Genomic DNA, 134,232 nt, shown 5'->3' with positions numbered 1-134,232 from the left:
ACGTGGAATGCGCGGGCTTTCTCCCGGACGCTCCAGTTTCCTCCCACAGTCCCGGGCAGGTGGATTGGTTGGTGTAAATTGTCCCCTGATTAGGTTGGGATTAAATCGGGGCTTTCAGGGGGTGCTGGGGTGGTGCGGCTCAAAGGGCCAGGAGGGCCCTCTCTTCACTAGATAAATTATTAGTCTTGTGAGAGAAATCGATGAAGTATCTGTTCAGAGTCTCTTTTCCAGGTGGAAATGTCAAGCACTGAAGTTGAGAGGGTGGAAGGTCGAGAGGCGGGTGGTACTGGAGCTGGGCACTGTAAGAGTCATTTGGACAAGTGCAGGAAATGGGTTTTGCCCATCACCCAGGACGTGCCCTCTTCAAGACGTGCCCTCTTCTCAGTGCTACCATCATGGCGGAGCTACAGGAGCCTGGAGACGCGACACAATGACTCAGGAACAGCTTCTTCCCTGCTGCCATCAGATCTCCGAATGGACATTGAACCCATGTCCACCAAGAGGGCCACAACCCTGTCGTTGGGTTTGGAGGCCGGCGTGCCCAAATGACCCGGAGACCTACGTTGGCCGGAGTCAGGGCTTTACGCTTTGACTCTTGGGAGAGTCACCCATGCCCAACAGGTCAAAGGGTAGACACTGGACTCAGAGTGGTCCACCAGTCCTCCAGGTTTGGGGGTTCAGCTCAGGGCTAATAACCCTGACTGGTCAAGCAGAATTATTGTGGAAACAGCAATGGAGAATTCTACGACTGAGTGTGACGGTATTCCTGAGTCTCCACCCGGGACTTGCCTGGCTGACAGCAGTGAAAACCCAGAGGAAGCTACTGACAAGATGGAGGAGGCCCTGAACACTGCTGGAGATGGAGGACCTTCGCTGCCCTAAACACCAGCAGTAGAACAGGCAGCGAGTAATGCATAAGTAATGAGCCCATCAACACCACCCCCGTATTTTTCACTCTCTTTTCGCACTAATTTTATTTAATTTTCTTTTTATATACTTATTGTAATTTATTGTTTTGACTGCAATGTATTGCTGCCGAAAACAACAAATTTCATGACAAACGTTAACGGCGACTCCTTGCATCTTCAGAAGCATCTCTGCTTCCATCTTTAATATCTCTATTTTTCCCTTTCAGGGTTCTTTTGCAGACCCTGACCTGGAGTTACACGCTGAGTTCGGTTCTCTGCGGGAATGGGACCCGCTCTCGGGGTCCCATAACTAGACGTTGTTCGGCACGCCAAGGGCTTGGCCAAAGAGTCCAGCTTGGATTTGGAAGCCTAGGATCTTGGGGCTCTGGAGGCAGGCGGATCAAGGGTTGGTGTCACGACAGGAGACCCGTGTGTCATCGGGAGAGTCGGAATATCTGCTGTGGGCCTGGAGACCCGGGATCTTTGCCACCTTCAGGCACAGAGCTCGAAAAAAAACCTGGCATAACAGACTTCTAACATGGTAAACCTGCGAGTTGTTTGTTATGTCTCCCGGCTCGCTGGGAAAATGGAGACACCTTTTTCTCCCTTATTAGTGAGAGTGGGAGTGTGAGAGAGAGAGAAGATCTGTGGTATGTCGAGGCCGGGTCTTTGGGGTAACTGCAAGTCTGTGTATTTGCTGTTACTGTTGAGTGCTGGCTGATGGTGCGGATGCTTTTCTTTGCCAGTGGGGGGAGGGGGGATTGTTGCTTGCCGCCACTTACGCACCAGAGAGAGGGGAAGTGGGGGGGGGGAACACTTTGAAGTTCTAACATTTATCTGTCATTCACTCTTTGGGGCACTCCTCTGTTTTTATGGATGGTTATGAAGTAAAAGCATTCAGGATGTAGATTGTATACATTTCTCTGACATTAAATGCAACCTTTGAAATGCCAGTGATATTAAACCTGATTCTGATTCTGATTCCAATATGGGATCAGTGTAACTTGCCCTTGTGGTTGGCACCCGTCACTGGGAGCTGAAGGGCCTACTCCCGTGCAGTGATCTCGTCCGAGATTCCCCGGAGGCTGGGAGTGAAGGGAGATGGATCTTGTACGGTACATGCAGCTGAGCAGAGTGGAAGTTGGCATCGTGGTCAGTGGGCCGTACGACCTGTTCCGAGACCCGACCATCTAACTTGTGCACAGCCCACATGACCTCCTCTACCCCTCAGCCTTTGACTCCTCAGGATCGGAGGTCCGTGTGGAAAGGAGAGATGAGGGCCGGCGACTCCCCTAGTGAGCCTGGAGTTCGAGGCCTTCCATTTCATTGAGTCTGGGGTCGATGCCAAGGGTCAATGGGAAGTGGGGAAGTTGGGGGCTGATGGCCTAGGCCGTGGGCCTGCGAGTTCACTGGAGGCCGTGGGCCTGCGAGTTCACTGGAGGCCGATCCTGAGGTTGGAGGCCTGTGTGTGTGTGTGTGTGTGTGTGTGTGTGTGTGTGTGTGTGTGTGAGGGAGAGAGGGATGGGGGGGGGAAGGCGGTTGTTTTAATGTTATTTTGTTGTTGTGGCTTCTATCGTTCTGCTGAATATTGTTGGCCTGTTAATATTGGCACCAGAATGTGTGGCCACACTTGTGGGCTGTCTTGGGTTGTGTTCAAAGTTCAAAGTAAGTTAATAATCCAAGTACATAAACTGCAGGTCACCATACACACCCCGCGATTCATTTTCTTGTGGGCATTCACAGAAACTATAAAGAAACACAATGGAACCAATGTAAAACCACAGAGATCGAAGACCGACAAACAACCAAATGTCTAAACGACAATAAACTGCAAATACAGAAAGAGAAAAAGACAAAATAACAATAATAAATAAGCAATAAATATTGAGAACATGAATTGAATAGTCCTTGAATGTGGGTTATGGAATCAGTTCAGAGTTGAGGTGAGTGAAGTTATCCACTCTGGTTCAGGAGTCTGACGGTTGTAGGGTAATAACCGCTCCTGAACCTGGTGGTGTGGGACCGAAGGACGGTAATAAAATGAAAGACCGCATCCAACAGGACCTAACAAGCAGTCTGCAATAGACAGCAAACTGTGCAACTACAAAGGAAAAAATACACAACAATAAATAAACAAACAACCAATGAACATCGAGAACGTGAGTTGACGGTTCCTTGGAAGAGAGTCTGTAGGTTGTGGAATCAATTCAGTGATGGGGTGAGTGAAGTTAACCTCATGTTTGAAAGAAGAAGTGAAGGAGGTGGTTCTGTGAACTGTCTGGAGGACATCACCACTGGTGTCGACTCGAAGCTCTTGCCCCATTCAACCTCTCCCTGTAACTCAAGTCCCGGCAACATCCTTGTAAATTTCCTCCGAACAATTTCAATCTTATTCATATCTTTCCCATAGGTTGGTGACCAGAACTACACGATACCCCACATTAGGCCTCACTAAATCTTATATAATATCAACATAACACCCTAAGTCCTGTACTCAATACTCTGATTTACAATTTACTTGTAAACGTACGTCTCTCTGTTCTACAACACCTACCAGCCGATCAAGACTTGGACAGACTTCAGCACTGCGTACCACGCCACCCGTTGTGGAGTCTCTCACAAACTTACCAGCCCCGTACGCTCTCATCCAGATCGGAATCACAGGGTGTTAAAAAGCTGCAGAAAGTGGCCAACTCAGCCTCAAGGACGTCTTCAAAAGGTGATGCCTCGAAAAGGCAGCGTCCGTCATTAACGACCCCCAGCACCCAGGACGTGGACCCCTTGTCATTGTGACCATCAAGGAGGAGGTACAGGAGCCTGAAGACACACACTCAACAACTAAGAGCACCTTCCTCCCCTGCGCCATCAGATTTCCGAATGGACAATGAACCCATGTACACCACCTCACTATTTTCTCCCATTTTTATACTTATTTAATTATATATATTTCTTATTGTATAGTTTAAAATATTATCATGCATTGCAGTGTGTTGGTTGTCCGCCGGTTTCGACGATGACGGTAAAGTTTTGAGTAGGAATGAGATGCGCAGTAGAACCCGTGTGGGGAAACTTTTAAAGTGCAAAGGCCGTGACCCTGGGGCGGATCCACTCTCTCGACCTCAGGAGCCCTATTCCAGTGGTACGAGAGATCGCCACTGCTAGAGACCTCCTCGTTTGCACTGGACGGCCGTGATGTCTTCAGTGCCTCGCCACGCTCTTCGCTCTTCCCGAAGCATTGAAGAACCGCCCTCTCACTGTCGGTCTCGTCTGCCCAGAGCACCGGAGCTGACTTTACACGCCGGGAAAGGCAAGCCCCTATCTCACCAGGGTGTGAGCTACCCTCACCCGCTCTGGCCCGCCTGTCGAAGCAGTGTGACCGCTGTCGCACGCGGGCAGCTACCTGGAGCCACAGGTGAGGGCTGAGAGTCCGGCGAGGACTGGAGGTCGATGAGCTATCCCCAGGGGGACACGACAAACCCTTTCACCCAGAAGTGTTACCCCTTCCCGGATACCCCATACACCCCAAAGTACCACTGCTGCAAAACAACAAACGCGACAGCATATGCCAGTGATATTAAACCTGATTCTGATTCCTAATGAAGATGGCATTAGTGGACCCAGCACTGATCCCCGCTGGATATCACTGGTCATAGGCCTCCAGCCTGAGAAACACATCTATCCTATCCACTCTCCGACTCCTGCCAACATAGAGTATCATATTGTGCTGTCTTTTTAACCTACTGAAAGATCAATCCAACCCTTCCCTGCCAAAGTTGTCGAGCATCCTTCAGTGATTCAGGTTTAGTCTGTGCTGTGTCTTTTTGTATTTCGCAAGAAAATGAATCTCAGACACGAGGAAATTTGCAAATGCTGGAATTTCAAGCAACACACATAAAAATTGCGGGAGAGGACCTCAGAGTTTGGGACTTTGTCTCTCCAGGTGATGCCGAGGATACGGCGAAGGCTGTGCAGGTGAAAACTATTGAGTTTCCTCTCCTGCTTGGAGTAGATGGTCCAAGTCTCGTTACCATACAGGGGGGTGCTGATAACGCAGGCATTGTACACGACAGTCTTGGTCTTTGTAGCGAGTTTCCGATCCTCCCAGACCCGCGAGGAGAGTCGAGCAAGGAATGATGTTGCTTTGCCGATCGTCGTCGTGGTGGCTATCCCTCGAGGTCGAGGATGATGGTCTTCGTTCTGAAGAAGTGGCCCACAGAGTGAAGACGCCTGTGCGTGTATTTGTTTAACGTGTACTTGATGTTGCACTCCAAGAGGCACGCGATACTTCACAGATCAACCAACTGATTCCAGTGACATGGAAACCACGACAACTGGAGCTGATGGATTTGTTGTAGTCTTCATTCGCCTTCACAGCCGTTGAGTTCGAAGTAACTTCATCCACCTGTTCCACCATTGAGGTCTTGGTTGGATTGTTCTTTGTTGGGGACCTCACCCTCGACCTTACCGCCATGGGTGACCCTACCAGGAGCATAGCTCCAGACAGCATCGCTCTCGGGATCACAGGACCACACAAGCTTCTCCACCACGACAAGGTGACAATCCACGGAAACACGAGGAATTCTGCAGATGCTGGAAGTTCAAGCAACACACATCAAAGTTGCTGGTGAACGCAGCAGGCCAGGCAGCATCTGTAGGAAGAGGTGCAGTCGACGTTTCAGGCCGAGACCCTTCGTCAGGACTAACTGAAAGAAGAGATAGTAAGAGATTTGAAAGTGGGAGTGGGAGGGGGAGATCTGAAATGATAGGAGAAGACAGGAGGGGGAGGGATGGAGCCAAGAGCTGGACAAGTGATATGGGGAGGGGGGAAGCCCAGAGGATGGGCAAGGGGTATAGTGAGGACAGAGGGAGAAAAAGGAGAGTGAGAGAAAGAATGTGTGTATATAAATAAATAACAGATGGGGTACGAGGGGGAGGTGGGGCATTAGCGGAAGTTAGAGAAGTTGATGTTCATGCCATCCGATTGGAGGCTACCCAGACGGAATATAAGGTGTTGTTCCTCCAACCTGAGTGTGGCTTCATCATTACAGTAGAGGAGGCCGTGGATAGACATGTCAGAATGGGAATGGGACGTGGAATTAAAATGTGTGGCCACTGGGAGATCCTGCTTTCTCTGGCGGACAGAGCGTAGATGTTCAGCAAAGCGGTCTCCCAGTCTGCGTCGGGTCTCGCCAATCCACGGAGAAGCTTTGCTGATGCTAATGCTGAAATCAGGGTAGTACATGGGGGCATATATGACGGTAGATGTATTTTGAACTTTAGACGCCGGCGGAGAGCTGCAGTGCCGCCAGTGACCGCCAGGCGGCAGCAGACACCACAAACCAAAGGGGCCGAACGGTGAAGTCATTTCACTGGGAGGCGTCGCTTTCGGCTCTCACTCTCCCCGAAAACGCCCCGTTGCTGACCAAGGGCCGCTCCCTCCAGCAGAGTGCGGGCTGAGGATGAGCACCCCCCACCCCAACACACACACTCTGCTGCTTTATCCAGCAGCAGATGAGTGAAACGCGCTTCTTGTACAGTAGATCATTCCAGGATCCGGGCGTCGCCAGCATTGTGTTGCCCGTTCATCATTGTCTTCCTGCTGGACACGGAGTACTGTTCTGTAGCTGGAATTGCACCCAGTCCGGGGACAAGGAGTAATGTAGCTGGAAATGCACCCAGTCCGGGGACAAGGAGTAATGTAGCTGGAATTGCACCCAGTCCGGGGACAAGGAGTAATGTAGCTGGAATTGCACCCAGTCCGGGGACAAGGAGTAATGTAGCTGGAATTGCACCCAGTCCCGGGACAGGCTGCGATCATATTTCCACATTCGCAATGGGAGCGACTGGAGGCGGCGGGGTAATGTCCCATTTCCCCTTGTCCTTCCTGCCCATCCTGAACACTCGCTATTCCTCCGCGGCAGTTTATTTTTCGAGTTTATGCTATTTTTAAAAATGATTTGCACTGCACCGCTGCCGCAAAACAATACATTTCACGACATTTGTCAGTGATAATCTACAAGAGTCGCGGCCACAAGAAGGTAGCGTCCAGTCCTGCCAACCGTGACCGTGCTCTCTTCTCGCTGCTGCCATCAGGAAGGGGGTACAGGAACCTTAGGACCCACACCACCTGGCCCAGGAACAGTTATCACCCCTCAACTATCAGGCTCTTCAACTAAGGGGGAAAACTTCGCTCAACTTCGCTTGCCCACCACTGAACTGTTCCCACAACCTGTGGACTCACTTTTAAGGACTCTTCATCCCATGTCCTTGATATATGTATAGTTACTTAGTGGTTATCACAAAGTTTTACGGTACAGGCGAACTGGGTTCGATTTCCGCTGAGGAGTTTGTGCATTCCCACCATGACCGCGTGGGTTTCCTCCGAGTGTTTCAGTCTCCTCCCACAGGCCAAAGACGTACCGGTTGTTAGGCTAACTGGTCATTGTAAATTGTCCTGTGATCAGGCTGGGGTTAGATCGGTGGGGGGGGGGGGGGGGGGGGGTTGGCTAGGCAGCGCAGGTCGAAGGATCACCCTGTATCTCAATAGATAAATAAAGTGTGTTCTTTTTTTTGTATTTGCACAGTTTTGTCTTCTTTGGCACCTTGGTTATTTGTCAGTCTTTGTGAGAAGTTTATCTATTGTATGTCTCTGCTCTCTGTGAATGCCTGCAAGAAAATGAATCTCACGGTTGCATATGGTGACACACAGGTATTTTGAAAATTAATCTCAGGGTTGTAAATAATGACAGACACATATTTTGATAATAAATTTACTTTGAACTTGGACCCTGAAATGCTCGTGACAGTTTACGTTGGAGAATTGAGGTGGACACACTCCAGGGAGATGCCTGTTGGCCAGATATTACAACTGGGTGTGACTGTTTACATAGGAAAAATAGTGGAAGGAATTGTCCAGTACAGGAACAGGCCATTTGGCCCACTATGTTTGTCCTGATCCGGAAGTCAATCCAGACTAACCCTATCATCCTGCACATGTTCTCTATCCCTCTGTTTCCTGTATGCTGGTGTATCTTTCTAAATCCCTCTTAAATATCGACACTGGATCTGCCCCCACCTTTCCAGGAAGCGTGTTCAAGGCACCCATCACTCTCCGAGAAACAACTTGCCTTACTTAAGCTTTGCTCTTCTCACTGTAAAGCTGAGCCCTCCAGTATCTGACATTTCTACCCCAGAAAAAACACTCTAACCATCCACTCTATCTCCATACAGAATCAAAATCAGAATCATGCGTCATGAGATTTGTTTTGTGACAGCTGTACAATGTGGTACACAATACTAAAAACCCAGACATTACATAGGTGTTTAAGATGATGAGAGGCATTGATCGTGTGGATAGTCAGAGGCTTTTCCCCAGGGCTGAAATGACTAGCATGAGAGGGCATAGTTTTAAGGTGCTTGGAAGTAGGTACAGAGGGGATGTCAGGGGTAAGTTTTTTACGCAGAGAGTGGTGAGTTTGTAGAATGGGCTGCCGGCGACGGTGGTGAAGGCGGAAATGATAGGGTCTTCTAAGAGACTCCTAGATAGGTACATGGAGCTTAGAAAAATAGAGGGCTGTGGGTAATAGCCCTCTGTTTATAGGGCTAAATAGAGGGCCTAGGTAGTTCTAAGGTAAGGACATGTCCAGCACAGCTTTGTGGGCCGAAGGGCCTGTATTGTGCTGTAGGTTTTCTATGTATGTTTCTATTACAATTATACATATTGTTAGGGCATATTCTGGAGTTCGGGTATATAACAAATATTAAATTCAATAGCAGCCGTTCTTTAGACATGGACATAGATTGTAGATTAAATTTAAAATGCAGCGCTGGACAATAGTTTTCCTGGAGCTGTGGACACTGGTTAATTGAAAAGCAGACAATGCTGATTAATATTTATTTTGGGTGTCTGGAGTGTGGGTGCGGAGAAGGAGGTGAGTGAAAACTATATGTAATTGAGAGGAAGCATTGCAGATACATTGTAACTATAGAATTGTCCTGCTGTTATCTTTCAGCTTTAGCACATAAAAATGTCACGTAATATCGGGTCAAGAGGCCTCTCCCTCCAAGAGTCTCGTTTTGTTGAATAAAACACTTCTGTATCCACTATCTGGCGACCTTGTTCATGTTACATATATATATATATATATATATATATATGTGTGTGTGTGTACAGGGTCTCTTTTTTCAAATTTAAATTTAAAATGGCTTCTTTGTTATGTTAAATGCTGAGAGAGTCTCTAGCCAGACAGTTGCTTGGGTTAATACAGACAGCAGGGTGCTATTAGCCAATGGGTGTTCATGTATCATTTTGTTTTCGGGTGATAATGCTGTATCATATGACTGGGGACGGGATTTTGGCGGGGAGTCGGGGGAGAGACGGGGAGTCGGAGGAGAGACGGGGAGTCGGAGGAGAGACGGGGAGGACGGCGGACGGTGTTTTTGATGGGGAGGACGGAGGAGAGACGGGGAGTTGGTGGAGAGACGGGGAGTCGGAGGAGAGACGGGGAGTCGGAGGAGGGACGGGGAGTCGGAGGAGAGACGGGGAGGACGGCAGACGGTGTTTTTGATGGGGAGGACGGAGGAGAGACGGGGAGTCGGAGGAGAGACGGGGAGGATGGTGGAGAGATGGGGAGTCGGAAGAAAGATGGGGAGGACGGAGGAGAGACGGGGAGTCGGAGGAGAGACGGGAAGTTGGAGGAGAGACGGGGAGGATGGTGGAGAGATGGGGAGTCGGAAGAAAGGTGGGGAGGACGGAGGAGAGACGGGGAGTCAGGGCAGAGACGGGGAGTCGGAGGAGAGACGGGGGGTCGGAGGAGAGACGGGGAGTCGGAGGAGAGACAGGGGGTCGGAGGAGAGACGGGGAGGACGGTGGAAAGACGGGAAGTCGGAGGAGAGACAGGGAGTCGGAGGAGGGACGGGGAGTCGGGGGAGAGACGGGGGGTCGGAGGAGAGACGGGGAGTCGGGGGAGAGACGGGGAGGATGGTGGAGAGATGGGGAGTCGGAAGAAAGATGGGGAGGACGGAGGAGAGACGGGGAGTCAGGGCAGAGACGGGGAGTCGGAGGAGAGACGGGGGGGTCGGAGGAGAGACGGGGAGTCGGAGGAGAGACAGGGGGTCGGAGGAGAGACGGGGAGGACGGTGGAAAGACGGGAAGTCGGAGGAGAGACAGGGAGTCGGAGGAGGGACGGGGAGTCGGGGGAGAGACGGGGGGTCGGAGGAGAGACGGGGAGTCGGGGGAGAGACGGGGAGGATGGTGGAGAGATGGGGAGTCGGAAGAAAGGTGGGGAGGACGGAGGAGAGACGGGGAGTCAGGGCAGAGACGGGGAGTCGGAGGAGAGACGGGGGGGTCGGAGGAGAGACGGGGAGTCGGAGGAGAGACAGGGGGTCGGAGGAGAGACGGGGAGGACGGTGGAAAGACGGGAAGTCGGAGGAGAGACAGGGAGTCGGAGGAGGGACGGGGAGTCGGGGGAGAGACGGGGGGTCGGAGGAGAGACGGGGAGTCGGGGGAGAGACGGGGAGGACGGAGGAGAGATGGGGAGTTAGAGGAGAGACGGGGAGTCGGAGGAGAGACAGGGGGTCGGAGGAGAGACGGGGAGGACGGAGGAGAGATGGGGAGTTAGAGGAGAGACGGGGAGTCGGAGGAGAGACAGGGGGTCGGAGGAGAGACGGGGAGTCGGAGGAGAGACAGGGGGTCGGAGGAGAGACGGGGAGGACGGTGGAAAGACGGGAAGTCGGAGGAGAGACAGGGAGTCGGAGGAGGGACGGGGAGTCGGGGGAGAGACGGGGGGTCGGAGGAGAGACGGGGAGTCGGGGGAGAGACGGGGAGTCGGGGGAGAGACGGGGAGGACGGAGGAGAGATGGGGAGTTAGAGGAGAGATGGGGAGTTGGAGGAGAGATGGGGAGGATGGCGGACGTGCGGAGAGGTTCCGGTCGATCTCTCCGGGTGGTCCTGAGCCGGGAGTCGACAGGATTCGTGTGGTCGTCAGGAATCGATTGAGCTCCAACAGTTGCGTGTGAAGAACTTGGACTTTGATAAGTCTTGGCGCCTTTTTTTTCATTACTTCCTTTTCTGTATCGAATTTATATTAATGTCATAGAATTAGTAATATCTGTAAAGTGTACTTGGTGAGACGTACTGGGTGTGCCGGCTGATGATTGATGTTTGGGATTGATTCGGGCGGCAACCGACCCAGCGGGAAGCGTTGAGGCAGGCGCTGGGTGGGATTTCCCCTAGACATATACGAGCCAATAGAACTGAGCATTACATATATATCAAAAATTAAGCAAAAAAAAAAGAGAAAGGAAGTGAGCGGGTGTAAATGGGTTGATTGTCCATTCAGATATCTAATGGTGAATGGCTGTTCCTGAGACATTGAGTGTGTGTCTTCAGGCTCCTGTACCTCCCCCCTGATGGTAGCAATGAGAAGAGGGCATGACCTTCCATAACCTTTTAAACTTCTATCAGGTCTCCGCTCAGCTTCTGGCACTCCAGGGAAAACAAACCGATATTTGTCCAACCTCCCTTTAGACAAAGTTCATTCAACATCCTGGTGAACCTCTTCTGCATCCTCTCCAAAGCCTCCAGCTCCTTCCTAATAATGGGGTGGCCAGAACCTCTCTAAGAGTGGCCCCAGTGAAAGGTTTATACGACTGCCACGTGGCTTATAAACCCATAAGACATTATTTAGCTTCTTAGTGGAATGGGCCCTTCGGGGCCTTTGAGCCATGCTGCCCAGCAACCCCACAACCCCGATTCACCCTGACCTAATCACGGGACAGTCTACAATGACCGATTAGCCTACCCGCACGTCTTTGCACTTCAGGAGGAAACCAAAGCACCCAGGGAAATCTCACACAGTCTTTGGGGAGGACGGATAGGGACTCCTTACAGAGGTCGCTGGAATTGAACTCTGAACTCTGGAATGATCCGAGCTGAAATAGTGCTGCACTAACCGCTATGTTACCATGGCAACCATAGGAGCAGAATGAGGCCGTTTGGCCCATCGAGTCTGCTCCGCCATTAATGTTCCTTCTCGACCCCATTCTCCTGCCTCCTCCCAGTAGCCCGACTAATCAACAACCCATCAACCTCCACCTTAAATACACCCAATAACTTGGCCTCCACAAGTGGCGATGAACTTCAGACATTCACCACCCTCTGGCTAAAGAAATTCCTCCTCATCACTGTTGTTCATACCCTCCATATGTGTAGCTCTCTACCCCAGGCAGCGTCCTGGTGAAACTCTTCTGCACCCTCTCCGAACCCTACAATGGGGCACTGGGTGCTCTGTGTGCGACCCAATACAGCAGCAACATTGAGTGCCCTTTACACTCCACATACATGCCTCGGCCTCTGCCCACTGGAGCTCCCCCTTTCGGGACGCTGTGGACTTGTACCCGGCAGATCCTTTTATACATCAATTTTCACCTTCAACCTCTGCACTCTCCCCTCATGCTTGACCTCCCAAAGTGTGCAGCACCTCACACTTGTCCAGATCAAACTCCATCTGCCCAGGTTTGCAACTAATCTGCACCCTGCAACACACATACGCAGAGCACTGGAGGAACTCGGCAGATCAGGCAGCATCGATGGAAGTGAATAAACAGTCGACGTTTCGGGCCGAGACCCTTCATCAGGGCTGGAGGGAAAGTTGGGGGGGGGGGAATATCAGCTGGAAGGTGGGAGGGTGGGGCAGGGAGGATGAAAGAAGGAACTGCGAGGTGGTTGATGGAAGAGCTAAAGGACGGAATCAGAATCGGGTTAATATCACCGGCATACGTCATGAAATGTGGTAACTTTGTGGCAGCAGGGACAATGTGATACATGATAAATAAATACAGGAAAAAGCAGAGTTACTTTAAGTATATATAAGTACGTTTGTAAGAAGTGGAAAAACAAATTAAAAAGTAATGAGTTGGTGTTTATGGATTCATTGTCCATTCAAGAATCTGACGGCAGAGGGGAAGAAGCTGTTCCTGAATCACTGAGTGTGTGTCTTCGGGCTCCTGTATCTCCTTCCTGGTGGTAACAGTGAGAAAAGGGCATGTCCCGGGTAGTGGGGATCCTGAATGATGGATGTCGCCTTGCTGAGGCACTGCTCTTGGATACTGCGGAGAAGGAGGAGAAGGAATCTGATAGGAGAGGAGAGTGGACCATGGGAGACAGGGAAGGAGGAAGGTGGTGGGCAGAGAAGAGAAGGGGTAAGAGTGGAGCCAGAGTGGGGAACGAGAAAAAAAGAGAAGAGGGAGGGTAAGAGATTCCAGGAAATTGGCCGTCAGGTTGGAGGCTACACTGACGGAAAATGTGATGTTGTTTCTCCAGCCTGAGTGTGGCCTCATCACGACAGTAGAGGGGGACGTGGACCGACATGCAGGAACGGGAATCGGAAGTCAAACTGAAATGGTTGGCCACCAGGAGGTCTTGCACTTTGCGGTAGACAGAGTGGGGGTGCTTGACGAAGCGCCCCCTCCCCCTACACTGATGTAGAGGAGGCTGCAGTGGGAGCACCAGATAAAGCTGAGGGCCTGATAGATCACAGGTGAAGTGTCGTCTCACCTGAATCTTTGAACTTCACCAACATTTCATCCACCCCAAGTGGGGCACTGTGGTCAGACTGAGGACCAGTAATCCCCAGACCAGAGTTTCAATTCCACCGTGAAACGTAATTCCAGTCAATGACCTGGAATTTCCAGACAGCAGTTATCAATTAGTGATGGTGAGTACAGAAAGTTCGCTCCTTAACCATTAACTTGTAATAAAAATGTAAACGTGGGAGGGAAGCAGGTTCTTGATTGGGTAGACACCCTTCCTCAGGACTGCGGGACAGAGGAGAGGGGAGGGGTTGGACTGCGAAAGGCGGAGCTGGAGGGGTGGTGGCGGGAATGGTTAGATCTCCCTCCCTCCTTCCGTCACCTCTCCTCGTCCTACCCATTCCACTCCCCTACCCGCCAAGCTGTATCCCTCGTATCCCCAGGTCCTCCAGCCCCTGTTCTCTCCCATCTCTACCCTAACTCCTCTCTTCTACCCTCTAGCCCACACCACTCCTCCTCCCTTCCCCTCCCATCCCTCCATCTTCCTCTCCCTCCATCCCTCCCCTCCCTGTCTCACCTCTCCTCCCTATCCTTTCCTTCTCCTCCCCTCCCACTTCCATTCCCCTGTTCCTTCCCCCCTCAGCTCCATTCCTGCCCTCCACCCCTCCTTATTCCACTACTCGCTCCCTCTCCATTCCCCCCTCCTCTTCCTCACTCCATCTGCTCGCTTCCCTCCTCCTCTCTACCTCCCTCCCTCCCTCACTCACTCACTCCTCCTTCCTATCCTCTCTCTCTCCTCCCTCCCTCACTCCTCTTTCCTATCCTCTCCCCCCCCCCTATCTCCTCCCTCCCTCCCTCCCAGAGACAGAGTCGGAGGCAGACACTGGGCTCTCCGCGGCCTCGCCCCGTCCGTCCGGCTCCCGGTACGAGCCGACGGAGACGGGAGACGGGAGCCAGGAGACGAGCGGCGGGCGGATCATGGAGGAGGCGGCGATCGGAGATGCGGCATGTAAGTCGTCATCACCGGGGTGCGAGTGCCGGTGGAGAGGGTGTTGGCAGGCGCGATAGGAGCCGAAGGTTAATCCTATTTTACTCAACGCGTCTGGCCTGAATCTGCGGGAGGAAATTACTGTCTCAGCCTGACTCCAAATAGGCAAAGGATAAATATTTGTACAGGGAGCGTCGCTCTGGGTCTGACCCTGGGAGCGTGTGCTGGGATGATGATGAGGTGGTTTCACTCTGTATCTGACCCTGGGGATCTGTGACGGGACGGTGTAGAGGGGGACTCACTCTGTGTTTGAGCCTGGGACAGTGTAGAGGGAATTTCACTCCATGCCTGACCCTGGGATGGTGTGGAGGGAGTTTCACTCTATCTGGGTTGGTGTGGAGGGAGTTTCACTGTGTGTGACCCTGGGACGGTGTGGAGGGGGTTTCACTCTATCTGGGTTGGTGTGGAGGGAGTTTCACTGTGTGTGACCCTGGGACAGTGTGGAGGGAGTTTCACTCTATCTGGGATGGTGTGGAGGGGGTTTCACTCTATCTGGGATGGTGTGGAGGGAGTTTCACTGTGTGTGACCCTGGGACGGTGTGGAGGGGGTTTCACTCCATCTGGGACGGTGTGGAGGAAGTTTCACTGTGTATCTGTATCTGGGACGGTGTGGAGGAAGTTTCACTCTATCTGGGACGGTGTGGAGGGGGTTTTACTGTGTCTGACTCTGGGATGGTGTGGAGGGGTTTCACTGTGTCTGACCCTGAGACGGTGTGGAGGAAGTTTCACTCTATCTGGGACAGTGTGGAGGGGTTTCACCATGTCTAACTCTGAGACAGTGTGGAGGGAGTATCACTCTGTATCTGTATCTGGGACGGTGTGGAGGGTTTCACTGTGTCTGACCCTGAGACGGTGTGGAGGAAGTTTCGCTCTCTCTGGGATGGTGTGGAGGGGTTTTCATGGTGTCTGACTCTGGGATGGTGTGGAGGGGGTTTCACTGTGTCTGACCCTGGAACGGTGTGGAGGGGGTTTCACTGTGTCTGACCCTGGGACGGTGTGGAGGGGGTTTCACTCTGTATCTGTATACAGGACAGTGTGAAGGGGTTTTCACTGTGTCTGACCCTGGAACGGTGTGGAGGGGGTTTCACTGTGTCTGACCCTGGGACAGTGTGGAGGGGGTTTCACTGTGTCTGACCCTGGGACAGTGTGGAGGGGGTTTCACTCTGTATCTGGGACGGTGTGGAGAGGTTTTCACTGTGTCTGACCTGGAATGGGAGGGAGTGCTGTGCTGTACTGATGGGGTGATCTCTCTCCAAACGCAGTGTTCCACTCCGAGCAGAGGCTGCAGCAGGCTGCCAGGGTCAATGACACGGCGACGATCAGGGAGCTGATTTGGGGCAAGGTGAACATCAATGCCAGGAACTCGGTGAGTGAATGGTCACTGTTGCACATGCCTGGGTCGGACCCTGGTCTCCGGAGCCACGAGGCAGCATCTCTCCCCTCTGTGGAATGGTGGTGGCTTTGAGGAGGGAGATGAGGGGAGGGAGGGTGTTGGGAGAGTGAGGATTTGGCGAGGTGGATTACAGGGAGACTGTGAGCAGAAGGCCCAAGGCCCAGTCGGTTTGCATACCTGGAGTTCGAGGTCTCGTCATTGATCAGTCTCCTCCGAAAGGACCACCACCTTGTCGTAGGATTTGGAGGCTTGCTTGCCTGAATGACCTGGAGAGCTGTGCTGGATAAAGTCAGGGCTTTGTGCTTTGGCTGTTGGGAGGGTCACCCATGCCCAACAGGTCAAAGGGTAGAGGCTAGACTAAGAGTGGTCTACCGGTTCTCCAGCTTTGGGGGTTCAACTCAGGGATAACAACCCTGACTGGCTAAACAAAACTGTTCTGTGTGTGACAGTATTGCTGAGACTGCACCTGGGACTGGCGGGTACAACAGAGAAGATGGCCAAGGACAGGCAGAATGGAGGACTTTCACTGCATCCCTAAGGAAAGAGGCTTCTGTTACTGTTGTGCTCTGTGGACCATGGTGGGCACCGGAATGTGTGGCAACCCTTGTGGGCTGCCCCCACGCACCCTTGGGTTGTGCTGCTTGTTAACGCAAACAAGACATTTCACTGTATGTGTCGATGTAGAGGGACATCTCCTTAGAGCAGAGATGGGGAGGAATTTCTTTAGCCAGAGGGTGGTGAATCTGTGGAATTCGTTACCACGGACGGCTGTGGAGGCCAAGTCATTGAGTATATTTAAAGTGGAGGTTGATGCGTTGTTGATTATTCAGGGTGTTCAAAGGTTATGGGAAGAAGACAGGAGTTGAGAGAGATAATAAATCAGCCTTGATGGAATGGTGGAGCAGATTCGATGGAACAAGTGGCCTAATTCTACTCCTATGCCTTAAAAGTCTGTCACGAGCCTTGTGGCTCATTAGGCCAGTGCTTATGCTGGTTTCCGTGGTGTGAAGCGACTGAGAGTAGGAGACTCTCCCCCGGATAGGACGCCAGTCTATCGCGAGGTTAACCCCCAGCATTTTTGCCAGTACCCATTCTCAGCTGGGTAGACTGGAGCATTGTGTGGTTAGGTGCCTTGCTCAAGGGTACACACGCTGCCTCGGCCGAGGCTCGAACCCATGACCTACTGATCGCTAGTCCAACGCCCTAACCAGTTGGCCACGGGCCACACTCCTATGAGGGGCACAAGACGGGGTGAGTACACACAGGCTTTATCCGAGGGTTGTGAAATCAAGAATTAGAGGTTGTAAGATTAAAGTGAGAGAGGAGAGATTTAATAGTGACCTGAGTGACAGACATGTTCAAACAAAGTGTGATTCATGTATGGGATGAGGTGGCAGAGGAAGTAACTGAGGTAGCTTCAGCAAGGCCCGTGACTGGAAAAGCTTAGAAGTGATAGATCAAATAAAGGTAAACGGGACCAGCATCGATGGGGGTCTTAGACAACATGGACCACAGAGTCATTCACCACTAACCACAGAAGCAGCCCCATCGGCCCGTCGAGTCCATGCTGACCTGTTCCTGTCTCCCCGCACCCAGACCATAGCCCTCCATACCTCTCCAAACGTCTCTTAAATGTTACAACCACCCTCTCCGTTCACCCTCTGTGAAGAAGATTCCCCTCAGGTTTCCCTTAAATATTTCACCTTATGACCTCCAGTTCTAGTCTCACCCAAGCTGAGGAGATAACCTTGCATACCTTCACTGTAACTAAATCCCTCATAATTTTGTACACCTCTGTAAAATCTCCTCTCATTCCCCTGTGCTCCAGGGAATAAAACCTTTATCCATAACTCAGATCCTCAAGTCCCGGCGACGTCCTTGTAAATTTTCTCTGTACTCTTTCAGTCTTATTTACATCTCTCCTGTACGTAGGCGACCAAAACTGCACACAATACTCCAGACGAAGGGTCTCGGCCTGAAACGTCGACTGTACCTCTTCCCAGAGATGCTGCCTGGCCTGCTGCGTTCACCAGCAACTTTGATGTGTGTTGTTTGAATTTCCAGCATCTGCAGAATTCCTGTTGTTTACACAATGCTCCAAATTAGGCCTCACCAACAGAGGATCAACACATCATCCCCACTGCTGTACTCAGTATTTTGATTAATAAAGGCCAACGTGCCATAAGCTTTCTTTATGACCCTATCTACCTGTGATGCCGCTTTTAAGGAATTATGGACCTGTATTCCCAGATCCCTCTGTTCCACCACACTCCTCAGTGCCCTCCCGCTCACTGTGTGAGATCTACCCTGGTCAGTCCTCCCAAAGTGCACTGAAATCCCATCCTCCGTTTTCCAGCTGGTCCGGGTGACTTTGCAAGCTTTGATACAACTCCTCGCTGTCCACTGCACCCCCACTCTAGACGGGTTGAAGGGCCTTTTTTCAGTGCCCCATGCCTCCAGTGAGATGGGCTGCCCTCTGATACTTGTGTACAGGGTGTGTGAAGGGAGTAGCTTGGTGGGAATGTAGGCAGGGGTAAGACGGTGGGAGTTACGGAGGTGGGGGTGGGTACAGAGGCATCGTGTTTGGATATTCCGGGGATGGCTGGCACAACCTATCGTAGTGAGGTTTCTGTTCCTGCCCCTTCTCACCCCCCCCCACAGATGAACCGGACAGCCTTGCACTGGGCGGCTATGGCCGGACACGAAAGGGCAGCCAGTCTCCTCCTAGACCACCACGCGTTGGTAGACGCCGAAGACAAGGTAAGCAGAGACCCCAGCGTGACTTGAGGAAGGGTCCCAGAGCGCGGAGCGCCCCCGCATACACTTCGCACCCCCCCCCTCACACGGATCTCCGCTTCCTCCTGCAGTTTGGAATGACGCCGGTACTTCTAGCTGCTAGCCACGGCAACCTGAGCACCCTGCAGACCCTGGCGAAGGCCGGAGCGACGCTGACAGCCAGGAACAGGGTCAGTGTCTCCTCAGAGAGGTCAACGCGGCGTGTCGGGGACCGGCGTCAGTGGGGACAGTCAGGGACACAACGCTGGGGGACGGGTCACCGAGGGACGGCGTGGGGGAGCTGGATGAAAGTCAGTGGGGACAGTCAGGGACAGGGCGCTGGGGGAGTGGGTCACTGAGGGACGGTGTGAGGGAGCTGGATTAATGTCAGTGCGGACAGTCAGTGACAGAGAGCTGGAGACGAGGAATCACTGGGGGACGGCATGGGGTAGCCGGATTAACACCTGTGGGGTTACAGACAGTGACAGGGTCCTGGGGGAGAGGGGTCACCGAGGGATGGTGTGGGGGAGTCGGATGAACATCAGTGTGGACAGTCAGTGACAGAGAGCTGCAGACAAGGAATCACCGGGGGGACGGAATGGGGGAGCCGGATTAACACCTCTGGGGTTACGGACAGTGATAGGGTCCTGGGGGAGAAGGGTCACCGAGGGACTGTGTGGGGGAGCTGGATTAACGTCAGTGCAAATAAAGTCAGTAACAGAGGCCGCTGGGGGAGGAGGTTAGCGAGGGGACTGGATTAACGTCTCAGTTAAACCCATTGAATCTTGAAAGACCTATACATAGTGGGACATTAAGACGATGTTTCCAATAATGGGGGAGTCTTGGACCAGAAAGGAAGGACATCCCTTTCGAATAGAGATGAGGAGGAATTTCTTTAGCCAGAGGGCAGTGAATCTGTGGAATCCATTGCCACAGGCAGCTGTGGAGGCCAAGTTACTGTATACAGTATAGTTAAAGTGAGCAGACAGGAAAGTGAGATGGAGAGAGGTAATAAATCAGCCACCATGGAATTACAGGGCAGACTCGATGGGCTGAGTGGCCTGATTCTGCCCCCTCTGTCTTTTGGTCATGGCACTGGGGGAGAGGGTTCAGCGAGGGAACTGGGTTAGCGTCAGTGCTGTGCTCCAGAGCAGGGGAGTGTTGGTCTGACGGGATCTTGCTCTGTATCTCTGCAGCTAGGACAGACTCTGCTGCACTGTGCAGCCGTGCAAGGCCACCCCAGCGTCATCCGGTACGTGGTTGAGGACCTCGAGGGGATCCCTGTAGATGATCCGGACCAGGTCAGTCTCCCACACAACCCCTGGCCCTCGTCTGTACCATATCCAGACCCCCCACCCTCCCCCTTTCCCTCCCCATACTCAGGATGCTCCCTTTAACTCCACGTTCTCACCCCTCGATCTGTCCCTCCATCCTATGCACTTTGACCTCCCTCTAACCCCGCTCTGTAGTGTGTGGGCAGCTCCCTCTTATACCCAGTGGGAGCCCTCGATCCTGTCATTCCCCAAACTCATCCCTCACTCATGTATATGGGTCCTCCCCCCATACCTCTCTCCTCTGCAAGAGGAGCTCCCCCTAATCTCTCCCTACCCCCACCCTTCCAGGGCAGCTCCCTCTAACCACACTCCACTCCCTCACAGACCTGGGGAGCTCCCTCACAGACTCGGGGAGATCCTTCTAACCACACTCTCTCCTCCCTCACAGTCCTGGGGAGCTCCCTCTACCACACTCTCCACTCCCTCACAGACCTGGGGAGATCCCTCTAACCACACTCTCTCCTCCCTCACAGTCCTGGGGAGCTCCCTCTACCACACTCTCCACTCCCTCACAGACTTGGGGAGATCCCTCGAACCACACTCTCTCTTCCCTCACAGTCCTGAGGAGCTCCCTCGAACCACTCTCTCCCCCCGCCCTCACAGACCTGAGACATTCTCTCGAACCCATCCTGTACTGAATGAGATCCCTAGTCTAACCCTCTCCTTCCCCAGCTAGGAAGCTCCCTCATCCCTCCCACCCAAACCTGGGAAGCTCCCTCATCCCTCCCACAGGAATCTGAGAGTTCCCTTGTCCCTCCCACAGGAATCTGTGAGTTCCCTTGTCCCTCCCACAGGAATCTGTGAATTCCCTCGTCCCTCCCACAGGAATGTGTGAGTTCCCTCGACCCTTTCTCTCAAACCCCTTCCATGGCCGGTGCCCACGCCTCCTCACGGGATCTTGCTTTGTAGAATGGGAAGACGCCCCTGCTGCTGGCAGCCGAGAGTGGCCACTCAGATGTGCTGAGCCTCCTGTGTGAACTGGGCTGCGATCTTCAGGCTGTCGACAAGGTACGTGGAACGTGTGGGGCCGGGGCGTGGCGTGGCTGTCCGCACAGCCACAACGGGCGTGGGCCGGCGTTGTTGGCGCAGCTGCAACGCGGGAAGTCTGTTCACCGCCCCCCTGCTCTTTCTCGCCCCAGGAGTCCAACAGCGCCCTGCACCTGGCGACGAGACGGGGCCACGCAGAGCTGCTGTCCTTCCTGACGTCGGCCATCTGCTCCGATGCACAGAATCAGGTCAGTCCGTGCTGCCTCGGTCCGCCGCTTGTGCCTGGAATCCACACGATCCCTCCACATCCACCGTGCAATGTCTGAGACCATCAGACCATAAGAGATGTCTTACACGCTGGTTCTCTTCGGAAAACACATCGAATCCCCTTAGCTTGTGGTGTCCGGATCACTCTCTCCCCCAGTGAGCGTACATCTCCCTTCAATAAGGATTGTGAGAGATTTTGAGGGGATTGGAGGGTCCGGTTTTATCACACAGAGCGTGTGGTGGGTATGTGGAGGGAGCTCAGGATGAGGTTTAGTATGGCTAACACACAGTAGGTATTTTATAACAGCAGTCCGGTGCGAGGACGTAAAACTTAGAAAAACTTACAAATAAGTGAATTGTGCAATTGAGGAACGGTTCGGGAACCTGATGATGCAGGGGAAGAAACTGTTCCTAGAACGCTGGGTGTGTTCAGGCTCCCGTACCTCCTCCTTGCATGGTGGTAACGAGAAGAGGGTGAACGCCCTCACTGACAGATGTCACCTACTTGGGGCATCGCCTTTTGGAGAGGATAGTCAAGGACACGACCCACCCAGCCAACACACTTTTCGTCCCTCTTCCCTCCGGGAGAAGGCTCAGGAGCCTGAAGACTCGTACGGCCAGATTTGGGAACAACTTCTTTCCAACTGTGATAGACTGCTGAACGGATCCTGACCCGGATCTGGGCCGTACCCTCCAAATATCCGGACCTGCCTCTCGGTTTTTTTGCACTACCTTACTTTCCATTTTTATATTTTCTATTTATGATTTATAATTTAAAATTTTAATATTTACTATCGATTTGTAATCCAGGGAGCGGGAGGCGCAGAATCAAATATTGCTGTGATGATTGTACGTTCTAGTATCAATTGTTTGGCGACAATAAAGTACAAAGTATGTCCTCGTTGGTGGGGAGGCTCGTGCAGCTGGCTAGGTCTGGAAACTTCTGGAACCTCCTGGAACCTCTTGCAAACCTGTGCCTTGGCGCCTCTGTACCAGACAATGCAACGAGTCAGAATGCTCTCCACTCTACCTCTGTAAGAGTTCTTGGTGATATAGCAAATCTCCTCAAACTCCTTATGAAATATACCCATTGTTCTGACTTTTTTGTGATTGCATCAATACGTTGGGCCCGGGATAGATGTTGGCACCCAGGAGCTTGAAGTCGCTCATCCTTTCCATCGCTGACACCTCAGTGAGGAGTGGTGTGCATTCCCTCGAACTCCCCTTCTTGAAGTTGCTCACCCTTTCCAGAAAATACTGAGGAGGCGTTTATGGGTTCATTGTCTCCAGAAATCTGATGGCGGAGGGGAAGAAGCTGCTCCTGAATCGCTGAGTGTGTGCCTTCTGTGTTCGTCCATCGTTGACATCGATGAGGACCTGGACACCATTATGATGGTGTCGAGACTAGCGCGTGATTTGGATTTAAGTGAGGGAGAGTTGTGCAGCGTCAGCCTCACTCCCTCTTCCCAATTCCCATCTGGATCCAGTGGCAAGACAGAGTCGAGACGGCTGGAGATGGGACGAGGCGCAGTGGATGACCAGGACGTCTTCTGTGTCTTGTCCTGCTCTACACGTTCAACAACGCTCTCAGAGACCGCCGCCTTGACCGTTGGACCTTCCATTGGTCTCGTCCGCTCAATCCGCCGGAGTCTGTCTTCACATGCTGGGATAGACAACTCCCTATCTCACCGAGGGTCTGAGACCCGTCGGCTACCCTCACCTGGTTTAGCCGGCTTGTCGAAGCCGTTGCCCGGGGTGTGGCCGCTGTCGCATGCAAACAGCTACAGGGAGCCACAGGTGAGAGCTGAGTGCCAGGTGGGGACCAAAGGTGGACAAACTGCCCTGAAAAGGACGTGACATGTTCCCCCACCAGAGGTGCTACCCCCCCCCAACACCCCATACACCCCAGAGGTGCCTTTTGTACCTCCTTCTTGATGGTAGCCATGAGAAGAGGGCATGTCCTGGGTGGCGAGGGTCCTTAATGATGGATGTCATTTTTTTGAGACGTTGCCCGTTGAGCATGATCTTGGTGGGGGGAGGGTTGAGTGGTAGAGGTGGGTACAGTAGCAATGTTTAAAAGATATTAGATCGATGTGTGGATTGGAAAGCTTTGGAAGGATGTGGACCAAGTGCAGGCAAATGGGGCTAGTCCCAGTAAGGATGCATTGGGCCGAATGGCCTGCTGTGGTGACTGTATTACTCTATTATGACTGTACACACTGTCATATTGTGAGATGCTCACTGAAGTGGAAATAACGGTGGATGTTGGAAAATCTGAAGTAAAAACAGGAAAGACTGGAAAGGCTCAGTGGGTTGGGCAGTATCTGCGGAGGGAGAAACAGATTAACATCTGAGCCTGCGACCCGTGAACTTTCCTCTCAGCTCAGCAAGGGAGGGAAGAAGCCAGCTTTAGGTTGCCTAGAAACTGGGGGAGGATGGGTCGGGCAAAGGGAATCTCTCCGATAGGCACTCAGTCAGGAAGGCTGCGGGGTTTCCGAGCAGAATGTAGGCTACGGTTCCTCAGGCTTGTGTGGGGCCTCAGGTCAAGGCCGGTGGGTCAGAGTGGGAGCAGGATAATGTCCTTCACCCACCCCGCTGCACCTCATAATTAATTAGATCTTATCTCCTTCTTTGTCCCTGACCCAAATTGTTAAATTGTTAATGGGCTCTCTCTGTCTCTCTCTCTCAATCCCTACTCCCTCTCTCTCTGTCTATCTCTCTATCCTCTCCCCTCTCCCACTCTCTCTCAGTCTTATCACTTCTATCTCTTTCTCCCCTACTCACAGTCATTCTCCCTGCCTCCCCCTCTCCCTATCCCTGTCTCTCCCTCTCTATAACCCTCTGTCTCTCCCCCCTCTCCATCCCTCTGTCTCTCCCCCTCCCCAGAAGCTGCCTGAATGCTTGTATCTCTGTCCCTCAGCTGGGATTGTGTGGAGGAAGGGGATGGGACAGGGATTTTGGGAATGGCGGTGTTGGTGGGGCAGAGTGGTGTTACTGAATATGACTGTGGGCCAGTGGGTGGGCGGTGAGAGAAGGTGGGAGGGGTGGGAATGGTGTTGGATGGAGGGTGGGGAGGTGGGGTTGGGAGATGGTGAAGATCGTTGGGGAGGTGGGAGGAATGATGTTTGGTGTGGGTGTGGCGGACAACGGGGTGGTGGGGGACTGTGGGGAGAGGAGATGTGGATTGTTGGAGACAGTGGGAGAGACTGTGAGGGTTGGGGGACGGTGGGCGTGAGTGTGGTGGAGTGGACGGGGGGGTCAGTGGGGTGGTGTGGGTGGGTGTCAGTGTGGTGGTGGGGACGTGTGAGGGGTGGGGGGAGTGTTGGGTGGGGGTCAGTGTGGGGGTGGGGACGTGTGAGGGGTGGGGGGAGTGTTGGATGGGGGTCAGTGTGGTGGTGGGGATGTGTGAGGGGTGGGGGAGTGTTGGATGGGGTCAGTGTGGGGGTGGGGATGTGTGAGGGGTGGGGGACTGTTGGATGGGGTCAGTGTGGGGGTGGGGATGTGTGAGGGGTGGTGGGAGTGTTGGATGGGGGTCAGTGTGGGGGTGGGGACGTGTGAGGGGTGGGGGGAGTGTTGGGTGGTGGTCAGTGTGGGGGTGGGGACGTGTGAGGGGTGGGGGGTGTGTTGGGTGGGGGTCAGTGTGGGGATGGGGACGTGTGAGGGGTGGGGGGAGTGTTGGGTGGGGGTCAGTGTGGGGGTGGGTGGAGTGTTGGGTGGGGGTCAGTGTGGGGGTCGGGATGTGTGAGGGGTGGGGGGAGTGTTGGATGGGGGTCAGTGTGGGGGTGGGGACGTGTGAGGGGTGGGGGGAGTGTTGGATGGGGGTCAGTGTGGGGGTGGGGATGTGTGAGGGGTGGGGCGAGTGTTGGATGGGGGTTAGTGTGGGGTTGGGGTCGTGTGAGGGGTGGGGGGAGTGTTGGGTGGGGGTCAGTGTGGGTGGGGGTCAGTGGGGTGGTGTGCGTGGGGGTCAGTGTGGGGATGGGGACGTGTGAGGGGTGAGAGGAGTGTTGAATGGGGGTCAGTGTGGGGGTGGGGACGTGTGAGGGGTGGGGGGAGTGTTGGGTGGGGGTCAGTGTGGGGGTGGGGATGTGTGAGGGTGGGAGGAGTGTTGGATAGGGGTCAGTGTGGGGGTGGGGACGTGTGAGGGGTGGGGGGAGTGTTGGCTGGGGGTCAGTGTGGGGGTGGGGATGTGTGAGGGGTGGGGGGAGTGTTGGGTGGGGGTCAGTGTGGGGGTGGGGACGAGTGAGGGGTGGGGGGAGTGTTGGGTGGTGGTCAGTGTGGGGGTGGGGACGTGTGAGGGGTGGGGGGTGTGTTGGGAGGGGTCAGTGTGGGGATGGGGACATGTGAGGGGTGGGGGGAGTGTTGGGTGGGGGTCAGTGTGGGGGTGGGGATGTGTGAGGGGTGGGGCGAGTGTTGGATGGGGGTTAGTGTGGGGTTGGGGTCGTGTGAGGGGTGGGGGGAGTGTTGGGTGGGGGTCAGTGGGGTGGTGTGGGTGGGGGTCAGTGTGGGGGTGGGTACGTGTGAGGGGTGAGAGGAGTGTTGGATGGGGGTCAGTGTGGGGGTGGGGACGTGTGAGGGGTGGGGGTAAGTGTGGGGGTGCGGATGTGTGAGGGGTGTGAGGAGTGTTGGATAGGGGTCAGTGTGGGGGTGGGGACGTGTGAGGGGTGGGGGGAGTGTTGGGTGGGGGTCAGTGTGGGGGTGGGGACGTGTGAGGGGTGGGGGGAGTGTTGGCTGGGGGTCAGTGTGGGGGTCGGGATGTGTGAGGGGTGGGGGGAGTGTTGGCTGGGGGTCAGTGTGGGGGTGGGGACGTGTGAGGGGTGGGGGGAGTGTTGGATGGGGGTCAGTGTGGGGGTAGGGACGTGTGAGGGGTGGGGGGAGTGTTGGATGGGGGTCAGTGTGGGGGTAGGGACGTGTGAGGGGTGGGGGGAGTGTTGGGTGAGGAAGCAGTTCAGTTGGGGGACGTTCTGACCTGTACTGGGGTCTTTCCCGAGCTCTGACACAGGACGGACTGGCACCACTGCACCTGGCTTCTCAGGCCGGACACCTCAGCTGCGTCCGGACGCTGCTGGACAGCCAGTGTCAGATCAACGCCCTCAGCTCCGTGAGTACGCACGGGGAGGGCGGGCGAGTGGCGTCGGGGGGGTGTGGGGGCACACATGCAAGGCTCAGGGCTGGGTGTGCAACAGTCTGGGTGCAAGTGTGCAAACGTGCAAGGCTGGCGAGACATGGGCAGGTTTCAGTGCACGTGTATGTGTGGAGGTGCAAGTGAGCGGTAGTCCGGGAGGGAATGCAAGTCTGTGAGGCGGGAGGGTCTGTGCATTGGTGGTTGTGGGTGTGTGCGTGCTTTTGCACATTGATGGCAGTGTGTGTGTGTGTGTCAGGAGCAAGTGTGAAACAAAGGCATGGCCTTAAACTTGTGGAACAGGAAATGCCCTTAACTGGATCCCGGGGATGGGTTCCCTCCTGTCGATTAAACACTCCCCCTCTCTGGTGGGACTCTGACTGGCTGTTGGACTGTGTGCGGGGGTGCAGGGCTGGCCGGGTGGGGGCAGAGCCCAGGCCGCGGCTTCCCGACCAGCCCCTGACCTCCGCTCCCTCTCGCACAGCAACACCTCACCGCCCTGCACTACGCCATCAGCCACGGGCACCTGGAGGTGTGCCAGCTTCTCATGCAAGAGGGAATCGACGTCAACGCCAGGGGAAACAAGGTGAGGCCGGAGCTCTGACTGGCGTCCCTGCACTCACCCCATCCACCCACACACGCGGTAAAGACAACCCGGGGTCACCTACACCCCAGGGGTCGTCCAGACGCTTTTACTTTGGAAAATACAGGACCCCCGACTTTGTTGACGTACAGAGAGACGTTTGGGGTCCCAGAAAGTGGCCACAGGCCGTAAACAAGACTTGCCTTTATCGGTCAGGGCACTGAGTGCAAGAGATGGGAGATCACCTCTCCTGTTTCAGCCACACTTGGAAAATGGTGCGATTCTGGTCGTCCCTCTGTGGAGGCTTTGGAAAAGGTGCAGAAGGGGTTCACAGGATGCTGCCTGAATTATATAGGGAATGATCTATCACGAGAGGTTGAACAAACTTGGGCAGTTTTCTTTCGAGCAGCAGAAGCTGAGGGGGAGGCTGGATAGAAATGTAAAAGGTCATCAGGGGTAGGCAGTCAGAGTGTTTTCCCCGGGGATGAAAAGTCAAATACTGGGTTTAAGGTGAGAGGGGGACGTTGTGTGGAGCACGTGTTCTACCTCGAGTAGTGGGTGACTAGAACTTTGCTCAGGCCGCACTTTGGAGTACTGTGTGTAGTCCTGGTCTTCCCCATCACTGGAAGGGTGTGGAGGCTTTGGAGAGGGTGCAGAAGAGATTCACCAGGATACCAGCTGGATGAGAGGCTACGAGCTGTCAGGAGAGGGTGGGCAAATTCTGGGTTTTTTTTTGCTGACAGAAGTTTATAAAATGTTGAGGGGCATAGATAAAGTCGGAATCCTTCATCCCAGGGTAAAAATGTCAAGTACTAGAGGGTATGCATTTAAGGCAAGGGGGAGAAAGTTTACAGATGTGTGGGGCCATTTTTTTTTACACAGAGTGGGGGGTGGCGGGGGAGGCAGAAATAACGGTGTCTGTTTGCCAGACGCACGGGCGCTGCGGGGAGTGGAGGGAATGTGAATCATGTGCACGCGAGGGCATTTAATTTGGTTTTGTGTTTTTTTGTACGGTTCTATGGTCTATGTATGAGAGGGTAACCCCGTTATCAGAGGTCCTCGCGTACAAACGCTCCCACCAATCGGACCCTCGAACTGGAATCCTGAGCCGTCAGTCTGTGCCCCCCAACCTTACACAGTGGAGGGCGGTGTCTACCCCATTACCCACCCGATGTCCCCCCACCCCCTCACCTAACAGCACAAGCAGTAAGTGTTGGGCTTTGGAAGTCCTGGGTCCAAACCCCACAGCAGGATAACAGGGAGGCTGCTAAGTTGAATCAAATCCTGGAACTAAGAAGCTAATTGGAAGGTTGAATTTGAAGGCAGACCACAGGGTTAATGGCAGGACTGTTATCAGTGTGGTGGAACACAGGGATCTTCAGGTCCACGTCCACTGATTCCTCAAAGTTGCCATGTAGTTTGACAGGGTGGATAACAAGGCCTGTGTGTGTTGGTCTTTGTTAGTCAGGGGATTGAGCTCCAGAGCCGTGAGGTAACATTGCAGCTCTATAAAACCCTGGTTAGGCCCCACTTGGAGTATCGTGTTCAGTTCTGGTCACCTCACTATAGGAAGGATGTGGAAGCTTTGGAGAGCGTGCAGAGGAAAGTTACCAAGGTGCTGCCTGCAGTGGAGAACATACTTTATGAGGATAGATTGAGCGAGTCAGGACTTTGCTCTTTGCAGCGAAGGAGGATGAGAGGTGACTTGACAGAGGTACAGGATGATCGGAGGTATAGATCGACTGGATAGCCAGAGACTTTTTTTAAACCAGGAAATGGTTAACATGAGGGGGCAGTACTGTAAGGTGATTGGAGGGGGAAGTTTTTACACAGGGAGTGGTGGGTGTGTGGAACGCACTGCCAGGGGTGGTGGCAGGGGCAGATACATTTAAGAGCACAGGGATGACGGAAAAATGCAGGGCTATGTAGGAGGGAAGGGTTAGATTGATCTCACAGTAGGTTAAAAGGTCAGCACAGCATTGTGGGCCGAAGGGCCTGTACTGTGCTGTTCTCTGTTCTGTGTTAATTGGCAGTGAGTGGTTTAGAACGAGGGGTGGGTTGGTGGGATGAGGTGAAGGTTATCCAGACGGGGTAATGATTTCACTCCCCAAGCAGCAGGATCTGGGAATGGCCTCTCGGTCGGCTCGAGGGAAGTTAACTGTGCAGTCTTTCTCCACAGGATCCCTGCCTCCATCTTGCTGTGAAGCATAACATCCCCGAGCTCGTCCAGCGCCTGCTCGCGGCCGGCTGCGACGTCAACATCTGCGATTCTGTAGGTTTTCCATGGGTTGTCTGCGCACAGTCGTGGTCTCTGCAAGGGCTGGAGGGATGGGGTCCACTGGGTTCGTGCTCACAGGGGCGGAGGGGGATGTGGGTTGTGGGTGGTGCAGTGGGTAGAGACACTACCCCTCAGGCCCCGAGAACCTGGTTCGATGCCAACCTTTGGTACCGCCTCTCTGTCCACGCCCAGGGTCAGTGGGCAAAATCACTGCATGGGTGGATGGGTGATACCAGAATCGGACTGGGATGAGATCGATTAGTTACTCTGTGTGCGGGCGTGTGTGTGTGTGTGTGTGTGTGTGTGTGTTTTCCCTGTCACTGCATGAATATCCCCTGGGGTGCTCCCATTCCTTCCCACACCTCAATGACACACAGTGCCCGGGGGTCAATTGGCCACTGTAAATTGCACACCCCTCCCCGCCGACGGTGTATGAAGTCCAAGGGCGGTTGATGAGACAGTGGTGCAGTGGGGCAACGGGACAAGTTGGTGTAGTGGGGGGAGGGGATGAGTTCGGTGAAGTGGGGGATGGGGACAAGGGGGTAGAGTGGGGGATGGGACGAGGGGGTAGAGCGGGGGATGGGATGAGGGGGTAGAGCAGAGTGGGGGATGGGACAAGGGGGTACAATGGGGGATGGGACGAGGTGGGGTAGAGTGGGGGATGGGATGAAGGGGTGGAGTGGGGGATGGGACAAGGTGGGGTAGAGTGGGGGATGGGACGAGATGGGGTAGAGTGGGGATGGGACGAGGCAGGTAGAGTGGGGGATGGGACGAGGGAGGTAGAGTGGGGGATGGGACGGGGGTAGAGTGGGGGATGGGACGGGGGTAGAGTGGGGGATGGGACGGGGGGGTAGAGTGGGGGATGGGACAAGGGGGAGAACCAGGGCACAAGGGGCTGTAGGTGATGGAATGCGGGATAGGGAACGATCTGCTGGAGGAATTCTGTGAGCTGGGCAGCGTCTGGGGAGTGAATAGGAATGGCTGACGTTTTGGGATCAGGGCAAAGAAGGCAGGTGGCTAGTGTTGAGAGGGGAGGGTGCCAGTCGTTAGTGCCTGACCTGCTGAGCTCCTCCAGCATGCTGTGTGTGTGTATTGCCTCTGCAGAGTGTCTCATGCTTGGGGCGGTAGATTGCTGGTCAGAGGAGGGGTGAGGAATAACAGGCCAAAGGTTACCAAGGAGACGGATGTGAAGGAGGGCGTCTTGGAGGCGGAGGTTGGGGGTAGAAGGTGAGGACGTGGGCACGCCATCTCCATTCTGTTGTAAGGAAGCCGGGGTGAGAGCAACAGCCAAGGTTGAGTGTATCGTCAGGCACCCAAGTGTGTGTGCATAGGAGCTATGGAAAACTTACTTGTAACAGCATCTCAGACACAGAGCTTCAGATTCACAAGAAAAACATAGACTATATACAACAAAGAACACAATTAGACCTGATAGAAGCAAAGTCCATTGTGGTGCAGGGTGGTCACAGTGTTGGTAAATGGTAGTGATTTGAGTTGAGCTCTGCCGGTTGGTTCAAGAACACCATGATCAATGGGACGTCACTGCTCCTGAACCTGGTGGGGTGGGATTTCAGGCTTCTGGACCTCCTGCCCGATGGGAGCTATGAGAAGATCGCCTGGCCTGGGTGGTGGGGATCTTTGACGATGGATGTTGCTTTCTTGATGTGGCACCTCCTGCAGACACGACCGACGGTGGGGAGGAAGGGATGTGCCCGTGATGTATTGGGCTGAGTCCATGACTCTCTGCAGCTTCCTACTTCCCTTTCTCCCACGGTCCATTCCCCTCTCCTATCAGATTCCCTTTCCTCCAGCCCTTTACCTTTTCCAGCTATCCCCTCCCAGCTTCTCACTTCATTCATCCTTCACTTGGCATCACCTCTCACCTGCCAGCTTGCCCTCCTATCTGTCCCCTTCCTTTCCGTTCCCGATAAGGGTCTTGGCCCGCGGTGTCGACTGTTTATCCGTTTCACAGATGCTGCCTGGCCTGCTGAGTTCCTCCAGCGTTTTGTGTGTGTTGCTCTGGATTCCCAGCGTCTGCAGAATCTCTTGTGTTGATGTTTGTAAATCATGGTTACCCTGTAATTTCAACTCCAAATTCCCACCGACCCCCAGCAAGCATTCACCCCTTCTCAAGAAAATGAATCTGAAATCTGTATATGGTTCTGCCGGCTTCTGTAATAAATTTACTTTGACCTTCTGTTAACCAGAATATGACAAACTCTTTCTCCTCTGCTCTTTGGTAGGGAGTTCCCTCTAACAGAAACCTTCACCTGCTCTCTGCCTTAAATGGGAGACTCCTTATATCTTATATTTTATACTTTACTAAACTGTGACACTTGCTTGTAGATTCTGTCACACCCACCCCTCTGGATATTTATATGTTTGCCTCTTGTTCCTCATCCAATTCGAGTCTCAGACTGTGCAACTCCCCTCCTCCTGGCATAGCAACTTGTCAATTTATTAGGTTTAAAAATTAGTTTCAGTCCCGAGGGCCTAATTTGCGGGAGAGGACAGGTTAGGCAGGACAGGGAAATGAGCTGCCAATGAAGCCCTCTCGCACAGCTACGTTAGAGCCTCACACAAAGGAGCTTTCAACTGCTGCCAACCAGATTGACGATGGGCCGCGGGAGTGGCTGCTGGCGGGACACCGTGCAGAAGTCCTCCGCAAGAGGGGGAGTGGAGGGTGTGGGGCGGAGGATGGGGGAAGGGGGTCGATGTGAGGAGGAAGGTCTAAGGTCGCCCCCTGGTCTCAGAGGACAAAGGGGCTGTGGCTGGGCCGAAGCCAGCAGAGGTTACAGGTCAGTGAAGCTGGTGTGGTTGTGGCAGGGACTGCGTGCTGTAGACAGGCTGTGGGATAAGTGGTTTACACGGCCCCTGCTCACTGATAATATGTTCCAAATCACCCACAGCATATCTGCCTGGAATACAGGTGCCCACAGTGTAAGAGTCACACAAAATTATCAGGGGTATTAATAGGGTAAACGCAAACAGGCTGGGTTAGAACATGAGGTCGTAGGTCAGGGGTGGAGTGTGAAATGTTGAGGGGGAAATTGTTCACAGGGTGGGGAGAGTGTAGAATGAACTGCCAGCAGTCTTTGTGGGTGTGGTTTCCATTTCAACATTTAGGAGAAGTTTGGAACGAGCTTCCAGCAGAAGTGGTTGAGGCAGGTTCGATGTTGTTATTTAAAGTTAAATTGGATAGGTATATGGACAGGAGAGGAATGGAGGGTTATGGGCTGAGTGCAGGTCGGTGGGACTAGGTGAGAGTAAGAGTTCAGCACGGACTAGAAGGGCCGAGATGGCCTGTTTCCGTGCTGTAATTGTTATATGGTTATATGTGGAGGGCGGGCCGATCTCACCAGGCAGCATAATAGTTTGCATTGGGGTGGATTGGCTGAAGGACCTGTTTCGGGGCTACAACTGTACCACATGCATGCCTGTAATGCACAAGCATGTGATGTGTGTCCCTGGAACGCGTGTGCGTAACGTGTGCCTACAAATGACGTTCCCGAAGACTGGAGGGCGGCTAATACTGTTCCATTGTTTCAGAAGGGTAGCAAGGACAGGCGGTCAGTCTGACGCCAATAGTGGGGAAGTTACTGAAGGGGACTCTGATGGACAGGATTTTCCAGCATTTGGTTAAACAGAGTCTCATTAGGAGGAACACACATCAAAGTTGCTGGTGGATGCAGCAGGCCAGGCAGCATCTCTAGGAAGAGGTGCAGTCGACGTTTCAGGCCGAGACCCTAAGGGTCTAACCCTAAGACCCTAACGGCCTGAAAGGTCGACTGCACCTCTTCCTAGAGATGCTGCCTGGCCTGCTGCGTCCACCAGCAACTTTTATGTGTGTTGCTTGAATTTCCAGCATCTGCAGAATTCCTGTTGTTCTCATTAGGAGGAGTCAGTCAGTGTGGCCTTGTGCGTGAGAAGTTCTGCAAAATGAACCCCCAAAAAAAGTTTTTGGAAGAGGGAACGAAAGGTATAGAAAAGGATAAACATGAAATTCTGCAGGTGCTGGAAATCCAGAGAACTCAGCAGGTCAGGCAGCATCTATGGAGGGGAATAAAGAGTCGATGTTTCGGGCCGAGACCCTTCCTCAGGTCTGGAGAGGAAAGGGGGGCAGGAGCCAGGGTAAGAAGGTGGGCGGAGGGAAGGAGTACAAGCTGGCAGCTGATAGGTGAGGAGGAAGGTGGATGGGTGGGGGCGGGTTGATGAAATAGGAAGCTGGGAGGTGATAGGTGGAAGGGGTAAAAGGCTGAAGAAGAAGGAATCTGATTGGAGAGGACAGTGGACCATGGGAGAAAGGGAAGGAGGTGGAACCATGGATCTCTCTATGTTAATGTCAACCTTTTATCTTCCTCCGTAGATGCTGCCTGACCCACTGAGTATAGCAACTGGACATTGTGTTGTTGTGCTTGCGATGCTTGTAGCTTCAGTACACATCCCTGAACTATGCAACCAAAAGCTGCACAGAGGGGGCCCTCGTCAAGTCAAGGGCTTTGCAGGAGAGAGAGAGAGAGAGAGAGACTGGGAATGTTGCAGCTTGGTGGCCTCTTAAAACCTGGGAAATTTGGAAAGGAAAGGGCGGAGAGAAGGACAAGAATGTTCGCGACAGGACAGAGAGGTAGTGGCCCTTGGAGAGAGACAGAGAGAGTGGGTGGGTTGCAGGAGAGGCTTGTTAATGGCAGATCCATTGAAAGCGTAAGTGGGGTTGAATGAAAGGGGAGAGAGGGAGCAAAATGTTGGGGCTGTGAGTAAAGAGAATGACCAGCCGTACGGGCAGCATCCGTGGGGAGGCAGAGTGGTGTAACGGATAGAGCGGCTGTCTCCTAGTACCAGAGACCTGGGTTCAATCCCGGCCCCTCTGACACTGTGTGTGTGTGTGTGGTTCTCCCATTTCCTCCCAACATCCCAAAGGCCACTGTAAATTGTTTACAGAATCTGTGTTGGGGAGGTGGGATGTTGATGGGAATGTGGGGAGGCTTATTATACCTGTTACCCTGCTGTATGAGTCCATAAGTTCAGAAGGTTAACGGTATTTAGGTTGGTGATACCTCACTGTGGCTGGCCAGTTCTTTCACAAACTGTAAAGGCAGGTTATCTGAATATTGGGAGCTTTGTAAATTGCCTGCCTGAAACACACACATGTGAGACACGTGTTCCCATGATGCAGTGGTTGCAAAGAGAATTGATCCTCCTTCCCACCCGCTAACCAACTCTCCCTATCCCACCTCACCTCCTCAGAACTGTCCCCACCAACCCCCCCGGTCACATAGAGTACGCTGAGGCCTCTTCCTTCTGATTGGTCTGCAGAGGCGGCAAAGTGCGTTGCACGTGGCGGTGGAGAGGCGCCAGCCACCTATTGTGGAGCTGCTGCTGAGGGCGAACATCAACCTTCACCTCCAGGACCAGGTCAGGCACTATCCCGCTCCTCCTGCTCCCGCCCGCGGGTCCTGGTGCTCGCCAGGTGCTGCAGTCTCCCTCCCCACAACCCACCTGCGCCCCTCCCGAACTCCTGCTGCCAAGCGGGGCTCTGCTCATTGAGGCTGCTGTTGTCTCCTGGACATGGCTGGACCTGGATGGGTGCAGGGGGACGTGCCCAGATTTGTGACTCTCAGCAAAATATTCTGGCTGTTTCTTTCCAGCTTGTTGGGCCAAGGTGCTGTAGTCTCCTTGCACCACCCACCACCCTCCCCCTCTCGCCCCCAGCCCCGACCCCACCGCCGGATACAGGGGCGGCTCTCTGCCGCTGGGCTCGGGGAGGTCAGGAAGTGGCAGCTCAGATCCTGGGAATGGATTCCGTTCAGGGACTGGGGATCAGGGATCGGGGGCAGGCTTAGGCTGCATGTGTGCAAGGATGTGTGTGTGCATAACGCATACATTCACAATCTCACACAGACACACCCGTCTTTCACACTCCTTCACCGTCTCTCTCTGGTGCTCTCCTCTTTCCCTCCCCCCCCCCCCACCTCTCTCACAAACACACACACTGCTGGGCACACTTTCTTGCAAAGACAGACACATACACACACACGTACACACACACACACAGTCACAGACACAGAAACACACACACACACACACACACACACAGTTACAGACACAGAAACACACACAGACAGACACACACACGTACACACACACACACACACAGTCACAGAAACACACACACACACACACACAGTTACAGACACAGAAACACACACACACACACACACACACACAGTTACAGACACAGAAACACACACAGACAGACACACACACACACACACACAGTTACAGACACAGAAACACACACACACACACACACACACAGTTACAGACACAGAAACACACAGACAGACACACACACACAGTCACACACAGAAACACACACACACACAGACACAGACACAGAAACACACACAGATACACACACACACACACTCACACACACAGTTACAGACACAGAAACACACACAGACAGACACACACACACACACACACAGTCACACACAGAAACACACACACACACACACACAGTCACAGACACAGAAACACACACACACACACACACACACACACACACACAGACACAGAAACACACACACACACACAGTCACAGACACAGAAACACACACACACAGAAACACACACAGATACACACACACACACACACACACTCATTCTCTCACACACACAATGTCACTGTCCCACTCCCGCTTCCTGACCTGTCTCCAGTTGCCCTGCTGGGGTGGGAGATGGAAAGCAGTGAGACCCATCACTGTTCACCCGGTAAGGGTGTCCGACACTGGACTGAAGTGGGAGGGGTTGGGGGAGACACTTCCACTGTCTGTGCCCAGTGACCGTGTGTGTGTGTGTCGGCCAGCAGCAGGGGCACACAGCGCTCGACCGGGCTGTCCGCAGTCAGCACGCGGCACTGGCTGACATGATCATCAAGGCGGAGAGATTCCACGCCCGTTCTCTGGTGAGTAGGGACTGGGGGTGGCGGGGGGCAGCACGGGCAGGACGATCCCACAGTGGAATGAGGGGAGGGGCAGAGGAGATCCTGCCAAACAACATCTGCTCACGTGGAGGATAACGAGATCTCCCTCCTCACTGCCCCTCCTGTGAGGCAGCACTCCCTCACCACCCCTCCTGTGAGGTGGCACTCCCTCCTCACTACCCCTCCTGCAACGCGAGATCTCCCTCCTCACTGCCCCTCCTGTGAGGTCGCACTCCCTCCGCACTACCCCTCCTGCAACGTTAGATCTCCCTCCTCACTACCCCTCCTGTGAGGCCGCACTCCCTCCTCACTACCCCTCCTGCAACACAAGATCTCCCTCCTCATCACCCCTCCTGCAACGCGAGATCTCCCTCATCACCACCCCTCCTGCAACGCGAGATCTCCCTCCTCACCACCCCTCCTGCAGACAAGATCTCCCTCCTCACCACCCCTCCTGCAACGCGAGATCTCCCTCCTCACCACCCCTCCTGCGAGGTGGCACTCCCTCCGCAGTGCAGTGCTCTCTCCCGCTGTTCCACGTTGCCTCCGAGTGACTGGTCCCTGCCCGCGGGAGGGGGTGCCACGAGTGGGCAGGGCTGTCCTGCCCGGTTTGTGCCCGGTCTCACTGAGGTCGCGGGGGCCGCACCGGGAGCAGTGGATGAGATGGACCAGGTTCGAGGAGGTGCTGGTGAACCTCCAGCTCACCTGTTTAGATGCCCAAACGGAGGATGTGTGGGCGGGGGGGGGCAGGTTTCACGCCCCTTACGGTTATAGGGGAAGCTGCCCGGAGACGGGGAGAGGTGAGTCGGGAAGGATAAGTTGAATTGGGTAAGGTAGAGTGAAAACTTTGTTCTGCAGCCATCCACACCGATCATTTCATCGCATCAGTGTGTAGAGGCAGGACAAGTGAAGCAATAACAGAATTCAGAATAAAGTGTTTCACTTGCAGAGCGAGTGCAGTGCAAACCGATGATAAGGTGCGGTTGGCATGGTGAGGTAGATTGTGAGGTTAAGAGTCCATCTTGTCATGCTAGGGAACCGGTCAATAGGCTTGAAACGGTGGGATAGGAGCTCTCCTTGAGCCTAGTCGTAGGTGCTTTCAGACTTTTGTATCTTCTGCCCGACGGGAGAGGGAGAAGGGGGATTGTTCGGGGTGGGTGGGGGCTTTGATTCTACTGGCTGCTTTACTGAGGCAGCGAGAGGTGTGGACAGAGTCCATGGAGGGGAGGCTGGTTTCTGTGGTGTGCTGAGCTGCGTCCACACCCCTCTGCACTTCCTTGAGATCACAGTCAGAGCAGATGCCGCAGCCGTGAGGTAACCAGACAGGGTGGCTTCTGCGGTGCGCAGGCACTGAATTCCTCAGCCTCCCAAGGAGAGAAGGAGAGAATGGTTCCTGTGGAGGGCAGCCAGGGGAGGGGCTGGGAGAGGGGGAGACGTGGCCAGTGCTGGGGAACCCCGTTGTAACTGTGACAAGAAGGTGCCGGTGGCATGCTGAAGGATGAGGACCAGGGGAGCCCTCTCCGTTCTCCCTGGGAGAGGTGAGGGAGCGGCCTCCATCGGCTACAGTGGCTGGGGAGCCTCATCTCCGGTGGCTGGGGAGGGGGGATGGGGGTAAAGCGATGTGAGCCCAGCTCCCGTGTTTGATATCTCCCTCCTTCCCCCCCCCACCCCAGGGTGCTAATGGGCAGACGGGGGAGCTGGACCTGACCCTCAGGCACGTGGGGGACCTGAGCCGGGTGCGATCCGTGCTCTGGGCTCTGGCCACCAGGCACCAGAAGCCGGGAGACTGGAAGAAGCTGGCCCTGCACTGGGACTTCTCGGCAAAGCACATCCAGGCGCTGGAAAACCAGTGGACAGGTGAGGGTCGGGGTGCGGGGGGTGACGGATGGTGGAAACGCCGAGGGGTGGGGAACGGAACTCTGTGCTGTGGTCGGCGTCGATCGAAACACGATCCCTCGACAGTGGTCCCGGTAACCGCAAAAGAGCGGGATTTCCCGGGGGCCAACCATTTTGATTCCTATCCCCATTTCAATATATCGGTCCATGGCCGCCTCTTCTGCCACGATGAGGCCACTCTCAGGGTGGAGGAACAACACCTCATATTCCATCTGGGCAGCCTCCAGCCTGATGGCATGAACACTGACTTCTCCTTCCAGTAATTTACCTCCTCCCTCTTCTCTCTTCCCCTTTACCCCACTCTGGTCTCCTACCTCTTCTCCTCACTTGCCCGTCACACCCTCCTAGTGCTTTTCCTCCTCCCCCTTCTCCCAGGTCCACTCTCCTCTCCTCTCCGATTCCTTCCTCTCCAGCCCTTTACCTGTCCCACCTGTCCCCTCCCACCTTCTTACTTCATCCCCTCCCCCCCACTCACCTGGCTTCCCATCACCTTCTAGCTATCATATAACCATATAAATTGTGGATAAATGTGAAGTTATCCACTTTGGTGGCAAAAATAGGAAAACAGATTATTATCTGAATGGTGGCCGATTAGGAAAAGGGGAGGTGCAACGAGACCTGGGTGTCATTATACACCAGTCATTGAAAGTGGGCATGCAGGTACAGCAGGCGGTGAAAAAGGCGAATGGTATGCTGGCATTTATAGCGAGAGGATTCGAGTACAGGAGCAGGGAGGTACTACTGCAGTTGTACAAGGCCTTGGTGAGACCACACCTGGAGTATTGTGTGCAGTTTTGGTCCCCTAATCTGAGGAAAGACATCTTTGCCATAGAGGGAGTACAAAGAAGGTTCACCAGATTGATTCCTGGGATGGCAGGACTTTCATATGAAGAAAGACTGGATGAACTGGGCTTGTACTCGTTGGAATTTAGAAGATTGAGGGGGGATCTGATTGAAACGTATAAGATCCTAAAGGGATTGGACAGGCTAGATGCAGGAAGATTGTTCCCGATGTTGGGGAAGTCCAGAATGAGGGGTCACAGTTTAAGGATAGAGGGGAAGCCTTTTAGGACTGAGATTAGGAAAAACTTCTTCACACAGAGAGTGGTGAATTTGTGGAATTCTCTGCCACAGGAAACAGTTGAGGCCAGTTCATTGGCTATATTTAAGAGGGAGTTAGATATGGCCCTTGTGGCTACGGGGATCAGGGGGTATGGAGGGAAGGCTGGTGCAGGGTTCTGAGTTGGATGATCAGCCATGATCATAATAAATGGCGGTGCAGGCTCGAAGGGCCGAATGGCCTACTCCACCTATTTTCTATGTTTCTATAACAATTACAGCACGGAAACAGGCCATCTCGGCCCTTCTAGTCCATGCCGAACGCTACTCTCACCTAGTCCCACCGCCCTGCACTCAGCCCATAACCCTCCATTCCTTTCCTGCTCTTTACTCTTTATATATCTGAAAAAATCTTTTAGTTATTCTGCTTTATACTACTGGTCAGTCTCATATTTCATCTTTTCCCTTATAGCTTTTTAGTTGCTTTTTGATGGATTTTGAAAGCTTCCCAATCATCCTCCTTCCCCTCCCCCAACTTTTTATTCCGGCATCTTACCCTTTCATTTCCAGTCCTGATGAAGTGTCTCACTGTGTGTGTGTGTGTGTGTGTGTGTGTGTGTGTGTGTATACACGCTTAAACACTAGAGAATTCTAGGTTTTTCCAGTTTCCTTCTGTGTTCAGGGTTAATTGCCCCCCCAACAGTGAGACCAGCATTCAGATACTGATGGGGAGGATTGATGAGGATGGACTATCTTGTGCATGAGTTTTAAGTTTGTACGTTCTCCTTGTGACCACGTGTATTTCCCACTTCCCTCCCGCATCCCACCGACATGCATGGTTGTCGAGTTAATTCCCCCCAGCTGGTGGGTGAGGGGTAGAGTCTCGGGGGGGTGGTGGAATTGATGGGGACGTGCGGAGAACAGAGACCATTCGTGGGGGAGTGGGAGCGTTCTATGCCCGTGGGCTCCCTTTCCACGTATGCTTGAGGAAGGAGGTGTTGCGTCTGAGACAGCGGGAGGAGGTTGATTCCTGGGTTGGAGGGATTGGCGTAGGCAGTAATTTTGAGCAGGGTGGGTGCCAAGGAGGCAGAGTGGTGAGCTTGCTCACTGAGGGGCCGTCGCGTTAACTGCTATGCTGTCGTAGGGCGTCACGGTAGCGTAGCGGTCAGCATGGCGCTGTTACAGCTCAGGGTGTCGGAGTTCAGAGTTGAACTCTGGTGTCATCTGTAAGGTGTTTGTACATCCTCTCTGCGAACACGTGGGTCTCCTCCGGGTGCTGCGGATTCCTCCCGCAGTCCAACAACGCACCGGTTAGTAGGTTAACTGGTCACTGTAAATTGCCCTGTGATTATGCTGGGGTTAAATCAGTGGGTTGCTGGGTGGTGAGGCTCGTTGGGCCGGAAGGGCACGTTCTGTGCTGGATCATTAAATAAAAATAAAAACATCTGAAATCAGAGGGACTTGGAAGTCCTTGTGCAGGATTCCCTAAAGGTTACCTTGCAGGCTGAGCCGGTGTAAGGAGGACAAATTTAATGTCAGCATCTATTTTGAGAAGATTAGAATGTGAAAGCAAGGATGTAATGCTGACAACACACACACACAATGCTGGAGGAACTCAGCAGGTCAGGCAGCATCTACGGAAATGAATAAGCCGATGATGTTTCGGGCTTCAGGACTGGAAAGGAAGGAGGGAGACGCCAGAATAGAAGGGTGGGGGGGAGGGAAAGGAAGGTGGCTAGAAGGTGATTGGTGAAGCCGGGTGGGTAGAATAGACAAAGAGGAAGGAACCATGGGAGAGGAGGGAGGACATTAGGGGAAGAGGAAGGAGGAGGGGACCCAGGGGGAGGTGATAGGCAGGTGAGAAGAGGTAAGGGGCCAGAGTGGGCAATAGAAGAAGAGAGGAGGGGGAGGGAAAAGATGTTTTTACCGGAAGGAGAAATCAATATTCATACCACTAGGTTGGAGGCTACCCAAACTGAACTCCTCCACACGAGGGTGGGCTCATCTTGGCACAAGAGGAGGCCGTGGACCAACATGTCGGGACGGGAATGGGAATGGGAATTAAAATGTTTCGCCACCGAGAAGTTCCGCTTCTGGTGGGAGTGGAGGCGCTCTCCGAAACGGTCCCCCACTTTACGAGGGGTCTCACCTCTGTAGAGGAGGCTGCATCGGGACCACTGGACACAATAGACGACCCCAGCAGGTTTACAGGTGAAGTGTTGCCTCACCTGGAAGGACTTATTGCTGCCCTGAATGGAGGTTTGGGAGGAGGTGAACGGACAGGTGTAGTACCTAGACTGTTTGTAGTGATAAATGCCGGGAGGGAGATTAGTGGGGAGGGACAAACGGACAAGGGAATTACGGATCCTTGCAGAATGTAGACGGGGGTAGGGGTGAGGTAAATTCCTCCAGCATTTTGTGTGTGTTGCTTTGGATTTCCAGCACCTGCAGAACTTTGCGAGTTTATTACGAGGCTATCCAAGATGCTGGTCAGACAACATTTGGAATGTTGTCAGCCGCCTTGTGTCCCGAATCTAAGGAGCAATGTGCTGGTCCAGGGAAATTTCACAAGAATGGAAAGCTTAACATTTTGTGTCTGTAGGCCTGCACTTGATGGAGTTCAGAGGGATGAGGGGGGAATCTCATTGAAAACTACTGGATTTAGAAAGGCCTGGGAAGATTACATATTGAGAGGATATTTCCTATAGAGAGGGAGTCTCAGACCAGAGGGCACAGATAGAGTGGATCTGGAGAGGATGTTTCCTGTAGTGGGGGAGTCTAGGACCAGAGGGCACAGATGAGTGGATGTGGAGAGGATGTTTCCTATAGTGGGGGAGTCTAGGACCAGAGGGCACAGATAGAGTGGATGTGGAGAGGATGTTTCCTGTAGTGGGGGAGTCTAGGACCAGAGGGCACAGATAGAGTGGATGTGGAGAGGATGTTTCCTATAGTGGGGGAGTCTAGGACCAGAGGGCACAGATAGAGTGGATGTGGAGAGGATGTTTCCTATAGTGGGGGTGTCTAGGACCAGAGGGCACAGATAGAGTGGATGTGGAGAGGATGTTTCCTGTAGTGGGGGAGTCTAGGACCAGAGGGCACAGATAGAGTGGATGTGGAGAGGATGTTTCCTATAGTGGGGGAGTCTAGGACCAGAGGGCACAGATAGAGTGGATCTGGAGAGGATGTTTCCTATAGTGGGGGAGTCTAGGACCAGAGGGCACAGATAGAGTGGATGTGGAGAGGATGTTTCCTATAGTGGGGGAGTCTAGGACCGGAGGGCACAGATAGAGTGGATGTGGAGAGGATGTTTCCTGTAGTGGGGGAGTCTAGGACCGGAGGGCACAGATAGAGTGGATGTGGAGAGGATGTTTCCTATAGTGGGGGGAGTCTAGGACCAGAGGGCACAGATAGAGTGGATCTGGAGAGGATATTTCCTGTAGAGGGGAGTTTATAACCAGAGGACTCAGCCTCAGAATACAAGATGTTCCTTTAGAACAGAATTGAGGAAGAATTTCTTCATTCAGAGGATGGTGAATCTGTGGAATTCATCACCACAAATGCCCGTGGAAGCCATGTGTAGGGTGTATTTAAGGCAGAGAGTTGTAGGTCCTTGGTTGGAAAGGGAGTTAAGGATTATGGGGAGAAAGCAGGACAGAACTGGGGCAATGGTTCCTAGCAGCAATCAAAACGGAAGCTGTGGTAGGAAATCAATGGGTCAGGCAGCATCTGCGGACAGAAACGGACAGTTGATGTTTACGGTCGAGACACTTCTGCTGAAGTCACACGTGCCACCCACTCTCAACACTGACACATTGAAACATCTTCATTAAAGGTGAGGGGAGTTGTCCTGGGGCAAACCCTTACCCATCTCATTCGCTCTTTGTTTCCAAGGGAGCGACAGCTACAAGGAGCACGGGTACCGGATGCTACTAATCTGGCTTCACGGCATCAGCAGCCTGGGCAAGCACCCAATCAAGGAGCTGTACGAGGGCCTGGTGGAGATCGGAAGCACCGACCTGGCAGGTGAACTTAGCCTGGACTGGGATAGGGAGCATGGAACAAGCCCGTCAGCCCACCACTCTGTGCTGAACACAATGCCAAATTCATCTGCAGTAAATCCCTTTCGCCTGCCTGTGATCCATATCTCTCCATTCCCTGTACAGTCTATCAATGTGTCTATCTCCCCATTCCCTGTATAGTCTATCAATGTGTCTATCCCCATTCCCTGTATAGTCTATCAATGTGTCTATCCCCATTTCCTGTATGGTCTATCAATGTGTCTATCTCCCCATTCCCTGTATAGTCTATCGATGTGTCTATCTCCCCATTCCCTGTATAGTCTATCGAAATGTCTATCCCCATTCCCTGTATAGTCTATCGAAATGTCTATCCCCATTCCCTGTATAGTCTATCGATGTGTCTATCTCCCCATTCCCTGTATAGTCTATCGAAATGTCTATCCCCATTCCCTGTATAGTCTATCGAAATGTCTATCCCCATTCCCTGTATAGTCTATCGATGTGTCTATCTCCCCATTCCCTGTATAGTCTATCGAAATGTCTATCCCCATTCCCTGTATAGTCTATCGAAATGTCTATCCCCATTCCCTGTATAGTCTATCAATGTGTCTATCCCCATTCCCTGTATAGTCTATCGATGTGTCTATCTCCCCATTCCCTGTAGAGTCTATCGAAATGTCTATCCCCATTCCCTGTATAGTCTATCGATGTGTCTATCTCCCCATTCCCTGTAGAGTCTATCGAAATGTCTATCCCCATTCCCTGTATAGTCTATCAATGTGTCTATCTCCCCATTCCCTGTATAGTCTATCAATGTGTCTATCCCCATTCCCTGTATAGTCTATGAATGTGTCTATCCCCATTCCCTGTATAGTCTATCAATGTGTCTATCTCCCCATTCCCTGTATAGTCTATCGATGTGTCTATCTCCCCATTCCCTGTATAGTCTATCGATGTGTCTATCCCCATTCCCTGTATAGTCTATCGATGTGTCTATCTCCCCATTCCCTGTATAGTCTATCGATGTGTCTATCTCCCCATTCCCTGTATAGTCTATCGATGTGTCTATCTCCCCATTCCCTGTATAGTCTATCGATGTGTCTATCTCTCCATTCCCTGTATAGTCTATCGATATGTCTATCCCCATTCCCTGTATAGTCTATCGATGTGTCTATCCCCATTCCCTGTATAGTCTATTGATGTGTCTATCCCCATTCCCTGTATAGTCTATCGATATGTCTATCCCCATTCCCTGTATAGTCTATCAATGTGTCCATCTCTCCATTCCCTGTGTAGTCTATCTGTCTGTGTCTTTTACCCCTGGCAGTCTATTCTAGGTACCTAGCACTTGCTGTTATAAGACTATTAATTAAGACCATATGACGTAGCAGCAGAATTAGGCCATTTGGCACATCGAGACTGCTCCACCATTCAATCATGACTGATTTATTTTCTCTCTCAACCCCATTCTCCTGCCTTTGATCCTCTTTGATGCCCTTATTAAGAACCAATCAACATCCCCTTTAAATATACACAGCGATTTGGCCTCCACAGTCGTCTGTGGTGATGAATTCCACAGATTCACCACCCTCTGCCTGAAGACATTCCTTCTCGTGTCTGTTCTAAATGGGTGTCCCGTATTCTGAGACTGTGCCCTCTAAGACTCTTCCGCTAATGGAAACATCCTCTCCACGTCCAACATCTCGGCCTTCCAGTATTGTGTAGGTTTCAGTGAGAACCCTCCCTCACCCCTTATTCTTCTAAAGTCCAGTGAGTACATGCCCAGAGCTGTCAAAAGCTCCTCATACATTAACCCTTTCATTCCCAGGTAGTTGCTTAATACAGTAAGTTGGACTCATGGCCTCACAATCGACCACATTATGAGTTTGCGCCTTATCAATTACCTGCACTGCACTTCCTCTGTTACACATTATTCTGCATTGTTATTGTTTTACCTCGTTCTACCTCAATGCAGTGAGTAATGACTTGATCTGTATGAAGAGTACGCGAGACAAAATGTTCACCGTATCTTGGTACGTGTGACAATAGTAAACCAATTTCAATTCTAAAAACTTGCCCACACTTCTCCTTTAAACCTTCCTCTCACCTGAGATAGGGCGAATGCTTAGACCATAGAACAGTACAGCACACAATGTTGTGCCAACCCTTAACCTACTCCAAGATCAACCTGACCCTCCCTCCCACATAACCCTCCATTTTTCTTTCATCCATGTGCCTATCTAACAGTCTCTTAAATGCCCTCCTTGTTGGGGAATCAAGAACCAGATGGGATCATTTTAGGGTGAGATTTAATACGATCCTGAGGGGCCACTGTTTTTAACACAAAGGGCGGTACTAACGTGGAACAAGCTGCTGGGGGATGTGGTTGATGCAGGTACAGTGACAACGTTTAAAAGACAGTTTGACAGGTACATGGAGAGGAAAGGATGCAGACCAATCACTACTGCAGATGGGGCATCTTGGTCAGCATAGGTCAGATGGGCCAAAGGGCCTGTTTGCAGTATAACTGTGATGTGAAAGTATTCCCTCTACCTGGGCTAAACAAGGGTAAATGGGACTCGCTTGGGTGGGAATCTTGGTCAGCATGGATCAGTTAGGCCGGAGGGCCTGTTCCCATGCTCTGTGACTCCATTTGATATTTCTATCCTGGAATAAATGTTCCCAATATCATCTCGATCCAAGCCCTTGATAATTTTGTGAACCTGTATCCGCTGGTGCCAGCTGTATCGGTCTCTGCCGTATCAGCTGCGTGGAGAGGGGGAGCCTGCTACACGGGTAACAGCTCGCTCTCCATATCGTACCGCCCTGGTTTGCGTATGACAGGCGCCGTGCGCCGCTGTCGGAGGAAGGTCTCTGTCCTCGAATGATCCCCCTCTCCCTCGCTCTCGATGGAGGGTGAGAGGAAGCTGGTCTTTGAGTCGGGGTGGGGTGGGGGAGATCATGGTCTCTATGGCGTTCGTTTGCTTTTGCTTGCATGGTGGGGGGGTTGGGGCTTCTTCTGGCACAAGCAGGGAGGGAGGGGCGATGATTTTGCTGCTGCTTGTGGTTAGGAGGGGAGGGGGCGCTTTGGGGCTCTGATATTTCTCTCATTCATTCTGCGGGGTTTATATTTCGTGGATGTCTGTGAAGATTAAGAATTGAACCACCTGACTGATCATAGGATGCAACATCCATGGCCAATCTCATCCATCTCTGTAGGGCCTCTCCATCAGGTCTGGAATATTTCCCTTGTCTGGGAGCCTTAACTTATCCCGAGTTGCATTCTCTTTTAAAACAGAGAAGGTGCGTCGGCAGGCGAATGCGGAGCAGGAACCGGCCAGGAGATGCGTGCTGATGTGAGGCTGGCGGTCAGGCCGAGTCTGCACCGTGTCCGAAGGATCTTGCCGAACTAGTTGGTCGGTGCAACAATTGTGTCCAAAACCACAGGATGAGGTGATGTAGCAGACGGCGTCTGGGAGCAAGGATTGAGAGCACCTACCTGGTCTGGCCGTCAGTCACTTCTGCCGACTCCTGAATAGTTTTTCATCTCCTGATTGCTATAAACGGACTAAGGATTCTAAAAACTGGGAAAGGGTCAGTGGAAGCAAATGTACATGGCTGACAGGGATGGTGAACCAACTTAGTTACATTTCATGGGCCTTCCACTGAGGAGAAAATCTCCTCAAACCTGCTCTTGTTACCTTCAGGTGGCAGAGAGGTGACTGTACCCAACTTCTTCTCTACCCCACGAATGCTTGATGGGTATAGAGGGAGTTTCACTCTGTGTCTGACCCCAGGAGTGTGCGGTGGGACAGTGTAGAGGGAGCTTCACTCTGAGTCTGACCGCGGGAGTGTGTGATGGGACAGTGTAGAGGGAGCTTCACTCTGTGTCTGACCCCGGGAGTGTGCGGTGGGACAATGTAGAGGGAGCTTCACTCTGTGTCTGACCCCAGGAGTGTGCGATGGGACGGTGTGGAGGCAGTTTCACTCTGTGTCTGACCCTGTGAGTGTGTGATGGGACAGTGTAGAGGAAACTTCACTCTGTGTCTGACCTGGGGAGTGCGTGATCGGACAGTGTAGAGGGAACTTCACTCTGTGTCTGACCCCGGGAGTATGTGATGGGACAGTGTAGAGGGAACTTCACTCTATGTCTGACCCTGTGAGTGTGTGATGGTACAGTGCAGAGGGAGTTTCACTCTGTATCTGACCCCAGAATTATGTGATGGGATGGTGTAGAGGGAGTTTCACTCTGTATCTGACTCTGGGAGTGTGTGAGAGAAATTTTACTCTGTTTGAAAGGCCGTGGTCTGGAGAATCTGATGGGGAGGTCTACCCTGCATCTGGTACGACCCTTGTGTGTTTCAAAACAGTCATGTGTATCGCCATGGAGCTAGACTTATGATGTGTGAGGTGGTGATATCCCTGCTGGATCCCACGAAACCCCACACTGGCTCTGCCACCTGCATTAAAGTTCAGGTTCACTGTTTGAGATCGGCGGATGTGGTGTTTCGATTTACCTCAAATGTCATTTCTGAAGAGAAATTTGATGTGAGAGCTAAGATCTCTACTCTTCAGCCAGCTCACTCCATGTGATATCAAGCAATGGCTGAGCACCGTTTTGTATTAACGTTTCTCAAAGTGTTCCTGGGCCCAACACACAGATGCAGTCACGAGGAAGGTGCGACCTCTGTGGGAGGTTCATCTTGCCACTGATGAACTTCTGCAGATGTTCTGTTGAGAGTGTCCTGACTGGATGCATCGACGATTCGAGTGCCCGGGAACGTGCAGTGAGGGTAGTGGACTCTTCCTCCCCACTATTGGTCATACCTACAGGCAGGGTTCCAGAAGCCAGAAGTCCCACACCACCAGGTTCAAGAACAGCTACGTCCCTTCAGCCATTTAGTTCTTGAACCAACCAGCACAGCCCTAATCACCACAGTTTCATACAGATCACTTTGAACTTAAATGGGCTTCTTATGTTTGAATTGTTGTCTTGTAAAAGTGTGGTATAATTTGTATATATTTCTTGTGAATGCTGCTTACTTGGTGCCATGTACCTGAGATGTTGCTGTAACCTAGTTTTGGACCTGTGCATACATGGATATTCCGGTATGACAATAAAGTCAACTTTGTCTTTGGATCCCAGGACTGGGTTGGACAACCTCCCAGCTTCAGTACTGAGACAATGCTCAGGGTGGATTCTCCATACTGTCATTCCTGTATCTGCTGATTTGTGCCCAGTTTGAATTTTGCCAGACCCCCTGGTTCCAAGCAGGGCCCAGTGTGCTGGACTCCAAAGGTGAGAATGCCTCCCCTCAATGATAAGGGCATCACCTGACCCAGTGAACTGCTGGGGATCAAAGGCAGACACTCTCGATCTCTAACCAGCACCGAGAAAGCCGGTTGGGGATATGGGAAGTTTCAAGTCTTCAGGATAGAATTTCAGCTCCTGGTATCATAGAACATAGAGCACTACAGCATATTACAGGCCCTTCGGCCCACAAAGCTGTGCTGACCTTTTAACCCTTCCCTCCTACGTGGCCCACCCCCACCCACTTTCTTTCATTCATGTTCATTCTAAGAGTTTCTTAAATGCTCCTATTATGTCTGCCTGTTTATCTTGAGGCATAGTGAACAGCTAGAAACTTCCCCAGCACCGAAATGGCTGATACGAGAGGGTATAATTTTGAGATGACCAGAGGAAAGTATAGGGGGAATGTCAAAAGTTCTTTTTTTACACAGAAAGGTGGGTGCATAGAACACACTGCCAGGGGTGGTGGGCGAGGCAAATACATTAGCAAAATTTAGGAGACTCTTATGTGGGCACGTGGCCAAGTGGTTAAGGCATTGGACTAGTGACCTAAAGGTCGTGAGTTCGAGCCCCAGCCGAGGGAATGTGTTGTGTCCTTGAGCAAGGCACTTAATTACACATTGCTCTGCGACGACACTGGTGCCAAGCTGTATGGGTCCTAATGCCCTTCCCTTGGACAACATTGGTGTTGTGGAGAGGGGAGACTTGCAGCATGGGCAACTGCCGGTCTTCCATACAACCTTGCCCAGGCCTGCGCCCTGGAAAGTGAAGACTTTCCAGGAGCAGATCCATGGTCTCGCAAGACTAACGGATGCCATCTCAAGAGGCTCTTAGATAGACACATGGATGATAGAAAAAATGGAGGGCTATGTGGGAGGGGAGGGTTAGAGTGATCTTTCGGTAGGTTAAAGGTTTGGCACAACATTATGGGCTGAAGATGCTCAGTGCTACCCATACAGTGATGAAAAGCACATGGGATTAAAGGGTCAGTAAACTTTTTACCCACAGACACCATTCAGCACATTTACTCGTGTGCAGAGACTCAATGCACTGTGGGCCACCAATTAAACACCCTCAAGAATTGCTTTTCTACTTTCCAAAGGTGCACGAGGGGAGTCAATTTCCCCACAGACAATGAGGTCCCTTGAGATACGTTAGCCCAAGAGGCCTTTCGATGTGACACTGTTGTGTAACGCTCCCACACAGCTCACAATAAACCGGGCACAATCCTTCCACGTCAACGCGTTGCTCCCAGAACCTCTGATCAGCGGATCTGGTCTGGCAGAGTTAGTTCACCATTCTGGTGGGTAAACCCCAGGAACTATTCAGCACCTTGAATCTGCCCCTCCCTCCAACTGACCCAAAGGTTCATCGCTGTTAGCCTTGGCCAATGTTGGGAGAGAATTCCAATGGTTACCACCCTCTGATCAGAATGCATCCTCTTGGACATCAGGCCGGTGGGGGAGAAAACATTCCCTGGTAAGTTGGATTCAAACATAAAACTCCAATAATCTGCTCTCTGCCCTCATCCCGTGGAAATCGGACACTTGGGCTTCTGGCCGCACACATAGAACAGAGAACAGTACAGCCAAGGAACAGGCTGCCAAACCAGCTAAAAACCAAATCAAAGATACCCAAACACTAACCCCTCCTACCTACACAGTGTCCATATCTCTCCATCTTCCTCACATCCATGGGCCTACCTAAACATCTCTTAAAAACCTCTAATGTATTTGCCTCTACTGCCATACCGGGCATCCAGCACTCTCGGAGTAAAAAACTTCACCGTCACATCCCACTTGAATCTACCCTCTCTCACCTTCAATGCATGCCCTCTGGTATTAGACATTTCAACCCTGGGAAAAAGCCGCTCTCTGTCCACTCTATCTGTGCCTCTCATAATCATGTAAACCTCTATCAGCTCTCTCCTCAGTCCCAGTACCCCAGAGAAAACAACCCAAGATTATCCAGCCTCTCATGATAGAACATGCCCTGTAAACCAGGCAGCACCTGGTAAACCTCTTCTGCACTCTTGCCAAGGCCTCAATATTCTTCCTATAGAGGGGTGACCAGAACTGTATGCAATACTCCGGATGTGGCCTAACGAGAGTTTTATAGTTGCAACATCACCTCTTGACTTTTGAACTCAATGCTTCGACTAATAAAAACGAGAATTCCATAAGCCTTCTTAACCACCTATCAACCTGTGTAGCCACTTTCATGGAGTTATGAACTTGGATTCCAAGATCTTCCTGCTCAGCAACACTGTTCAGGATCTCGCCCTTAACACTGTACTGTTTCCTTACATTTGTCCCACCAAGGAGCAACACCTCACATTTATTTGGTTTAAACTCCATCTGCCATTTCTCTGCCCATATCTGTAACTGATCTACCCTGTGGTGTATTCTTTGCCAGTCTTCTACAGCCTCACCAGTCTTGGTATCATCCACAAATTTACTAACCCACGCATCTGCATTTTCACCCAGGTCACAACCAGCAGAGGTCCCAGAACAGATCCCTGTTCTTAATCTTAATCTGGATTAGCCATTCATGAGGGATTTGGTCAAGTGCCTTATGAAAATCCATGCGGACAACATCCACTGTCCTACCCTCATCAGTCTCTCTCATCACCTTGTCAAACACTCTATCAGGTTGGTAAGGCACAACCTGACCTGCACAAAGCCATGTTGGCGCTTCCTAATTAGGCCATGGGTTGCCAAATGCTCATATATCCTATTGCTAAGAATTTTCTCCAGCAATTTCCCTACAACTGCCATGAAACTTATTGGTCTATACTTCACAGGATTTTCTTTTGTTCCCTTCTTGAATAGAATATTGACCATTCACCACTCACTGGGACCTCGCCTGTTGGCCAGAGAGGACACAAAGGTACTGGTCAAGGGCCCAGCAATCTCATCTCTTCCTCCTTCAATAACCTAGGGTAAATCCCTTCAGATCCTGGAGACTTATCCACCTCATACTCATTAGGAGGCCCAACACTTTCTCCTCCTTGATCTCTAAACGCCCTAACATATTATACACAACTTAGCACTCTTCTCCTGGTCCTCCATATCATTTTCCTTGGTAAACACTGACGCAAAGTACCCATTAAGTACCTCACCTACTTTCCCCTTTATCCTCGAGTGGTCCCGCCCTCTCCCTAGTTATCCTCCTACTCTTGATGTAAGTATAGAATGCCTTGGGATTCACCTTAATCCTACTTTCCAAGGTCCCTCCTGGCTTTCCAAATTCCCTCCCTTAGTTCAATAGTTCCAATTAATATCAGAGAAATGTATACAATACACATCCTGAAATTCTTTTTCTTCACAGACATCCAGGAAAACAGAAGACTGCCCAAAGAATGAATGACAGTTAAACAATAGAACCCCAAAGCCTCCCTTTCTTTTCTTTTTTGGTTTCTTTAAACGCCATGTTTTTCGTTTGATCCTAATTTCAGAAGCTTTACATGCACTTCCTTTTTATTGACTAAAAACCGTGACTACACACCTTTCCTGTACTCTGTGCAATTGGACTTTAACCACCCTCCACATGTCTGATGTGGACTTGCCAGAGAAAAGGTGTTCCCAATTGATGCTTCTTAGTTCCTGCCTAATGCCCTCACAATTTAAAACTCCACTGCAAGGACCAATCCTATCCTGATCTATAGCTACCCTGAAAGATAAGGAGTTGTTGTCACTGTTCCCTAACTGGTCACCCACTGAAAGGTCAGTTAGCTGGCTAGGCTCATTTCCCTCCTCTCAATGGACTGTCCACATATTGATTCAATAAATCCTCCTGGATACAGAAAAGGTTTGGTCCCATCTAAACCCTGAGACTCACCGGGAACCGGGTCCCACATCCCTGAAACTCACCGGCTCCCGGTTTCCAAATCCCTGTAAATTACCGGGTCCAGATTCCCATGTAACTCATCTGGTCTCCGGTTCCCTGGAGATTTTATTATAATGCCGGGTAAAATCTAAAAACAAAAATAAACTTGAGCTACGCCGTGGTGTTAATAGGGAGTGAAGTCTACTGATTTAGTGCGGCGGCCGGATGTACTGAATTACCGGAGTTTTCAATTGGAAAGAGCTGTCAGTCGGGTCAAACGGCAGACACACTCTGTAATGTTGTAAGTCTTATTTGTAACTACAGAAATGACAGAACTCAAAATGCAAAGTATGCAATGCAAAATGCTTTCTCTCTTTTGTTTTGTAATATGTAATTGCACATAAATAAATCTACATTTTCAAGAAGAAAGTGTCGAAGTCCCACACTTTTTTAAAGAGCTACAATGGGTCTTCGGAGAATGGGGAGTGGGGACGGCTGGAGAACTGACCCGAGGGCGGAACAATTCCTCCTCACTCCACCAGCGCGTAGCAGTCATCTTGGTTGCCCCAATATTACCGGTCGGGTGCTACTGTCTTGGTCTCGATGTCAACACCTCCAATTCGTGATCCGCTGCTGTCAGATCGTTTTCGCCACTTTTGGGCCCAGTACGTTTTTGAGTCGGGACGCAGCGAGATTGCCTTGCGCCGCTGGATTTGCGGGACTGTGCGGAGCCTCGGCGAGTGAGCCGTGTCCCGGAATAGGGCCGGATGACGGTGAGGTAACCCTACGGCTTGCAAGGGTTGGCGGGCCCCCCTGCGACGCGGGGGCCATCTCGGTGCGCCTGCGAGAAGGAAAGGCCAAGGACCCCATGGCTGCCTTTATACTCCGGACAGATCTGCGGAGACTCTCGTACGCCCTACTGATCGGAAGCCGGTTTGGAATGGCGTCACTTGGGGGTCCCGACAAGCGGGAACTTCCAGCACGGGGCGAGTACGCAGCGTGCCCGTGGGGAGTGGGGGCTTGGCGGGAGCCGAGGTGGCCCGAGGGCTCCTTGTGATCAAGGTCCATTGCTGGGCCGTTTGGTAGTCCCACAGAGGGAGCGATGGCACGGTGGCCATGGTGATTCTGTGCGATTTGTCCAACATTTGGAATTGCTAAGAAGGGCGCCCAGTTCGCTGACAAGTCTGCAGCCGAAGCTTGGGAGTGCGCTTCGGATCTCCCGTTGACTGGATCGCGGGAAGATCCCTCATTCGGAGCGATGTTTGGACTAGAGGCAAGCAGGGGCCTCCACGATTTCTTGTATGACGGGTCACTTGGGGATTTATTGGGGGGAGGGTACAAGGGTGTGTTATCTCCCGGGACGACCGCAGCAGGATTGGGGGAAGCTCTAGATGATTTCTTGCGGACGGGGTCGGGAGTACTTTTAACGCGATAAGTTTTGGAAGTTTTTTTCTTCGGAGGTCGGGCTGTCTTATTGTGGTTAATTTTCCTCTTCCCGAATTCCGTGGTGGCTTCGCTGGAGGTGGGGCGGTGCTGCTTGTGTTTGAACGGCCCCTTGCTTGTCTTGGCAGTCGCGCCGGGCTTGGGGCTGCTGGCGGTGGACGTGGAGAGAGGTCGCCAGCTTTCGGTCAGAGTTGCGGCGCTGAGGGGCAAAGGCTGACTGGCGGGGGGGTACAGGGCGTGAAGGCGATGAGGGCGAGGCGCTCGCCCACCCACCCGCGTCACCTCGACAGCGACTTGCGGGTGGAGTGGGGCCACCGCCGTGACTACCTCCCGGTGGTGAGCACGTGGCTCTTGCGTCTTGTCCGGGACGAGTAGAACAACTTCGTCCGTGACAATTGGTGGGCGTGTAACCTGAAGGAGAATCTGTTCTGGGGGAGGCGACACACCCAAAGGAGCCACTGGATTGGGACCGCCGGAAGGGGTTGAAGATAAGCCGATGGGTCTCCTATGGACCCGGCTTTGGTGAAGGCGTGGGACCAGCCTCCTGATGGGAATGTCTAGAGAGGGGGCATTTAAAGAACTCGGGGCCACGTTTTCCATCGGAATTGGGTTTAAAAACCTCCTGGTGGGGGGAGTTGTCACGGGATTAGGAGGTATTCTCTCCGTTGGGGCCGTGATGGCAGACTCCTCAAAAGGCGCTCTATCCCAGCGGGCACTGGGAGTGGGGTGGCGCAGGGCCGAAGATCTGTCCATGGGGGTTTTCAGGTAATGCACATGATGGATCCGCCGTGTGTTAGAGATTTGAGACGGCTCATCTATTAAGAGGATGGAAGTACGAGTACTGGGGGCAACCAGTCTGGGGCCCAGCGAAGGGCTGGAAAATCTTTTCATGGAATTTTGGGAATTTGACGGTCTGTTTTGGGGGGCCTTTTGAGGGAAGCTGAAATGCAGTCGCGGGACTTGCCTTCCCACAGAAGACGCCTGAGGGCGGTTGTTTGGTCTGGCTACCGACAGTGCATCCATGGCGCTGGATGGATTGGGGTTGTGGGAACGCTTCTTTGCAGAAGCGGGTGGAGTGAACTTATAGAAGAGTTCTGAAAACCGCCCTTTCCCAGGGGGCCGGGGATTGAGGCGGTGGGGAAGCTTAGGAGACATTTCTTTAGAGTTAGGTGGACTTTTCACTAAAGAGGGTCTCTCGTTTTCAGTAAGAGAAGGGTTGAGATTTTGGGAATTGTTTTTATACCTTCTATTGGAATGTTCCATATTCCCAGTGGAATATGGATTGAGTCTCCGGGAAGATTCTGAAGATCTTAAAATCCCAGAGGAAGATGGGTTGAGATTAAAAGGACGATGTAATGGTCTTCTATTCCCAGAGGAAGATGATCTGAGGCCTTGGGAAGGGTTTAAAGATTTTCTGCTCCCAGCAGAAAACAGTCTGGAGGAAGGACGAGAAGATTGGATATCAGGGAAAGGTGGATTGAACCTTTGGGAAGGGTTTGAATATTGTAAATTCTCCCGGGAAGGTGGATTAAAACTGCGGGAAGGGTTTGAAGTCCTTCTGTTCCCTGGGGAAGATGGTCTGAAACTTCGGGAATGGCTTGAAGATCTTACATTTCCAAGAGACGGAGAACTGAGTCTGTGGAAAGGGTGTGAAGTCGGTACCTTCTCCGGGAAAGGTGGGTTGAGACTATGGGAAGGGTTTGAAAGCCTTACGTTCTCGGGAGAAGGTGGATTCAAACGGAGGGAAGGATTTGAGAACTGTACGTTCTCGGGGGGAGGCGATCTGAGACTGTGAGAAGGATTTGAGGACTGAACGTCCTCAGGAGGGGGAATGACACGCCTCCCATTTCTAGGGGGCTGTGTAGCGCGAACGCGCTGATCAAGGGAGTCTGCTCCTCCTGCTGAAACAGCCCGAGGCTCTTCCTTGAGCAGAATTCCGGAGTTCAGGAATGGCTTTCTATTTCCTGTTCCCGGCGGATAAACACCACCGCTGGGTTTCGTAGCGCGGGAACTGGCCAGTTGTCTTTTCAAGGGAGTGCTCCTGGACGCCCCTTGGGAACCTCTTCGAGGTTTCCCGTTCCCTGACAGATCTCGATCTGGGATGTTGGGAGGCGACCCATCTCTCCCACTCAGGAAAGAATCGGCAGGTTGGTTTTGGCGGGAGCGGTGGGCCGGAGGAAAGGGAGCATCCAAACGTGCGTTATGCTTGCGGGGACTGGGAGGGCGAGTCAGTAGAGACCTCTTGCGAATGGGCGATTCTGGGCCATTTTTCTGGGAATACATTGAGTCGTGTCCAATTACATGGGCACTGGACCGAAGTGTATGCTGAGGGTTTCTGGTTGCTGGCGCATTTTTGAATGGTGGGGGTTTAACAGGACGGAAAGGCGTTCTGTTAACTGGTATTCCCTGAGCGGGAACGGACACACTGGCCGTGGGTCTGCCGTTCCCAAGGAAAGAGAGCGACGGGCCTTTAAGGATGTGAGGTTTCGGGGTCGTGGAAAGGGATGATGTCCGCGCTGTGGAATGCGCGGAAGCCCCCTGATCCGACCGGGCGTGCGAAAGACTCACAGAAGCCCTTTTGGGAGAACTGCGGGAAACCTCGGAAGGTCCCTTGGAAGACACCGCGCGTACGGGCGGACGAATGAAAGAAGAGGCAGGCCCTTGTTGCCCGCGGGCGTTCAACGGGAGGTCGTGGAGTGGCCCCCAGTGCCTCTCCGTGGAGGAGATCGGAAGCGGACTGTGCTTTACCCCTGGAGAGCTGACTTTCACGGATGGTTTTGGGGTTCGTCTGCTGCGAGCGTCGTCTGGTGGCGGGCTGCCGCGAGAAAGCGGGGACCTCCTGTATCTTGTCGCACTCCCGTCTCTCGGCTGGACGGCATCAACGTGGCTCACCGCATTTCCAAGTACGCTGGTGTGGCCTGCAGAGTGACTCCCCCCCGGAATCATTCCCTCTTCCTCCCTCTGTTGTTTCAGCGGGGGCCACGCCGCCGTTCGTTTCGCCTCCTGCGCCCCTTCCTTCGGAGCCGGGGGCCGTGCGCGGCGGTCGGAGCTCAGGTACGTCTGCGCTCCATCCTCTCTCTCTGCCCGTCCGCCGGTGACGACGGCTTCGGGAAACAAGATAACTTCTTCCAGCGCTTCGTCCGCCTTACCGGTAGGCTCCGATCTGAGCTGCGGGCGCTGCGGCTCCGCTGCCGCCTTCTGCCCAGCCCTACTCCGGTAGGGAGTCGGAGCGGGTCCGCGGCCGGGCTCCTGGGGAGCCTCGGCGTCCGCGAACTTCGAGAGCGCTACATTCAAGCGCTCGATGGCAGCTTCCAGGTTCCTCACGTCGTTCTTGGTGGGGCTTCGCCTGGAGAACTGTTCGTTCAGATTCTTCATAAGCTTCTCGAGTGAAGCCATGTCCGACTCGTTTGAAGAGTCAGCGGTCTCCTCAATTCTCACCACTTCATGTCGCTTCCCTTCGGGTGGCGAGGTGGTAGATACGAATTCGATCATCGCAAGTTCATCGTCCACATTCTGCGGTTCGTCTTCCTGCATGAGCAAGCTCCTGCTCAGGATTCCTTTCCGCTTTGCCATGGTTAACCCATTCCCCGGGCGTTGTTTGGGCGGCTCGGCTGTCCCGCTGTCGGACTGGACCTCGGCGGCGGAGTGTGACACGTGCTTCCAGGATCCTCCTGAAGGGTCTGGGGAGCCATGTTTTCGAGGTCTTTTTGACGGGGTAGGTGAGCCATGCTGTTGAGGTCCTCTTGTTGGGATGGGAAGGCCATGTTTTGCAAGTCCTCTTGTCGAGGCGGAAGAGCGATGCTCTTGAGGTCCTTTTGAAGGCTTAGGGGAGCTATGCTGTTGAGGTCCTTTTGAATGGATGGCAAAGCCACGCTGATAAGATCCTTTTGAAGGGGTGGGGGAGCGAAGCTGTTGCGGTCCAACTGGAACTGTACTGGAGCCATGCTGTGGAGGTCTTTCTGAAGGGGTGAGGGAGCCACGTTGTTGTGCTCCATTTGAAATGGTAGGGAAGCCATGCTGTTGAGGTCCTTCAGAAGCGGTAGGAGAGCCATGTTGTTGAGGTCCTACCGAATGGGTAGGAGAGCCATGTTGTTGAGGTCCTCTGGAGGTGACGGGAGAGCTGTGCCTCTGAGGTGCTTTGGACGAGATAGGAAAGACATGATTATGTAACTCTGTGGATGAGGGGGAAAGATCATACCCTTTGGAGGGAGTGGAAAAATCACTTTTCTCCGTGGTTGGCGTGAAGGGGCTGACTGTCTGGAAGTCCGCAGTCGGTGTGGTCGAGGTGGTGGCGTTGCCACTGTGAGTTTCGGTAGTTGAAACGGAATCTTCCGTCTGTATCTCTGTGACTGATGTCGACGAACTGTCCTTCAGATAATCTGGTGTCGATGTGGGTTTGCTCACCTCGGACGCCATGGTAGTTGAGGTGAAGACATTCGGCTGAGATACGGTTATCTCCTCTGTCTGAGGCTCCGTGCCAGCCTCTGCCGTGGGTGACAGTTCAGGGCTCCTCTGGGTCAGGTCAGTCTCGAAGACTTCCTGTCTAATTGTTCCCTTATCTCTGCCCTCAGCTTCCTCCTGGCTGGGAGCTTCATGAGAGGGCCCAGCGAAAGGGAAAAACATTGTTTTAACCAGGGTTTCAAATGCGGAGGAAAAGTTTGTTTGCTGGTTGGAAGTATTTTGGGATGACCTGGTTGTATTCGTCATCTGGTAATGGTCACCCATAGAGAGCCCATGGGAGTAATCTGCTTCAGTGGTCGTTACTCCCACCTGACTGCTGTGATCTCCCATCCCCGATTCCGCCCTCTTCTCTTTCCTCCGGAGTATTTTCTCACAAGTTGATTCGAGCTCCTTTCTTGCATCCTCCGTCCCTTCGCCTGTCCTGTGCGCTTTGAAATTTAAGTACCTATCGAACAGCTGGTGGAACAGCTGCAGCTGCCGCTCTGCGTAGCCGATACCCTTCTGGGGGTGCGCCACATGCACTGCATCGGGAGGTCCCTTGGAGGACTGGCCTGGCTGCTGAGGGACCCCTTTTCTCATGCTGCCATTGCTTTGGCTCTGCGCGGGCTGAGCGGCCGCGGGCTGGAAGACTCTTACCTCGTGGTTGGTCTGCTTGCCGACGTCGTCCGCCAGCATCCGTTCCAGCAGCGATGGCATGGACGCATTTTTGGCGTAGACATCGAAGATGATGTCACCCAGCGTTCTGCCGTCGCGGTTCAAGGGGCTTGCTTCTGCTGTAAGTAGAATTTGCTCAGATTCAGTTCGGGGTTCCCGACCAAAACCAACTCACCGTTCTATCTGGTCCACTCAATGCCTTGTCAGAGGGCAGAGTGCTTTCAGCTCCTCGGGGTGAACATTACCAATTGACCGTCTTGGACCAACCTTGTAGATACAACGGCCAGGAAAGCACACCAGCACATCTGCTTCCTCAGAAGGCTAAAGAAATCTGGCAGGCTCCTGTCGGCTTTCAGCAATTTTTACCGACGCACCATGGAAAGCATCCTATTTGGATGCTCCGTGGGTTGGCACGGCAACTGCTCTGCCTGAGACCGCAGGAAACTGCAGAGAGTTGTGGACACAGCTCAGCACAGCACAGAAACCAGCCTCCCCTCCATGGACTGACTCTGTCTTAACTTCTTGCTGCCTCAGTGAAGCAGCTGACATAATTAAAGACCCTGCCCACATACCCACTTCTCCTCTCTTCCATCAGGCAGAAGCCAAAAACCACATACCACCAGGCTCAGGGACAGCTGACACCCAGCTGTTGTCAGAATATTACCTAGTTCCCCAGTAGGATAAGATGGATTCTTGACCTCACTATGTATCTGCACCTTATTCTTTACCTACACTGCACATTTTTGGTAGCTTCTACACTTTATTCGCCCAAGATGAACATAACATAGAATAGTACAGCACAGTACAGGCCCTTCGGCCCACAATGTTGTGCCAACCCTCAAACCCTGCCTCCCATATAAGCCCCCACCTTAAATTCCTCCATATACCTGTCTAGTAGTCTCTTAAACTTCACTAGTGTATCTGCCTCCAGCACTGACTCAGGCAGTGCATTCCACACACCAACCACTCTCTGAGTAAAAAACCTTCCTCTAATATCCCCCTTGAACTTCCCACCCCTTACCTTAAAGCCATGTCCTCTTGTATTGAGCAGTGGTGCCCTGGGGAAGAGGCGCTGGCTATCCACTCTATCTATTCCTCTTATTATCTTGTACACCTCTATCATAGAAACATAGAAACATAGAAAATAGGTGCAGGAGTAGGCCATTCGGCCCTTCGAGCCTGCACCGCCATTTATTATGATCATGGCTGATATCCAACTCAGAACCCAGCCTTCCCTCCATACCCCCTGACCCCTGTAGCCACAAGGGCCCTATCTAACTCCCTCTTAAACATAGCCAATGAACTGGCCTCAACAGTTTGCTGTGGCAGAGAATTCCACAGATTCACCACTCTCTGTGTGAACAAGTTTTTCCTAATCTCGGTCCTAAAAGGCTTCCCCTCTATCCTCAAACTGTGACCCCTCGTTCTGGACCTCCCCAACATCGGGAACAATCTTCCCGCATCTAGCCTGTCCAATCCCTTTAGGATCTTATACGTTTCAATCAGATCCCCCCTCAATCTTCTAAATTCCAACGAGTACAAGCCCAGTTCATCCAGTCTTTCTTCATATGAAAGACCTGCCATCCCAGGAATCAATCTGGTGAACCTTCTTTGTACTCCCTCTATGGCAAAGATGTCTTTCCTCAGATTAGGGGACCAAAACTGCACACAATACTCCAGGTGTGGTCTCACCAAGGCCTTGTACAACTGCAGTAGTACCTCCCTGCTCCTGTACTCGAATCCTCTCGCTATAAATGCCAGCATACCGTTCGCCTTTTTCACCGCCTGCTGTACCTGCATGCCCACTTTCAATGACTGGTGTATAATGACACCCAGGTCTCGTTGCACCTCCCCTTTTCCTAATCGGCCACCATTCAGATAATAATCTGTTTCCTATTTTTGCCACCAAAGTGGATAACTTCACATTTATCCACATTAAATTGCATCTGCCATGAGTTTGCCCACTCACCCAACCTATCCAAGTCACCCTGCATCCTCTTAGCATCCTCCTCACTGCTAACACTGCCACCCAGCTTCGTGTCATCCGCAAACTTGGAGATGCTGCATTTAATTCCCTCATCCAAGTCATTAATATATATTGTAAACAACTGGGGTCCCAGCACTGAGCCTTGCGGTACCCCACTAGTCACCGCCTGCCATTCTGAAAAGGTCCCGTTTATTCCCACTCTTTGCTTCCTGTCTGCTAACCAATTCTCCACCCACACCAATACCTTACCCCCAATACCGTGTGCTTTAAGTTTGCACACTAATCTCCTGTGTGGGACCTTGTCAAAAGCCTTTTGAAAATCCAAATATACCACATCCACTGGTTCTCCCCTATCCACTCTACTAGTTACATCCTCAAAAAATTCTATGAGATTCGTCAGACATGATTTTCCTTTCACAAATCCATGCTGACTTTGTCCGATCATTTCACCGCTTTCCAAATGTGCTGTTATCACATCCTTGATAACTGACTCCAGCAGTTTCCCCACCACCGACGTTAGGCTAACCGGCCTATAATTCCCCGGTTTCTCTCTCCCTCCTTTTTTAAAAAGTGGGGTTACATTAGCCACCCTCCAATCCTCAGGAACTAGTCCAGAATCTAACGAGTTTTGAAAAATTATCACTAATGCTTCCACTATTTCTTGGGCTACTTCCTTAAGCACTCTGGGATGCAGACCATCTGGCCTTGGGGATTTATCTGCCTTCAATCCCTTCAATTTACCTAACACCACTTCCCTACTAACATGTATTTCACTCAGTTCCTCTCATCATGTCTCCTCTCATCCTCCTTCTCTCCAAAGAGTAAAGCCCTAGCTCCCTTAATCTCTGATCATAATGCATACTTTCTAAACCAGGCAGCATCCTGGTAAATCTCCTCTGTACCCTTTCCAATGCTTCCACATCCTTCCTTGTCATGGTTTGGGGGCTTACGTGCCTCAGTGACCTGGAGAGCTACATTGGCTGGATTCGGGGCTTTATGCTTTGGCTCTTGGTAGGGTCACCCATGCCCAACAGGTCAAAGGATAGAGGCTGGACTCAGAGTGGTCCACCAGTCCTCCAGGTTCAGGGCTAACAACCCTGACTGGTCAAGCAAAATTGTTATGCAAACAGCAATGCAGAATCCTTGTATATCTGAGTGTGACGGTATTCCTGAGTCTCCACCCGGGACTTGCATGGCTGACAGTAGTGAAAACCAAGAGGAAGCCACTGACACGATGAAGGAAGCCCTGAACGTCACCAGAGGCGGAAGACCTTCATCGTTGCCCTAAACGCCAGCAGCTTAACGGGCAGTAAGTTGCATTGTTCTAGCTCAATGCATGATCTGATCCATGTGAACAATACACAGGACAGGCTTCTCGGGACATGTGACAATAACAAACTAACTCAGTTTTCCAGGACTGCTATAAAGCAAGCTGGATAAGCTGGCACAATTTTCCCTGGAGCCGAGGAAGCCCAGGGGTAAAAAAAAGAAATCAAATCCTTAGAAAGAAGTGACACTGGATTGGAAGTTGTAGAATCCTTGTGGGAGTTATACTGTATACAGACATCCAAACAGCAGCCAGGATGTGAGGTATAAATTACAATGGGAGATTACAACAGCCTATCCCCCTCAGCAGACATACGTACTGAAAGATGCTGAAAAGGAGCCAGTAACATCATGAAGGATCCCATCCACCCTCCTCATGGACTGTCTGACCCGCTCCCATCAGGGAGGAGACTACACACCGTAACATCCATGCCAGGACCATCAGACTCAAAAACAGTTACTTTCCCCGAACAGCAAGGCTGATCAACATGTCCACCCACCAACCCACCCCTCCACACCCCCCACCACCACTACTTTATCATTTCCTGTCTGTCATCTTATTACAGGCACTCCTACACTTAACAGCACTTTATGTACGTACAATCAATGTATATTAGCTGGCTTGTGTAAGCAGGATGCTGCCTGGCCTGCCGTGTTCACCAGGATTTTTTGTGTGTGTACCTTATATATTTATATTGTGCTTTTTATTATTGTGTTCGTGTTTTTTTTTTGTGCTGCATCAGATCTGCAGTAACAATTATTTTGTTTTCCTTTATACTTGTGTACAGAGAGTGACATTAAACAATCTTGACATCTTGAATCTTGAAAGATACAAAAGTGCTTGTGAAAGGGGCAATGTTACAATAGTCATGGGGAATTCCAAAAAAGGTCAGGTTGATGCTAGGTCCCAAGAGAAGGAATTTGTAGCATGCCTGTGAGATGGCTTTTAGAGCAGGTTGGGCCCACTAGGGGGCAGGCAATCGTGTAATTAACCAGATTTGACTAGGGAGCTTAAGGTAAAGGAGCCTTTAGTAGACAGTGATGATAATATGATAGAACCCATCTTGCATTTTGAGAAGGAGAAATGAAAATTGGATGTATCAGTATTATAGCATACAGACCACTCGTCAGGCGCTCCAGACCAGTTCAGAAGCAGGTGAAAACCTGGCCAGCAGGAGCCATCTCTGCTCTCCAAGACTGCTTTGAGCACACTGACTGGCACATGTTCAGGGAGGCTGCAACCGATGGTGACTCTACCAACTTGGCGGGGTACACGGCATCAGTCACTAGCTACATCAGCAAGTGCGTCGATGACATCACTGTGGCCAAGACCATCACTACTCGCTCTAACCAGAAGCCATGGATGACCGCGGAGGTGCGTGCGCTGCTGAGGACCCGTGACTCCGCCTTCAGAGCAGGCAACAAGGCAGTCCTAACAACAGCGAGGGCCAAACTGTCCAGGGCCATCAGAGCGGCAAAGCGTGCACATGCCCGGCGAATCCACAGCCATTTCCAGGACAGCGGCGACACACGGCGCATGTGGAAGGGCATTCAGGACATCAGCAACTACAAGACAACACCACCTGCCTGTGATGGTGATGCCTCCCTCCCAGATGTGTTGAATACTACGCTCGTTTTGAGGCGGAAAATGACATGGTGGCGAGGAAGACCACCCCTCCTCCAAACGACCAGGTGCTGTGTCTTACCGTGGCCACTGTGAGGAGAACCCTGTGCAGGGTCTACCCACGGAAGGCTGCTGGACCAGACAATATTCCTGGCAGAGTGCTTAGGGGATGTGCAGACCAGCTAGCTGAGATTCTCACTGAAATCTTCAACATCCCCCGAGCAGCGCCGTCGTTCCTACGTGTTTCAAGGCCGCCACCATCGTCCCGGTGCCGAAGAAGTGTCCAGTGTCCTGCCTCAACGACTACCGTCCCGTTGCACTCACATCCATCATCATGAAGTGTTTTGAGAGGCTCGTCATGAGGCACATCAAGACCCTGCTGCCCCCCTCACTGGACCCCCTGCAGTTCGTGTACCGTCCCAACCGTTCAACAGACGACGCCATTGCCATCACCCTCCACCTGGCCCAAACCCACCTGGACAAAAAAGTCATGTATGTTCGAATGCTGTTCATAGACTTCATTTCAGCATTCAACAAAATCATTCCTCAGAAACTGATTGGAAAGCTGAGCCTACCGGGCCTGAACACTTCCCTCTGCAACTGGATCCTAGACTTCCTGACTGGGAGACCTCAGTCAGTCCGGATTGGAAGCAGCATCTCCAACACCATCACACTGAGCACGGGGGCCCCCCAGGGCTGTGTGCTCAGTCCACTGCTGTTCACTCTGCTGACCCACGACTGTGCTACAACACACAGCTCGAACCACAGCATCAAGTTCGCCGATGACACGACCGTGGTGGGTCTCATCAGCAAGAACGATGAGTCAGCATACAGAGAGGAGGTGCAGTGGCTAACGGACTGGTGCAGAGCCAACAACCTGTCTCTGAATGTAAACAAAACAAAAGAGATGGTTGTTGACTTCAGGAGGACAGGGAACGACCACTCCCCGCTGAACATCGATGACTCCTCCGTAGAGATCATTAAGAGCACCAAATTTCTTGCTGTTCACCTGGTGGAGAATCTCACCTGGTCCCTCAACACCAGCTCCACAGCAAAGAAAGCCCACCAGCATCTCTACTTTCTGCAAAGGCTGAGAAAAGACAATCTCCCACCCCCCATCCTCACCACGTTCTACAGAGGTTGTATTGAGAGCATCCTGAGCAGCTGCATCACGGCCTGGTTCGGGAATTGCACCGTCTCGGATCGCAAGACCCTGCAGCGGATAGTGAGGTCAGCTGAAATCATCGGGGTCTCTCTTCCCGCCATTACAGACATTTACACCACACGCTGCATCCGTAAAGCAAACAGCATTATGAAGGACCCCATGCACCCCTCATACAAACTCTTCTCCCTCCTGCCATCTGGCAAAAGGCACCGAAGCATTCGGGCTCTCACGGCCAGACTGTGTAACAGTTTCTTCCCCCAAGCCATCAGACTCCTCAATACCCAGAGCCTGGACTGACACCAACCTACTGCCCTCTACTGTGCCTATTGTCTTGTTTATCATTTATTGTAATGCCTGCACTGTTTTGTGCACTTTATGTAGTCCTGGGTAGGTCTGTAGTCTAGTGTAGTTTTGTGTTGCTTTACGTAGTTCAGTGTAGCTACTGTGTACTGTACCAGCAGTTATGATCGAAATGACAATAACAAGTGACTTGACTTGACTTGACTACAGTGGAGTAAAGGGAATTACAGAAGCACAAGAGAGGAGCTGGCCAAAGTTGATTGGAAGGGGACACAATTAAGGACTTTGACAGAACAGCAATGGCTGGAGTTTCTGGGAGCAACTTGAAAGGTGCAGGATCCATTCATCCCAAAGCAGAAGCAGTATTCTACAGGGAGCGTGCTGACAAAGGAAGCCAAAGACAGCATAAAAGCAAAAGAGAGGGCATACAATGTAACTAAAAATTGTGGGAAGCTAGAGGACTGGGAAGTTTTCAAAAATGTAGAAAGCAAATAAAAATTAATAAAGTGAGAAAAAATGAAATATGAAGGTGCGGTAAGCTAGCTAATAAATAAAAGAGGATACCAGAAGTTTTTTTCCAGATATACTGTACAAAGAGTAAAGGAGAAGCGCGTGTGGATATCAGACTCCTGGAAAATGATGCTATCATGGTAATATTGGGCGATAAAGAAATAGCGGATGAACTTAATAAGTATTTTGCGTCAGTCTCCACTATGGAAGACACCAGCAGTGTGCCAGAAATTCGAGAGTGTCGGGGCGGAAGTGAGTGTAGATGATGTTACTGAGGAGAAGGTGCCTGGGAACTGGAAGAGATAGCCTACACCCCAGGGTTCTTGAAAGAGACGGCTGAAGAGATTGTGGAGGCATTAGTAGTGGTCTTTCAAGAATCATTAGTTCCTGGAATAGTTCTGGAGGACTGGAAAATTGCAAATGTCACCCCACTCTTTACGAAAGGAAGAAGGCAAAAGACAGAGGAGATTGTAGGCCAGTTAGCCTCATTTCAATAGTTGGTAAGATGTTAGAGTCTATTATTAATTATGAGGATTCAGGGCACTTATGAAAACCATGTTGACTTTGGCCTATTTTATCATGTGCTCATAAGGGATAATTTTGCCTGACAAACCTGTTGGAACTCTTTGAGGAAATAACGACAGCATAGACAAAGGAGAGTCAGTGGATCTTGTGTACTTGAATTTTCTGAAGGCCTTTGACAAGATCTGGCCATGAGGCTGCTAAACACGATAAGAGCCCATGGTATTGCAGGAAAGATACCAGCATGGATAGAAGACTGGCTGATTTGCAGGAGGCAAAGAGTTGGGATAAGGGCCTATTCTGGTTGGCTGCCGGTGACAAGCAATGTTCCTCAGGGGTCAATGTTGGGGCTGCTTCTTTTCACGTTGTATATCAATGATTTGGATGAAGGAATTGATGGCATAGTGGCCAAGTATGCAGATGATATGAAGATAGGTGGAGGGGCAGTCAGTATGTAGGAAGCAGGGAGTTTGCAGAAGGAGTTGGACAGATTAGGAGAATGCGCAAAGAAGTGGTAGATGAAATACGATGTATGGAAGTGTGTGCTCATGCACTTTGGTAAAACAATTAGAGGTTTTGACTGATTTCTAAACGGAGAAAAATCACTATGAGAGGTACAAAGGGACTTGGGAGTTCTAGTGCAGGATTCCCTAAAGGATAACTTGCAGGAAAACAAATGCAATGTTAGCATTCATTTTGCGAGGACTAGAATATAAAAGCAAGGATTTAACGCTGAGACTTAATAAGGCATTCGTCAGGTCACACTTAGACCATTGAAAGCAGTTTTCAGCCCCTTATCTATGGAAGGATATGCTCACATTGGAGAGGGTCCGGATGAGGTCCATGGGAAGGATCCCAGAAGAGAAGAGTTAATGTATGAGGAGTGTTTGATGGCTCCGGGCCTGTACTCACTGGAGTTTAGACGAATGAGGGGAGATTCAATTGAAATCTATAGAATATTGAAAGGCCTAGGTAGAGTGGATGTGGAGAGGATGTTTCCAATAGTGGGAGAATCTCAGACCAGAGGGCACAGCCTCAGACTAGAGGGACGTCCATTGAGACAGGGATGAGGAGCTGAGGGTGGCGAGTGACTGTGGAATTCATTGCTACAGACAATTTTGGAGGCCAAGTCATTGGGTGTATTTAAAGTGGAGGTTGATAGTTTCTTGATTAGTGGAAGATTATAGGGAGAAGGATTATAAGTCAGTTATGAAACAGTAGAGAGACTTGTTGGCCTAATTTTGCTCCAATGTCTTATGGTCTTATACACGTTATGCTGCCTCAGTAAATTAGCTAACGTAACCAAACGTTCTCTCTTCTCCCCTCTCCCATCAGGCAGAAGATACTAAAGCCTGATAGCAGGAGCCAGCAGGCTCAAGGACAGCTTCTACCCCGCTGTTATCAGACCAATGAACTGCTCCTGAGTATGATAAGGTGGTCTGGAGCACACGAGTGTGGGTTCCTTAAGGTTGTTATAGCCAGGGTGGCAATTGAGACGAGCTCCCACCACCTTGTGCATGTTCCCACTGACGTGCACCTCAAACAGCCTCTGGCAACCAGGTCCCGCTCCCGGCCTTCACCTGTGGCTTAGCCACTAAGCCGGGCAGCATCGTTTCTACTGACAGGAGAAGGAACAAAGTCTGATTACTAGTGCCTTAAAACCAGTCACTTTGGGCAGATGGGCTGCTGTTGGCAGTTCATCTAGGGGAGGGAAAACTCTGACTCAAACCTCAGCTGCCTTGTGGCTATCCCTACTCACGGGGAAGGCTTTGGGAGTAAAGCCCAAGGAAACGCCTGGAGCTGGAATCCCCAAGACAGTCGTATGCTGAGTTCAATGTTCCCTGGCAACCCCTGCAATGCTGCTAGTGCAAAAGTGTATCAGTCCCTGCCATTCCTTTGGATTCATCAGCTGCATGGTGATGGGGAGCCTACTAGATGGGCAACAGCTTGCTCTCCATATCATTCCGCCTTAGTTTGCACATCACGTAGACATCTAGAACGCAACAACCATGGCCAACCTCAGCCGACAGAGTGCCTAAAATGACCTCAGTATCTACCTTGTCCTGACCTTGCCCCCTTCTTGTCTACCTTCACTGTACTTACCCCGTAACTGTAACACTGTGTCCTGTTATTATTGTTCCTTGTTCTACCTCAAGGCACTGGAGTGATGAAACAATCTGTACGGCCAGCATGCAAAAGTAAGTTTTTCTTCCACTGTACCTCAGTACTTGTGACAATAATAATGTATATTTTCTTACCATTGTCCTTGAGCGAACTTTGGGGTGCGTGGCTCCACACCACAGCTTCAAAGAGTGTCTGTGGGAAAGAAAAATGAACAGAAATAACTTGAATACTGATAAAATACAGGCATGCAGAAGTGAAACAGATCAGCTGGTTGAGCGGTGTCACAACAACCGTGCGCTCAGTGTCAGTAGGACCAAGGAACTTATTGTCAACTTCAGGAAGGGAAAGCCTTCAGAGTTCAAAGTTAAAAGTTCAAAACACATTTATTATCAAAGTACGTACAGATTATAAGACCTTGAGATTCATCTCATTACAGGCAGCCACAAAACAAGAAACCCTTTAGTTGTACTTCTTGCTTTATGAACTGCCAGTAAGCCGTCGTCTGTCTTCAGGAGTGCCATCTTAAACCAGAAGGGGTCAAGGGTGAGCAGTTTCAAGTTTCTAGGCATCAATATCTTTACCCTGGGCCCAACATATTGATGCAATTACAAAGAAGCATCCTGGCAGCCATGTTCTATTAGGAGTTTGAGCAGATCATCAAAGGGTCTAACAAATTTCTACAGGTATACCATGGAGAGTATTCTGACTGATACCAGGCATGGAGGCTCCAATGCACAGGGTCCAGAAAAAGCTGGAGAGGGTTGTAAACTCAGCCAGCTCCATCATGGGCACCATCGAGGACATCTTCAAAAGGCGGCACCCATCATTAAGGACCCCCACCACCCAGGACACGCCCTCTTCTCATTACTATCATGAGGGAGGAGGTACAGGAGCCTGAAGACACACACTCAACAATTCAGGAACAGCTTCCTCCCCTCTGCCATCAGATTTCGAAATGGACAATGATCAGTACCTCACTAATTTGCTCTCTTTTTATAACCATATAACAATTACAGCACGGAAACAGGCCATCTCAGCCCTTCTAGTCCATGCTGAACGCTTACTCTCACCTAGTCCCACCGACCTGCACTTAGCCCATAACCCTCCATTCCTTTCCCATCCATATAGCTATCCAATTTTACTTTAAATGACAATATTGAACCTGCCTCTACCACTTCTGTTGGAAGCTCGTTCCACACAGCTACCACTCTCTGAGTAAAGAAGTTCCCCCTCATGTTACCCCTAAACTTTTGCCCCCTAACTCTCAACTCATGTCTTGTTTGAATCTCCCCTACTCTCAATGGAAAAAGCCTATCCACGTCAACTCTATCTATCCCCCTTATAATTTTAAATACCTCTATCAAGTCCCCCCTCAACCTTCTATGCTCCAAAGAATAAAGACCCAACTTGTTCAACCTTTTTCTGTAACTTAGGTGCTGAAATCCAGGTAACATTCTAGTAAATCTTCTCTGTACTCTCTCTATTTTGTTGACATCTTTCCTATAATACAGTGACCAGAACTGTACACAATATTCCAAATTTGGCCTTACCAATGCTTTGTACATTACATCCCAACTCCTATACTCAATGCTCTGATTTATAAAGGCCAGCAAACCAAAAGCTTTCTTCACCACCCTATCCGCATGAGATTCCACCTTCAGGGAACTATGCACCTTTATTCCTAGCTCCCTCTGTTCTACTGCATTCTTCAATGCCCTACCGTTTACCATATATTACCATTGATTAGTCCTACCAAAATGTAGCACCGCACATTTATTAGCATTAAACTCCATCTGCCATCTTTCAGCCCACTCTTCTAACTGGCCTAAATCTCTCTGCAAGCTTTGAAAACCTACTTCATTATCCACAACTCCATCTATCTTAGTATCACCTGCATACTTACTAATCCAATTTACCACCCCATCATCTAGATCATTAATGTATATGACAGACAACATTGGACCCAGTACAGATCCCTGAGGCACACCACTAGACACTGTCCTCCAATCTGACAAACAGTTATCCACCACTACTCTCTGGCGTCTCCCATCCAGCCACTGCTGAATCCATTTTACTACTTCAATATTAATACCTAACGATTGAATCTTCCTAACTAACCTTCCGTGTGGAACTTGGCAAAGGCCTTACTGAAGTCCACATAGACAACATCCACCGTCAACTTTTCTAGTAACCTCTTCAAAAAATTCAATAAGATTTGTCAAACATGACCTTCCATGCACAAATCCATGTTGACTGTTCCTAATCAGACCCTGTCTATCCAGGTGATTATATATACCATCTCTAAGAATACTTTCCATCAATTTACCCACCACTAATGTCAAACTCACAGGCCAGTAATTGCTAGGTTTACCCTTAGAACCCTTTTTAAAAAATGGAACAACATGAGCAATACGCCAATCCTCCAGCACCATCCCCATTTCTAATGACATTTGAAATATTTCTGTCAGAGCCCCTGCTATTTCCACACTAAATTCCTTCAAGGTCCTAGGGAATATCTTGAACAGACCCAGAGACTTATCCACTTTTATATTCCTTAAAAGCACCAGTACTTCCTCTTCTTTAATCATCATAGTTTCCATAACGTTCCTACCTGTTTCCCTTACCTTACACAATTCAATATCCTTCTCCTTAGTGAATACCGAAGAAAAGAAATTGTTCAAAATCTCCCCCATCTCTTTTGGTTCCACACATAGTTGTCCACTCTGATTCTCTAAGGGACCAATTTTATCCCTCACTATCCTTTTGCTATTAATATAACTGTAGAAACCCCTTGGATTTATTTTCACCTTACTTGCCAAAGCAACCTTGTATCTTCTTTTAGCTTTTCTAATTTCTTTCTTAAGATTCTTTTTACATTCTTTATGTTCCTCGAGCACCTCATTTACTCCATGCTGCCTATATTTATTGTAGATCTCTCTCTTTGTCCAAACCAAGTTTCCAATATCCCTTGAAAACCATGGCTCTCTCAAACTTTTAACCTTTCCTTTCAACTTAACAGGAACATAAAGATTCTGTACCCTCAAAATTTCACCTTAAAATGACCTCCATTTCTCTATTACATCCTTCCCATAAAACAGTTTGTCCCAATCGACTCCTTCTAAATCCTTTCACATCTCCTCAAAGTTAGCCTTTCTCCAATCAAAAATCTCAACCCTGGGTCCAGACCTATCCTTCTCCATAATTATATTTTGCACTACTTATTTATTGGTTATATATTTTTGTAACTTAAAGTGATTTTTTAAATGTATTGTACTGTACCACTGCTGCAAAACTACAAATTTCATGACATTTGTCAGTGATAATAAACCAGATTTGAATTCTGAATCTGAAAGTTCATTCATAGCCTTGGGCGCAGGCTTGGAAGATATATTGGCAGGAGCATTGTTGAGGGAGCTGTGTCTCCACGGGATAGAGGGTTGTACAGTTGATCTAGTTTATCTTGTGACAGCTCCTATAGGAGGTAAAACACCACCAACACCTTCCTTCTTTGGAGGGGATGTAGGCATGGGGCTGACCTTCTTTTGGGCATTTCCTACCCCTAGATCAGGACAGAATCAGAAACGGGTGCATCAGGGTCTAGTATGGCAACTCAAATGCGCAGCAACATAAGATGCCGCAGAGTGTCATAGACTCAGCACAAAGCATCACAGGCACATCCCTCCCCACCATCTGTAGTATCTACGGCACTGTCTCAAAATGACAGCATTTTTCCGCAAAGATCCCCATCATCCGGGCTATGCCATTTTCTTGTAGCTACCCATTGGGCAGGAGCTACAGAAGCCTGAAGTCCCATGAACAGGTTCATGAACAGATGCTTTCCTTCAACCATTCGGTTCATAAGCCAACTGGCACAACCCTGGTCACTACCCCAGTACAGCAATGCTTTTGGACCACTTTGCACTACAATGTTTTATCTTTGTTCTAATGATTATCTTTGTTCAAGAGCAGGGAGGTCATGCTGCAACTATACAGGGTACTGGTGAGGCCACATCTGGAGTACTGTGTGCAGTTCTGGTCTCCATACTTGAGGAAGGATATACTGGCTTTGGAGGCAGTGCAGAGGAGGTTCACCAGGTTGATTCCAGAGTTGAAGGGGTTAACTTATGAGGAGAGATTGAGTCGCCTGGGACTATACTCTCTGGAATTCAGAAGAATGAGAGGGGATCTTATAGAAACATAAGAAAATTTTGAAAGGGATAAATAAGATAGAAGTAGGAAAGTTGTTTCCATTGGTAGGTGAGACTAGAACTAGGGGACATTGCCTCAAGATTCAGGGGAGAAGATTTAGGACAGCGATGAGGAGAAACTATTTTTCCCAGGGAATGGTGAATCTGTGGAATTCTCTGCCCAGGGAAGCAGTTGAGGCTTCTTCACTATATATATTTAAGATACAGTGAGATAGATTTTTACATTGTAGAGGAATTAAAGGTTATGGGGAAAAGGCAGGTAGATGGAGCTGAGTTTACGGACAGATCAGCCATGATCTTATTGAATGGTGGGGCAGGCTCGATAGGCCGGATGGCCTACTCCTGCTCCTATTTCTTATGTTCTAATTGCGTTTCTTGCAAAAATTGTGCACAATTGTTGTACAAAATTGTACAGATCAGTTGTGTATAATCTTGGCACCATGGTGGAGTAGTGGGTACTACAGAGGTGTAGCCGTTAGCATGATGCTATCACAGCACAGGGGGCAGAGTTCAGAGTTCAATTCCAGTGACCTCTGTAAGCATGTTAGTACGTTCTCCCCGTGGAACGGGCGGGTTTCCTTCGGGTGCTCCAGTTTCCTCCCACAGTCCAAAGGCCTACTGGTTTGTAGGTTAATTGGTTTTGTAAATTGTCCTGGGATTAGACTTGGGTTAAGTAGGTGGGTTGCTAGTCGGCTTGGCTCGTTGGGCTGGAGGACGATTTCCTACCAGTAGATCCACACTGTGTCTCTAAATAAATAAGTGAATCATTTCATATTTAATTTGTTTTTCTTGTGAGTGCTGCTTATTTGATGCCACGTGCCTGTGATGCTGCTGGAAGTAGGGTTTTCATCGCACCTGTGCACAGAATAACTTGCGCATCTGACCGTAAACTGGGCTTTGAATTTGACGTGTGGTCAGAGTTAACCAGTCTCCAAGGGCACAACTGACATTCGTGGGCACGTTATGATACATGTGAGCGTGCATTAAGGACCCTTGGCTATGCTGATCACCAAGCATAGAACATAGATCGGCATAGCTCCGGCGCAGGCCCTTCGGCCTGCGGTGTCTGTGCTGGCCACGATGCCGAACGAAACTATTCCCACCTGCCTGCACGTGACCCATATCTCTCCATTCCCTTCATGTTCTGACGCCCTCTTAAACACCACTGTTGTATCCGCTTCCTTCACCGTTGCTGGCAGTATCTTCCAGGCATCTGCCAGTCTCCGTGTAAAGATGCCCCCTCTCACCTTAAAGCTGTGCCCTCTGGTTTTCCACACTAACTACTTTTTATTATTCCTACTGTCCCATCAACTCCCCCCGGGTGGGCCTCACTTGGGGAGGGAGGGAGGGTGCTGTGGCCAATTGACTCATTGACCCAGTCTTCTGGGAAGTGCGTGGATACCAGGGCGCTTAGCAGAGGGCTTGCACGGTTGCGAAATGGCTAGTGTAATGCTTAACAGCACCGGTGTTCGGGTTCAAACCCTCCACCAGCCATAAGTAAGCTGACCGTTCTCCTTGTGACTGCATGAGTTTCCCCCGGGTGCTCCAGTTTCCTCCTGCAATCCAAAGCCTTGCCGGTTAGTGAGCGTGAGCATGCTCTGTTGGCACTGGAAGTGTGGCACATCTTCCGACTGTGTTGCTTGTCATTTCACTCGATGTTTCAGTGTACACAAGACCATAAGACATGAGAACGAGGCCATTCAGCCCATCGAGTCTTCTTCACCATTCCATCAGTGCTTATTTATTATCCCTCCAACCCCATTCTCCTTCCTTCTCCCCATAATCTTGACTAATCAAGAATGTATCAATCTCTACTTTAAATATACCCAATGACTTGGCCTCCAGAACCGTCAGTGGCAATGAATTCCACAGATTCACCACCCTCTGTCTGGCAAAAGAAATTCTCTTCGTCTGTTCTTATGGTACATATTTGTATTCTGAGGCTGTGCCCAGTAAATGCCTGGCAGTTTCCTCATTCTCAATGAATGCAGTCTGCTCAGATGGTAGGTGCAGATAGAAGTTGTATTATGCAGTCAAATGTCACATCAAATGTGTAAGGCAACATTTTACACCACCTTTATTAAAAATAAACTTTTACACCTTTACAACAGGAATACTGCAGATGCTGGAAATTCAAGCAACACACATCAAAGTTGCTGGTGAACGCAGCAGGCCAGGCAGCATCTCTAGTAAGAGGTGCAGTCGATGTTTCAGGCCGAGACACCTTTTCTCTTCCTGCTTCCCCTTATACCGCTGACCCCCGTGTGTGTCACGATATTAGAAATTTCAACAGTAACAGATTTTAGTTAGATAATCAAATCGATAGCATGGCGGTCAGGGCAACGCTTTAACAATTTGGGCCATTGGAGTTCGGAGTTGAGTTCAATCTTGGCGTTCTCTCTAGGTGTCCGTACACTCTCCACATGGAATACGTAGGTTTCCTCCGGGGGCTGTTGTCCACCCACAGTCCAAAGATGTACGGCTTGGTAGGTTAAATTCCAACCTCATTCCTAAAAGCATTTATGCTCGACGCTCAACCCAAGGAACTAGCCGGATTTGAACACTTCACATTTCGCGTCTAAATCAGATGTTGATGCCACTACACCACGAGCCGAGGCGCATTAATTAGTCATTGTTAATTGTTCTGTAATTAGGTTAAGGGTTAAATCGGGGTGGTGTGGCTCGACGGGCCGGAAAGGCCGGTTCGGCGCTGTATCTCAAAATAAAATATTAGGCAAAGATGGGAAAATATGTGGAGCTTAGAGAAAGCTCAACCTAATGTAAGTTTGCAGCAATCACAACGGATTGACTGCCTTCAAACTGAATTTGAATTTCAAACATTTCTGTTGAGCCGCCCTCTTGCCCCACCCCCATTTCGCCTCATCCTAAATCTGATATTTTGCAATATTGCCATGCAATTGAAGAAGTAGAATTGCGATGTCATTGAATTTGTACACCTTAATGGTGCGTATATTTTGTGTGTTAACCGAAAAACATGACATTCCACCTCTATGGAAAGAACGTAATAACGGTCGCTTTTGTATACATTCGGAACTCTTAACATAATACAGTAGTACTCCATACTGTGAATATATTTCATAAATATAAAACGCTTCTTATAATAAGACAAAATCGGTATTGAAGTTACATGTGACAAACAAGACGCATGTTTGTCACCTGGAGTTACCCAGGGAATGGAACCTGAGACTCTGGTGGTGTGAGGCATTGGCTCTTACCAGCAACTGCCCTGAACTTCCTACGACTTACCAGACAGACAGATAGCCAAACAAGTAAAGACAGGAACATTTTGTGGGGCTCCTTTCATCTTTACCGGCCCAGGCTTGCGGATCAATTCGGTCCGGGAGGTGGGGCTGGATTTTCACGCCCGCCCCATTGCTTGTCCGTTGCCTTGGAAAGGCGTTTGAACGATAACCGTGCACAGGGGGCTCTGGGAAGTGTAGTCTGTTCTACGGCACGAGTGGAATGAATCGCAATTTCCCTCGTCAATGCGTTGAGCAATATGCCTACAAATCCCGGCACAACTGAACTGCTACGCTCGGAGTGCCTCTGTAAATGATGAGCCGCCAGTCCGCATCACCGTTTAGTATGGAGTCATAATCTGTGACGCGTGTAATAGCAAGTCACCCACTTTAAATAAACATTACTCATCATTAATTATTTTTTATTATAAGTGACAAAGGCACTAAAAGACATTCAATGCACAGCAGTGTAGTTTATAATTTAATTGAGCCCGAGCTCTTACTACCACCGATTATTGCGACTTCTTGGCTTTCCTTGCCATTCTTATATCGCCCCGCTTCCCACAAAATGGAGTTAAGAGTGATTCATAGACCAATACAGCACGAACAGGTACTCCTGCCCAACCCACCTATTAGTCCCAATTTCCTGTCTCCAGTCCATATCCCTCAAAGAACCACTCCTCCATGTACTTATTCAATGATACTGCCGCAACCACATCTGATAACATCTCATTCCATACACTCAACACCCTCTATATGATGTTGTCCCCCCCAAATCACTTGTAAATCTTTCCCCTCTCACCCCAAGGGTAAAGACTGTTACCATCCACCTCTCATAACTGTAAACACTTCTGAAGGGTCAACCCTCATTCTCTTACATTCCATGCGACATAGACTGAAGACCATCAGACACAGGAGCAGAATTAGGCCATTCATCCCATCGAGTCTACTCTGCCATTCCATCATGGCTGATTTATTATCCCTCCCTGCTCCATTCTCCTGCCTTCTCCCTGTAACCTTTAGCGCCCTGACTGATCAAGAACCTATCAACCATCACTTTAAATATATGTAATTAATGCGCCCCCCCCAAAGCCGTCCATGGTAATGAATTCCACAGATTCACCACCCTCTAATTAAAGAATTTCCTTCTGTTCTAAATGGATGCCCCTCTATTCTGAGGCTGTGCCCTCTGGTCCTAGACTCACCCATTATAGGAAACATTCACTCCATTTAGGCCTTTCAATATTCAATAGGTTTCAATGAGATTCCACCCCTCCCCCCCAATTCTTCTAAACTCCAGCGAATACAGGCCCAGGGCCATCAAACACTCCTCATACATTATCCCTTTCAAGGAATAATTAATCCAGCCTGGCCTATATCTCTCCCAAAACCTCAGGCCCTCTAGTCCTTGTGACTTCCTCAAACCTTTTCTGCAATCTTTCCAGTTTAACCGCATCTTTCTTACATACATCTCCACAGATGCTGTCTGACCTGCTAAGTTCCTACAGCATTTTGTATGTGTTTCTTGTAACAGAGTGACCAAACCTTTACACAGGAAGAATCTGAGGGGACATGGAAGATTAAGGGAAACATATTTAAAACTTTTTTTTGAGAGAGACAGGTAGCAGTGTGGAGACTATTCTTTGAGAAAGCAGCTATATCCTGATCAGGGAATTGAGGGCTGTAGGACATATCAGCCAGTGATCATATGAAACATCTCCTCAAACCTGTCCTACTTCCTTATGCTCTTGATTAGGAAGGACATCAAAGGTTACGGGGAGAAGGCATGAGGGTGGTATTGAGAGGGATGATAAATCAGCCATGATCGAATGGCAGAGCAGACTCGATGCGCTGAATGGTGTAATTCTGCTCCTATGCCTTGTCTTAGAAACACGGGATTCTGCTGATGGTTGAACTCCAAAGCAACACACAGAAAATGCTGGAGGAACTCATCAGGCCAGGGATCATCCATGGAAATGAGTAGTTCATATTTCGGACCAAAACCCTTTTTCAAGTCCTGAAGAAGGGTGTCAGCCCAAAACGTCAGCTGTTTATTAACTTCCATGGACGCTGCCTGACCTGCTGAGCTCCCCCAGAATTTTGCATATGTCCCCATGTTTTATGGTTTTCACACAGCAGGGAAACTGACCCTTTGGCCCATCAGAAAGATCGTGACCATCAAGCAGCCTTCTACACCAGTTTGAGTTTCCTCTCATATGGCCACACTCTGCCATGTTCGGACTCAGGTCCAACTGTAAAAGAAGATGGGTTGGGCACGGCAATCTCATAAAAACCCAGAATTACAAACACACCAACAGAAGCTCACAGACCTCATCCCTGGGAGATGAAGGACCAAGAAGATGGGCTGCACTTGGGGAAAACTTAAAAAAAAACTGGCCCAGGACAGAGGACTGTGGCAAACTGCTGTCAATGTTCATGCCAGCAGGGGGTGATGGGGCTCATATGCCAACAAGGACCCACCCACCTTGGACATCTCTTTTTGCTCACCTCCCATCCCGGAAGGTACAAAATCTGAAAGCATGGATCAATAGGCAAAAGAACAGCTTCAATCCTGTTGCTTTAAGACTATGAACAGTCCCCTAGTACAATAACATGAGGTCAGGTCAGACTTCACAATCTACCTCGATGTGGCCTTTGCATCTTATCGTCTCCCTGCCCTCCAAGAGGACCACAACCTTGACATTGGGTTTGGAGGCCCGCGTGCCTCAATGACCTGGAGAGTTATGCTGGCTGGAGTCAGGGCTTTGTGCTTTGGCCCTTGGTAGGGTCACCCATGTTAAGCAGGTCAAAGGATAGAGGCCAGACAAAGAGTGGACCACAGGCCCTCCAGGTTCAGGGGAGTTCAGCTCAGGGTTAACAACCCCGACTGGTAAAAACAAAATTGTTACAGAAACAGCAATGAAGTTTCCTTCTAAACCCGAGTGTGGTATCCCTGAGCCTCCACTCGGGGACTTGCATGACCGAGAGGAAGTTACTGACATGATGAACGAAGCCCTGAACACTACCAGAGGTGGAGGACCTCCATTGCTGCGGTAAAGGGCAAGAGAGGGAAAACACACACTCCCTCTGTGACAGAATATTCTGCATTGTTATCGCTTTCCCCTGGTACTGCCTCGATATGCTGATGTAATGAAATTATCTGTGTGGATGCCACACAATAGTTTTTCCAATTTACCTGTGTAAATATGGCAATAATGGAGCAATTTAACTCCCACACTCCCTGCTTTTCCTAGTAGCCACCTACACTAGGGAATATTTATAGATGCTAATTAACCTACTAACCAACACATGGTTTATTTTGGCACTCCCACAGATGCTAGAAATTTAGCAAAAAAATGCTGGAAACATCCACAGATTATATTGTGTGCATTTCTGGTCACCCACCTACAGGAAAGATATCAATAGGACTGAAAAAAAACCAAGCAAGTTTACAAGTATATTGCAGGGAAGGTTTGAATTGGTTTGGATTTTACTCCCTGGAGTGTAGGAGAGGGGAGATTTTAAAGAGGTATACAGAATTATGAGGGATATAGATAAGGAAAACACAAGCAGGCTTTTCCCCCCACTGAGGGTGGGTGAGAGTAGAACCAGAGGTCATGGATTAAGGGTGATGGGTGAAATGTTTAAGGGGAACATGAGGGGGCAGTGAGAGTGTGGAACCAGTGCCAGTGCAAGCAGTGGTTACGGGTTTAATTGCAACATCCAGGTGAAGTTTGGATAAATATGTGGAGGGGAGGGGTATGGAGGGCTATGGTCAAGGTGCAAGTCGATGACACCAGGCAGAATAACCGTTCAGCATGGACTAGATGGGCCAAATGGTCGTGTCTGCGCTATAGTGCTCTACAACAATCAGGTCAGGTAGCAGCACAGATGTATCACCAGTTGTGACGGTCAAAACTGCCCAATGCATCACTGGTAGCTGCCATCAAGGTGCTGGAAAAGGGCCAGTAACATCACGAAGGATCCCACTCCCATCAGGGAGGCAGCTACATAGCATCAGACTCAAAAAATGGTCACTTTTCCGAAGCAGCAAGGCTGATCAATACTCCCAATCACCACTATGTCATTTCCTGTCAGCCACCTTACGTACAACATCGACTTCTCTAACTTCCGCTAAGGCCCCACCTCCCCCTCGTACCCCATCTGTTACTTATTTTGATGCACACATTCTTTCTCTCACTCTCTTTTATTCTCCCTCTGTCCCTCTGAATATACCTCTTGCCCATCCTCTGGGTCCCCCCCTCCTTATCTTTCTTCCCAGAGCTCCTGTCCCATGATCCCCTTTTGCCAATCACCTGTCCAGCTCTTGGCTCTATCCCTCCCCCTCCAACTTTCAAATCCCTTACTCACTTTTCCTTCAGTTAGTCCTGACGAAGGGTCTCGGGCTGAAACGTTGACTGCACCTCTTCCTATAGATGCTGCCTGGCCTGCTGCGTTCACCAGCAACTTTGATGTGTGTTGCTTGAATTTCCAGCATCTGCAGAATTCCTGTTGTTTACGTACAACTTAGTTCACTTTATGGACATAAACTCCATCTGTGTAAATAAGCTATGTTATGCATTTGTATTTAGTGTTTATTATGCATTATTTTATCTAATTGTGTTGTTTTTTTTGTGATGCACTAGATCCAGAGTAACAATTATTTACATTTGTGTACTGGGAGTGACATTAAACAATCTTCAAAAAGATGGTGCAGTAGCTTGGGGAGTTTGATCTGTCACTAACCTTGATGTGCCAAGTAGTCTTGGGATTGATGGCAACCAATCTGTAGGCAGCTGGTATCGACGCTCTGAAGAACAGTTCTCTCTGCTTTCTGAGGTGACAAACCTTTTAGAAAATGTACACCCAAACTGGCAATAATCTATAAAAAAAAATCACCTCACGAGCCAAGGTAATTTTGAGTAGAGATTATCAATGATTAATAAAATTAGTAATATTATGGATATTAAGGAACAGGATGTTGCTTATTAATGTGTATTCATTGCCTTACTATTAATAAAAGTATGAGATTGAAATAAAAACGGCATTTTAGAAACCCTGTTCAAATATTAATGTCAATCTTTTAAAGACAATTGGAAAATATCATCTCTAAATAGCAATGTTATTGTAATCACTTCCTATCCAAATACAATGTGTACATAAAGTCTGTGAGGATTTCAAAATCTACCACCCAGTGGCACACGTTCTTGTAACCGTCTAGCTGACGCCAAGCTGGTGAAAACATCTCACTGCTCTCAGATTGTAAAAATTCATCCACTCTTTCATTTAACTATAATCATTGTGATTTTTTTCCTTTATTATGGGCGGGGTTTATGGAATTGAGGGGGTAGTACTGAATGCCATGTGTCAACAAAACTTTAGTGTACCATCATAGGTTCGTCATCCCAGTGCGGAATATTTGCCTCCATTGGTCAGGACACTGAAGTTTAGAAGTTGGAAATTCACGTTACACTTGCAGAAGCTTTTGATTAGGCCACAACTGGAGTATGGGGACTCATCAGGGTGAGGGATCTCAGCCCAGAACGGTGACTGTTTATTCTTCTCCATCGATGCAGCCTGACCTGCTGAGTTGCTCCAGCATTTTGCCGTGTGCAGCTCCCATCACTGGAAGGACGTGAAGGCTTTGGAAAAAGTAGCGACGTGGCTCACCAGGATGTTGTAGGGATGAGTGTATTACTGTAAATGTAGCATGGCACATGCCAATCAAGTGCATACACCAAAGAGACACTTCCTCACCTGCATCTGCCTCCATCACCCATGGTATTGCAGGGGGACACCAAACAACAGTGGTATAGAACTCAGCAGGTCAGGCAGCATCCATGGAGAGGAATTAACAGCCCACATTTCAGGCCAAGACCCATCATCAGGAATGCTTTTTTCCCCTCTATCAGATTCCTCCTTTTTCAATCCTTTACCTCTTCCATCCGTCATCTCCCTTGTTTCATCCCCTCCTCCTCTACCCACCCACCTTTCCTCTTACATGGTTTCAGCCATCACCTGCCAACTTGTACCCTTTCAACCCCCCCCCACCCAAACATCTTCTTTTCCCAGCCCTGATGAAGAGTTTTGGCCCAAAATTTCTACTTTATCCCTCTCTGTAGATGCTGCATGACTTGCTGAGCTCTTCCAGCACGATGTGTGGCTCTGGATTTCCGGCACCTGCAGAAATGCTTGTGTTGGCATAGACCACCAATCCATGGGACGTATCAATATTACCACACATTATTCCTTATACTGACAGGTTTAGAGAAAAGGTGGGACGAGGCTGAAGTGAGAAGAAAAATGCCAAGGTGTATAGGTAGGCTCAAACACCTGGCCTGTTTCTGTGCTCCACTCCACTCTCATTTGTTTCAGATGCCTCACTTCATTTGCTTCTGTGAAATCTGAGTCAACACTTCCTCAGAGGCTAGAAATTTTACTGAAACATTTGGAACTTTATTTTGTGCAACTTTTGAGTTTATATATAAACAAAAACGGCATTATGTTTACAGCACAAAACAGACCCAGAGATGTTCCCAGGAGGCTCTATTTTCACGGTTTAATGAAAATTGCAACCACCCTCCACCCCAAATAATTAAAAATTAAAATACAGGGGTAGAGAGGAAGGTCAACTAGTCACATTTGGCGGGCAAGGTCATGGCATGTACAAACAAGTTCTTGTTTACCACTGGGGAAGGGTCTGGCACAGAAGGGAATGCACGCCCCTGCAGGGAGCTAACACATGCAAATGAATGTCCTGGGAATATCCCTGGAAGTAGTAATTGGAGAAACATTCACAGACTGCTACAGCGTAACTGCCTGGGCTGAGATATATATATGCCGAAGCAAAATAATGCTTCAAATTCATTATTCCAAATTTAAAAATTCTACCATGGCTTCATCCAAATACAGTATATCCTAAAACCAAAAAAACTATTCTTCCAAAAACAATTTTGAACACAAAAAGAGGGGCAGGGAGGCTGTTCTCTTCTTAAAAAGGCGACCAACCAGACAATTTACAAAAATGTTCTTTTTAAAAAAAAAATTGGGAGTGTCACTCTGAGCACTGTTAGAATTTAATTCTAACAGGGAGCACGTTGAAGAGAAGGGCAGGTGTAGAGTGGTGGGGGAGGAAGCTGTACAGAATGATGTCTTTTGCTCAGACCTCAACCAGGCCAAAGTTTATTTATTATTTAAGAGATACAGCACTGAACAGGCTCTTCCACCCAACGAGCCACACTGCCCAGCGACCCTAGCTTAATCACAGGACAATTTACAATAACCAATTAACCAGTACATCTTTCGACTGAGAGGGGAAACCGGAGCACTCGGAGGAAACCCACGCGTAAACAGGGAAGAACATACAAATTCTTTACAGATGAGGTTGGAATTGAACTCCCAATGCCTTTAGCTGCAATAACGTATCACTACCATATTGGGGCATTCAGGTAGTTATGGGAAGGATAGCCTGTGTCTGGGCTCCATCTCAAGTGAGGGAGAATTAAAAAAAGCTATTCCTTGGCTCTCATTTCCAGAATCAGTGCATCTGCACAATTCCTTTGGGGGGGGGGGGGGCCCAGGAAAAAAGCATTAAAAATATAATCTGTGACACACACAAGCATCAGCAGAATCATCACCTGCAGTTTCTTGATTTTGATTTGCAGGAACCCCTCAATCCTGCAGGCAGGGGAGTGAATTCCAACAGTGCTCAGGTGTTTTAAAGGACATCTACAAAACAAAAGCCCCCCCACACAATCTACGGATACAAAACCCCATCCCTACACGTGAGTTAACTGTCTGCGCCTGTAGAGTAATCCTTAACAGGTTAAAAATGCGATTTCAATGGGAGTTGAAGGAGGTCAGGAGCAATCTATGGAGACAGGACTTTACGAAAGGATACAGCCAGCCATACCTTATGTCTTAAACCAGAAGTCTGAAATCAAATAAACTGTTTGCCATGGAAGGCTAAACCACAGATATATCATGTTCATTCTACACTCCCTGAAAGATTGGTTAGGGTGTTCCTAGATTTAGTAATTTGATAGTTACAAAAACAAAATCCACTAGGAGCAGAAGAGTATGAACTTATTAGCTAGACAACTGGCCATAAGCACACAAGCCACCCGCATTACCAGCAGCAAGCTGTAGCTGTACCATCTGTCTCCAAACAAACATTGCCATCTAGTCCCCCCTCCTCAATTGGAAACTATACAGGATTTGGATTTTCTTCCCAGAAGGGGAAGGAAAATGTACATTTTAAAAAAGACATCCATCTGGAGAAAAACAAAGCTCTTGTGGGAAATGCTTCTTGAACACGGATTCTGAGGCTTTGGAGGCTGATCACTGGTCTATGTCAGACCAACCAGAGTTCCAGCTAGCCAAGGTGAGGAATATCACCTGCAGGGGAATGGAAAGCTACAAGTTTGAAACAAAACTGGGGAGAAATTTATTGAGAATACACACAAGGTAAAAAGTGTTTTGGGAAATTTATTTAAGGTGAGTGGACTTTGTCTTTTTTTTCCCTGTGATTTCCAGTGTCAACATTTATATTGATGATTTACCAGTGTGAGGAGTGTAATCTGCTCTCAGTGGTGTACTACAGCACCTCTCCTGGCAGGAGAATGGAACTGCAGCATGACGATTTACATAGCAAATGCAGACAGGTAATTGTTCAGAGAAAATAAAGCAATTGTATAGTGCTTTGAAATATGCATTGAACTCCAATTTTGCTTTTCACTGCATCACCACTTCAGAACCTTCCCCACTGGGAACACACGCATACACACGCACACACAATAGAACTAAATCTTTAGAATCTCACTTTGCGTGAACTTTTGAGTATGGTTTTCACACAGCTCCGAAGAAAGGCTTTGCAAATAAAAAAAAACTACACAAATGAATCCAGGACTTTGCTATTAAAACTGGAATGGTTTTTTAAAAAAAGTACAACAAAATAATTTCCTTTCCCTCCGACCCCAGGTTCCTCCTCTGCACCCCTTTCAACTCCAATTGTGACAGTTACTACTTAAACCGTAGCAAGTATGTTACGATGTTGTATTGCGGTAAAAACAGGCGCTTGGTCACACCCGGAGGGAACTACTCATCCTCTTCACCTTCATCATCCGCCTCTCGTTTCCGTTTCTGTCCCTGAGCGGCCACGTCTTTTGAGGGAAGACAGAAGAAGCAACAATGTCAGGTCAGCGCACGGACAAAGGTTTCATCCCCTCGACACCCCTTCCAAAGGAGACACTGAGGGGGCAGTTCACATTGTCACAAAAATCTGACTGTTTCCTGGCAGCATTTATGTAACTTGTGCGTGGCATACCCAAGTTTATTGTCATTTAACCATACAAAACAGTTCCCCCGGCCCAAAGTGCACAGCAGTACATGTAACTCACACAAATTTGAAGTAATACTAACACTAGTAAATTAACAAAAAGGTGCACTTATGACGCAAGTTAAAAAGTAAAGAGTATGATGTTTTTGAGACCTGGATGGTGACAAGGAGTTCAGTAGTTTCATAGCCTGTAGGAGGAAGCCGTTTCCCATCCTAATAGCTTTTCTCCTAATGTTATGTTACCTCTTGCCTGATGGTAGGGGTTCAAAGAGATCATTGGATGGGTGGGAGGGATCACTGACAATGCTAAGTGCCCTGTGTACACAGTGCTCCTGATAAATGTCTCGGATGGGTGGAAGAGAGACTCCGATGATCCTCTCAGCAGTCCACGCAATCCTTTGTAGGGACTTGTGGTCAGATGCCTTGCAATCCCTATACCAGACAGTGATGCAGTTGGTCAGGACAGTCTTGATGGTACCCATGCAAAATTTGGTTAGAATGGGGAATGGGGGGGTAGCTGGGGAAGCGAAATGTGGGCAACTAGAGCCGAGGTTTCAGGGCACACTGGAAGTTCAAATGCAACTCCAAATGGATCATGGTGGCCACACATGAGGGAGGGGCCCTTCCAGTATTAAACTTTGCCAACCTGCAACAGTATAGCGAAGTGAGGCCCAACACTGCATAGGCAGTGGCCAGTTTGTGTTTTGACTGCAGTTAGGGTTACAGGGCTTTGTGGGTAACCAGTGCAGCTGCAAACAGGGAACACTTGCATTTTTAACTAAGAAGGTAGATTTGGAACAGGCAGTGGAAGCTGATGTCACTGTAGCCGTCAAAATAGTCACAAAGGAACTATAATACCCAAAGGAAGATTTCTTGGGGTTAGAGAAAAATCACCAGGTAGTGGGTTAGTCCCATGGTTCAGGCAAAAAGCCCGCACAGCATACCTCTTCTGTCAGTGTCAGAGCAAATTCAGAAATTCTAGGTGCAAAGGAACTTGGGAAGCCTATTGCAGGATTCCCTAAAGGTTAAATAGGTGGCAAGGAAGGCAAATGCAATGCTAGTATTCATTTTCAAAGGACCAGAATACAAGAGCAAGGATGTAATGCTGAAGCTGTATAAAGGCACTGGTCAGACTGCATTTGGGAGTACTGTCAACAATTTTGGGCACCTTATCTAAGAAAGCATGGGATGACATTGGAGAGGGTCCAAAGGAGGCTTACACGAATTATCCCAGGAGTGAAAGGGCTGACATACGAGGAGCATTTGATGGCTTTGGGCCTGTACTCCCTGAAGTTAAGAAATGGGTGGAGGGGAAGGAGGTCTCAATGAAACCTACTGAATATCGAAAGACCCAGATAGAGTGGAGGTGGAGATGATTTTTCCAATAGTGGGGGGGTCACCACCAGAGGGCACGGCCTCAGAATAGGAGGACATCCTTTAGAACAGAGATGAAAAGAAATTTCTTTAGCCAGAGGGTGGTGGATCTGTGGCAGTCATTGCCATAGACAGCTGTGAAAGCCAAGCTATTGGGTATATTTAAAATCGATGGTTGACAAGTTCTTAATTAGTAAGGACATCAAAGGTTACAGGAAGAATTCGAAGAATAAGGTCAAGAGGGAAAACTCCCAACCACCACTACTTCATTTCCTGACAGTCACCAGACAGTGCCTAGCATCACTTTATGGACATACAATCTTATGTACAGTTGCAAGAAAGTTTGTGAACCCTTTGCAATTACCTGGTTTTAATTACTCATAAAACGTGGTCTGACCTTCATCCAAGTCACAATGGACAAACACAATCTGTCTAAACTAATAACATACAAACAATTGTATTCTTCTCATCAATACTGAGTACATCATTTAAGCAATAACAGTCTAGGTTCAAAAAAAAAGTACGTGAACCTCTTGGGTAATGCCTTCTTCAAAAGCTTATGTGGAGTCAGGTGTGTCAGTCAGTGAGATGAGATTGGAGGTGTAGGGTGTAGAGGTGCCCCGCTGATAAATAAAAAGACACCGTCTTGATTACTGACAGAGCCTGCTCTTCTCAAGAAAGATCCATTTAAATGCAACATGCCTCGATCAAAACAACTATCAGAGGAGTTTAGAAGAATTGTAGAGATGCATGAAGCTGGAAAAGGCTACAAAAGCATTTCTAAAGACCTGAATGTTCATCAGTCTACAGAAAGAGACATGGTCTACAAATGGAGGAAGCTCAGTACTGTTGCTTAGGAGTGGACATCCTGCAAAGATCACACCAAGAGCACAATGTGCAATGCTAAAGGAGGCGAAAGAGAAGGGTAACAGCAAAAGACCGGCAGAAATCTTCAGAAATTGGCTAGAATCTCTTTTCATGGAAGGACACCACAGAGGAAACCATTGTTCTCAAAAAAAAATTGCTGCATGCCTAAGTTTGCAAAAGACCGCTTGGATGTTCCACAACACTTCTGGGACAATGTTCTGTGGACAGATTAGACAAAAGTTAAACTTTTGGCAGAAATACACCTCTGCTATGTTTGGAGGAAAAAAGGGTGCTGCACACCAACACCAAAACCCCATCCCAATTGTGAAGCATGGTGGAAGGATCATCATGGTTCGGGGTTGCTTTGCTGTCTTAAGGCCTAGGAGTTTGTAATCATTGAGGGAACAATTAATTCAAAATTGTGTAAAGACATTTTAAAAAGAGAATGTCAGGGTAACAGTCGTCACTTGAAGCTTATTAGAAGTTTGATGATGCAACAAGACAATGATCTAAGACACAAGAGTAAATCAACAACAGAATGGTTTAAAAAGAAGAAAATTTGTGTTTTCGTATGGCCAAGTCAGAGTCCAGACTTTAACCCAACTGAGATAATACGGCATCACCTGAAGAGGGCTGTTCATGCGAGGTAGCCGAGAAATACTGATGAACTGAAACAGTTTTGTTTCAGTTGGTCTAAAATTCTTCATTTCAATGGTCTAAAATTCTTCTTCGCCCTTGTGCAAGTCTGATCAGCAGATACAGGAAATGCTTGGTGGCAGTTATTAAATACAAAGGCTCATACTTTCCAGTCTGGACTGTGAATGATTAAACAACGTGTTCAATAAAGACACGAAGAGTATAATTATTTGTTTTATTAGCTTAGGTAAATTATGTATTGTGACTTAGACGAAGATCAGTAATTAATGCAAAAAACCACGTAATTGCAAAAGGTTCAGATTTCTTTCATATAAAAACCATCTTATGTTTTTACAATTATTGTGTTCCTCATCTTCCTGCATTTTCTGTTTTATCTGTATTGTATCTGAAGTAACAATTATTTTGTTCTTCTTTACACTTGTGTATGGGAAATGACATTTAACAATCTTGAATCGTGAAACCAGCCATGACCAAATGGCAGGTCAGATTCAAGCACGCACAATGGTTTTTAAGTCACAAAGTTACCTTGATCACCTTCCTCTCCCTCTTCTCCTTCATGAACATAATCATCATCGTCTTCATCATCCTGGAATAAATAGAATTGAATTTCATTTATACAGCATCTTTGAAAATCTAAGATATCCAAAGTGCTTTACAGTCAAAGTAGATGTGGGCCAGGCTCAACCTTAATGATCTATATACATGGGCCTGCAGATCTCTTTGCTTCAGGGTTTTTTTAAACCATTTAGAAATACAGGGGATTACAGTCAATTGGACCATTAGCTAATCGGGGCAGCCATGTATTTCAGGCAACTCAAAGATCAAAAATCAATCAAGAAAATAGCCAAGATTTCCTTTGTTTATTTGGGATATTATGCCACTTAACTAGGACAGGAGACTGCTGCCGAACAGTTTCTATCTAGCGTTATTTGCATGCACTTGCGTGGCTGCGCTTAGAGCACCGGTTGGGTGCACTTCTGTTCAAAAAGTAGTGATTTTTGTGACTGACAGTTGGCAAGATATAAACAGTACCACAATTCAGAACTGTTTTGTTCACTGCAGTTAAGCATTTAGGCTTGGAGATGCCAGAAACGACTGGGAGTGAACATGAAAAGATTTCACTACTTCAACAAGTTAAAAATGACAGAATTTGATGGCATCAACAATGTCTTGAATGTTGCAATGAATATGAAGATAGAGGATGCAATTGTGGAAAGCATTTTATGAAGGCAGCCCTTTATTTGCACTATGTGTCTGCACTGATTTTGCTAAATTTACATTCAAAAGACTCAGATGAATTCCTCCGTCTACAACTTTCAGGAACTATAGAGTTTTATAGTACTGGTGCAACATTGGTAGTGTTCTAATTTATTCTGTATTTCAGTTAAATACACAACTTGTTACTCAGTTTCCCTTTTTAAAAATAATATACATTTTAACTCTTTCCATGAAACTTCAGCTAATTGGGACAGCCACTTTAATTGGGCCAAAATGTACTGGTCCTGAAATGTCCCAATTAACTGGAATCCACCGTACTCTGATTTATCTTTTAAGGTCGACTTGACCATGGGAGTCCCCCGAGAAGGTAGTTGGGGGTGAACCAGAGGGGTCACGTGGCCCAATTGCTGCTCCTGTTTCTTAAGCTTTCAGCGGGCCCCTCTGTTTCAGCACCAGGTACTAGAAGCCAACCTGAATTTCTTCTTTTAGGAGATAGGATAATCCGACCTCCTCCGCTTCCTCGGGCTCGTCATCCTCCTCTTCTTCGTCATCCTCCTCCTCTTCATCTTCTTCCTCATCCTCATCCTCCTCGTAGTAACCCCCTGCTGCCGCCGCTCCATCTTCATCCTCTTCGTCTTCCTCTGCAAAGGAAACATTAAGACATTTTACCTGAACTTGTCTCTGGAAAGCCACAAGTCAAAGGAGCAGAATTAGGATGATTCAATCCATCAAGTCTGCTCTGCCATTCTATAACAGCCGAATTATTTTCCCCCTCAGCCCCATTCTCCTGCCTTTTCCCCATAACCTTTGACGTCCTTACTCATCAAAAACCTGTTAGCCTCTGCTTTAAATATAGCCAATGGCTTGGCTTCCATAGCCACCTGTGGCAATGAATTCCACTGATTCAGCCTGTGGTTAAAGAAACTACTTTTTATTACTGTTCTAAAGGGAGATCCTTCTATTTGAGGCCGTGTCCTTCGATCCTAGGCTTTCCCACTATTAGAAATATCCTCTCCATGGCCAGATGGTTAAACTAAACTGTAGCGCGAAAATGATATTATGACCCGCGTAGACAACTTGGTCAGCACGGGGAAGTTGCGCCGAAAGGCCTTTCTGTGCTGTATAAAATTCAGCTTTGTCACATGTACATCAAAACAGTGAAACACATTCTTTCTGTTAACAATCCACACAGTTAGAGGATGTGGGGCCAGATGCAAGTATTGCCACGCTTCTGCATGCATGCAACTTACTAATTCTAACCCATACATCTCTGGGATGTGAGGGGTAACTGGAGCATGTGGACAACCCACACAGTCACAGGGAGAGCGTACAACCAGAGGCAGGAACTGAACTCCGATCTCTGGTGCTGTGAAGTGTTATGCTGGCTGCTATTCTAATGTGCTGCTATCTACCAACTATGACTCTGAGCCTGGAAAATTGAACACAGTGAACCCCAGAGCAGCTTTGGGCATGGTTTTGTTTGCTTTAAGGGAAAGAGTTGGGGAGAAATACCAACTTGGTGAGACAGCAGAGAAATCCAACTCCCTAAGCCAATGACCAAAGATGGTTCAATCTAAGTCAACACCCAGGAGGGGGCTTGTTTATTGAGATACAGTGCAGATTAGGTTACACCACCCAGCAACCCTAGTGCAATCATGGGAAAATTTAGAGACACCAATTACCCTACTAACTGATGCACCTTTGGACTGTGGGTGGAAACCAGAGCCACTAGAGAAAACCCAAGCGTTCTGCGGGAAGGACACACAAGCTCCTTACAGAATTGAACTTCAATGCCCCAAGCTGTCATAGTGTCACAGTAACCGCTACACTACTGTAGTGCCTGAACCTTCAAACTGAGCAGATATGGAGAAGGGGCCGGCTGGCACAGGTGGTTCTATCAGGATTCGATCCGGACCTCAGGCACCGTTTGCGTGGTGTCTCCCCTTGGGGGGGGGGGGATGTAGGTGCTCAAATCGCATTCCAAATGAATTGGGATGAAGGGACTCATCTCCTTGATGCACAACTGTGTGACTCAAAGACACAAGAGTTCGTCGGTTAATTGGTCACGACCAAGTGGGCGAGTAGATGGGGAATAGGGAGGAATAGAGCATTACAGCACAGTACAGCCCATTGGCCCACCTTTTAACCTACTCCATTTGCTCCCACATAGCCCTCCATTTTTTTCAATCATCCATGTGCTCATCCAAGAGTCTCTTAAGTGTCCCATCTGTCTGTACCACCACCTCCAGCAGCATATTTCACACACCCACCACTCTGTACAAGGACCACCTCTAACACGCCCCCCCCTCATATTTTCCTCCAGTCACCTTAAAATTATGCTGCAAAGTATTAGCCACTTCTGCACTGGGAAACAGAGCACCACCTATCAATGACTCGTACACACCTTGATAAAGATGGAAAGAGTGCAGAGAAAATTTACAAGGATGTAGCTGGGACTTGAGGACTTGAGTTATAGTAAAAACATTGTATAGGTTAGGACTTTATTCCCCGAGGAGAATGGTTGGGGGGCGGGGGTGGTGAGATTTGATGAGAGGTATACAAAATTATGAGGGGAATAGATAGTAATTTGAATCTGGCTTTTTTCCCCCCACTGAGGTTGGGTGAGACGAGAACATGAGGCCATAGGTAAAAGGCGAAATATTTAAGCAGAACCTGAGGGGAAACTTCTCCACTCAGGATGGTGGTGTGAGCTGCCGGCAGAAGTGGGGGATGAGGGTTCAATTGCAACATTCAGAGAAAACCTGCAGAAAGTTGTAAACTCAGCCAGCTCCATTACAGGCTCTCCCCAACATCGAGAACACCTCCAAAAGAGATGCCTCAAAAAGGCAGCATCCGTCATTAAGGTCCGCCTCTACATTACTTACTGCCTGCTACTCTACTAGTGTTTAGGGCTGCAATGAAGGATCTCCATTGCTGTCTATCCTTGGCCATCGCACACAGATGTAGAAGGCTTCTTCATTGCTGTTTCCGTAACAATTTTGTTTGACTGGTCGGGGTTTTCACCCCAAGCTGAATCCTCAAACCTGCAGGACCAATGGACCATTCAGTCTGTCCTCTACCCTTTGACCCGTATGGGCATCAGTGACCCTGGCTTTATAGCATAAAGCCCCGACTCCAGCCAATACCACTCTCCAGGTCATTGAGGTACGCAAACCTCCAAAACACAACAAAGTTGTGGTTCTCTTGGAGGATCTCCCAGAACATACCCACATCTCATTGCTACGATTAAGGTGGTGGTACAGGTACAGTTTCTTCCCTCTGCCATCAGATTTCTGAATGGACAATGAACACTACATCTTCCCCTCCTTTTTACACTACTTAACTTTTAATATACATTTATTACAATTTTTAGGTTTTTTTTAAATTATGTAGTGAATTGTACTGCTGCCACAAAACAACAAATTTCATATATACCAGTGACATTAAACTTGATCCTGATTCTGAAGTTTGGATAAATACATGGATGGGAGGAACATGGAAGGTTATGTCCCAGGTTCGGGTCAATGGAACTAACAGTTTAGCATGAACCAGATGGGCCAAAGGACTTGGTTCTGTGCTTATGGTGCTCTATGACCCTCTCATCCTCCTCCACTCCACAAAGAAAACCCTACTTGTTTGCTAAAGAAACTAGAGCAGGGTCGGCATACAGACAGGTGGTGGGCTCACTCAGTGGACCAAGACTGCAAGGTACAGAACGTGCCCACCGCACCCCCCCCCCCCCACCACCAATTCCCCAGTTTCAAGACAATCATCTCTTACCCTCATCATCAGACTCTGGAGCCTCCTGATCGTCCCGGTCAAAGCCGTCCAGGTAGGTGATGTGAGGGAGGAGCTTGAAAATGTTCTCCCTGTAGTCACTGGGATTGCAGATGTCACAGTTATACAGATCCAAGCTCTTCAAATGCGTCAGGTTTTTCTGAAGTTTGGAAAAGAAAGGTATTGCCATTAATGTTAACCGGAGACAGTCCACAGGACTTTTAATATAGAATTAAATGTTTGGGCTGGTTTTAAAATCAGTCTTCAAATACATCAATTTGAATTGATGTGATGTGATTCAAATTTATTCAGATATGATGTGATTGAGGGGCAAAGATGTACAAAGGAATGCAGGAAATAAAGGAATTTTTATATTCCCCCATGACTGCATGTTTCCTCCAGGTGCTCTGCTTTCCTCCCACATTTGAAGACATACAGATTAGTAGGTCACATGGGTGTTGTTGAGTGGCGCATCGTCGTTGAGACTGCAAGGGAGAAAATGTAAGTGTGTTAACGGCAGGGGTCCATGGCAGGAAAAAAACGGTTGGGAGCCCCTGTACTAGAGGAACTCAGCAGGTCAGGCAGCATTAACAACCAACACAACTCAGTTTGAGGTGACTGAGCTCAAGCTGGTGTCCTCTGTATGAAACTTAGCATGTTCTTCCCATATAAAATGAAAGTGTCACTGTGATTTCAGTGCCATCAACCCATACCCACAACTTACGTCTTTATAACGTGGGAGGAAACCAGAGCACCTGAGTAAACCCACACAGTCAAAGGTCACACTCTTTACGGAGAGTAGTGGGAATTGGACCCCTATAGCAGGTACTGGCAAGTGCTTACACTAACCACCATGCTACCAAGCAGCCCTGTCACTGTGGTCGGATGTCACCATAAAGCTGTAGTCAGTTACCCTGTTTACCACCCTACAGTCAAACCATGGTGCCTTTCCAACATCAATCAACAGGACTGAAAGTGTACAGAGACAGCCTACAACAATGCTGTCAGGTCCTGAGGATCTGAGTTACAGGGAAATATTGAAAAGGTCACCACTTTATTCCCTGGAGTGCAAGAGAATCAAATCAGATGGAGGTATACAAAATATTGAAGAGTAGAGATAGGGTAAATGCATGCCTTTTCTACTGAGATTGGGTGAGACTAGAACTGAAGGGTAAAAGGTAAAGTATTTAAAGAGATAGGAGGGGGAACTTCTTCATTCAGAGGATGGTGAGAGTGTGGAACGAGCTGCTAACGGAAGTAGTGGATGTGGGTTTGATTTCAATATGTAAGAGAATATCGGTTCAGTACATAGACGGGAAGGGCATGGAGGGCTGTGGTCCAGATACAGTTCAATGGGGCTAGGCAGAATAACAGTTCAACACGCAAAAGGTCCAAAGGACCCGTTTCTGTGCTATAGTACTATGATTATGAACAAAAGTAGAGTTTCAGTCACCTACCAGAGGCTCCACCGTGCTGTAGTCTTTTATCTTATTGCTGCTGAGGTTGAGGTACACAAGGTTGGGACACTTCTCCGTTAGTAACTCCAACCCTCCTGAGATGGAATTGTCACTGAGCTCCAGCTGTGGGGGGAGAAAAAAAAAAGGACATCAGCGGTTTGCAAAGCCTCTACTTTCTTAGAAGTTTGCGTAGATTCAGCATAACACCTACAAATCTGATAAGCGGTTCTACTGATGCACAGCAGAGAGTATACCCACTGGTTGCATCATAGTCTGGTATGGAATCACCAATGCCCAAGAATGGAAAAGCCTACAGAAAGTAGGATACAGCAGAATCCTCTCCACCATTAAGCACATCTACATGGAGCTCTGTCACAAGAAAACAGCATCCATCATCAGGAACCCTCACCGTCCAGGCCATGCTCTCTTGGGAAGGAGTTACACCAGCCTCAGGACCCACGCTACCAGGTTCAGAAACAGATATTACCCCTTCAACCATCAGGCCCCTGAACCAGCATAGAAACGTCACTCCCCACCATTCTGAACTGATTCCACAACCTACATACTCACTTCCAAGGACTCATCTCGGTATTATTTATTTGTATAATTTGCCTTATTTTTCACATTGGTTGTTTGTCTTTATGTATAGATTTTCATAAATTCTATGAATGCCTGTAAGAAAATGAATCTCAAGGTAGTATATAGTAACATATACATACTTGGATAATAAAGTTTACTTTGACTTTGAGGTTTTACAGACATTGCCAGATATTCTTGGAAAGTGTTTGAATTGACAATGGGGAGAGTTCAAGTGCTCTTTCTTCCTTTCTTCTCACCTGTTCATCACCTCCCCCTGGTTTTTCTCCTCCTTCCCTTTCTTCCACAGTCCACTCTACTAATCAGATTCCTCCTCCTACCATCTTCCACTGATCACTTTCCAGCTTCATGCTCTCTCCCCCACCCACCCCCCTTTTCTTCTTACCTAGTACCTGCCAGCTTGTACCCCTCACTCCCCCACTTCTTATTCTGGCATCTTTCCCTCTTGATTTCCAGACCCACTGAAGGGTCTCAGCCCAAAACACTGACTCTATTCCCCTCCACAGAAGCTGCCTGACTTATTGAGTTCCTCCAGCATTCTATTTGTTGGCAAATCCAGGCTGTTCTTTCTCCATATATCCCACCCAAGCAATGGAGGCCAGAGCTTGGTGAGGTCAGAACTTGTACTGCAGAACCCTGGAAGTAAAAGGTCCTCACACTTTTAAACAACAGACAAAGTGACAGAGGAACTCAGCAGGTCAGGCAGCATCTATGGAGCCTGTTTCAGGTTAAGATCCTTAATCAGGACTGAAAGGAAGAGGGAGGATAGCTAGAAGAGGTGGCGGGTGCTCCAACACTTCCCAGGACAAGCCATCTTCTCAATGCTACCCGAGATGGTGGTACAGGAGCCTGAAGACACAGTCAACGCTTTACTTCCTCTGCCAGATTTCTGAATGGACAATGAACTCATGAACACTGCCTCAGTAATGTTTTTTCCTTTGGATCTGTTCATTTTGCACTACTTAATTTTCTTATATGTATTGCTGCTGCAAAACAAATTTCATTACATACATCAGCGATATTAAACCCAATTCTGAATCCCGAGTCTTGTCAAGGAACAGGTCAGTAGATGCTGCCTGACCCACTGAGTTCCTTCAGCATTTTGTGTGTTGCTGCTTCTATCTGAGATGCTGGTTAGGTTGTCAACCTAAGTTGTACTCAGTGTAGCACCCACACCCCATGATCACCTGTGCTGTATCCCAAGGACATTTCACAATTCGCTCCCCCCCCCCCCCAAACCACTCATCAACAACCACCCATGGTCATATCTCTGTTCTGTCCATTCAGAGCAAGGACGATGAATGTTAACTTCCCACAATAAGCCCTGGTCCGGCCAACACCCCATGTCTATAAGCCTACCTTCCCCTCCACTGCTCCCAAAACCTTCTCAATTCTCACAGCAGTTACTGACAGCACACCCATCTAAATTATAGTCTCCTGGAGACAGTGCCCACTTTGAAGAATAAAGGACAAAAAAAGTATTTTAGATATACAGTGCAGAACCTTTAAGCCACACCACCCAGCAACCCACCAATTTAACCCTAACTTAATCGAGGACAATTTACAATGACCAATTAACCTACTAAGCAGATCACAAACAAGAGAAAATCTGCAGATGCTGGAAATCCAAGCAACACACACAAAATACTGGAGGAACTCCAGCAGGCCAGGCAGCATCTATGGGGAAAAAAAAAGTACAGTTGTCATTTCAGGCAGAGACCCTGCAGCTGGACTAGAGAAGAGGGAAGTCTGACAGGTGGGGATAGAAGGCCATGGAAGGAAGAAAGGAGGAGGGGTGGGGAGGAACACAAGAAGGCGATGGTTAGGTAAAGAGACAAGGTGAGAGGGGGAAGAAGGAGGGGGCAAGGGAATGGGAGGTGGAATTAAAATGGGTGGCTACTGGGAGATCCCACTTCTTCCCATTCTGGTAAGTCAATCCATGCCTTTCTACGCTGTCACGATGTCAGGTCGGAGGAACACCACCTTATATTCCATCTGGGTAGCCTCCAACCTGATGGCATAAACATTGATTTCTTGAACTTCTGGTAATGGCATGCCCCACTCTCTCATTCACCAGTCCCCATCCCTTTTTCCATCTCTCACCTTATCTCCTTGTCCACCAATCACCTCCCTCTGGTGCTCCCCACTTTCCTTTCTTCCATGGCCTTCTATCCCCACCTACCAGACTCCCCCTTCTCCAGCCCTGTATCTCTTTCACCAATCGACTTCCCAGATGTTTACTTCATCTCTTCCCCTCCCGGTTTCACCCATCACCTGTGTTTCTCTCTCCCCTCCTCCACCTTTTAAACCATTCCATCTTTTTTCCCCTCCAGTCCTGGTGAAGGGTCTCAGCCCGAAACGCTGACTGTACTTTTGTCTCCCGCGTGGATGCTGCCTGGCCCACTGAGGTCCTCCAACATTTTGTGTGTGTAACCTACTAAGTGGTAAGATTTTGGACTGTAGGAAGAAACCAGAGCACCTGGATGAAACCCATGCTCAGAGAGATGCCGAAATTGATTTCAACATCAAGCTGTAATGACATTGGGCTAACTGCTACACTTAAATAAATAAGGAGGTATTCCTTCTGTGTTTAGAGAAAAGTGCACTTTGGGAAATTCATTGAGTGGGGAAGGTCAGTAATGAGGGAGTGGAAAAAGTGTCTGTGGGCTATGGGATGTTATTTAGTTCATGGAGAATAAGATGGGGGAGCATGCCCATGGGATGCATGAGGAGTTTGATGAAAATCATGTTGTTAGCGAGTTACCCTTTTGTGGACATAGCCCACAGGGGTATACCACCCAGGGTAACTCAAACCTCCACCCACATAATGGGGAATGAGGAACAAGATCTTGCTGCACCTTTATTTTGCTCTTTGTGCCAGAGCTGCAGTGAGAGATTCAGAGCGTTTGTGCGCTGTTCTGGAATGGATGGCGCCATCAGTCCTTTTCAGATTTATTTATCACACGAACATCGAAATATACAGTGAAATGCGTTTGAGTTAACCCGAGGACTTGACCATCATGGGTTTGACCTTCTCGCCTTGATTTTCGAAGTCACACAGACCTACGACCCTGGTGACTACTTTGGGCTGTCTCCTCTGGACTCACCAGCTTTGGTCTTTGCCCTTCAGGCTGCTACCTCTGGGTGACAGAGGGGCTTGTTTTGCTGTTACTACTTATGTGTTCTGAAAACATGAGGGGCATGTCATGTTGGCACCAGAATGTGTTGGTTGTTAACACAAGTGACGCATTTAACTGTACATGTGATAAATAAATAATCAGGTGTTATCTGTCCATTGCACCAGTTAGACACCTCTGATGATATTAGCACCACTGAGGAGAGGGAAGAAATCAGCGAGTGCCATCTCCTTCCTCAGACTTGGAAACACAGCTTTCTCTGCCCAGCCCACTGCCCACATCCACTTTTCCAAAACTCCCTGCTGCGAGCGCTCACCTTTAACAGTTTATGGAGGTTTGGGAGTTTGGAGAGAGACTTGAGTCCCACGTTGATCATACTGAGATACTCCAGCTCCTTAAATCCGTCACCAAAGCCATCGATCTCCCCTTCGTTGCTGCGACAATTGTCAATTACTAACTCCGCCACCTGGAATGAGGAGAGAAAAAAAAAATAGCAGTACAACTTATTTTGAGCTCCATGAGGCAATTTCAGTAATCTTTGCCAGCACATACATAGCAACACCTTTGCAGTCTCATCTTCAATGTGTCTGCCAAATCCCTTCCAGCAACTCTCCATCAAAATATTAAAGACAAGAGATTCTGCAACACAAACAAAATGCTGCAGGAACTCAGCAAGTTGGGCAGCATCTATGGAGAGGAATAAAGAGATGTTTTGGGCCAAGACCCTTCATCTGGACTTGGAAAGGAAGGGGGGTGCAGCCAGAAAAGCAGTTGTGGGTGGGGGAGGAAGTAATTAGTTGGGAGATGATAGATGGAAGAAAAAGTGCTGAAGAAGGAAGAATATGATAGGAGACAACAGTAGACCATGGGAGAAAGGAAAGGAGGATGGGAACCAGAAAGGAGGTGATATGCGGGTGAACAGAAGGGGTAAGAGGGGAGCCAGGAATTTATATGTTCTCCACAACACCGCATTGGGTTTTGTCTGGGTGCTCTGGTTTCCTTCAACAATCCAAAGACGCACTGATTAGGGATAGTAAGTTTTAGGTATGCTAGGTTGGCACGAGAAGTGTGGCAACATTGGCAGTCTACCCCCAGCATATCCCCAGACTGCACTGGTTGTTGAGGTAAACAACAGTTCACCGTGTATTTCGAAGTTTCAATGTACATGTGATCAAAAGTTGACCTGTTGATCTCTCTCAAAATAGGAAAAGTCTTTTCCAGTGTAGGGGAGACCAAAAGTACAAGGCAAACAACACATTTCACTGCATGTTTCAATATGATAAATAAAGCTCATCTTCAGTCTGACGGAGAGCATTTCATTGGTCTCAGCTCTCGCCCTGCAACCATGAAGGATCAGTAGACATGCATTCCAAGGTGCCCCATTGCTCCACACTCCACCACTCTCTGTGTACCTCCTTGCTTTACGCTCTTCCTGATGTATAGCCTCGTCTTCAAATTCCACCCGTCATTCTTTGAGACAGCTGACTGCCCCACCGACTTTCGCCCCAGCTGCCTTGCTTGACGTCAGCCACTCTACCCATTTCTGTGCCAAATGCAAGCATCCTTTAAAGGATGAACGATTAGCTTTATTTTTCACTGTGCGGTTTGGTATACACGCAACTTGTTGCTTGTATTGTCAACCAACACGGTTCGAAGACATGCTGTGGGTAGACTGCAAACGTCGCCATGCTTCTGCAGCCAACATAGCACACAACTTACCAAGCCCAATCTGTACTACTTCACAATACCTGGAGGAAACCTGTAGTCACTGGTAGAATGTACAAATTCGTAACAGTGGTGGGAATTGAAACCCAATCGTGATTGCTGATGCTGTAAAGGTTTGTGCTAACTGCTACACTACCGTGCTGCCCTTTAATCGTAGCACCAGCAGTAGAGTCAAGAAGCAGACGTTGCTAAACTTGCACAGTGTTAACTTCAAGGCAGCTCTACTGACATGTGACAAGTAACTCAAGGTGACGTGGCCATGTTAGTGCCAAGACCTGTGGCTTCCCACCACAATGACTGAGCAACATAAAATGATTCACTAAGAGTGTCTAAGAACGCAGCAGTACATAGACAGTATGTATTGGGAGAGATCGCCTGTGCCCTCTCACTCCTGAGAAATCAGGCTGGCAGCTGAATCAACAGGAAAACAAAATGTTGACACCCTCGTAGGTGCCACCCATCAGTTCTTAAAAGATTAAATAGGACATGGCAAACCATTGGGTACATTTACATGGAGTGCTGCCACAAGAAAGCAGTACCCATCATCATGGATCCCCACCATCCGGGCCAATCTCTTCTCAGTACTACCACCATCAGGACTGAGGTAGGTCCCACACCACCAGATTCAGGAACAGTTATTACCCTTCAACCATCAGGCTCCTGAACCAGCATAGGTAACCTCACTCACAACTCTGACCTGACTCCAAAACCTACCAACTCACTTTCAAGGTGCCACAACTCATCTCAGTATTTTATTTGCACAATGTCTTCCTTTGCACATTGGCTGTTTGTCAGTCATTATGTATATATTTTTAAAAAAAATAAATTCTGTTGCATTTCTTTATTTTCAGTAAATGCCTGCAAGAAAATGAATCTCAAGGTAGTACGTGGTAACATATACATGAATAAATTTTACTTAAGATTGATAGGATCTTGATTTGTCAGGGTGTCAAAGGTTACGAGGTGAAGGCAGGAGAATGTGCTCGAGGGGAAAAATAAATCACTTGATGGCCAAATGCTCTAATTCCACTTCTATACCTTATGGTCTCTCATAAATATGCATGTATTCACTTTCTCTTTCTGTCTTATGCACTTTCTTTCTCTCTACACCCTTCTTTCACTTACTTTTTCCTCTTGCTTTCTCGTCCCCTTTCTCAGGGAATGAAGGGATGTGGGTAGGAAGAAGGTATTTAGTTTAATTTGGTATTGTGTTACAGGGTTGAGGGGGATAATAAACCAGCCATGATGGAATGGTGGAGCAGACTCAATGGGCCAAATGGCCCAATTCTGCGCTTATGTCTTATGACTTTGGGGCAAGGATGCACCCATTTAACAGAAACTGAATACACTGAATATTTAATTTGATACAGGGTGGACATCTTGCTACGGAACACTGGAATTGGAATCCAAGGACATTCTAATCTGCAAGGTTACCAAGCAAAACAATAAAACTGCTGACTAGAGATCTGCTTTCTCTAAACAGACTGAGGCCTTAAGGTAGAACTCCCATGCAATTAATGCATGGTGCATTGAATGCAGGGATTGGCCCACTGAAGTTGGGGTTAGTAACATCCTTGCTGGGGAAATGCTTGATCCCATTTAGCAGAATTTATCAGCCAGAGAACCTCGACAGCAGAGGGATCTAATGTGCCCTACGGTGTTTGGGTGTACAGGACTTTACCATGGCTATTGCGATGGCAAGCAAGGAAATGGAAAGCTTTAAACATGTTCAGTATTAATGGCCATTTCCTAATCCTAAATATATGTGAATACACTTCCATTCAAGGGAGAGCAGTTAGTCATTAATGAAAGTGCATTAGGTCAATGAACAATAAAGAAACATGTCAAACAACTTTCAAGAGAAAGGCATGAATGAGTTAAAGGAACTCCTGAAAAGGGGAGGCTTTTGTGTTCCATTAAATCCCACTGAATATGTAAACACTTAGATCAAAATCTGCCCTGTGCTCAGAATCTGGTCACAATGGATGGACTCCAGACTTTTAGTTCACTGTCACCTAGACATCTACAGGAGCCCTTCATAACTCAGGAGACTGGGAGGTGGCAGCAGGATTGCAAGGAAGATTAACCTCAAAACAAGGAATGATTAATTTTGGAAATCTCGAACTGGAAATGAGTACACTAAGGGGAAACATCCAAAGCTGGCAAATTTCCATGGAAGGGAATAAACAGTCGATGTTTTGGGCTGAGGCCCTTCATCATTCTGGAAAGGAAGAGGGCAGAAGCCAGGTTCTGAAGACTTCTATTTTATTTTAAGTCCTGATGAAGGGCTATGGTCCAAAACGTCAACTGTTTATTCCTCTCCATCGATGCTGCCTGACCTGCTGAATTCCTCCAGCATTTTGTGTGCGTTGGTCTGAATTTTCAGCATCTGCACAATCTCTTGTGTTTATAGCAAATTTCTCTATTCTGGGCATTTGAGACACTGTTCCCAGCAACACTGTTGAGTTTATTCAAGGACTGTGGACTTTAAAGATGAGAATTCTCAAGCACTCTGGATGAAGACAAACAATGGGAACAACTTGGCTCACCCAATTCTGATGAATGTGCAGCAAGCAGTTTTAACTTTTGAACTTCAACCTGGTAAAGTGAAATTTTCAAAGTACACATATGTCACCACATACAACCCTGAGATTCACTTTCTTGCTGGCATGCACGCAAATCCAAGACACATGACAGAATCAACGAAAGACCACATCCAACAGGACAAACAACCAATAAGCCAAAAACAAACTCTGAAAATACAAAAGGAAATATAATAATAAACAATATCAAAACACGAGATGAAGAGTCTTTGAAAGTGAGTCCACAGGTTGTGGCAACAGTTCAGTAATGGGGCGAGTGAAGCTGCACCCCCCCCCACCCCCACCCAGTTCAAGATCCTGATGGTTGAGGAGTACTAATTGTTCCTAAACCTGGTGGCGTGGCTCCTGAGGCTCTCGCATCTCCTTACTGATGGCAACAGCGAGAAGACTGGAACGGTGGTAGACACTGCTTTCCTGCAACAGAGCTCCACATAGATGCACTCAATAGTGGGGAGGGCTCTACCCATGATTAGACTGCAGTATCCACTTCTCTTTGTAGATTTTGAGTTAAGCAGCAAACAAAAACAACTCACTATACCTGATCTGTTGAAATAGACAAGTTATTTTCTGAAAGGCTTTAAGAGTATAAACTCTGTCTCCAATTGCTTATTTTATTAGGAGCTCAAGGAGACCAAAGACTGACTGTGGAGTATATTCTGACTGGTTGCATCATCTGGTAGAAGCATCAATGCACACGATGGGAAAAAGCTGCAGAGGGTTGTAAACTTAGCCAGCTCCATCAAAAGCACTAGCCTTTTCACCATCAAGGACATCTTCAAAAGGCGGTGGCATCCTCATTAATATCCCTCATCATGCAGGACATATCCTCTGCTCATTCCTACCATCAGGGCGGTACAGGAACCTGAAGACTCACACTCAACATTTTAGTAACAGCTTCTTTCCCTCTGTCATCAATTCCTGAACGGACCATGAACACTACCTTACTTTTTTTGCACTACTTTAAAAAGAAGTTTCTTATTGTAACTTACTTTTAAATATGTATTACACTGTACCGCTGCCATAAACAAATCTTATGACATATGCAGGTGATAATAAACCAGATTCTGATTCAGAAAAAAATGCAAGACAGGCAATAAAAACTAAATTTGGCATCCATCACTAAGGACCCTCATCTTCCAGCCTTGTCCTCCTCTCAATACCTCTGACCTTGCCAACTGAATGAGCTCCTTAAACACCCCCTTTAACAGCCGAACCCCACACTTTGCAGCTGTTCAGATGATGGAAACTCCCTTCACAGAATACACAAATATCTGAAGATACAAAATCACCCTCCCCCACCGAATGTGTGTGAAACTAGTACCAAAGCTAGGCTAAAAGAGAAAAAAAAAATGGAAGGCCTGTGGGAGGGAAGGGTTGGGTTTAACTTGGTTAAGTTGTCACAACATCATGGGCCAAAGGGCTGTAAGATCTACATTCTGAAAAGTTTTTCAATTTGCATTTCTTGACAAACTGACCTGGCTCTTCATTATGGAAAACCATGAAATGGAATGTTTTCAAGTAACACTGACCTCTTTGGTGATGCAAGGGTCCTTGTCTTAGAGTTTTGGTTAATAACAATGGACAACTCCTTATAGAGAGTGGTGGGAATAGAACCCTGACTGGCAATTGCTGGTGTTCTAAAGCTTTGCGCTAACTGCTACTTTACCATGCCAACCCTAGGATGAGCTAGCTAAATGATCCAAAATTGGCTTACTAACAACTTGGATATGAATGCAGAAGCTATGACCAGTAAGTTTATTTATTTAGCTTGTTAGTTAGTGGTACAGCCCGAAACAGACCCTTCCAGTCCAACAAGCCACATTACCCAGCAATACTTAGTTACCCCTAGCCTCGTCCCAGGACAACTTCCCAATTAACCTACTAACTGGTACATCTTTGAAATGGGAGAGGAAACCCAAATTCATAGGAAGGACATACAAACACCTTACAAATGGTGCCAAAATTGAAATCCAAACTCCAGTTGGCGGTGTTGTGGATCACACGGAAGGCTATGCAAGGCTCACAAGATAAAGATTAGGTAAAATGTTGGGCAGAGCATTGGCAATGGGATTAAATACCAGCTGGTGCACAGTGAAACATCTTGGAACTCAACTGAGTAGGTCATATGCACATGTTAGGGGTGCCATGGCAGCAAGTTAGCACACTATTACTACTCCGGGCAGAGTTCAGAGTTCAATTCCAGAGTCCTTTGTAAGCAGGTAAATCCTTTCTGCGGGTGTGTGGGTTTTCTCCCACATTCCAAACACATACGGGTTAGGGTTAGTAAGGTGTGGGCATATTACACTGGCAACAGAAACACAGTGACACTTGCAAGCTGTATTGGTCGTTGATGCAAATGACACATTTCACTGTATGTTACCATGTACTTGAATAAACAAAGTTAATATAATCTAGACAACCTATCCCACTACTTAATGTCAACTCAATAAGTGTCACAAAGGGTCCAAACTCACTCAAGGTCAAATTCTCTTGTCGAGACCATTAGATGCTTCTAATTCATTAATTATAAAATTAATTCAATTGTTAAAAAAGTCACCATGTAGCCTACTTACCGCTCTTTCAACAACTTAACCCATCATCAATTTTTACCCCTTAGTACACACCTAACTTTCTCAATCCTGTCCTTTGTGCTCGTGTTTTCCAGTGCCTTTGGGGAGAACCTCACGGAATTTCTTCCCAAATTCCCAAGAAATACAGACAGAATGGCAAGTCCACTGTCTGGTGTACAGTGCCTGGTGCGTGGGTGAGTGGTGGAATGGAGGGCGATGTTGAGAATAAAATAGGCACACCATGTGTTTGTTGAGTTAAGCCCATCACTCTTACTGAGGCACAGGCTGCCAACAGTAGCTCACCGGAGTCCTTTGTCCTGGGCCAGTCGTTCAAGTTGTTCTTATGTGTAGCCCATCATCTTGGCGTCAGCTTCAAGGTCACATTGCCACTTTCCCTGGGGATTCCACATTAGTGCTCACCTGATAATGTTGGTACTTGACTTCTGCAGCACGAGGACCATGGTAAAGATGTGGATGGATAGGTGCAAAGGTGGTGGACCTGGATGAAAGAAGGTTGTATGGCCCCGTGGCTTTCACAACGTGATCACATACGTCTACTAGGCGAAGATCCTTCCTCTTCAGGGGATGAGGTCTTTAAAGCTTTTGTTGGCATTTCTGTATATCTGGGCGTGTGTGTGTGTGTGTGTGTGTTTTTTTTTTAAATAAACGAGATGTTGTTAGCCCCACGACTTGCCCTCCTCCTTGTGCAGCTGAGCTTGGGATCGTCCTTAGTGAAGTGAGTGCATCATGGCTGTTCTACATTTAATATTTCAGTAATCTTGTAAGTATGTTGCTGATTAAGCATTTTGCTTGTTTAAATAATTCATTATGAGTTATGGATAAATAGGAGAATTGCATACATTTTTACACTACCACGTGACGCATGCGTGCACTGCTTAGCATAAAACACGAAGGGAAGACTCACATTTTGGTTTCCTGTGTCTTCCCTTGAATTAGTTTAATATTTTAAAGTTACAAAATGTAACACCGGCTCAAATGGAAGGGCCCAATTCTAAGTTGTGTGACTCACAATTCCAGAATGTTCTCTTTTCTCCTACCTCTTAGACCACGCCTTTTGTCACATGCCCCATCAACTTTTCAATGGCAAATTTGGTTTTGTCAAATACTTTTTTTGATATTTTAGTGTCTGCTTGCATAAACAACACTGTTGAGTGGGGTCCAATACAAAAACACTTGTGCGTAAATATTCGACTAACACGGTCTAGACGTAGGCACTACACCTGGTCACCCTGTTGAGGGAAGGAGCTGAAGCCAGAGTCAAAGACAGCACGGCCAAAGAAAGCAATTCATAAGACAGCACCCCAGAGAAATTACAGAGATGCGTGAAACCCTGAACTAGTCTTAAACTCTGAGAAGCTAAATTATCCCCTCCAGAAGAGTACTTTAGGATCACGGGAGTCTCAAAGCAAAGAAACAAGCCTTTCAGTTGACCAAGGTGACATGGTAGCGTAATGGCCAGTGCTAGGCTTCAGGGTTCAATTCTTGCCACTGTGTGTACTTTCGCGCGTGTTTCCTCCCACATTCCCAAGATGTACTGGTTAGAGTTAACGGGGATGCTGGAAGCACGGCAACATTTATGGGCTGCCCCCAGCGCATCCTCAGACTGCGCTGGTCATTGACGCAAATTACACATCTCACTGTATGTTTTGATGTACATGTGGCAAATAAAGTTAATATTTAATCTTCAGATCTTATCCCATCATCAAGTATTGATCTGCACTCTTCCCACAGCAACCCTATTTTAGTCTCCCATTCACCTGTACGATTTACCAAGGCCAATTAACCTTCTCACCTGCAAGAATTTGGGACATTGAAGGAAAATGAAGCATCTGGACAAACAACACTGGAGGATAGGATCGAACCCAGGACACTTGACGGTAGGATAGCCAGAACAACTCACTGACCAAGGTCTACAGAAGGCCAAGAATGATTCCAGGAATGACAGGGTTAATATACGAGCATTTGATGGCCCTGGCCCTATACTAGCTGCAGCTTAGAAAAGCGTGTGTGTGGGGGGGGGGGTGGAGGGAGAAAGAGGGTGAATTTTCACTAAAACCTACCAAATATTGAAAGGCTGAGATAAGTGGACATGGAGAGGATGTTTCAGATAGCGAGAGCACCTAGGACCAGAGAGCACAGCCTCAGAATAGAAGGACGTCCCTTCTAACAGAGATAAGGAGGAATATCTTTTCACAGACAGCGGTGAATCTGTGGAATTCATTGACAAAGGTGGTCGTGGAGGCCAAGTCATTGGGTATATCCAAAGCAGAGGTTGCTAGGTTCCTGATTTGTAAGGGTGTGAAAGGTAACGGGGGAGAATGGGGAGCAGATTGATGGGCCAAATGGTCATATTGTGCTCCTATGCCTTTATTTGACCAAAGACCTTGGGATAATTCCAATCCTCTCCTTGCCTAAAAGGGACGAGTTGGAGGCCAGAACTGGGAACTTAGGCCATCCCCCCCCCCCCCATGGGACAGGAGCTGCTTTATCACCTGACAATGATATGATTCCTCCGTCCTGGCAAAGGTCAAATAGGGAGCACTATTTCCAGATGATTCAGGGCCACAATGAGCAATGGGCACTAGCCATTATAGCTAGCAGATTTCTACAGATCTACTTTTGAGAGCATTGTGATTGGCGCATCATTTCCGGTTGGAGGTACCCACGCACAGGATCAGGAAAGTTGCAGAAGGTTGTAAATTCAGACAGCATGGGCATGAGCCACTGAGAACACCTTCAAAGCCAATGCCTCAAGGCGGCAACATCCTTCACTAGGGACCCTCGTGATCTAAGACATGCCCTCCTCTCATTACTACCATTAAGGAGCAGGTACAGGACTCTTAAGAGCCACACTCAAATGCGTTAAGAACAGCTTCTTCCCCTTCGCCATCACCTTTCTGAACGGTCCATGAACACCGCCACACTTCTTCAAATATTTCATTGCAAAACAAAAGAGTTACAAGTTGCAATGTCCGTGACAGTGAAACAGATTCAAAAGCCAGCTCAAGATTATTTTGAATAAATCTAAATACAAGGCTATTATAATCTTTGATTCACAAAGCAATTGCATTATTCCTCATTCTCCAGAAAGCAACGCCGGATGTGAACAGACCAACGTGGATTCCAGGCCAGGAAATTAATTCTTCAATCATTTTGAACTCCCACGATAGTTTCGCTTTTATTTATTTAGAGATACTGCACGGAATAGGCCCTTCCAAACCAATGAGCCCAGCAACCCACCTATCCAACCCTCGGCTAATCACAGGACTATTTACAATGGCTAATCAACCTATTAACCTGTAGGTCTTTGGACTGGGAGGAAACCCACGAGGTCACGGGGAGAATGTACTAACTCCTTGCAGACAGCACCAGAATTGAGCTCTGAAACTCACTGAGCTGCAACACTGTCGTTCTACCGTGGTCAATGTAGACACATTTAAATCATCTGGGAAATGGCTCAGGCTTACGAACTGCCTTCAGCTCCAGAAATCTTTGGAAAATGAGGGTGAAGAAATTAAAACAGGATGTACAAAACTGACTGAGAGCTGACAGGAAGGGCGGGTGTGTGGGGCAATATGGGATGCTAAAAAGATGGGTGGTAAAAAAAAAGGAGAAAACTGTATTAATAACCCAAAACACTACCGCATACAGAGTTGTAAATACTTAAGATCATTGTTTTTTTAAAAAAGGTAGCCCACTGCTGAAGATGTCCACAAGGGGAAAAAAAACGCGTCATTTCTTCGGATTCAAAACAACCTCCTTTTTCTTGTTACAACTTTAAATGAACAATGCGATTTTTTTTGCATTTTAAAAAAAGTATACAAATCAAGGTCGTGCATCCTCAAAAATTAAATTGCCAGAACAGTCCTTGGAACCTTCCAATAAACTTATGCAAAACAAAAACTCAGCATCGTTCCAAGACAGCAGGATCTATTTCATCCTTGTTTGTACCATCAAATCTCTCATTCGAGCGGGACGGTGGGTTAAACCGGATTGGAGATATCCAGCATAACATTTTAAATTATTCCAGCTGGAATACGACCCATAAAACATCAGAAAACAACAATGAGGCGATGAAAACTCGAGGTATACCTTTTCTTTCAAAGAAAATGGAAGGAAACGATCCGTGATCTGGGCGGGGGGAGGGGTGAAATTTATTATGAACTGGGTTGCGAGGTTAAAAAGAATCCTCTTCCAACGCAAACAAGTTCAAGTTCTGGTTAGAGTAACGGTGCAGAACTGAAAGTTTCTCTCTTCTAAAAGGAAAAATAAATAAAGTTTAAACTAATTACGCATGTTCCCCCCTCCAAGAAAGCCAAAAAAATATATAAAACAGGGAATGCAAAGGCCAAGTGAGTTTTAAAAGTAACTATTGCACTCCGCGTACTTGTACTCGAGGGGGAAGAAGGTGAGTTTTCTGGTGAACGAGAGGGATAAATTCTAAACACAGTGACATGTGGTGCTAATGCTCACTCCATTAATGTGTAATAAAGCCTCTACCTCGCCTGGGTTCCTGTTCCTCAGCTCCAGGTTGATCCTTTTCTTCATTTCCAGGTTCATCCTTTTCTTCATCTCCATTTTTTTTTTGCTTGCTTTTTTTTCCCCAAACACAAACTTAAAAAAAAATAAAAAGATTCCTCTTTCCTTCTCTTTCCCCAGCCAAGGACAAACAGCCTTTATCTTCCCTCAGTTACTCAGCCTCCATTACACTCACAGCTCAGCCTGCGTATCCCGCCCGCCGGCTACTCTCCCATTGGCCGCCGCCGCCGCTTCCTCATGCCCATTAGTCAAAAACGTCCCGAACATCCAACATTCCAGTCTATGATTGGTCAGTGATCAAGTCTATCAATTGGAGAGGGTGGGAAAAGGAGTAATGCGATGAAGCAACGGCCGCTGGAAGTAATCCAATTTTGATTGGTCTGTTAAGCAGTCAGTTATCCACTGAGCTACACCATTGGGTGGGAGATTGAGAAACGACGTTCTATTGCTCAATATCGATGTCACTCAGTAGATTTCCTAGTCCTGCCCAGTAGTTTAAATTCTATTGGTTAGAGTGGCAGACTGAGGACAGATAGCAGGTCCAATTGGTGGAGATGGATGTCAATCGAGATTACAGTAGGCGTTTCCGCCCGCCACCGTTCGAAGAAGCGCCAAAGCTGGAGGGGTCAATGGATTGGGGAATAGTGGAGACCCCTCCCGGGCGAAGTCGGCGCCCGGTAGCGTCGAACAATGGAGGATGAGGACGGAGCTGTCATGGCTGAAGAGAAGAAGGCTAGTGTCCGATATTATTTGCCAATTAAGGTGTACTGAGGAAAAAAAAGTCCACCTTTGTGTTTTAGAGGAGGCGGTGAAGGAATTTACTTCACAGTTTGACCCTGTTCTGAGGAGTTTACCCCCTTTTCTAATCATACATTTTCAGTGGGTCTTTCCAGACAAAACCTCTCCAACACCACGAACCAAGTGTGCGAAAAGTTTGGGGAAGAGTTGTAGAGCTTTACAATGCGAGGAAAGGAAATATTTGAAAAGTAGATCTGTACAAAATCCCCTTCCTCAGTAAGATTTTAAATATCTTCAACGCAGACATATCTTGAAAGGTCTGTAGAGGGCAGACCCCAAGCATTGTTAATATTGCACTTTAGAAACATAAACTGTAGGAAGGGTTTGGAAGTTGCAGAAAGATTTGCCAACGATAGTTGCAAGGGTGAGGGGTTTTATAGCCCATTGGCCCACCAAATGAATGCCCGCCTTTTTGCTTGTTTGTATTCGCTTGCATTTGGGTCTGATGCTGTGGAGACAAGTGCCCGAAATTTTCTTTTTTCTTTTTTTAGAGATACAGCAGTCCATTCCTGTCCAACAAGCTGAGCCACCTAGCAACCCATCAATTTAACCTTGGCCTAATCACAGGATAATTTACAATGACCAATTAACCTACGAACTGGTGTGTCTTTGGACTGTGGGAAGAAACTGGAGTACCCAGAGGAAACCCACGCACAGGGGAAGAGCACTCAAATTTTCTTACAGAAGATGCCAGAGTTGAATGCCCAACTCCAATGCCCTGAGCTGTAATAATAGTGTGGCATGAAATACTGTGCTACTATGGCACCCAAGTGACAAACAATCTGCTGGAGGAACTCTGGGTCGGGCAGCATCTCAGAATTACATACATAAATCAAAACATATGGTGGAATGCGTCATTTGCTTCAACCACCAACAATCTAAGGACAGACATCCCACCACTCCCGGGAGTTCCAGGAGTCTCCCGCATAATCGTGGCTCCCTGATGCCCGCAAATTATACACAATGTCCCAGAAATCAATTTTTTTGAGAGAACGAGCGTGAGAGCGACCACGAGAGAGAGAGAGCGTGCGCGCCATGGCAGAGTGTTCCAAAAAAAGAAACTATAAAATGTACGTCACCCCAGACTACACTAAAGCGTAACCCTGCCTAATAGGGGTCAAAAATAATGACTGTTGTTCACTGCACTGTTTGCAACAGTGACTTTTCTATTACCCATGGTGGGTTAAAACTGTAAAAGACATGTTGAGGTGAGTTTAACAGGGGTCATTCGTTCATTAGCTTAGATAACGTTATTTAAACTAGCTGGCTAGCTGCTAAGGATCTCCCAGTGGCCACACATTTTAATTCCACATCCCATTCCCATTCTGATATGTCTATCCACAGCCTCCTCTACTGTAAAGATGAAGCGACACTCAGGTTGGAGGAACAACACCTTATATTCTGTCTGGATAGCCTCCAACCTGATGGCATGAACATTGACTTCTCAAACTTCCGCTAATGCCCCACCTCCCCCTCGTACCCCATCCGTTATTTATTTATATACACACATTCTTTCTCTCACTCTCCTTTTTCTCCCTCTCTCCCTCTGACTATACCCCTTGCCCATCCTCTGGGTTTTTCCCCCCTCCCCCTTTTCCTTCTCCCTGGGCCTCCTGTCCCATGATCCTCTCATATCCCTTTTGCCAATCAACTGTCCAGCTCTTGGCTCCATCCCTCTCCCTCCTGTCTTCTATCATTTCGGATCTCCCCCTCCCCCTCCCACTTTCAAGTCTCTTACTAGCACTCCTTTCAGTTAGTCCTGATGAAGGGTCTCGGCCCGAAACGCCGACTGTACCTCTTCCTAGAGATGCTGCCTGGCCTGCTGCGTTCACCAGCAAGTCTGATGTGTGTGGCTGCTAAGGAGCTACTCTGTTGCAGACATCCCACCTCTCCCAGAAGTTCCGGGAGTCTCCCGCAAATTGATGGTGCTACCTCCCTGAAATGAGTTTTTGCAGGGTGGGGTGTCTGTAAGGATGTGCTGGGGGCAGCCCGCAAGTGTTAGCAAAGCAAACCCACAATGTTTTGCAGAATGACACTAACAGAACAAGCCCCTTCCCATTCCCCCCTTGCACACAGACAGGCCTCCAGCCCCGGATAGGTTGCCTCTGGGTCTTCAGCCCGTGTCCATGGACTCTTAGATGCGCAGACATCAGCTCTCCAGTTTTGGACTTCACCCCAGGACTTGCCGATCATAGGTTTGACCTCCAAGCCTCAACTTCTGGATTCATATGGACCTCTGACCCTGGTGACCAGGGCCCTCGTGATTTCTTTGGGCCTCTGCCTTCTGTAGATATATGGAAAAAGAATTGTTGATATTTTGGGTTGAAACCCTGCAGGAGGACCGACAGGGGAATCCTGTCAGTCCTGATGCATGATTTCAACCCAAAATGTCAGCAGTTCCTTTCCTCCCACTGAGTTTCTCCAGAAGATTGTTTCTCCTATGCCTTGCCCATTTAAATACCTGTCTAAATACCTCTCCAACATTGATTGTATTTGATTCCACATCCTCCTCTGCTAGTGCATTCCCAATATCAGCCACCCTCTGTGTACTTCAGAATCAGGTTTATTATCACTGGCATACACTCAGTAGCCACCTTATCAGGTACACTTGACAGTCTGCTTGTTAATGCAAATATTTAATCAGTCAATCATGTGAAGCAACTTAATGCATAGAAGCATGCAGACATGCTGAAGAGGTTCAGTAGTTGTTTGGCCCAAACATCAGAATGGGGGACAAATGTGATCTAAGTGACTTTGACTGTAGAATGATTATTGGTGCCAGACAATACCTCAGGAACTGCTGATCTCTTGGGACTTTCATGCACAACAGTTTAGATTATGAGAACACTCAGTCCTCTTTTATTGTCATTTAGAAATGCATACATACATTAAGAAATGATACAATGTTTCTCCGGAGTGATATCACAGAAAACAGGACAAACCAAAGACTAACATTGACAGAACCACATAATTATAACATATAGTTACAGCAGTGCAAAGCAATATCATAATTTGATGAAATACAAACCATGGGCACGGTAAAAAAAATCTCAGTCCCTGAGTCGATCAACTCCCAAGTCCCCGATAGTAGGCGGCAAAAGGGAGAAACTCCCTGCCATAAACCTCCAGGCACCGTCAACTTGCCGATGCCTTGGAAGCAGCCGACACTGAGTCCATCCGTCCGAAAACTTTGAGCCTCTGACCAGCCCCTCAGATACAGCCTCCCGAGCGCCTTCGACCTAGCCCCGGCCGCTAAAACACACACAGCCGAGGATTCGGAGCCTTCTGCTCCGGAGGTTCCGGTTACCACACAGTAGCAGCGGCAGTGAAGCGGGCATTTCAGAAGTTTTCCAGATGTTCCTCTGTACTCTCACGTCCGTCTCCATCAAATCAGAATTGTGCACGGTCCCCTACTTGACAGATTACACATATCATTAATTCATCGGAGAGGCCGCGCGCGCTGCCATTGCACCACCATCTTCTCCTCCAAAATTTACAGAGAATAGTCCAAAAAATGAGAAAAACGCTGCTAGCGAGTGGTAGTTCTGTCAGAGAAAATGCATTATTAATGAGAGTGATCAGAGGAGAATGGCCAGACTGGTTCAAGCTGATGAAAAGGCAACAGTAACTCAAATGACCATGTGTTACAGCAATGGGGTGCAGAAGAGTATCTCTGAATGTATTGATTATTAAACCTTGAACAGCAGCAGAAAACCACAAACATACACTCAGTGGCCACTATATTAGGTTCGGGAGGTACCTAATAAAGTGGCCACTGAGAGTAAGTGGTGAAATTGTTGTCTTGTGGCAGCAGTACAATGCAATATATAAATGGTATAAGTTACAATAAGCAATACTTAAAGTAGTGCAAAAAGAGAGCAAACATAATAAGGTGGCGTTCATGGACTGTTCAGAAATCTGATGGTGGAGGGGAAGAAGTTGTTTCTAAAACTGTGTGTGTGTGTGTATGTGTCTCTGCTTCCTGTACCTCGTCCCTGATGGTAGCAATGAGAAGAGGACATGTCCTGGATGGTGAGGGTCCTTCATGATGGATGCCACCTCCTTGAGACACTGCCATTTTGAAGATGTCCTCGATGTAGGGATGTTGGGCAGCCACGATGGAGCTGGCTGCATTTACTTCCCCTTTAAAACTCCTTCTCCTCACTTTTAAACTATGTCTGCTATTTTTTTAATACCTGGTACCACGCTAAAAAGGACTTTTGACTGTCCCATTTCAGATGAGTTTATTGTCGTATACATATCAGGCTGCAGTGAAATTCCTTGCTCACATGAAGCTTACAGTAAAAGCATTCTATTAAGAAAGACCATAACTTCATCATTCAATCATGACTGATTTATAATCCCTCTCAATCCCATTCTCCTGCCTTAACTCTAACTTTTGATATACCATCAACCTCCACTTTAAATGTACCCAATGACTTGGCCTCTACAGCCGTCTGTGGCAATGAATTCCACAGATTCACTCCCCTCTGACTAAAGAAATGCTTCCTCAACTCTGTCCTAAATGGACAGCCCTCTATTTTGAGGCTATGCCCTCTGGTCTTAGACTTCCCCACTTTAGGAAACACCTTTTCCACTTCAACTTTCTCTAGCTTTTCAATAATCAATAGGTATTAATGAGATTCCCCCTAATTTTTCTAAACTCCAGTGAGTACAGGCCCAGAGCTGTGAAATGCTCCACATGCCACACATGCCAGTGCCAATATAGCATGCCCACCATGTTCCAAAGAAACACACAAGCAACAACAACAACAGGAACAAAATAGCAACCAACATAAGAAACCCCTCATTTCTTTCCTACCAACCCACCTATGCACCCACATAGACAGTCCTCCAGGCACAGAGCAGGCTGTCTCCGGGCCTCCAGCAGACCAGAGGGCTCACAGGCATTGAGCCTTTAACTTCTCCAGCAGACTTGCAGACCCAGGGCTTTGGCCGTTCTGTCTTGACTGCCAGACTTCTGATCAGCCTTCGGCCTTTGATCCCAGGACTTGCCAAAGTCAGCGAATGAGGAGCACAAACCCCTGAGTTCTCACTCCTATGTTCATTTCAGAAGGAATGCTAATATATTATTTACTTAGTCAATTATTTGTTGGTTCCAAAGGTTCATTTTATTATCAAAGTATGTAGGTAGAATACAACTATGAGATTCGCCTTCTCCAGATAGCCATAAAATACAGAAAATTTTAAAAATAAAATAAAAATCATTTATTACATAAATTATTATTATTAATTTTAACACATAAAACATTTATAACATAAAATACATTCCATTTTTCTATTTTCTATTTATGATTTATAATTTAAATTTTTAATATTTACTATTGATTTGTAATCCAGGGAGCAGGAAGCGCAGAATCAAATATCGCTATGATGATTGTACATTCTAGTATCAATTGTTTGGCGACAATAAAGTATAAAGTATAAAACCATGGAAGTCATTGCGGCCGCCCCCCCACATGGAAAAGAAAAAGAAACAAAACTCACAAACCCTAAAACCCCCAATCTCTCCCTTGAACAAAAACTAACAGATCACTCACCCAGACACGGCAGCTAAAACATCAAACCCCTAACCCCCAACCTCTCCCTCATGCAAAAACTAACAGATAGCCCACCTGGAAACTGCAGCTAAAACATCAAACCCCTAATTGCCAAGGTCCTCTCACGCAAAAAAACAGCGATGGTAACATCTAACAGCCAACCACTCCCTCACCCAAAAGAGTAACATATCTCCCACCCACCAATCGGCAACAAGAAAGAAAACACAGAAAAACTGAAGGAGACCAATATGAACTACAGTCCACACCGATAATCACATATGTCTCGGAATTTCGAAAACATCTTCCATCAGCATCGAGGAGAGTGACAGCTCGAACTTAGTCCTTCCATGGGGCTTTCATCTGTTGAGAAGTGGCCTCCCAACCTCCAACCTGACATGGCTTCCAGTGGGAGTAGGTACAGATGTATTTAGGTCCCCTTAACATTAACCCTATTTAATCTTTCACTGTGTAACAAATACTCCGTGCTCCTGTTATTTTTGCTAAGTGCTCTCACATTTTTCCACAATAAGTTCACTTGCCATGTCCTTGTCTACTCACTCAGTTTATCTTCTCTTTAAATCCTCCTTACTCACAATCTGGGAAATGATTAATAATTGAGTAAGCCTTTAAGATTCTGTACGCACAGGGGTGGGAAGATCTGCCTCCTTCTTTAGGCCTTGGTTTAATATCTCATGCAAAAGGAATTACTTCATACAGTGTGTCAAATCAAAGTTGAGTTTATTGTTGTGTACACAAGTCCAATTCTGCACAGGTGAAATGTAAGACTTGCTTGCAGCAGCATCACAGGCACATAGCATCAAAAAGGCAGCATTCATAGAGGGCTACAACACTGAAACAGGCATTTCTGCCCATCTGGTCTCTGCCAAAATATTATTTGGCCTGATCCCATTGACTTGCCTCTGAACCCTAATTGATCTTACAAACCCACACCCACCACTTCTGCTGGCAGCTCATTCCACCCCGAGTGAGGAATTTGCCCCTGCAGGTTCCCCTGAAACATTTCACCTTTCACACTTAACCCATGACTTCTGGTTGTAGTCTCAACCAACCTCAGTGGAAAACGCCTGTTTGCATTACCCTATCTATACACCTCATAATTTTGTATACCTTTATCAAATCTCTCCTCATTCTTCTACACTCCAGGGAATAAAGTCCTAACCTAATCAAATTTTCCCTAAAACTCAGGTCCTCAAATTCACAAGAAAAACATAAACACAACTTTTACAAAAATGCAGGAGCACAATTAGAACAAAAGCACACACACACAAAACGCTGGAGGAACTCAGCAAGTCAGTCAGGCATCTGTGGAGGAGAATAAACAGTTGACATTATAAACGTCAGGCCAGACGGATTGAAAAAAAACAGGGTCTCAGGACTGGAGGCGAGGTTCGGGCCGGTTCTGCTCACAGCTCCGCGACGTTTACTCCACTCTTAGTGGTGCTGAGGCTGAGATTGTGGCCTGCTCTGGGCTTTGCTTCTGCGAGATTTTGTTCTGAATGCTGTTGGTTGTTTTTATTGTTTGCATGATTTGTGTTTTTTTTCTCTCTCTGCGCATTGGGTGTTGGTCTTTTTTAAATTAAGTTCTTTCAAGTTTCTTGTTTGTGGCTGCCTGTGAGCAGACAAATCTCAAGGTTGCATAATTTATACATCTTTGATAATAAATGTACTTTGAACTTTGACATTTCAGGCCGAGACCCTTCATCAGGACTTGAACAAGGGTTTTGGCCTGAAGCCTCAACTGTTTGTTCCCCTCCATAGGTGCTTCCTGAGTTACAGGCAGAAGGCACAAAGCCAGCTGGTCGGATTTCTCTAGTGCTGCTCTGATGCATCAGACTAGATATTAGACCCCCTCAAGTTTAAGAGAATTGGTAGAGCATGCTAGGGCTTTTCCCCTTTAGAGCAAAGGAGGATGAGAGGTGATTTGCTAGAGGTGTATAAGATGATAAGAGGCATAGATGGTGGACAGCCAGAGTCTTTCTCCCAGGGTGGAAGTATGAGGGGGCTTAATTTTAAGGTGATTGGAGGAAGGTATAGGCAGGGATGTCAGAGGTAGGTTATTTACATGGAGAGTGGTCAGTGCGTGGAATGCACTGCCCTGGGTGGTAGTACAGGCAGATACATTAGGACATTTAAGAAGCTGTCAGATAGACACATGAATAATAAAATAACTAGAGGCTTTGGTAGGAGGGAAGGTTTAGATTGATCTTAGGGTAGGGTAAAAGGTTGGCACAACGTTGTGGGCCAAAGGGCCTGTACTGTGCTGTAATATTCTATGTTTTGTGTTCTGGTTTTGGACTTGATTCCACAGTCCATTCACTCAGAGGCACCAGTATTACCTACTAAGCCACTGTTACCACGAAAGGTTAGAAGACAGATTGAGGTTGACACTAGGTGCTCCCTGTGGAGAATTGTTAGACAGGACACCGCCTGTCTTAACAATACAGGTTTTCTTGCAGAGCCAAAATACAGGACTGATAGCTTTGCTCCTATCAAATCTCATTCAGGATTTTACTGGGTGTCAATATCTCAGGGACCTAACCTGGACCCAACATATTGATGTAGCTATAAAGAAGGCAAAACAGTGTCTATATTTCATCAGGAGTTAGAAGAGATTTGATATGTCACCAAAAATACTTGCAAATTTCTGTAGATGTGCTATGGAGAGCATTCTAACTGGCTGCATCACCATCAGGTATGGGGATCTATTGCACAGGATCAAAGTAAGTTGCAAAGTGTTGTAAACTCAGTCAGCTCCATCGTGGGCACGAGCCTCCGCAGTATAAGACCATGAGCTATAAGAGAAGAATTAGACCACTTGGCCCATCATGTCTGCTCTGCCATTTCATCATGGCTGATCCAATTTTCCCCTCATCCCCAGTCTCCTGTCTTCTCCCAGTATCTGTTCATGGCCTAACCAATCAAAAATCTATCAATCTCTGCCTTAAATATACATAAAGATTGCACAATTGAGAGCATCCTGACTGGCTGCATCATTGCCTGGTATGGGAACTGTACCTCCCTTAATTGCAGGACTCTGCAGAGAGTGGGGCGGACAGCCCAGTGCATCGGTAGTTGTGAACTTCCCATGACTCAGGACATTTACAAGGACAGGTAAGTAAAAAGGGCCCGTGGGATCATTAGGGACCCAAGTCATCCCAACCACAATCTATTCCAGCTGCTACCATCTAGGAAACGGTAGCACACATAAATGTCAGGACCAACAGGCTCTGGGACAGCTTCTTCCACCAGGCCATCAGACTGATGAGCTCATGCTGATTTAAGTGTACTGTATATTACATTGACTGTTCTATTTAATATAAACTATTATAAATTACTATGATTACACATGGCACATTTAGATGGAGATGTAACATAAAGATTTTTACTCCTCATGTATGTGAAGGATGTAAAAAATAAAGTCAATTCAATTCAATTCTAAAATAGTGTCTATTCTGAGGCTGTGTCCTCTGGTCTTAGACTCTTCCCGCCATAGGAAATATCCTCTCCACATTCATTCTGTCAAGTCCTTTCACCATTCGATAGGTTTCAATGAGGTCACCCCTCATTCTTCTGAATTCTAGTGAATACAGGCCTACAGCATTCAAATACTTTGCATATGACAAGCCATTTAATTCCAGAATCATTTTCGTGAACCTTCTTTGAACCCCCCCCCCCGCCCCAGTTTCAACACATCCTTTCTAAGATAAGGGGCCCAAACCTGTTCACAATTCACCATTGGGGCCTCACCAGAGCTTTATAAAGTTTCAATATTACATCCTTACTTTTATATTTAATGTGGATAAATGTGAAGTTATCCACTATGGTGGCAAAAATAGGAAAACAGATTATTATCTGAATGGTGGCCGATTAGGAAAAGGGGAGGTGCAACGAGACCTGGGTGTCATTATACACCAGTCATTGAAAGTGGGCATGCAGGTACAGCAGGCGGTGAAAAAGGCGAATGGTATGCTGGCATTTATAGCGAGAGGATTCCAGTACAGGAGCAGGGAGGTACTACTGCAGTTGTACAAGGTCTTGGTGAGACCACACCTGGAGTATTGTGTGCAGTTTTGGTCCTCTAATCTGAGGAAAGACATCCTTGCCATAGAGGGAGTACAAAGAAGGTTCACCAGATTGATTCCTGGGATGGCAGGACTTTCATATGAAGAAAAACTGGATGAACTAGGCTTGTACTTGTTGGAATTTAGAAGATTGAGGGGGGATCTGATTGAAACGTATAAAATCCTAAAGGGATTGGACAGGTTAGATGCAAGAAGATTGTTCCCAATGTTGGGGAAGTCCAGAACGAGGGGTCATAGTTTGAGGATAAGGGGGAAGCCTTTTAGGCCTGAGATTAGGAAAAACTTCTTCACACAGAGAGTGGTGAATCTGTGGAATTCTCTGCCACAGGATACAGTTGAGGCCAGTTCATTGGCTATATTTAAGAGGGAGTTAGATATGGCCATTGTGGCTACGGGGATCAGGGGGTATGGCGGGAAGGCTGGTGCAGGGTTCTGAGTTGGATGATCAGCCATGATCATAATAAATGGCGGTGCAGGCTTGAAGGGCCGAATGGCCTACTCCTGCACCTATTTTCTATGTTTCTATATTCTGCTCCTGAGGCCTGTGTCAGTCAGAGTCGACCATGGGTGTTGCGTCCCTGCTGTCTAGATACACAAGCCTGGACAGTACGATATGGAGAGCAAGCTGTTGCCCATGTAGCAAGCACCCCCTCACCATGCATCTAATAAACCCAAAGGAACAGCAAAGACCGGTACAGTATGATACCAGCAGTGTCACAGGAGTTACCAGTCAGCATAGAATTCAATGTAGGACTGCCTTAGGGACTTCACTCCAGATTTTTCCCTTGGGGTTTACTCCCGAAGCCTTCCCCATGCGTGGGTTCCCCACAAGGCAGCGGAGGTTTAAGATCAAAATTTTCCTTCTAGATGAGCTGCCAACCATGACTAACGAGCCCCATCTGCCTGAAGCGACTGGTTTTAAGGCGCCAGTAACTTGACTTTATCCATTCTCCTGTCAGTAGAAACAGTTCTGCCAGACTTAGTACCTAAGCCACACATGAAGGCCAGGAACTGGACTTAGTTGTCAAAGGCTATTTGAGATGCACGCCATTGGGAACATTTAATAGGTAGTGGGAGCTTGTCCCCATTACCACCCCTGGCTATAACAACCTTAAGGAACTTTTATATTATAGTCCTCTTGAAATGAATGCTAACATTGCATTTGTGTTCCTCACCAGAGACTCAGGGAATCCAGTACAAGGACACCCAAGTCTCTGTGCGTCTCAGGTTTTGTATTTTCTCTCCATTTAGGAAATAGTCACCCCTTTCATTTCTTCCACTAAAGTGCATGACCATAACTTCCCAACACTGTATTCCATTTGCCATTTCTTTGCCCATTCTCTTAAACTGTCTGTCCATCTGTATGTTATTTAATTGCTCAAAACTACCTTCCCCTCCACCTATCTTCACATTGCCAGCAAACTTTGCAACAAAGCTATCAAATCCATCATCCTTTTACATATAATGTAAGAGAATTGGTCCCAACAGAGACTCCTGTGGAACACCACTAGTCACCGGAAGCCAGCCAGAAAAGGCTCCCTTCATTCCCACTCTTTGCTTTCTGCAAATCAACCACTGCTTTATCCATGCTAGAATCTTTCCTGTAATACCGTGGGCTCGTAGCTTGTTACTCAGCCTTCTGAAAATCCAAGAACAACATCAAATGATTCTCCTTTGTCTATTCTGCTTGTAATTTCTACAAAGAATTCCAACAGATCTGTCAGGCAAGATTTTCCTTTGAGAAAACCATGCTGACTGCAGCCTATTTTATCATGTGCCACCAAGTACCCTGAGACCTTATCCTTAATAATTGATAACAACATCTTCCCAACCACTGAGTTCAGACTAACTGGCATATAGTTTCCTTTCTTCTGCCTGTCTTCCTTCTTGAAGAGTGGAGTAACATTTGCAATTTTCCAGGCTTCCGGAACCATTTCAGAATCTAGTGATTCTTGAAAGATCAATACTAATGCATCCACAATCTCTTCAGCCAACTCTTTCAGAACTCTGGGGTGTAGACCATCTGATACAGGTGCCACCTACCTTCAGTCCTTTCAGTTTTCCAAGAATCTTATATCTAATTATGGTAACTTCACATTCTTTATGCCTCCCAACACTTGGGACTTCCACCATTCTGTTACATGTTTTCCACAGTCAAGACTGATGCAGAATACTTACTCAGTTCATCCACCATTTCATTGTCCCCCATTACTACCTCTCTAGCATTGTTTTCTAGTGGTCTGATACCACTCTCTTCTCTCTTTTACACTTTATGTATCTGAAGAAACTTTTGGTATTCTCTTTAATGTTATCAGCTAGCTTACTCTTGTATTCCATCTTTACCATCTTAATAACTTTTTTAGTTGCCTTCTGTTGGTTTTTAAAAGCTTCCTAATCCTCTAACTTCCCACTAATTTTTGCTCTATTATATGCCCTCTCTTTGGCTTTATGTTAGCTTTGACTTCTCTTGTTAGAAATGGTTGTGTCATCTTTCCTTTGAAAACTTCTTCCTTTTTGGGATGTATATATCCCATGACTTCTGATTTGCTTCCAGAAATTCCAGCCATTGCTAGTTTGCCATCATCCCTGCCAGTGTTCTTTAGCAATCAATTCTGGCCAGCTCCTCTCTCATCCTCGGTAATTCCCTTTACTCCATTATAATACTGATACATTCAACTTTAACTACTCCTTCTCAAACTTCAGAGTGAATTTGATCATATTATGATCACCTTCCCCTAAGGGTTCTTTTTCTTTAAGGTCTCTAATCAATTCTGGTTCATAGCACAACACCCAATCCAGAATAGCTGATCTTCTAGTGTGCTCAACCATGAGCTCCTCTAAAAAGTCATCTCATAGGCACTCTAGAAATTCCCCCTACTGTAATCTAGCACCAACATTGATTCCCCAATGACTTTTCCCTTTTGCCATGCATTTTCTATCTCCCGTTGTAATTTATAGGTCATTTCCTTACTACTCTTTGGGGGGTGTGGTCTGTATACAACTCTCATAAGGGTCTTTTTACCCCTGCAGTTCCTTAGCTCTATCCACTATGATTCAACAATTTCTGACCCTGTGTCACCTCTTTCTAATGATTTCATTTCATTTTTTACCAACAGAGCAATGCTACCCCCCTCTGCCTTCCTGCCTGTCCTTTCAATATCATGATATCATGTGCATCCTTGGACCTTAAGCTCCCAGCTATAATGTAGGACATCTTCAAGGAGTGGTGCCTCAGAAAGGTGGCATCTATCATTAAGGACCCCCACCACCCAGAACATACCCTTTTCTCATTGCTACCATCAGAAAGGAGGTAGAGAAACTGAAGGCACACTCTCAAACAATTCAGGAACAGCTCCTTCCCCTCTGCCATTAGATTTCTGAATGGATATTGAATCCATGAATGCTACGTCACTACTTTTTTTTATTTCCTATTTTTTGCATTACTTACTTAATTTAACTATTTAATATGTGCATACTTACTGTAATTCAAGTTTATTTTCTCTCTATTATTATGTATTACGTTGTCCCGCTGCCGCAAAGTTAATAAATTTCACAACATGTGCCGGTGGTATTAAATCTGATTCTGATTCTTATGAAGTATCTAACAGTGACTAAAGAAGTAAATCTGACGTGCAGAAATGTTAGCGATTAGAGAGATTACCTTTATTTGTCACATGAATATTGAAACCGTAGAGTGAAATTCATGAATTGCATCAAATCAAATGAAATTAGTGAGTACTGTGCAGAGCAGTCTGCAAGTGTTACCATGCTTTTGGTGCTAATATAACATCCTCACAACTAACCCTAACCTGACTGTTCACCAGACGCTGGTCAGAGAACAGGTAGGGGCTGAGATAGCTCTGAGTTGCCGCATATCGCGTCTGCAGCTTTCGTCTGTCACTGACTAGGGACAGGACATAGAAGAGTACAGTGCAGGAGCAAGCCTGTGCCAACCATGACGTGAAGTTCAACTAATCTTTCCTGCCTGAACATGATTCCTATCCCTCCATTCCCTGTATGTTAAAGGAAAGATTTTAAAGATTAGCTTTATTTGTCCTATGCACATCGAAACATGGTGAAACGCTTCATTTGCATCAAATCAGAATAAATCAGCAAGATTTTGCTGGGCAGCCTACAAATGTTACCACCTTCCAGCAATTCCTGCCACAGTCTGTAAGGAGTTCGTATGCTCTCCCTGTGACCACATGGGTTTCCTCTGGGTACTCCAGTTTCCCCCCACATTCCAAAGACTAACTAGATTGTTTCTGCTGCGGTGAGTTGTGGGGATGCTATGTTGGTGCCGGAAAAATGGCAACACTTGCGGGCGGAGCCCAGCACATCCTTAGACTGTGTTGGTCGTTGATATAGATGGTGCATTTCACTATATATTTTGATCTACAACTAAAGCTAATCTTGAACTGGTCCTCTTTTCTAGTACTCCTCCACCACTAGTCACAAAGCTTTTCCAACCCTGCTCCTGCCTTAAACCCCTCTACCTACTTGTAATCATCTTGTCTTACACAAATTTCAAGTTCCTAGCCTCTGGAGCATATGTACAGTAAAGTAATTAGCTTGTTCCACTGCACACAAATCATAGCTTCTAATTTATAAAGTATCATGCTAGCAAAGAAATCACCATTATGGGGCAGTATAGTTCCACGCATAATCCAGTTGCAAACTGAAATGTAGATTTGGGTTTTTTAAAACATTAAAGTAATTATAATGATTGGCTGAGCTTTTCTTGATATTTCTGATAAACGTTTTTCTTAACCCCTCCCCCCCCAACCCGAATCTTCCTCCTTTTTATAGAATTGTCCTTCCACGAGTAGGTGAGTTATTTTCGGTCGACAGGACCATATTATGGAACAAGGAAAGGCATCTTACATATATACCCTCTGGCCCTTGGCAGCTGATAAACTCAGCAGGTCGGGTAGCTTCTGGTGGAAAAGAAACAGTTAACGTCTCAGGTCTGAAACCCTGTGTCAGAATTGATAACTTGATTGTTTCTGCTGCGGTGATAGTTCAAGTCAAAATGATTGTCTACATGATATTTCCTAATGATTTCACCAGCATTCTTTTATGGGTGGCCGTAATTAGGTATCATTGTAATTGAAAGAATTAATTAGTAAGGGTGTCAACGGCTGTGGGGAGAATGGGGTTGAGAGGGAAAATAAATCTGCCATGATTGAATTGTAGAGATAGCAATGGGCTGAATAGCCTAATTCTGCTGCTATGCCTTATGGTCTATGGTCTAAGAAATTATTGAATTTACATGTAGCAAATTCCCACTAATAGCAACATTGTGATGACCAAATAATACACATTAGTATTGTTCAAAGAGGGATAAATGTTCAAAATGCTATTGGTCATTTGAGGAAAAAGATTTTTTAAAATCAAAACCTGTATCTAGTACAAACCTAATAGTCTACCAGGCACAGATGATCCCTACCCTCCTGGATGCTTCTGAGACCTGTACTACCTACAGCAGAATTTCAAAGCACTAAAGATTAGCTTGAGAATCTGAATTAGGTTTAATATCGCCAGCATATATCGTGAAATTCGTTGTCTTTGCAGCAACAGTACAATGCAATACATAATAATAGAAAAACACAAATTGCAGTAAGTATGTATATTTATATTAAATAGTTATATTAAATAAGTAGTGCAAAATAGAAATGAAGAAGTAGTGAGGTAGTGTTCATGGGTTCAATATCCATTCAGAAATCAGATGGCAGAGGGAAAGGAGTTATTCCTGAATCATTGAGTGTGTATCTTCAGGCTCCTGTACCTCCTCCCTGATGGTAACAATGAGAACAAGGTATTTCATGGTGATGGGGGTCCTTAATAATGGATGCTGCCTTTTTGAGACATCGCTCCTGGAAGATGTCCTGGGTGATATGGAGGCTAGTGCCCATGATGGAGCTGAGTATGTTCACAACTCTGCAGCTTATTTTGATCCTGTGCCGTAGCACACTGCACCCCCCCCCCCACATACCAGAAGGTGATGCAGCCAGTTAGAATGTTTTCCATGATACAGCTGTAGAAATTTGCGAGTATCTTTGGTGGCATATCAAATCTCCTCAGACTCCTAATGAAATATAGCCGCTGTCATGCCTTCTCTGTAGCTGCATCAATATGTTTGGCCCAGGATAGATCCTCAGAGATATTGACACCCAGGAACTCGAAACTGTTCACTTTTTCCATTTTTGATCCCTCTGTGAGGACTGGTGTATGTTTTCTTGTCTTACCCTTTCTAAAGTTCACAATCAATTGTTTGGTTGAATGCAAGGTTGTTGCTGCGACATCATTCTCACTCTTGCAGGCCTTCTCGTCACCATCTGAAATTCTGCCAACAATACTTGTGTTGTCAGCAAATTTATAAATGGCATTTGATCTGTGCCTAGCCACTCAGTCGTGGGCTAAGCACACATCCCTGAGGTGCGCCAGCGTTGATTGTCAGCGAGGTGGAGATGTTATTTCCAATCTGTACAGATTGTGATCTTCTAGTTAGGAAGTTGAGGATCCAGTTACAGAAGGAGGTACAGAGGCCCAAGTTTTGGAGCTTTTCGACTAGAACTCTAGGAATGATTGTGTTAAATGCTGAGCTGTAGTCAATAAACAGCACCTTGACATAGGTATTTGTATTGGCCGGGTGATCCAATGAGATTGCATCTGCTGTAGATCTGTTGTGGTGATGGGCAGTGGGTCCAGGTCCTTCCTGAGAGAGGAGTTAATTCTAGCCATAACCAACCTCTCAAAGCACTTCATCACCGTAGATGTGAGTGCAACTGGGCAATACTTGTTAAGGCAGCTCAGCCTGCTCTTCTTGGGCCCATTTCAAGCAGGTGGGAACATCTGAATGTAGCAATGAGAGATTGAAAATCTCTTTGAGCACCCCTACCAGTTGGTTGGCACAAGTTTTCAGAACCCTTCTAGGTACACCATCGGGGGCTGTCGCTTTGCAAGGGTTCACCCTCTTGAAAGACATTGGCCTCTGAGACAGAGATTACAGGGTCACCATGCTGCAGGGATCCTCACAGCTGTAGTTTTATTTTCCCTTTCAAAGTGTGCATAAAAGGTGTTGAACTCATTAGGGAAGTGAAGCATCATGGCCATTCATGTTGTTAGGTTTCATTTTGTAGCAAGTAATGGCCTGTAAACCCTGCCAGAGTTGATGTCCACCTGATTCCGCCTGCAACCTCGTGCAAAATTGTTCCTTTGCCCTTGAGATGGGCCTTCTGAAGTCGTACCTGGATTTCTTCTATAGTTTTAGGTCATTAAACTTGAATGCCACAGTTCTAGCCCTCAGCAGACTATGAGTCCTGGTTCATCAAGATTTTTGATTTGGTTAGGTACGGTATGTATTCATAGGCAGATAGTCATCCACACAGGTTTTAATGAAGTCAGTGACAGCCGTGGTGTACTCATTTAGATTCAAAGATGAATCCCTCAATACAGACCAGTCAAAGCAGTGCCATAAGCAGTCCTGCGCCCCACCCCCTTGTCCAACCCTTCTTGGCCATCAGTAGTTGTGCTGCAGTCTTCAGTCTCTGCCTATACTTAGGGAGTAGAAGTACAGCCAGGTGATCAGACTTTCTAAAGCACAGTAATTCCTCTTGATGGTGGTGTAATAGTGGTCCAGTGCATTGTTTCCTTTGGTACTACAAGTGATTTATTGGTAATAATTATTTAGAGACTTTTTCAACCTGGCCTGGTTAAAATCCCCCCAAAATGAAGAGGAAGGCATCAGCATGCGCTATTTCATACCTACTTATTGCGTTGCTCAATTTGTCTGGAGCCTGTTTGACACTGGCCTGATGTGGGATGTACACCATCACCAAGATGATCACAGAAATCTCCCACAGCAAATAAAATGGACAATACTTGATCACGAGATGTTCTAGGTTGGGTGAGCAGGACTGGGACAGCATTGAAACATCTGTACACACGAGGAGTGATCACAAAGTATACTCCATCTCCTCTGCCTTTGAAAGACTCAGCAGTCCTTTCTTGGTGATGTATTGTGAAACCATCAAGCTGAATTGCTGCATCCAGAATGGAGCAGGTAACCAAGATTCCATGAAACAAAAAGCGCAACTGGTCTTAATGCCCTTCTGGTACAGCAATCTAGCTCTGAGATCTTTGATTTTATTTACCAGAGGCAGTATGTTTGCCAGCAAGATGGTTGGTATTGGGAATCGAAAGCCACACTTTCTTAGAAGAAATTTTAAACCAGAGCAGCTTTAAGGATTGGCCTTAGCTTTATTTGTCACATGTACATTAAAACATTCAGTAAAATGTGTCATTTGCTTCAGAGACCAACACAGACCAAGGATTATGCTGGGGGCAACCTGCAAGTGTCACGGCATCAACAGAGCATGCCCACAACTTACTGGGCTAGCAAGGGAAAGGAGTGTCTTACACCTCCTTTGGTAGAGACGTAGCTCTGCCCCACCACCCTCCTGTCATCAGCACCTAGTCTATTACTGAATTAAGTCTTTTTGTAGCCACCATTCTACTACTAAAATGTAATTAGACATGGAGAGGATATTTCCTATAGTGAGGGAATCTAGGACCACAGGGCATAGCCTTGTAATAGAAATACGTTCCTTTAGAACAGAAATGAGGAGCAATTTCTTTAGCCACAGGGTGGTGAATCTGTGGAATTCATTGCCACAGGCAGCTGTGAAGGCCAAGTCATTGGGTACATTTAAAGTGGAGGTTGATAGGTTCTTGATTAGTAAAGGCATCAAATGTTACACGAATGGGTTTGAGAGGAATAATAAATTAGCCCTGATGGAATGCTGAAGCAGATGCGGGCCGAATGGCCTAATTCTGCTCCTTTGTCTTATGGTCTAATGGAGACTGTATCAAATTCACGCTCAGGTAGTTCAGCATTATCTAGTCTCCTAGTCCACATCAGTTTTTCGGTTGGTTGCTTGTTATTTCAAACACCAGCTCTGTGTGGCCTTTCAGTTTGCTCCCACAGCCTGACCCATGCATGCCTCTCAATAGCAAAGCAGCAGGTAGGATGGTATGAGTTCATGGGTCAGAAGGAGAAGGAGCAGATCCTGTCTACTCTCCCATCCCGCTAGCCGCTACTTACCCCATCTTTGAAGAGACTGCACCTTCCGTTGTGACCTCCTCAGAGCACCCATGAAAACAAAGTTGAAGCAAATTATCCTTAATCCCAAGGAACTGTATGAGAAAATCTTGGCCAAGGATGTCAGCCGCAAATTCCACGCTCTCCTCTCAAATAGTTGAATGGAATCTTTTATGTGGATTTGTGATTTTGGATTGGGCTTTGGGTTAACATTTCATTCAAAGGTATGTGTGTAAATTATAAATGGCTTTGAAGATATTTCTTGTTGGAACTTTCCCACTGGCTTCTAAATCAGATTACAGGGAGTTAAGAACCTGGGTAGGGAAAGACAGGTGAATCCTAATATGGATTATAGTCATAGTCATACTTTATTGATCTCAGGGGAAATTGGTTTTCGTTACAGTTGCACCATAAATAATTGAATAGTAATAATAAAACCATAAATAGTTAAATAGTAATATGTAAATTATGCCAGTAAATTATGAAGTAAGTCCAGGACCAGCCTATCGGCTCAGGGTGTCTGACCCTCCAAGGGAGGAGTTGTAAAGTTTGATGGCCACAGGCAGGAATGACTTCCTATGACGCTCTGTGTTGCATCTCGGTGGAATGAGTCTCTGGCTGAATGTACTCCTGTGCCCACCCAGTACATAATGTAGTGGATGGGAGACATTGTCCAAGATGGCATACAACTTGGACAGCATCCTCAGTGGCCACTTTATTAGGTCCAGGAGTGGACCCGGTGTGGTCTTCTGCTGATGCAGCCCATGCATTCAGAGATGTTGTTTTGCACACCACTATTGTAATGCATGTTTTTTTAAGTTACTGTCACCTTCCTGTCAACTTGAACCAGTCTGGCCATTCTTCTCTGAGCTCTCTCGTGAAAAAGGGATTTTCACCCACAGAACTAGATGTTCTTTTTTGTTTTCGCATCATTCTCTGTAAACTCTAGAGACTTGTGTGTGAAAATTCCCGGAGATCAGCAGTTTTCGAGATACTCAAACCACCCCGTCTGGCACCAACAATCATTCTATGGTTAAAATTACTTAAATCACATGTCTTCCCCAGTCTCATGTTTGTTCTGAACAAAACTGACCCTCTTAACCACGTCTGCATGCTTTTAAGCATTGAGCTGCTGCCACGTGATTGGTGATTAAATATTTGCATTAACATACAGGTGTATCTAATAAAGTGACTACTAAGAGTACACATAAGATGTTAAAGTTCTTGCAGGAAACAGCATACATAATGAAGGTAGATCCATGAGCAAAGTTGGGAAGGAAGTCTACTCATGGTTGGAACAAAAATTTGCAGATGACATTATGGTTGGTGGTGGTGTGGGCCTTGGGGTTCCTCAAAGTTGCCATGTAGGTTGATAGGGTGGTTAAGAAGGCATATGGTGTGTTAGTCTTCAGTAGTTGGGGGATTGAGTTCAAAAGTTGTAATGTTGCAGCTCTATAAAACTCTGGTTAGACTACACTTGGAGTATTATATTTAGTTCTGGTCACTTCATTGTAGGAATGATATGGAAGGTGCAGAGGAGATTTACCAGGATGCTATTTGCATTCAAGACCATGTCTTATGAGTGGGAAGTGTAGATGGAGACAATGGATGAGAGGCTGGTTTGCAATCTTAACTGTGCCTGCAGTGAAGGAAGTCAAACAAGGAACATAATGTCAACGGCTGTCTTCTGATTTTTTTTTCCAGTGCATTTGCCTAACTATACCAGATGCCACAACCTAGCTTCAAGAGCTGGAAATTGGTGTACATGTTGCTGCCATCGCCATATAATGAGAAGACACCAAAGTATTTTCTTTTTAGCACATTTATAAGATCTGGTGCAGAACTGAAATTAGAGGGTAGAAAAAATGTAACTTTCCTGTAAGTAATGAGAGAGTCTGCAATTTCAAGGCAGTGGGCCAGAAGATCTTGGAGAAACAGCCCAGGAGCAGAAAGTTTCAGAGACGGTGACTGGATGGAGTGTAACTTCGCACTGCCCGTGGGAGGGGCTGTGTTTATGCACCGAGACCACAGGCTGTGTATAAAGTGGGTGATGTAAAATAGACTGGAACATATCTCAAAACTCTCTGCTGCATTCAGTTAATGATTAGGAAATGTGACAGTGCCTGAGAGAAAAGGAGGATGATAGGGACACAGTACAGTATAGGGCATATGCACATAATATACAGAAGAAATTATAGCATCTGAGTGATATATGCTTACTTAGTAAAACAGTGAAAGAATTAGAAATATGTTTTCAGAGTGACAGAGAAAGGGGGGAGAAGGCAAGAGCGGAAAAGGCAGTAAGAAAATAGACTTGGAAAAAAACAGGATCAAAATACCTATGTGGGAATTTTTATTTATTTAGAGAAAAGTTCAAACATATGGTAAGAAAAGTGATGGAAAGAACTTAAAATAAGTACAGGGCATTGCACAATCGTGCTGCTGTTCCAGTAAACACCTAGCTCCCTGTGTCCAGCTCACCCTGTGCTGAATGAGACAGGGGACACAAACACTACTGTTCACTGCATTTCTTGGGGAGTGCCGAAGGAACTGAGAGATCTGGAGCTACTTGCGACGTTCCTGCGGCTCTCTTTCAATCTGATGTTTGTTTGTGACTATGGAGTTAAACAGATGCTCCGTTATCCTCTACCTTCTGGTACTATGGAAAGGTAAGGACAGTTTTTACTCTCCACTGCGCTCTGTGTTGTCAAATCACTTTCCTGCTCTCTGCCTTCCTATCAGTGGACCTCATTTCCCTCCTCACTTTTAACATCTCCCTTTTCACTCTCTATTTTGATGTGCATGTGATAAATAACTCTGGATTTGAATCTGACATTCATATTCTTCCCTTAAGTCCTTTTTTCTCAGATAAGGAAAGAGAATAAAAATGAATGGGCTCTTGTAGTATGAACCTACCTGTGCTGTTTCATTCTCCTGAAGTTATTTCCCAAGTAAGCTTTGTTAAAGAAGGTCAAACAGTGCTGTGGTGAACTAATTAGAATTACCTTCTTTTACGTTGCTAGTTTTTCCTCATTTACACTCAGTAGCCACTTTAGTAGGCACCTCCTTTAGCTAATAAAGTGGCCACTGAGTGTATATTCATGGTTTTCTGCTGCTATAGCCCATGCGCTTCAAAGTTTTACCTGTTATGTGTTTGGAGATGCTCTTCTGACACCACTGTCATAACCTGTGGTCATTTGAATTACTGCCTTCCTGTCAGCTTGAACCAGTCTGGTTATTCTCTAACCTCTCTCATTAACAAGGCGTTTTTGCCCACAGAACTGTCATTCACAGGATGTTTTTTTTTTGTTTTTCACACCATTCTCCGTAAACCCTTGAGAGTCTTGTGTGTGAAAATCCCTGGAGATCAACAGTTCCTGAGATATTCATAAGGGATGCGAGAGTTCCTGGTTAATTTAATTTAACTCTCCCTAGCTCAGCACGCCATATTCATCCCACAACTGGATCAAAGTTCAAAAAGTTCAAAGTTCAGAGTAAATATATTATCAAAGTATGCATACAGTCAGTGTCCATTTTATTACGTACTTCTTGCACCTAATAAAGTGACCACTGAATGTACTGTATGTTCGTGGTGTAATGCTGCAGTAGCCCATCCACTTCAAGGTTTGATGTGCTGTGTGTTCAGAGATGCTCTTCTGCATGCCAATGTCTGATTATTTGAATTACTTCCACCTTCTTGTCAGCTTGAACCAGTCAGGGCATTCTCCTCTGAGCTCGCTCATTAACAAGGCATTTTCACCCACAGAACTGCCGTTCACTGGATGTTTTTTTTTGTTTTTTGCACCATTCTCTGAAAACTCCAGAGATTGTGTATGAAAATCCCAGGAGATCAGCAGTATCTGAGATACTCAAAACACCGCATCTGGCACCAACAATCATTTCACGATGAAAGTCACTTAGATCACCTTTCTTTCCTATTCTGATGTTCGGTCTGAACAACAACTGAACCATTTAACCAGGTCTGCATGCTTTTATGCATTGAATTGCATAAATGATTGGCTGGTTGGATATTTGCATTAACAAACAGGTGTATCTAATAAAGTGGGCAATGAGTATTTCTCTAAGATATAAAGGCTGTTTTTATTTAAAATGGGGCATGGGAGGGGTATGGAATACTATGGTCCAGATGTGGGTCAACGGCACCAGGCTGAGTAACTAGATGGGCTGAAGTGCCTGTTTCTGTGCTGTCGTCCTCTATGACTCTATGTTAAGTGTGTAAGTTGTTAATCAAAATAGTGATAGTACCTCCATGCTGACAGGGGCTGAGCTCAATGGGTTAAATTATTTAGAGACGTATCTGTAGAGGCAGAGTCAGTGATGCTATTTTGGATAAGCAGACGTATAATTTAATTGCAAGAATTTGCGGATGCTGGAAATCTGAACTAAAACAAAAAAGGCTGGAAATGAGCAGGTCAGGCAGCATCTGGGAGGAAAGCTTATTTCATCAGACCTGGAAAAACCCCAGACCTGGATGCCACAGTAGCATAGTGGTTAGTGTGACACTGTTACAGCTTGGGGCATCGCAGTTTGAAGTTCAATTCTGGCAGTCTGAAATGATTTTGTATCGTCTCCCTGTGACTGCGTAGGTTTCTTCCGGGTGCTCTGGTTTCCTCCCACAGTCCAAAGATATGCTAGTTAGTAAGTTAATAGTCATAGTCATAGTCATACTTTATTGATCCGGGGGGGAAATTGGTTTTTGTTACAGTTGCACCATAAATAATAAATAGTAATAAAACCATAAATAGTTGAATAGTAATATGTAAATTATACCAGGAAATAAGTCCAGGACCAGCCTATTGGCTCAGGGTGTCTGACCCTCCAAGGGAGGAGTTGTAAAGTTTGATGGCCACAGGCAGGAATGA

At 47.8% G+C, this 134,232-nt stretch overlaps 4 protein-coding genes across 9 annotated transcripts in view; 2 read left to right on the top strand and 2 right to left on the bottom strand.

Annotated features, from left to right (window-relative positions):
- Positions 1 to 13,485: 13,485 nt before the first annotated feature.
- LOC134343014 (ankyrin repeat and death domain-containing protein 1A-like) lies at positions 13,486 to 51,094 on the top strand. Of its 4 annotated transcripts, none has more exons than XM_063041828.1 (15): positions 13,486 to 13,624; positions 15,750 to 15,853; positions 18,542 to 18,640; positions 18,748 to 18,846; positions 19,852 to 19,956; positions 20,899 to 20,997; positions 21,129 to 21,224; positions 26,243 to 26,341; positions 26,847 to 26,948; positions 29,125 to 29,217; positions 34,537 to 34,635; positions 36,095 to 36,190; positions 37,882 to 38,065; positions 43,055 to 43,186; positions 46,481 to 51,094. In XM_063041828.1, the coding sequence occupies exons 3-15, from the start codon at positions 18,542 to 18,544 to the stop codon at positions 46,540 to 46,542; spliced, it is 1,365 nt and encodes a 454-aa protein (XP_062897898.1). In that variant the 5' UTR covers positions 13,486 to 13,624; positions 15,750 to 15,853; the 3' UTR covers positions 46,543 to 51,094. The 4 variants fall into 4 exon arrangements, with proteins under 4 accessions (XP_062897898.1, XP_062897896.1, XP_062897899.1 ...); XM_063041826.1 differs by lacking the exon at positions 13,486 to 13,624 and adding an exon at positions 13,851 to 14,448; XM_063041827.1 differs by lacking the exon at positions 13,486 to 13,624 and adding an exon at positions 14,655 to 14,667.
- Positions 51,095 to 52,700: 1,606 nt separating this feature from the next.
- LOC134342992 (proline-rich protein 36-like) lies at positions 52,701 to 76,033 on the bottom strand. The gene is made up of 3 exons (XM_063041765.1): positions 75,913 to 76,033; positions 68,572 to 68,629; positions 52,701 to 58,998 (listed from the first exon to the last, which is right to left on the bottom strand). Exons 1-3 carry the CDS (start codon positions 75,949 to 75,951, stop codon positions 52,958 to 52,960), a joined length of 6,138 nt encoding a protein of 2,045 aa, XP_062897835.1. The 5' UTR covers positions 75,952 to 76,033; the 3' UTR covers positions 52,701 to 52,957.
- An 8,346-nt stretch (positions 76,034 to 84,379) lies between these two features.
- Positions 84,380 to 109,981, bottom strand: anp32e (acidic (leucine-rich) nuclear phosphoprotein 32 family, member E). Of its 2 annotated transcripts, none has more exons than XM_063041841.1 (7): positions 109,746 to 109,981; positions 98,643 to 98,792; positions 94,593 to 94,715; positions 93,139 to 93,295; positions 89,866 to 89,999; positions 88,666 to 88,726; positions 84,380 to 85,066 (listed from the first exon to the last, which is right to left on the bottom strand). In XM_063041841.1, exons 1-7 carry the CDS (start codon positions 109,821 to 109,823, stop codon positions 85,002 to 85,004), a joined length of 768 nt encoding a protein of 255 aa, XP_062897911.1. In that variant the 5' UTR covers positions 109,824 to 109,981; the 3' UTR covers positions 84,380 to 85,001. The 2 variants fall into 2 exon arrangements, with proteins under 2 accessions (XP_062897911.1, XP_062897910.1); XM_063041840.1 differs by having other exon boundaries at positions 89,830 to 89,999; positions 109,746 to 109,980.
- Positions 109,982 to 131,727: 21,746 nt separating this feature from the next.
- itga10 (integrin, alpha 10) overlaps positions 131,728 to 134,232 on the top strand; it is a 185,145-nt gene continuing 182,640 nt past the window's right edge. For both annotated transcript variants that reach the window (XM_063041780.1, XM_063041779.1), the window contains exon 1: positions 131,728 to 132,018. In XM_063041780.1, the coding sequence (XP_062897850.1) occupies positions 131,967 to 132,018 (52 nt within the window). In that variant the 5' untranslated portion in view covers positions 131,728 to 131,966. The remainder of the gene's footprint in view (positions 132,019 to 134,232) is intronic.

Source organism: Mobula hypostoma, chromosome 2 (genome assembly GCF_963921235.1).
Source record: "Mobula hypostoma chromosome 2, sMobHyp1.1, whole genome shotgun sequence".
In the NCBI taxonomy this organism is placed as follows: Eukaryota; Metazoa; Chordata; class Chondrichthyes; order Myliobatiformes; family Myliobatidae; genus Mobula; species Mobula hypostoma.
This window is presented reverse-complemented; position numbering and strand designations above follow the sequence as displayed.

Coding starts and splice junctions, on each gene's coding strand:
- LOC134343014 (XM_063041826.1), top strand. CDS start 14,418: ATGGAGGAGGCGGCGATCGGAGATGCGGCAT. Junction 18,847..19,851: donor CGCTGACAGCCAGGAACAGG/GTCAGTGTCTCC, acceptor GTATCTCTGCAG/CTAGGACAGACTCTGCTGCA. Junction 26,949..29,124: donor TCAACGCCAGGGGAAACAAG/GTGAGGCCGGAG, acceptor CTTTCTCCACAG/GATCCCTGCCTCCATCTTGC.
- LOC134342992 (XM_063041765.1), bottom strand. CDS start 75,951: ATGTTCCTGTCTTTACTTGTTTGGCTATCTGTCTGTCTG. Junction 68,630..75,912: donor TTTGGCTATCTGTCTGTCTG/GTAAGTCGTAGG, acceptor TCTTTCCCACAG/ACACTCTTTGAAGCTGTGGT. Junction 58,999..68,571: donor AAGTTCGCTCAAGGACAATG/GTAAGAAAATAT, acceptor TTCTACTTACAG/CAGAAGCAAGCCCCTTGAAC.
- anp32e (XM_063041840.1), bottom strand. CDS start 109,823: ATGGAGATGAAGAAAAGGATGAACCTGGAAATGAAGAAAAGGATCAAC. Junction 94,716..98,642: donor ACCTCCATAAACTGTTAAAG/GTGAGCGCTCGC, acceptor CTCCCCCCACAG/CTGGAGCTCAGTGACAATTC. Junction 90,000..93,138: donor TCCAGAGTCTGATGATGAGG/GTAAGAGATGAT, acceptor TTTCCTTTGCAG/AGGAAGACGAAGAGGATGAA.